Source organism: Mobula hypostoma, chromosome 20 (assembly GCF_963921235.1).
Source record: "Mobula hypostoma chromosome 20, sMobHyp1.1, whole genome shotgun sequence".
NCBI classification, from domain to species: Eukaryota; Metazoa; Chordata; class Chondrichthyes; order Myliobatiformes; family Myliobatidae; genus Mobula; species Mobula hypostoma.
In genome coordinates this window covers 16854245-16998423 of record NC_086116.1, presented here as the reverse complement: position 1 = coordinate 16998423, position 144179 = coordinate 16854245, and the positions used below count along the sequence as shown (strand labels likewise).

Sequence of the window (144179 nt, the reverse complement as noted above, 5' to 3'; positions counted from 1 at the left end):
CTTTTGGCTCAATGGCCTTCATAGATCAAAGTAGTAAGTACAGGAGTTGGGGTGTTAGGTTGAAGTTTTATAAGATGTTGGTAAGACCTAATTTGGAGTATTGTGTGCAGTTTTTATCACATATCTATAGGAAAGATTGTAAGAGATTAAAAGAGTAAAGAGAAAATTGATAGGGATGCTGCTGGGACAGGAGGACCTGAGGTATATAGAAAGATTGAACAGGTTAGAACTTTATTCCCTAAAACATTAAAGATTGAGGGGAGATTTGATAGAGGTATGCAAAATTATGAGGGGTATAGATAGGGTCAATGCAGGCAGTCTTCTTCCGTTTAGGTTGAGTGAGACTACAACTAGGTCATGGGTTAAGGGTGAAAGATTATATGTTTAAGGGGCACATGAGTGGAAACTGAACTCAGAGCTTGGTGAGATTATGGAACAAGCTGCCAGAGCAAGTGGTGCATGCAATTTCCATTTCAATGTTTAAGAGAAGTTTGGACTACTACGTGGAAGGGAGGGGTATGGAGGGCTACAGTCTGGCAGCCGGTCGATGGGATCAGGCAGTTTAAATGGTTCGACATGGACTAGATGGGCCAGATGGCCTGTTTCTGTGCCGTAGTTTTCTTTAATTCTATGACTTTATCAAACCTGTGTATTAGTGGAAAAGAGTTAATTGCATCTCACCCAAACCTTAATAAGTTCTGAAAATGTAAATCTGAGAGCTGGGCATTATGTGAAATTCCACTGGATGATGCTCAGGATATTTTAAATCTGGAAGAATTGGCAAAGCATTCAGTCACTGTGGTGTAGCTATTAGCAAGGTACAAGGAATGTTAATCAATGTTCCAGACATAATTTAAGTAATGTACATAGGTCACTGTGGCATAAACCTTCTAGGACCTAGAAATGTGTAGGGGAGAATGGGAGGAACTTGTAAAAGCTGATAGAGAGGACCTTGGTTTGCTTGCTTGCATAACAGATTGCTTAAAAACAGGAAAGCATGAAATCAGTTTGAGAATGTTGCTTCAAAACAGCTATCAATGAATGTTTTTGAACAAAGCACAGAAAACTCTCTGAAAGGACTTCAAAATGGGCCAAACTAGTTTAGAGCCATTGAGAAGGTAGGTACGTTTGATGGTAGAAGTCAGTTGCTTTCTTTTAAAGCACAGAATCAATAAATCAAGTGTAAATAAGTCGTCCATATATCTGCTTGAGTTAGTGGTTCTGTAGTCGAAATCAAAGTAAATTTACCAGCAAAGTATATATATGTCAATATATACTGCCCTGTGATTCATTTAGTCATAGTCATACTTTATTGATTCCGGGGAAATTGGTTTTCGTTACAGTTGCACCATAAATAATTAAATAGTAATAAAATCATAAATAGTTAAATAGTAATAAAATCATAAATAGTTAAATAGTAATATGTAAATTATGCCAGGAAGTAAGTCCAGGACCAGCCTATTGGCTCAGGGAGTCTGACCCTCCAAGGGAGGAGTTACAAAGTTTGATGGCCACAGGCAGGAATGACCTCCTATGATGCTCAGTGTTGCATCTCGGTGGAATGAGTCTCTGGCTGAATATACTCCTGTGCCCAACCAATACATTACGTAGTAGATGGCAGACATTGTCCAAGATGGCATGCAACTTGGACAGCATCCTCTTTTCAGACACCACCGTCAGAGAGTCCAGTTCCATCCCCACAACTTCACTGGCCTTACGAATGAGTTTGTTGATTCTGTTGGTGTCTGCTACCCTCAGCCTGCTGCCCCAGCACACAACAGCAAACATGATAGCACTGGCCACCACAGACTCATAGAACATCCTCAGCATCGTCTGGCAGATGTCAAAGGACCTCAGTCTCCTCAGGAAATAGATACAGCTCTGATCCTTCCTGTAGACAGCCTCAGTGTTCTTTTACCAGTCCAGGCATTCACAGTAAATGCAAAGTAAATAGAATCAATGAAAAACAACACATAAAGACAGACAAAAAATGTACAATAGTCAAGAAGTTATGTAAATACAAAAAGAAAAATGAATTAATAATCGATACTGTAAATAAATAAAAATAGTATTGAAAACATGAATTGTAGAGTCCTTGAAAGCGAGTTCATAGACTGTGGAATCAGTTCAGTGTTGGGGTGAGTGAAGATATCTACTCTGGTTCAAGAACCTGATGGTTGAGGGGTAATAACAGTTTCTGAATCTGGTGGTGTGGAGTCCTGAGGCTTCTCTACCTCTTTCCTGGGGCAAAAGCGAGAAGAGAGCAAGTCCTGGATGTTGGGACAGCACTTCTTATAGATGTGCTCAGTTACCCTGTTATGGGTTGGGTTGTATCCAGTATCTTTTTGTAGCCTTTTCTGTTCAAGGGCATTGGTGTTTCCATACCAGGTCATGATTTAACCGGTCAGTACACTCTGCACCATGCACCAATAGAAGTTTGTCCAAGTTTTAGATGATATGCTGAATGATTGCAAACCCCTAAGAAAGTTGAGCTGCTGCCGTGCCTTCTTCATAATGGCACTTACGTACTGGTCCTAGGATCGATCTTTTGAAATGGTAACACCAAGGAATTTAAAGTTACTGATCCTCTCTCCCTCTGATCCCCTGATAAGGACTGGCTCATGGACATCCAGTTTCTGACACCTGTAGTTAATTATTTGCTCCTTGATCTTGCTGACATTGAGTGAGAGGCTGCTCTTGTGGCACAACTCAGCCAAATTTTCAGTCTCCCTCCGATATGCTGATTGGTCATCATCTTTGATTAGACTAATGACTTTGATGTTGTCAAAAAATTTGAGAATGGTATTGGAGCTGTGCTTAGGCCCCCCCAGTCAAAAATATAAAGCGAACAGAGCAGAGTGTACAGCACACAGCATTGTGGTACACCTGAGCTGATGGAGACTGTGGAGGGGATGCTGTTGACAATCCAAAATGAATGGTGTCTGCAGGTGAGACAATTGAGGATCCACTTGTTCAAGGAGGCATTGAGGCCTGGGTCCTGGAGTTTATTGATTAGTTTTTTGGGGATGATAGTGTTCAATGCTGAGCTATAGTCAATGAAGAGCATCTTGTGGTAAACATCTTCACTGTCCAGATGTTCCAGTGCTGAGTAAAGGGCTAATGAAATGGCACCCGCTGTTGACCTGTTGTGACAGTAGGCAAATTGGAGTGGATCTAAGTCACTTGTCAGGCAGAAGTTGATAAGTTTCATCACTAACCCCTCAAAGAACTTCATCACAGTTGATGTAAATGCTACTGGACAATAGTCATTGAGGCAGGCCATTATGTACTTCTTGGGCACAGGTACTATTTAAACCTGCCTAAAGCAGGTGGGTACCTCAGAATGCGGATGTGAGGGGATAAAGGCATCAGTAAACATTCCAGCCATTCGATTAGTACTCAGCCAGGTACACTGTCTGGGCCAGATGCTATCCATGTGTTCACCCTCATAGAGTCATAGGAAAGTACAGCGTAGAAACAGGCCCTTTGGCCCATCTAGTCCATGCCAAAACCATCTTAACTGCCTGCCCTCATTGACCTGCACCAAGACCATAGCCCTCCATATCTCTATTATCTATGTACCTATCCAAACTTCTCTTAAACATTGAGATCGAGCTTGCTTGCACCACTAGTCCTGGCAGCTCATTTCACACTCTTACAATTCTCTGAGTGAAGAAGTTTCCCCTCATGGTCCCCTTAAACTTCTCACCTTTCACCCTTAATTCATGACCTCTGGTAGTAGTCCCACCAAACTTCAGTGGAAAAAGCCTGCTTGATTTATCCTATCTGTCCCCTCATAATTTTGTATACTTCGGAAGGATGCTCTCACGTTGACCTCAGAGACTGAAGTCACATGGTCATCAGAGGCTGTGAGAGTTTGTGAAGATGCCTACCTCAATGTTTCTGTTGGTCAAAGCGAGTGTAAAAGGCATTGAGCTCTCCTGTGAGTGAAACCTTGCTGTCACAAATGTTTCTTGGTTTTACTTTCTAGGAGGTGATAGCATCCAAGCCCTGCCAGAGCTGTTGTCCTTCTATGATTCAAATTTAGTCTGGAATCACCACTTTGCATGTAAGATGGCTTTCCAGGGATTGTACCTGTACCTCTTGTACTTTCTTTGATCGCCAGACCTGAATGCAACTGATCTGGCCCTCAGCAGACTGCAGATCTCTTGGTTCATCAAGGGCTTCTGGTTGGGGAAGACTGAATGATTTTGGGGGACATAAAGTCTGTGACAACCATAGCACATTCATTCAGATCCTCTAAGTCCTTGAATTTGATTCAGTTCACCCACTCAAGGCAATCCCATAGCTGCACCTCTGCCTCCCACGGCCATTTCTTTGTTGACCCTACCTCTGATGCCTTGTTCTTTCATCTCTGCTTATATGCTGGAAGGAGAAGGATATCCAGATGATCTGATTTGCCAAAATATGGTCTAGGGATGGAACAGTAGGTATGCCTGTTTGCAGTGTAACAACAGTTGACAGTATTGGGACCCCTGGTGCTGCAGGTAATATGCTGATGATAATTGGACAGAAGCTCTTCAAACAAGCTTGACTGAAGTCTCTGGCAATTATGTGAAATACGTAGGTAGGCAGTTTCTTGATAGCTAATCGTGGCACTTGATAAATTGAGTGCTTGCTTAACAGCTGCCTTTGGTGGTATATAAACTGTGATTAGGATCACTGTGAAGGGCTCACTTGATAAATAGAATGGTCAGTCCTTACGTATTAGGTTCTCCTGACCTGGAGCATAAGAGTGGAACAAGACCACGACTTCCAGGCACATTTGAAAGTTTGTCATGAAACACACCCCATCTTTTAATTTGCCCAAATGTTCTGCAGTTTGATCCATCCAGTAGATTGCGAACCTCTTGGGCTTGGTCACCATATGTAACCTGTCTTGAGTGAGCCATGTCTCAGTGAAACAGAGAATGCAGCATTCCCTCATTTCTTTTCTCCAATACAGCAGTCTTGCCCTTGGGCCCTCTACCTTGCTCTCCAGTGACTGTATATTTGCTAACAAGGTGCTAGGTAGAGGAAGTTTTACACTTTGATGCTTTAGTCTGGCTTGAAGCCCTCCTCTCCTCCCACTGTTCCAGTGATGGGCGAACCTCGTCCACTTAAAGGTGCTGTACCTTCATTCCCTAGAGTCAAGCATGCCAAGTATTCACCTAAAGAAATGTCTCAAGGTAAACTAGATCAGGTAGAGTGAAACCAGATAAGTGAAACATCTTCCTGTAAGTTAATTCTGCTCAAGTGGCAATTACACTTGTGCATTTATACCCATTTTGCATTTAAAATCTTTTCCTCCAGCACACATTTAAGATGGCTAGTTGGCAGAAGTCATGAGATAGGATGCCGGAAAGCAAGAGTATGGAGAATTAATTCGAAGATAAGTGAAGGGAAATGCCCATCTTCTAGATGGTCTGCTATTAATTTTTTCACAGGCAATTTTTACAGGGCATTAAAAGGAAAGAAATGCTTCTGTACTGTACCTAATCACAATTCCCCTAATTACATCTTCTGATAATATTACTGCACGGGTCAATATGACAGCCAACCTGCAGGAAGAAAGATCCTGTCAACTGATCACCTATTTGGCATTGATGGTTGAGAAAGGAGCATTAGTGCTGGCATTGCTCTTCACAAGAAACCATCATGGTACATTTTACCTTAATATCCAATTTAATTACTCATGGAATAGTATTATCCCAGTGATGTGACTGATGTTCCAGTTACAGTGATTTGAAACTTTATTAGAGTCCAAGGCATCAGTGACTGCATCGACACAAGCCTTTCAACCAGAAGAAAGGAGGAAGGTGAAAAAGTTTTGAAGACAGCAATACGTACTGGGGAACATGACTGTAGGAAGAAAATGCAATGAAGTATTCCATAGGAAGATGAGAAAATAAGGAAGGGGAAGATGATAACATGGGATGAAAGGAGATCGGGTTGACTGAACGGGTGGGGGGGGGAGGGCAGGAGAGGGAGGGAGAGAATTATGAAGTGATAGTCCCATTCATAACTTATTTTTTCCTGCAGCACTAAACAATGAATGTGCATTTGCAATTTCTGCCAGTCTCGTTGTCTCTACAGATTCAGCTTCTACCACCCTTCTCAAAATTGACCTCTGTTGATCACCGCCAAAGGACTAGCCTTCTTTAACAGCTCCAAGCTGCCACTGGTAACAAGGAAGCAATGGGCTATTGAAGACACATATTCTTGAATGACACAAATAGGAACAATTTCTGAATACAGCACAGTCCCCGAACCAGATTTTTAATAAGGCAAACTTTCATCCACTGACTGCCAAATTAAAGCAACAGTAAACATTTCAAGGTGAGGGCTCTTTGACCCAAAATGTTAACTACTCTTTCCTTCCCACAAATGCTTTCTGGTCTACTGAGCTTTTATATTTTAATTTCAGATTTTCAGAAGCTGCAGGCTTTTTTTCTGGTTTTCATTTTCCCCTCTAATAGAGGTCTGCAAATGGACCGCGTTAAGCAAGTACTTTAGTTCCAGCATAAAAAGCTCAATCAAACGCACGGACTATTACTTCCATTTGCCTGTACAGTTGGTAAAGACACAACACATTGCAGCAATAAATGGAAGATTTATCACTATTGCCAAAGTCGTGAAACTAACATTGCCCATTTTTCAGTGGCTGAATTCTCCTATCCAATCCTGCTGGATATGCAACAGTCACCTGATCAACTACAGTTAGTTTCCATGACAGAAGTGAAATTCCATCTTCATTTATTTTTAATAACAACAAATCAGTGAGGAAAAGCTGGCTGCCAAATGGACAGGGAGTTCTGGTAGCAACCATTACATGAAACTCATCTAAAACCATGTTTAACTCTAAATGTCTTCTCAGGAAATTTTCCAACCCACAGTCACCAGGAGTGTGGAGCTTGTGAGCTTATCCATTTGTCTGAAAAACTATACATATATACATTTCATCTATTTAAGAAATGTATTTTTGAATTACATATGTAGAGGGCATGAATTTTCGGTGCAATAAACCTTCAAGGGTGAGTTGGCTTCTAACTCATGCATACGGTGATTATCTTGGTGCACGCTTCATCATATTCTCTCCAAACATACTTTCCCGAGAGCTAGCAGGCAAGAAAGAGTGCAGGTCTACATTGCATGAGTCCTGTGCAGTGTCCACAATCCTGCCTAGCTATTACATCCTATTGTACATGAGGCCTAAGGCATTGTATGTAACAGGATTTATAAACGTGTACAAAAGCCTTCTGTCTACAGGCTACCATCACTGAGAATCTCATAGAGGCAGTCAGTTGGGCTGTGGTAGTGATTGAAGCAAACTAGCGAAAGGATTTGAGAATATCAACTAAATATCAACCCAGTGACACATAGTGAATATGCAGCAGCTCAGTGATTCTGCCAGGTTTGGTAGCTAACTCATGAGATCCCCAATAAGCATCTTAACTCCTCCATCAACTAGTTTTCCGCTCTTACTCTTAAGGCTGATTTATATTTTTGTGTCAAATCAACGCCGTAGGTACGGCATCGCCGTGAACCCTACGCAGATCCCTACGCCGTAGCCTGACGCGCATCTCTCCCAAAATGTAACTATGTGTCACGGCAACGCAGACCGCAAAAACTATGATTGGTCCGCTTGGTAGCATCGCATTTCCTCCTACGCTGCCATAGCTTCCCATTGGGCGACTGAAGGGCAGGGAAGGAACTCTGGCTGCAGTGCTTTCCATAAAGACTTACAGACCTCCCAAATTATGGAGGACACATTTCGCTTTTACGAAAAAAACTCTCGCTTTAAACTTGTTTACCCCGAGAAAGACTACCATGACCATGAAGCCTTGCATGGGCAGATATGTGCGCATGCGCGACATGCGCGAATTGCAGAGCGACACAGACATACCAACGCACCAGTATAAATGCTCACAACGTGCGTAGGCCACTTGTGTAGGTTACGGCATCCATCTGACGCAGAAATATCAGTCAGCCTTTAGCCGACGTTGCACTTTTGCTCCTATCAAAAATGTTATTTCCTTATTGTCAGTACAAATTTCAGCACTTGTTGCAAACACTAAGTATAAATTGCAGTGAAACATAATTTGTATGAAATAGAAGTGATCATAAGACAGTAAGACAAAGGAACAGAATTAGGCTATTCAGCCCGTTGATTCCACTCCACCATTCCATTATAGCTGATTTAAATATACCCAATGACTTGGCCTCCACTGCCATCCATAGCAATGAATTCCACAGACTCTCCACACTCTGGCAAAAGAAATTCACTATCTCTGTTCGAAAGTGATAGCCTTATATTCTGTACCCTCTGGTCCGAGACTCTCCCACTCTAGGAGACATCCTCTCCTCTTCCACTCATTCTAGGCCCTTCAACATTTGATAGATTTCAATGAGATCCTCCCCCTCATTCTTCTAAAGTTCAGTGAGTACAAGCCCAGAGCCATCAAACACTCCTCAAACATTAACCTTTTCATTCCCAAGATCATTCTCATGAGCCTTCTTTAGACCCTCTCCGATGACAGCACATCCTTTCTTAGATAAGGGGCCCAGAACTGCTCATAATACTGTAAGTGCAGAACGTCCACCTCTGAGGGTGGGGAGGTGTGTGGAGGCAGGAGCAGTGAGTAATTCCCACAGCTACTTTACTGCCAAAGCTTGGCAACCCTGATTCTAATTTCTGTCAACCAAAGCCTATCCAAAACAGAACTGTATCCAATCCATCCTTTATACATTTGCTTGTTGACCTACAATGTCTTCCCTACTCCCCCTTTCTATAATCTTCTCTGGTCCCACCATCCTCCGGAACATTTGCTTTACTTTCACTCTTTTGATCAACCCATTCTGTGTTCCATTTAAAACATGAGTGGGGGATGGCCTGCTGGCTGCTGATGGAGTAATAGCTCTTTACTGCTGCTCCTAATTTATTTACTTTTCTTTCCAACCTTTTGAAATACTACTATTAAACGGGATATTATTTTAATATGACTACTAAAACAGCTTTGGAAGCTATTACGAATTCAATTCAAAAGCTTACTGAGGAGTTTCAACAGTTTAGAAAAGAAATCAGCGCTGAAATTAAACAAATAGGTACGAAACTAGAAGATATTCAAGTAATTCTAACCGAACATGATAAGATAAAACATGAGCATTGCAAATTATCCTGTGACCACATGGATTTCATGCAGTTTTATGTCCTGAAGATGTTCAGGATGGCCCAAGTGTGTAGCTACGTTGCAGGTTCAGTGAAGGAATTGATGAGAATGTGGAGAGAATAAAAAATTGAATTAACATAGGATTATTGCAAATGGGTAGCCAGTACACACTCAATGGGAAAAAGGGCCAGTTTCTGCATTGTATTATCTCTACGACTGTACAACAAATCATCTAGTTTGAAGACTAGAGACTTATCCTTTATATTGATGCTCCTAGAATCATAGCCATTGAAGAGTACAGCACAGGAAACAGGTCCTTCGGTCCATCTAGTCCTTGTCAAACCATTTAAAATGCCTACTCCAATCGATCTGCACCAGAAACATAGCCCTCCATACCACTACCATCCATATATCTATCCAAATTTGTCTTCAATCGAAATCAAGCTTGCATGCACAAATTGTGTTGGCAGCTCATTCTACACACTCACCACACTCTGGGAGAAGAAGTTACCCCTCATGATCCCCTTAAACCTTTCACCTTTCACCCTTAACCCATGACCTCCGGTTGTAGAACCAACTAACCTCAGTGGAAAATGCCTCGAAGACTAGATGCTGGAAGAAATAAAAAACAAACTACTGTAGGAATTCAGCAGGTCAGGTAGCATCAGAAGAATCAAAGGGTTGGTCAACATTTCAAGCTGAGATCCTGTACCAGGGCAAAAAATAAAGAGGGAAAAAACTCAATATAAAGAAGAAAGAGTATGAATTGAGACAGGGGCTGGATAGAACCAGGTGTGGAGGAGTTTGATAGGCAGATGAAGCCAGGAGGGGAAGGGGTGCAGTTGGGAGACTACATCTGGAGGGTGATTGGTAGAGACAAGAAGAGACAGATGGGGAAAGGGGGAATGGAATTTAACAAGCCTGGAAGGTGGTAAGTGGAGCTAGATAAGGGAGGAATGATAGACAGATGGAATAAGTTGGGGAAGAAGGTAGGAGGACCAGAAGGTGTGGTGAGTAGGTGTCAGGCAGATGGAACCAGTTTTGGGAGGGGACAAGCTAGGACATCAGGAGAGAAAGGAGCAGAGAGAGTGGGCTAACTGAAGCCCATTGCCTAAAGAAAAGCACTCCGACATTAATTTTGAATTATCCAATGTAATGTGCTTTGTCTTAATCATGTCCAATGGTTTAATTTATACTTTCTATTGTACAGTGGTTAAATGCCTTTATGGGCCTGCCTTGTTTCTGAAATTTCTTCCTATCCCACAACCTTTACATTTCTGCATTTTATCAGGTTTGGTCTTTTGTACAACCCCAATTTACTTTGCCTGACAACTGGCAACCAACTACGGGGATTATTATCATATAGGATACACTCACTGCTGATAAGATTTTATTTTTGGATGAGGTAAGAGGAGCAAGAATCCCAAGAAGACAGTATGGAAGCAGGAAGATCCACAAACTGTCTGAGAAATGGGAGAACGAGGAGCGAGCAAGAGATAAATGGGATGTCAAGGCAGAGGCTTCCATTGCTCTTAATATTGGGACTCACTCATTCTCCCTTTTTATTTTCCTTCTTCTTCCCTTTCCCTCCTAATCCACACTTTCCTCTGCTTTTCATTCTTCCTGAGCACTCTTCTTTTCCCCCTTGTATTGATGCTCCGTCTGCTAGGAGATCTTACATTCAACAAGTAGGCTCTTGCTTCACTCTCTCGGTTGGAAGAATGCAAGTTACAGAAACAGGGATGGGATCTTGGCTCTGAGACCCTAGCAATGTGCCAGGCCTCAGGTAAGTTGTGAAAGCTACAATGAAAAGCCGCTTTTGTAAATGCTAGCTTGTCAGTGACCGGTACAATGACTACATCTAAAAAAAAATTAGGGTGTTAACTGTGTTAAAAACTGTAAGATATATTAAGATATTGCTCAGAGCATTGTCGAAGACACCATCTGAAATATAAATCTTCTCAAGTGATCATAACTTTGAACTTTTTACTGTGCTCATGGACTTCTTCATCAAGTTATGGTATCGTTGCACTGTTGTAACTATATGTTATAATTATGTGGTTTTGTTAGTTTTTTCAGTCTTGATCTGTCCTGTGTTTTGTGATATCACACTGGAGGAAATATTGTATCATTTCTTAATGCATGCATTACTAAATGACAATAAAAGAGGACTGAGTGTCTTCATAATCTAAATACCTCATCGCATGATTTTCAAGAAAAGCAATGAGTTCCTCCTTGATATTCTGGCCAATATTTATTTTGGTATAATTATTGTCACTGTTCTGCTTGTGAGTTATGTTTCAATTAAATTAGCTCAAACATTATATAAGATACCAGATTTCTAAGATATTTTACATTTTTAATTTTAACTTAAACCATTAGGATTTCACACAGTTGCAATGAAGTTCAAAAAGCAGCATTTGGTTGTTCAACCCAGTACTTTATAATTAACTCATCAAAATCAGAAATCAGCCTTTCCAGTCTATATTAGACCTGTCCAGTTCTGATCAAAGATTTTCACTCCACAACTGCTGCCTAATCTCCTGGATATTTTCAGTATTCTTTTTATTTTTTTTTTGCCTCTCCTCAGTCCTCACTTATCTGCTCTATTTCATTACATCTGCCCTCTTGTCAGCTCAGCTATAACACCAAGTCCTCACCACCCACTCTCTGTTTCTCCAGTGCCATTTCCATTTTTCATTACATTCCCACTCTTCACTCATTTTACCCCTCCCCCTTTCTCATATATGCTTTCAACATTATCTTAATTCTGATGAATTGTCTCCACCCTGAAACGTTGCCTTTATTTCCTCCTCTCTCTACAAATGCTGCCTGACCTGTTGAGTGTTTCTAAAATTTTAAACTTTTTTTTTAAATTTCAGAATTCCAGCTATTTGACTTCTGATATATATCTGGCATGGTGCATTTGGTGGTCTTGAGGCTTAAAAATCATTGTATAAATGTGTCTTCAAATTTCAGGCTGAAGTTTCTGAGGGTGTTTGTGGAAGAGTTTTGTTAAAATGAAGCGTCCTGATTTGGGTAAAGGGTCGAAAGGTAACAGTTGTGAGAGGGAGAGTAGGAGAGACAGAAGGACTGACCAGCTGAGGATAAGCATTAACACCAAATAGATACGGAAATGAGGTCGTCGAACTGAGATTAGAATTGGATTTAGTTCGCCGGCTAAGATCAGAGGTGAGAGCTGATTTAGCTCACTCTCTGTGACCTTCACTCCTCTCTCCAAGTTGCCAGAGCCTTTCGCTCTCCATTGCTGGGTCAATTTAAATGCCAGAACAGGTAGGGTGTCAGGATCCGAGGTGAAAGCAATGGTCATCTCCACGGCGCTGAGGCTACGAAGACTGCCTGGCTGCTGTACTCCGTGCCCACTAATATGATGAACTGGTAAGCGAGGCTTTGAGCCTACTCTGGGCTGCTCTAGGGTTTGGATCCAAGGACTCAGTTTTGGTTTAGAATGCTGCTGTTCACTTCAATTGTTTGCTTGATTTTTTTCATCTTACTTTTGCGCATCAAGTGTTGGTTTTTAAATTGGGTTCTTATAAGTTTCTTGCTACCTGTGAACAAGCAAATCTCAAGGTTGTATAGTTAAATATTTTGAGATAATAAATGTACTTGGAATTGAATTGAGAATGGGACTGTGAAATATTAAAGAAGGGGTTTGAAGGGCTGGGTGAGGCTGAACGGAAGGGACAGGAAGCAGAAGACTGCTTGAGAAATAAGGCTGAGACTGACTAAAGCTAAAACATGGGACCAAGACGTGGCCAAAAACCACAAAATAACACGTTTCACATTATAAACACACGAAATTCTGCAGATGCTGGAGATCTTGAGCAATACATAGATTTCAAGATTATGATGTATTGGTAATTCCATTCATTTATTATTATCACACATACAAAGATACACTGTTGTGATAAACTTGGCTGGCAATTTGTTTATGCAGATTAAATCATCACCCAATGCACTGAGCTAAAATATGGCAAAGAAATAACAATGTAGAATAAAGTTTAAAAGCTACTGAAAGTATGCAGTGCAGGTAAACGATAAAGTGTAAGGTAGATTGTGAGGCCAAGAGTCCATCTTATTGAACAAGTGGTCCATTCAAGAGGCTGATAACAGTGGGATAGAAGCTATGCTTTAGCCTGGTGGTACATGCTTTCAGGCTTTTGTATATTTTGCCCAGAGGGAGATGGGAAATGAGAGAATGTCCAGGGAAGCTGGCTGCTTTAATGAAGCAGCAAGGATTATAGACAGAGTCCATGGAGGGGAGGCTGATTCCTGGAATGAGTTGAGCTGTGTCCGCATCTCTCTGCAGTTTCTTGTGGTCATGTGCAGAGCAGTTGACATACCGAGCCGTGATGCATTCAGATAGAACGCTTTCTATGGTGCATCAATAAAAATTGGTAAGGGTTGACAGGAACCTCCTGAGAAAGTAGAAGTGCTGGTGAGCTTTCTTGGCAGTGGAACCAACATGATTGGACCAGGACAGGTTATTGGTGGTGTCCAAACCTAGAAACCTGAAGCTCTCAACTTCAAAACTGCTGATGTAGACAGGAACACGAGTACTTCCTCCCTTCCTGAAGTCAATGAGCAGCTCTTTTGTTTTGTTGACATTAAGGGAAAGGTTGTTGTCATAACACCATGTCACTAAGCTCTCTCTCTCTCTCTCTCCTTCCTGTACATCGACTCATAGTTACATATTTGAAATGTGGCCCACAACAGTGGCATCATCTGCAAACATTTAGATGGAAATTGAGCAAGCTCTGACCACGCAGCCATGAATGTACAAAGGATAGAGTAGGGAGCTCAGGATGCAAACTTGTGGAGCACCAGTGTTTAGAATAATCATACAGCTGGCTAAAGAATAATTGGAAAAGAGGGGAAGAAATCAAATGAATAAAAACAGCAATGGTTCAGTCTGGAAAGTTCAAAGCCCTGAAGGATTCAAGTTGGATGGACAGGCATGCAGAAGAAAGATGGACAGGTTGAGTGGAATCAGGAAAATATAGATAACTTTTCTTGAATCAGGTCTAACTTAACACCAGACGAGCTCTCTGAATTAATGCTTAACTTGAATGCTTCCAGCAAACAAGTCACAAGTACACACAGTACTGCCAGAATTTAAAATATCATACACCATATTCCATACTGTTAAGATGCCAAACCCCACCCTGTAGGCAACTAAATGCTTTTCAAGTGTAGTGTCTGGTATAGAGAAACACATAAGCTGAATTGTACAGTGAGATCCCTAAATTTACCAGATCTAGTGTCACAAAGATCGATCTCTTAATTCTCAGTTTCTATTGGTGCTTTAAGAAGAAAAAAGTCAAGAGGCAATGATACCTCTTGCATGCTCTGCCATTCAATCAAATCATAGCCAATCTTTTCACTCAAATCCACCATGGAACCTTCACTTCTAGGTATTAAGGCATTTGGGCCTCAAGTTAACTCTCATTCAAAGTAACAGCAACTCTAATGTTATGAACTACAGTACTGTACTAAAGTGTCAGCCTAGATCTTATGTGTGATGTAGAGCTTTGAAATTAGAGAAATAGTTTTGCTTTCCTTCCCCAAAAGGGACAGTTAAAGAGACTATTGTTTAATTGATCACACAACTCAATAAAACAAAATCTCTTTAAGGGGTAAACATCTACGATGGAAGAGCAAAATACTATATACAGTTTGATTATTATCTAATTCACAATAAATATCATAATGGATCAGAGATACCAGTGAAACCAATGTGTCCAATTTGTATTTATTTGTACAGTGGACTATTGAAGTAACTGCACAATTTCAAGTGCAATTTCAGAAAGTATTAACAGTGCATAGCTAAGAGTTATTATTACAAACTTAGAGTCACAGAATGTTGCCTCATCTTTTGTTTAGGTTCTTTTTTTTTTAATATCAAGTTTGAAGATGTCCTGTGTGTAACCTATTCCAATTGAGCTGAAGCGAGTGACAATTTGGAACTGGCCTCTTTTCCCTATGGTCAAACAATCCAGTAATTCTCAATCATGGTGGATGGTTGTATGAGTAACTGGTGCACATCACAAGTCCTGATTACACGACCGTTGACACCAGGCGGACAGTCACTGAAGAGTATTGATAATGGCTGGGTTACCTGTCTTGTAAATACTCGGTCAAGAAGAAGGTAATGGCAAACTACTTCTGTAGAAAAATTTGCCAAAAACAATCTTGGTCAGAATTAAAATCAGGTTTAATATCACCAGCATATGTCGTGAAATTTGTTAACTTTGTAGCAGCAGTACAATGCAATACATAATAGATATATAAAAAAACTGAATCACAGTAAGAATATATATATTTACTTTATATATATATATATGTGTGTGTGTGTGTGTGTGTGTGTGTGTGTGTATGTGTGTATGTGTATATATATATAAAATATATGTATCTTAAATAATTTCATTAAGGCAAGTAGTACAAAAACAGAAACTTTTAAAGAAGTAGTGAGATAGTGTTCATGGGTTCAATGTCATTTAGAAATCAGATGGCAGAGGGGAAGAAGCAGTTTCTGAATAGCTGAGTGTGTGCCTTTAGGCTTCAGTACCTCCTTCCTGATGGTAACGAAGAGAAGAGGGCGTGTCCTGGGTGATGTTGTTCCTTCAGGATGGAAGCCGCTTTTCTGAGGCACCGCTCCTTGAAGATATTTTGGATACTATGGAGGCTAGTACCCATGATGATACTGACTAATTTTACAACTCTAATGATCGCCCATGTCATACGACATGGCGCATAATGTACGAACGAACTTAACATTGGTGGAGAGTTTCATGATACTGGACGCGAGACTGTTTGCAGAAAGGAAATAAAAGCTGTACCTGTGCCTTTCAATAAATGCTGGGATAACTTATAAACTTTCTTCATGTATATATCAAATACTAACAACACTAACTACAAATATTTGAGTGCAAGTAAGGCACCATAGAAGTATTGCAATTGCAAGTAGTTCATAAGCGTCATTGCAATTTTAGAGAATCATCTTTCAGGCAGTTCCAGTGGTGATTTTTTTTTCCCATTTCATATCAAGAGAATCATTCACAAAGTATCTGGCTGCTAACTCTGCATGAAGGAAGGAAGAATAATAAGACTTCTTTTAATGTCAAGTCAGAACTGCCCCAGAAATCTGTAGATCTTTCTCATTGTTTTAAAAGTAGCATCCCAAATGCACAGAAGAGGAAAAAAAAATAGAAACATAGAAAACCTACAGCACAATACAGGCCCTTCGGCCCACAATGCTGTGCCGAACATGTACTTACTTTAGAAATTACCTTGGGTTACCCATAGCCCTCTATTTTTCTAAGCTCCAATAGAAACATAGAAAACCATAACATAGGAAGGATGGCTGGGCACCTTACTGTACTGATACATTGTCATTCTTTAAAGAAGGGCTGCTTTGGATTAGAATTGTGCAAATTGTTTCTTTTACGTACTGCTAAATTTTGTGTTCTTTCGTATTGAAGTCTTACTCCATGTTGCAATTGTGTTGAAAACTATTTTTTTTAGATTATGAGGACACTCAGTCCTAGTTTATTGTCATTTAGAAATGCATGCATTAAAAAAATGATACAATGTTCCTCCAGAATGATATCAGAAGAAACACAGGACAAACCAAGACTAAAACTAACAAAACCACATAATTATAACATATAGTTACAACAGTGCAAAGCAATAACGTAATGTGATAAAGAGCAGACCATGGGCACGGTAAAAAAAAAGTCTCGAAGTTCCGATAGCCCCATCATCTCACGCAGACGGTAGAAGGGAGAAACTCTCCCTGCCAAGAACCTCCAAGTGCCGCAAACTTGCTGATACAGCCCCATTGGAAGCACCCAACCGCAGTGGACTCTGAGTCCGTCCAAAAACTTCGAGCCTCCAACCAACCTTCCGACACAGCTCTCCGAGCACCATCCTCTGCCGAGCGCTTCGACCCCGCCCCAGCCACCGAGCAACAAACAAAGCCGAGGACTCGGGGCCTTCTGCTCTGGAGATTCTGGACCACAGTAGCAGCAGCAGCGAAGCAGGCATTTCAGAAGTTCCACCGGATGTTCCTCCGTGCTCTCACGTCTGTCTCCATCAAATCAGGATTGTGCACGGCACCCTACTTGATAAATAACAGACATCACCACCGGAGATAAACAAAAACTAGATTAATCAACAATGTGCTGGTGAGATAATGCGAACTGCTGGTTTACAAATATTTTAAGCGAACATAGAATTAAGGAATTTAAGAGATCTGTAGCCTTGAGGTCTAAAGGAAGTATGACATAGATGGTGCAGTAAAGTTAATTCCATCAGGGAGAGGAAACACAGACTGAATAGCATTTGTAAAGGTTCCGCAAGAGGAGGGAATGTTTGCAACATATTAGCTCTCACAGCTGCAAGCTGCAAGGTGAGAAGAGGATTTTTGATGGGGAGAAACAATTCATTTATTTGAAAGAGATGACAAAGTAGGATCCAGAGATATGAAATTAATATTCTCATCTTTAATGGATACTGGATTATTAAACCCCCAAAAGGACCACAACCTTACCGTGGTTTGGAGGCTTGTGTGGCTCAAAGACCTGGAGAGCCATGTTGACTGGAGGCAGGTCTTTATGCTATTCCTCTTGGTAGGGTCACCCAAGCCAGACAGGTCAAAGCGTAGATGCCAGACTAAGAGTGCTCCACTGGCCCTCCAGTTTTGAGGGTTCAGCTCAGGGCTAACAACCTTGACTGGTAAAACATAACTGTTATGGAAACAGCAATGAAGAATCCTTCTACATCTGAGAGGACAGACAGAGATGGAGGACCTTCATTGCTGCCTAAACACCAGCAGCATAATGGGCAGAAAGTATAGCTTGTTAAAATCCGAAACCTAAAAGCCTGCAATTGTTGTAAAACTGAAATAGAACAGAAAAATGCTGGAAAAAGTCACCCAGACAGACACTACAGTCAGTGGCTATTTTATTAGGTACCTCCTAAACTTAGTAAAGCGGCCACGGAGTCTATGCACATGGCCTTCTGCTGCTGTAGCCCACCCACTTCAAGGTTTGACGTGTTGTGTGTTCAGAGATGCTCCTTTGCACACTAACGTTGTAACACGTGGTTACTTGCGCTGTTGTCACATTCCTGTCTGCTTGAACCAGTCTGGCCGTTCTCCTCTAACCTCTGTCATTAAGGTGTTTTAGAACTGATGCACACTGAATGTTTTCTGTTTTTTGTACCTATTTCTGTAAACTCTAGAGACTGTTGTGTGTAAAAATTTCCAGGAAATCAGCAGTCTCTAAGATAATCAAACTACCCCATCTGGCACCAATATTCACTCCACAGCCAAAGTAACTTACACCACATTTCTTCCCCATTCTGATGTTTGGTCTGAATAACAACTGAACCCCATGACCATGTCTGCATGCTTATACACATCGAGTTGCTGATATGTGATTGGCTGAATAGATATTTGGATTAGCGAAGTGTACAAGAGTACCTAAAAAAGCGGCTACTGTGTGTATCTGTGGAAAGAGAATCAGTTAACATTTCAGATCTAAGACCATTTGTCTGAACCTGGAAAGAGAGGAAAAAAACTAGTCAGACAGCAGAGAAGACAAAGGGGTGGGATAGTTGGAAGAAAGGGAATGTCTCTGATAAGGTGAAACCACATTATGGCACATTAACTTCCTTAATGTCTACATTACTGTCACCAAAACAGAGATACTCCCTTTGCTCCACTCCAATCCTCCTCCACAACCTTGTGCGTTATTGATAGTTAACTTGTTTTCTCTCCTTCACAGAGTACTGCACTTGAAACAGCACTTTCTTTTCCCTGTTCACATGTGTCGTCTGGCCTGCTGAATGTTTCCAGCATTCACTGTTTTTGTTTTCTATTAAAATCAGAATTGGCTCATACTCCACTGCTATACGCCTGCAACAACAAAAGCTCTTGTTTCAAGAGAGTACACCACAAGGTCATAATAACTATTTCACTCTGAACTGAGAGAAGAGATTCCAGGAATACTTAGTAGTGTAAGTATGCCCATACACAGTTAAAGCTGCTCCTGGCATTGAGTGTGGTGTCTATTGTGCTAATCAAGAATCTGTGGCTTTGTATAAAATTCTAAAAAGCCACATGAGACCACCAGAGCCAAACATTCAAAGACTTAAACCTTTTTTATCCAGTGAAATGTAAGCTTAGCAACTTAGATTAAAACCACTAATTAATCGCAAATATAATGCATTCATCTAGAATACTATCAACACATTCTGTTTTGATTCAAGATAGGTCATACACACTTTGAATTACAATAAAACAAAACTTAAGAGGATACAATTTCTGTCTACATCACTGGGAAGTAGAGTGCAGCCCATTTCGCAACAAATGGGTATCTCCACCAGACTAAATTTTAATAATAAGTCTGCAAGTCTGAGATTCTATTCTTGCACTTTGGTTGGAATCATCTAACTGCTTATCACTAGCAACAGTTCACACAGAGAAAATAATGTTTGTATTAATGGAAAGGCTTTCCTAGCCTCAGGGTTTGTCAAAGTGATTAATAGTCAATGGTGTACTATTGAATAGTAGTCATTGTTGAAAATGGGAAACACAGAAGCCAACTTGCATATACCAACCTCCAACTAAGAGCAATCTGAAAATGGCAAAACAGTCAGTGTTCAGGTGTTGGTTGCCACTAGGTTATGCCCACAAACAACAAGCAAAGATCAACTTTACATTTATGTATGCAAAACACAAAATGCTGGATAAACTCAGCAGGTCAGGCAGCATCTATGGAGCTGAATAACCCAGTCAACATTTCGGGCCGAGACCCTTCTTCGGGATGGGAAAGGAAGGGAGAAGAAGCCAGAATAAAAATGTTGGGGGAGGAGAACTAGCTAGAAGGTAATAGGTGAAGACAGGTGGGTGGGAAAGAGAAAGGGCTGGAGAAGGAATCTGACAGGAGGGGAGAGTGGACTAGGGGAGAAAGGGAAGAAGGGGCCCCAGGGGGAGGTGACAGAAAGTAAGAAGAGGTTACTGGAAGGAGATTTCAATATTTATCCCATTAGGTTGGAGGCTACCCAGATGGAATATGAGGTGTTGCTTCTCCTCCCATTGTGGCAGAAGAGGAGACCGTGGACCGACATGTCAGAATGGGAATACTTTTATAGTATGTGTATTAGGAACTTGCTACATGTATGGGCATGGCATGCAACAAAAAACAGCATTCAATGATTAAGAGTTAAGGCCAATGATTTTTATTTGATATCTCCAAACTTAAGTGGAGGTGGATACTGCATCTGGGTCTGGGTAACTGAATGAGGGTAGCTAGTAGCTCACACTCACATGACCAGCTCCTGATGAGATGATAAGCAGGGTCTATTCACTGCCAATATAGATGAATAAGGTTCCAAATCCCAGGCCAACAGACTGATTTATCTGTTTCTAAACACGGGATTTAGCAAACCTGTAGTATAACTACAACTAACTGGTGATACTTACTGCAGGTATAATGTACTATAATATAATATTTCATAACTAAACCCAATTTTTCTGATCTGTAAGTTTATTTATTTATTTATTTATTTATTTTTACTTATTAAGATACAGCACAACCCTTCCAGCCCCGCCACCCAACAAATCCCCACTTTATTCCTATCCTAATCACAGGACAATTTGAATTACAATAAAACAAAACTTAAGAGGATGGACTAATTAACCTATCAACCATTAACTCTCTGGACTGTGGGAGGAAACCAGAACACCCGGAGGAAACCCACAGAGTCACGGGGAGAGCATACAAACTCCTTATGGGCAACAGCGGGAACTGAACCCAGGTTGCCGGTACTGTCAAGTGTTGTGCTAACCACTACACTTAAAACTCACTGCTCAGAATGGTTATAAATAAAATTTCACTTCCTGTGAAGGATGTCTTTACTAGATTTTGCAAACCGTCTGTGGAACCATCATTATTTCTTTAATTCCTTGCTGAACGTGTAAAACATGACATTGATCTCTGACCTTCAGCCTGCTCCGTGTAAAGAACAGATTCATCAAAATCAAAATGGCTGTTGTGCCTCTTGGTAAGGTCTGACACTAATTCCTAAACACATTACATTCTGCAGACGCTGGAAATATTGAGCAACATGCACACAAAGTGCTGGAGGAACTGAGTAAGTCAGGCAGCATCTTTGGGGAGGAGTAAACAGTTGATGTTTCAGGCTGAGACAATTCATCTGAACTTAATCAGTGCCGATGAAGGGTCACAGCCTGAAGCATTGACTGTTTACTCCTCTCCATAGATGCTGCCTCACTTGCTCAGTTCCTCCAGCATTTTATGCATGGCACTAATTCCTGCCAGGCTTAATTGAATGGGTTATTCTAAAACAACATCAGTGAATGGTGTTTACGAGGATGCTTTTGAGTAACATCAGTCTTGTACTCTCTGCATAAACAAATGCATCACCTAAATTATACTTGCACCTTTGGAAAGCATGTTTATATAGTAAAACTTGGGAGCTGAAAATAACACTAATATTATGACCTTCCTGTAAATAATACCAGTTATCTCCTTTCCCAGCCACCAACCAAAATGCAGAGACTGAGAAAATTGGTAAGACTGTATATCTGTCACTGTTCTTCTTTCTGGCGAATAAAAGTTTAATTCAATTGCAAGCAGATCTTCTGTTCTTGAAAATAGAAGGTGAAAGTAATATTCTGCTTTCTGCGTTAGCAATTATACATTTCCTCCTACATTTTTACATTGTTTGAAAGTTATACAAATATCAAGTCCTGATAAACCCCTGATAAGTAGGAGAGGTCTGTCCGTCTGTTTTGATGTGTGTATGGATGCTCCTTTGAAAAATGACAGACTTCAGTAATACCTCTAAATCAATCACCTACTGTTCAACTTGAAGACAAGTTTAAACTTAAATATTGTCATGTAGGCAGCTGTAGGGAGAGGCATTTACTGACTCTCCCTACAGCTGCTTACAGAAATAGATACCAGAGCGGAGGCACAAGTTGTCTACACCAACAGTTCTATTTCTTCTTATGGAGTGTGAGAAACACAAATGCTTCCCATGGACTCGGTCTGCCCCTATGGATTACAACCTCCATCTTGCTTCTTTGTAGTCAGTGACTTCCTCCAATCCACAAGCCCTCATCTTTGTCTAGACTACTACATTGTTTTCCCAAACTTTCATATACAGCCTGCTTTTTCAAAGTTCAAAGTAAACATACGATCAACGTACATATATGTCACCATATACTACCCTGAGATCCGTTTTGGCGGGCATTCACAGTAAATACAAAGAAACACATTAGAATCAATGAAAAGAACACACACAAGACAGATATCCAATCTGCAAAAGACACAGAGTGTCCAAAAACAAAAAGAAAAAAAAACAAAATAATAATAATGAATAAATAAGCAATAAATATTGAGAACATGAAATGAAGAGTCCTTGAAATTGAGTCTATAGGATGCGTGAATAGTTCAGTGTTGGGCTGAGTGAGGTTGAGTGAAGTTATCCCCTCTGGTTCAAGAGCCTGATGTTTGAGGGGTAATAACTTTTCTTGAACTTGATGTTGTGAGTCCTGAGGCTCCTGTAACTTCTTCCTGATGGTAGCTGCAAGAAAAGAGCAAGGCCTGGATGGTGGGGGTCCTTGATGATGGATGCTGCTTTCCTGCGACAGCACTCCTTGGAGAAGTGCTCAGTGTTGGGAAGGGCTTTACACATGATGGACAGGGCTGTATACAATACTTTTTTGTAGGCTTTTTCCATTCAAGGGCATTGGTTGTAACAGCTAGGGTAAGTTCTCAAGAGTCCTGAACTGCTGTTTCTTACCACATCCTACAGTCGAGTATTCTATGAACCTAGCACATCTCTGGTTGGGCAGTAGAAGAGGAGGTTTATAACAAGACCTTAGTAGGTTTCTCACCTTGCAAGGTGATCCTGATGACATACAGATATGAGAAATCATGCTGAAAATGCAGCAAGACAACAATCAGCAAACGTCATTGCAGAAGACTTTACAAGTAATTCAAAAGCTTATGGTTCAATTTAATTGGAAGGGCTTTATATGTTCCAGAATCCTGCGCATGTTTTAAAGTTAAACACTTTTTCCAGTATATTGTCCATTATTTTTAGATCCCTATTATCTTGGTTTGTTTCCAATCAAAAATGTCTACAAAAGGAAAGTAAAAATGATGTCCTCTTAACAACTATTACAGGGTTTTGGTTCTTTCCTTTTGAATTATAATCCATGAATTATAATGACAACCAAACCTTCAAAAATGGATATCTATAACAAGCCTAATTGACAACAGTTACTGAAAACCCTTGGTCTCTGAAGTCAACATCAGAGTATCCTTCAAGAGGATGAACCCACAGAAAGCATCTGGAACAGACGGTGTATCTGGCCAAGTACTGATGACCTGTACTAATCAACTGACTGGAGTGTTTGCTGACATCTTCAATCCCTTGCTTCAGCAATCTGATGTATCCATCTGCTTCAATCAGGATTAAATCATTACCTGTGCCCAAGAAGTATGAAGTAACCTGCCTCAATGACTCTCATCCAGTAGCATTTATATCCACTGTGATGAAATGCTTTGAGGAGTTGGTCATGGACCATATCAACTCCTGTTTGAGGAGAGACTTGGATCTCCTCCAATTTGCATAATGTCACAGCAGGTCAACAGCAGATGCCATTTTGTTGGCTCTTCACTCAGCTCTGGAACATCTGGAAAATGAAGATTGTTTACATTAGGATACTCTTCATTGACTACAGCTCAATATTTAACAAGATCATTCCCTTGAAGCAAATCACAAAGTTCCAAGACCGATACATTAATAGCTCCCTGTACAACTGGATCCTTGATTTCCTCACTTGCAGACCACAGTCAGTACAGATTGGCAACAATCATCATCAGCACAGGTGCACCACAAGGCTGTGTGCTTAGACCCTGCTCTACTCACTTTATACTAATGATTGTGTCTCACTCTAATGGCATATTTAAGCTTGCTGATGACACCACTGTTGTTGGCCAATCAAATATGGTGATGAAATGGCATAAAGGAAGGAGATTGAAAATCTGGTTAAACGATGCCACAATAAACTCTCATTCAAATTCATAAAATCAAAGAGCTAATTATTGAGTATAGGAAGAAGAAGCCAGAGGTCCATTAGGGCATTGGACGAGAAGGTGTGTAACTTTAAATTCCTTGGTTCTATCATCAGGATCTGTCCTGAGACTAATATGTAAGTGCAGTACTAAAGAATTCATGATAGTGCCTCTAATTTCTTGGAAGTTTGTGTAGATTCGGCATTTCATCCAAAACTTTGACAACCTTCTATAGATGCACAATGCAGAGTATCATGACCAGTTGGATCAAGGCCTGCTATAGAAACACCAATGCCCAAGAATGGAAAAGACTATAAAGAAGTGGTGCATAAAGCCAGTGTATCACTGGTAAAGCCCTCCTGAGCACATTTACAGGGAGCACTGCAACAAACAAGCAGCATCCATCATCAAGAACCCGACCACCCAGGCCATGCTCTCTTCTAGCTGCTACTGTCGGGCAGCAGGTATAGGAACCATAGGTCCAAAACCTTAGGGTTTAGCAACAACTATTACCCTATACCCATCAAGCCCCTGAACAAGTTTGAATAACTTCATTCAACTCAACTCTGAACTGGTTCTAGAACCTATAGAATCACTTGCAAGGGTTCTACAACTCATGGTCTCAGTATTATTAATTAATCCATTTTTCTAGTTATTTATTATTTTATTTGCACAATTTGTCTTCTTTTGTGCATTGGCTGTTGGTCAGTCTTTGTTTATGCATAGCTTTTCATAAATTCTGTTGAATTGTTTTGTTTTCCTGCAGATGACTGCAAAATCTCAAGGTGGTATGAAGTGACATATACATACACTGATAATAAATTTACTTTGAACATTGAATTCTGAGGCAATGCATTTGCTAAAACTGCATCATTACATCATATGTCTCTGTCAGGAATCCATGGCAGTTTTAAAAATGGATGTTAATTATTTCAATGCAAGCTGTAGAGACTTAATACCAGAACTAAGAAATGCTTAATCAGTTTCAGTCAGAATATAGCTGACTCATTCTCACAATTCAATGTAACAATTCAGAACATTGTTTTGATGGCTTTATCCAGGTATCATTTTAATTACTCTCATCTTCCACTATTTTCCAAACCTTCTAAAACTTCTGTCCTCTGACGTTGATCAAAAGTGATCCCACAGCTATTGGCCATGGCAATATCCTTGATATGAATTTGTATTTTCTGCATTGAAGGATGTTGATTTATCCATTGTGCAATCCCAGAATTTTCTATATCTACTTCAAAAATGCATTTGGACGCTATTCTTACAGGATCAGTGTCAACTTCAAGATTCAGGAGTCAGGTTAATTTATCACGTGTACTTCCAACCATACAGTGAAATGCATCATTTGGGTTATCAACCAACACAATGAAGGGTGTGCTGGGGGCATCCTGCATGCTCACACTGCTTATCAGTACAATACAGAACACAACAAGCAACGACACAACAACAGCAAAACAAGCCCCATTACTCCCACCCATGCATGCACATACACAGTCCACTAAGCCCAGGACAGGCCTTTTTCTTCAAACTTCAAATTCCAGTGAACTCAGACAAGATGCAGTTAGAAAAGTGCAACGTGGAATTGAACTGTCATAACCAATTTCACTTCCATGTGATCATTCATTCCTATTTCCTAAGCAAAGTCAAGTTCGTTCATCGGTTAGACTTCAGTTTTTTGTACTTATGGAAATCTTACATGAACCAGTGAAACCAGACCAGGAAGCAGAATAATTGTCTTTCTCTCTTTGCAATAAAAGGTGTTCTTGCCAAGGTAAAAAAAAATTACTGTTCGAGGTAAGATCCTGACATGAGGTAACAAACTTGAAATGTTCGTATTTCTTCTAGATGGGGCCTCATCCGATTGAGTATTCCCGCTGCTTTCTGTCTATATTGCAGATTTCCAGCATCTGTACTTAAAAGTAGTAACCGGGTGTAGTTTTCAAAATTTTAAAAATAAGTTTAGATTTGACATTATTTGTAATGAATAATGTTTTTAAAAAATAATGAGTAACCAAAATTGAAGTTAATGAAAATTAGTTCCAAAAACTATACTGAAACATGTAATAATTTTATTGGCATGAATGGATCAGTTTCTTAGCAAACCAGAATACTTTCCCATTCAAAAGTAAAGAGTGTCTGTCTTTTCCTCAAACTTGTGTTGGATCTGAGAGATAAGATTTCCCTTTCAAAAAGCCAGGGGTGAAAGGAAGCAGGTCTGGCCTTGGGGGTCATAATGCTGAGAGGGTGGCCAATGAAATCAGTACAAGTGGGCTAAATGAGCAATAATCATACAGCCATAAATTTGCATTGCACAGGAAGAGGCTCTGCAGCCCAGCATGTCAAAGCCAACCTTTGAGCTCATTCATATAAATCCAACTTGCCCACAGTACATTCATCTCCTTCTCAGCCCGACCTATTTAAATGTCTGTCTAATTTCCACTTAAGCACGGTAATTATATTTGATTCCATCTCATCCATAAATGCACAACCATGTAACTTTAAAAACTTGCTCTCAGAAACCCTTTAAAACTCCCATTTCTTACTTTAAATCTATGTCTTCTTTCGTTTCTTAACCCCACAACGGAGGAAAAATGTCTATCTTCCCTATCGGTGTCTCCATAATTCAGAATCAGAATCAGGTTTAATGCCACCAGGTTAAGATGTGAAATCTGTTGTTATGTACATTGCAATACATAATAATAAAAACTGTAAATTACAGTAAGTACCTATATCTTTTAAAAGTTAAATTAAACAAGTTGTACAAAAAGAGAAAACAATAGTAAGGTAGTGTTCATAGGCTCAATGTCCATTCAGAAATCTGATGGCGGAAGAGAAGAAGCTGTTCCTGAATCATTGGGTGCATGCTTTCAGGCTCCTGTACCTCTTCCTTGATTGTAAAAATGAGAGGAGGGCATGTCCTGGGATGATGGAGGTCCTTAATGATCGCTCCTTGAAGATGCCCTCGATGCTGGGGAGGCTAGTGCCCATGATGGAGTAACTGAATTTACAACTTTCCTTAGCGGCCTCTCCATACCAGATGGTGATGCAACCAGGTAGAATTCTCTCCACAATACATCTGTAGAAATTTGCGTGTCCTTGGTGAAATATAGACGCTGTCATGCCTTCTTTGTAATTGCATCGATATATTGGTTCCAGGACAGATCCACAAAGATGGTCACACCCAAGAACTTGAAATTGCTCAATCTTTCCACTTCTGACCCCTCAATGAAGACTGGTGTGTGTTTTTATAGTGCTTTAATATCTCCCATGAGCCTTCTACACTCCGGGGAAAACCAACCCAGCCAACCTAATCTCTCGGCATAATTAACATCCTTCAAACTAGCTAACATCCTAGTGAATCCCTTCTGCACTCTCTCCTATGCTACCACATCTAACCTTAGTAGTATGGCCATATGGACCGTAACACCTAGGAGCAAAATTAGGCCATTTGACCCATCAAGTCATCTCCAGCATTCCATCATGGCTGATATTTTATCCTTTCCAAATCCATTCTCCTGCCTTGTTCCTATAACTTTTGATGGCCTGACTAATTAAGAACCTAATAAAGAACCTATAGTACAGGGCGCCATTGAATGGACATCACCTTGTCAGTGCCCTATCTCAGCTCTAAAACACAGCAACCAAAAGGAGTCTAAATGGTTCCTGGTATTTACAGACTGGACACACACTCTGCTCTGGTAACCTCATTTCAAAAAACACAAGTCCAGCAATAGGTCAGACTCTGTGGCCCTAAAATCATGTTTCTGTGCTGTACTGCTTGTTCTGCTGCAGTTCATGGCATTGACATGTTGGCATAGACCAGGGGTGGCCAACCTTTTACATTCCATGCGTCAATTTTTTCACACACAAGTTCAGATGCAATTTTTTCATGCACGAGTTCTATATTAACATATTTTTTACAAGAATTGAATGGGGGTACAAGACTTGTATAGCGCATCTGAACTCGTGTGTGAAAAAATTGACGCATGGAAGGTAAAAGGTTGGCCACCCCTGGCATAGACTAAGGATTAAGGACCCCTTTGGCAGCTGGTGAAGCCCCATACAACCCTCCCTCCCCAGAAGCATGGGTTGTCAAGACTACTGGTGTGATCAGGGACACTGAATTGTCTGCACAGTCATGGCTCGCACATGACATGGTGGCTATGCCATAGCTAGTAAAGAGCAAGGCACTTCTAAAAACTGGTTAGCATGCAGAGACAGGTTACAGCTATTAGACAATGGCTATGGGGATCTGTGGCAGCATCATTTCATCCTTGACAAAACTCCAATAATTTGGATCAGTGGGTATAGTTAAATGGTGAAGAACAACCATAGAAGAATGAATGTACTGGTTTCAGTTTGTATAAATATTTGGAGGGCAATGGGCAGTGGTACACACAATTCTCTGCGAATGGCAAGAAATTATGAGCAAGAAACTGAATCACAAAATAAACCACAATCACAGGTGACAAAGGTCAACCAGGGACAAATACAATGTTAAAAAGACACTGCCATTTGAGGTTAAGACCATAAGCCATAGGAGCAGAATTAGGCCATTTGGCCCATCGAGTCTGCTCCACCATTTCAACATGGCCGATCCATTTTTCCTCTCAGCCCCAGTGACATATCTAAAGTATGGCTCGTGTCCTGGGCGCCACTGAGCAGTTTCTGTTAAAGTCAGACAAGCCATCCTCGGATAGTGAAAAAAGAATTTTCTTCAGATGTATGATCTGTCTTTGATTATAATTGGTAAGAACCACTAGGATGGCCTTACTTCAGAGCATTGTGTAAGAAGTTGCTTCACAAAGGAGGAGGGAAATGCAGCTGAAGGACAGAAGGGACAAAAGTTGGAGGCGGAGGAAGCCAAGAAGTCGAGCAAGTTCTTCATGCCCTTCTTTGAAAAGCCCGGAACAAGTAGTTCGACACGTTCCATGGAGCCGCCTGCACCTGCTACAAGTTTGTTAGAATCAGAAAGTGGATCAAGTACAAATGCGTCACAGGCCGAGGAGTAAGTCAAGTCAGATAAATCCGAGTATGACGAGATTAAGAATGAGGCTGTCACAGAGAACGTGGACATGACAGGAGGGGAAGACGATGGTGGTGGTGGTGATGTTGAGTTTATTAACGAGATTTTACCTGACGAGATTGAACCTGATGACACTGAACCTAGTGAACTTGATGGTGTCAAAGAGCCTCGAACAGTCATACCAGAAGTGACTGAACAGCATGACATTGGACTTCTGAAGTTCGACAAGGATACTGGAAAAGCAATTCTGCCTGAAGCGTTGAGAACAGAAATAATAAAGCTAGGTTCAAAGTATTTCCAGAACAGTGAGGGGCTTTTCCTACCAACAAATAACCGAAAAATGGACAAAACTTGGTTCAAGAAGAAATTGCGAAATAGTCATGGTGAGGAAGTGACTTGCTCATGGCTGGTCTATTCCCCTTCTAAAAAGTCTGCATTTTGTATCTGTTGTGTTCTCTATTCCTGGTCAGACCATCAATCCTCACTGAAGCAGGAAAGTGGATTCAACCAGAGGAAAGCACCTGAAAGAATTAGTGTTCATGAAAATGCCAAGAGTCATCAGGAATGCTTCACACAGTGGAAAGAAATGGAAAGAAATTTAGGTGGAAACAGAAGAGTTATTGACGCGGTATTTCAGTCACAGATTGAGAAGGAAAAGCAGAAGTAGCATGATAGCTTGACAAGAATCCTTCACCGCATAAAATTCCTTGCGACTCAGAACCTGGCTTTGCAAGGACACAGGGAGTCACTTCAGCTGATTCCGATGTGGGAAATTTCCTTGGCTTACTGAAACTACTGGCCATCTTTGACCCTGTCATAAAAGAACACCTCACCCATTTGGAAAGTCATCCTGGATCCACGTCTTATTTTTCACTGGGTGTCCAAAACGAATTTATCCACATGATAGCGCCCACTGTTCGCCAGGGTTTACTGAGAAGCATTCGTAAAGGCAAGTACTATTGTCTCATGTTTGACTTGACTCCTGATCAGTCGCACCGTGAGCAGATGTCAGAAGTAGTGAGGTATGTGGAAGTTGATTTTGAGAGGAAAACAGCCTGTGTTAGAGAGTCTTTCCTTGGTTTTATCCAGAGAAGCCAGAAGGATGCTGAGAGCTTGGTTAAAGACATCTTGAAACAGCTTGAGAAAGACGAATTGGAGCTACAAGATTGTCGGTCACAGTGCTATGACAACGCTGCTGTGATGGCTGGACACAGAAGTGGTGTTCATCAAAGAATAAGTGAGAAAAACAACCTGGCGGTGTTTGTGAATTGCGACAATCACTCACTCAACTTGGTGGGTGTACATGCAGCCAAGCAGGATACAATGATGGTTCTGTGTTTTGGAACCATTGAAGCTCTCTACGTGTTTTTCTCTCGTTCAACCCAGCGCTGGGAAAAACTCAAAAACGCCGTGCCTGTGGTTGTTAAGTCGGAATCCGAAAACAGGTGGAGTGCGAGGACAGAAGCAGTGAAGCCCATCAACAAGTACCTTGAGGAGATACTTCAAGTTCTCCAGGACATGATAGACAATGAAAACGAGACCAGTGAAACAAGAAGTGACGCAAGGCATGTTGAGTTATGATTTTCTGATTTTGCTAGGATTTTGGAACAAAGTACTCATTCGCATTGACCGTATTCAAAAGAGGCTGCATGAACTTCCACGATGCTGCCCTGGATTTGAAAGCGCTGAGATCATTTTTATGATGAAAGAGAAGTGTTGGTCAGTGAGTCACTCGAACAAGGAGTCAGTCTCTGTCAAGAATGGAATATTGAAGTTGAAAGATGTTAGGGACGAAAGAAACGAATGGCTGATGAGAATTCAGAGACGCTGGGTTAACAGCTAAGGAGGAAATGGAAAAAATCATGAATGGAACACTCGACCGTCTTCACAGAGAAATGGATGAAAGGTTCGCTCGCTTGCACAATACTGACGCAAAGTTTGGGTTCCTTCTCGATGTCGAGGGACTGTGTTATGGCGCCAACAGTAACGACCTAAAGAAGAAGTGCGAAAATTTGGGCAAATTGTACAGCTCTGATGTTGATGGACATCAGCTACATGAAGAAATTTTAAATTGCAGAATGTTGCTAACAGGTGCGTCAACATGAAAATATCAAGACCTGAAGAGCTTCTTGAATTTATTGTTCAGTGTGGAGATGACAGCGTCTTCCCCAATCTTCGCATTGCTATTTAGATAATGCTAACCATCGCAGTTTCCATCGCCAGCTGTGAGAGATCATTCAGCAAGTTAAAACTAATACTTTCGTATCTGAGAGCCTCCATGGGTCAAGGCAGACTCTGTGATCTTGCTCTGCTGAGTGTAGAAAGAGAAGAAACTGAATAAACTGACTTGGATCACATCATAGACCAATTTGCATTAGTGAAAGCAAGGAAGGTGCAGCTATAATTTTCATGTAGTGCCATAATTTGTTAATTAAAAGATTAACGAGCTTGACTTGTATTTTTGAGCTGATATTAAAGTTATCTAAAGGATTGGTGTCAGATGTTTGGACAGGGGCGCAATTTCAGAGCTTGCCATAGGCATTATTTTCTGTAGATACACCCCTGTGCAGCCCCAGTCTCCTGCCTTCTCCTTGTATCTCTTCATGCCCTGAACAATCAAGATTTTACCAACTTCTGCCTTAAATATACATACAAACTTGTTCTTCACAGCTGCCTGTGGCAACAAATTCCACAGATTCACCACTCTCTGGCCAAGGAAATTCCTCCTCATCTCCATTCTAAAAGGTCACCCCTCTATTCTAAGGTTGTGACCTCTGATCTTAGATTCTCCCACCATAGGAAACATCATCTCCACATCCACTCTATCAAGCCTTTCACCATTTGATAGGTTTCAATGAGGTCACCCCTCATTCTTCTGCATTCTAGTGAATACAGGTCCAGAACCTTCAAATGTTCTTCATACGACAAGCTGTTCAATTGTGGAATCATTTTCGTGAACTTCCTTTGAGCCTCTCCAGTTTCAACACATCCTTTCTCAGATAAGGGGCCCAAAATTTCTCACAATACATCAAGTGAGGCCTCACCAGTGCTTTATAAAAGTCTCAAAATTACATTCTTGCTTTTATGTTCTAGACCTCTTGAAATGAATTCTAACATTGCATTTGCCTTCCTCACCACAGACTCAACCTGCAAATTAACACTTAGAGAATCCTGCACAGAGACTCCCAAGTCCCTTTGCAACTCAGTTTTTTTTTTGTATTCTCTCTACATTTAGAAAACAGTCAACTCTTTTATTTCTTCTGTCAAAGAGCATGACCATACACTTCCTGATACTGTATTCTATCTACCATTTCTTTGTCCATTCTCCTAGTCTGTCTAGTTCCTTCCATAGCCTTTCTATTTCCTCAAAACTACCTGTCTCTCCACCTATCTTCCTATTTTCCACAAACTTTGCAACAAAGCCATTTATTCCAACATCCAAATTATTAAAATATAAGATAAAAAGAATTGGTCCCAACACAAACCACTTCTGAACACCACTAGTCACCAGCAGACAACCAGAAAAGGCTCCCTCTATTCCCACTCTTTGCCTCCTGCCAATCAGCCACCACATTATCCATGCTAGAATATTTGTTGTAATACCATGGGATCGTAGCTTATTAAACAGCCTCATGAGAGGCACCTTGTCAAAGGCCTTCTGAAAATTCAAATACACAACATCAACAGATTCTACTTTGTCCTTCCTGCTTGTTATTATTTTTTAAAGAATCCCAATAGATTTGTCATGCAAGAATTTCCCTTGAGGAAACCATGCTGAGTACGGCCTATTTTATCATTTGCCTCCAAGTACCCTGAAACCACATCCTTATCAATCAATTCCAACATCTTCCCAACCACTGAGGTCTGACTAAGTGGCCTATCATTTCCTTTCTTCTGCCTCTCTCCCTTCTTGCAGAGTAGAGTGACATTTGCAATTTTTCAATCTTTCAGAAATGCTCAATGACTTTCACAACTTGAAGAGAAGAGTCACAGCCTGAACCATCAACTGTTTATTCATTTCCTAGATGCTGCCTCGAGTCCTGGGTATGACTCGAAACAGCAACCGGTGATGAGGCTCTGATTGGGGGCTTTCAGAGCTTTGGGGAAAATGGAGTTACCCCTTTGTCATTCATTGCTCCCAGGGCCGCTCTGACCCGGAACGGTAGCACCTGCAAGGGTTCCTACTCAGGATACGAGCGAAGGCCAATTGAAGATCCAGCAGGTTCAGTAACTGAACTTATGACGGAGAAGGCGGATAAGCTAGGACCTCAAATGACAATGGCTATAGTATAGGCAGATGAACATTTTGGAAGAGAAATGGCAATTTCTTCAGTTTGCCCAATGGAAGGCAATAGCACACCACCGCTGCTAGATACTAGGTTTCCTAGAATCTATTTGCTAAGAAAACCATGGCCAAACTCACAAAATGTATCACACAACGGCGTCAAGAGGATCTTCAAGACAACTCTGAAGATGTTTCGCTCGGTAGGGTTGATTCTGGCTAGCAGGGGATCCCCGACCGTCACCAAGCTACTGTTCATAAAATTCAAGTAACACAAAATAAAATTATTGCCACTTGGAATGTAAGAACCTTATATCAAGCAGGAAGATTGGACAATGTGATTAATGAATTGGAAAGACTAAAGATTAACATCATGGGAATTAGCGAAGTTCGTTGGATAGGTGCTGGATCATGTCAGATTAGAAATAAAACAGTAGTTTATTCTTGTGGAACATCCCATACTAATGGAGTAGGAATTCTTATGGATGAAAACATGGCAAAAAGTGTTTTAGGACGTTGGGCAATATCAGAAAGACTGCTCCTTGTTAGATTCAGAGGACAACCATTTGATTTAGCAATTATACAGGTATATGCACCAACAACAGATGGAACAAATGAAGATATAGATAAATTCTATGAAGAGCTTGAACAAGCAAGGAATGAATGCAAATCTCAAGATATTGTTACTGTCATGGGAGATCTAAATGCTAAGGTAGGACAAGGTGCTGATGGAAATACCATAGGAAAATTTGGACTCGGGGAAAGAAATGAACGAGGTGAGAAATGGGTAGAATGGTGCAAGATGAATAATCAGGTCATTATGAATACCTACTTAAAAAACCATCCATGACGCTTGTGGACCTGGAAAAGTCCAGGTGATAACACTAGAAATCAAGTTGACTTTATTACTATAAACCAAAGATTTAGAAACTCAGTCGCTCATTGCAAAACATATCCAGGTGCAGACTGTAATAATGACCATAACCCAGTAATATGTCTTGTAAAAGTAAAGCTTAAAAAACTAAAGAAGCAAAAACCTGAACAATCCCTTGACTACTTGCAATTAATTAAAGAAGTAAACTTAAGACAAACATTTACAATTGAAGTAAGGAATAGATTTCAAAGTCCAGAAATAGAATCTGTGGAAGATGATAGCAATCATGCAGAAATGAAGTTTAACTCTCTAAAGGATACCTTGGTAGAATCAGCAAAGTCAGTGGTTTCTAAAAAAAAAGCACAAAGAATAAATGGGTGACAGAGGAAATCAAAAATCTAATGGAAGAAAAGAGACGGAAGAAAACAAATCCTATAGAATATAAATCCTTAGATTAAAAAAGTTAAAAGCTTACGTCAAAAAGCCAAAGAAGAATGGTTAAACCAGGAATGTGACTAACTAGAAAGAATCCCTATTACTGATCCAAAAAGGTTACATCAACAAGTCAAGAATATCACTGGTAAAAAGCTCCTCTGTTCTTCAGGTGGATGTTTGAAAGCAAAGGATGGTACCATTATCATGGAAAAAGATGAGATTATGAACAGCTGAACTGAGTATATTCAGGAATTGTTTGAAGGTGATCGAGGCAAAAAACCAGAAATTAAGAAGAACATTGAAGGTCCAAGTATTTTAAAATCTGAAGTTCGTAATGCAATAAATAAAATGAAGAAAGGAAAGGCAGCAGGTCCTGATGAATTAGTAATAGAACAAATTATCACCCTGGAAGATTATGGAATTGAAAAACTTACTGATTTAATCAATGACATTTATGAGACTGGAATAATACCAGAAGAGATGAAAAAAAGTCAGTGTTTATCACTCTTCCTAAGAAACCTGGAGCGATAGAATGTGAATTACATAGGACCATAAGTTTAATGAGTCACATCACCAAGATACTTCAAAGAATTTTGATGACAAGAGCTAAAAGTAAGATACAAGCTGAAACAGGTAAAGAACAATGTGGTTTTGTGAAAGACAAAGGTACAGGAAACACAATATTGATGTTAAGGATACTATCAGAACGAGCTAGTCAAGAGCAAAAAGATTTGTTTGTTTTATCGACTACGCAAAAGCATTTAATAAAGTGAAGCACAATAAGTTATTTGAAAAATTACAGGAAACTCTAGATCTAGATTCAAAAGGCCTCCACCTAATCAGAAATCTGCCACTCTAAGAATAAATGGAGAAGTGAGTCAGTTTACGAAAATCAAGAGAGGCATTAGACAAGGGTGTGTTTTCTCCCCTGGTTTGTTTAATGTGTACAGTGAAACAATATCACAAAAAAATAAGAGACATCCTGGGAATCAAATTTGGCGGTGAAAACATCAATAATTTCAGATATGCGGATGACACTGTGTTAATTGCAAGTACGGAGGAAGAACTACAAAACTTAATTGATATAGTTTTTGAAGAAAGTGCAAAAATGGGACTATCTACCAATTGCAAAAAGATAGAATGTATGGTGATATCCAAAAAGGAGAATCCTATCTGCAGGCAGAGAATAAACAGGGAAAACATAAAACAAGTACAGAACTTTTGCTACTTAGGAAGCTGGGTGACATCAGATGGCAGGTGCCACATGGACATCAAAAGAAGAATAGGGACGACAAAAGACACCTTTATGGGAATGAGGAATATACTGACCAACACTAAACTAGGCACGACAAACCACCTCAGAGTACTGAAATATTACGTTTATCCAGTTATATGGTTCAGAATGTTGGACAATATCTGGTAACATGAGGAAACAAATTGAAGCAGCAGAGATGTGGTTTTTGAGGAGGATGCAAAGACTATCTTAGACGAAACGAATATCTAACCAGGATGTCATGAACAGAGCAAGCACAAAAAGAGAAATTATGTATGAGATCATGAAAAGGCAACGTAACTTCATTGGACATGTGCTTAGGAAAGAGGAGTTAGAATGCACGGTAATTATGGGAAAGATTGAAGGGAAGAAAGCAAGAGGAAGGCAAAGATAAATGATGATGGAGACAGCAGCCAGAGAACTGGAAATGAATACCAATGAGTTGATCCACTTGACCTGAAACAGGAGTGTGTTGGCCATGGCAGTCAAAGCTCAAATTGGGCATGGCACCTGATGACGATGATGAGATGCTGCCTAACCTGCTGGGTTCCTCGAGCATTTTATGCATTTGGAGTGTGTTGCTTTGGATTTCTAGCATCTGCAGAATTTTTCAGGATTAAGGCGGGAGAAGATAGCAGCACACCGCGTGCACGCAGCTCTCCGGTGAAAATGATATTGTATCCGTTAAACAGGAGCTGTGGACAATCCTCATTTGATGGAGACAGACGTGAAAGCACAGAGGAACATCTGGAGAAATTTCTGAAACGCCGGTTCACTGCCGCTGTTACTGGGCGATCGAGAATCTTCCAGAGGGAAGGCCCCAAGATCCCCGGCTTTGCCTGCTGCTGGCGACCGAGACTGAGGTCAAATTGTTCGGATAGAGATGGTGCTCAGTACTCGGTGTCAGAGGGCTGATCAGAGCTTGAAGTTTTTGGACGACTCAGAGTCGGACTGTGGTCGGGCATGGCAGGGAGAGTTTTCTTCCTTCTCCTGTCTGCGTGAGATGTGGGACATTTGAGAGACTTTGAACATTTTACTGTGCCATGGACTGTTCTTCATCAAGTTATGGTATTGTTGCACTGTTGTATCTATATGTTATAATTATGTGGTTTTGTTAGTTTTTTCAGCCTTGGTCTGTCCTGTCTTTTGTGATATCACACCGGAGGAATATTGTATCATTTCTTAATGCATGCATTACTAAATGACAATAAAAGAGGACTGCGTGTCCTCATAATCTAAAAAGTGTGTATGTGCCTGTCAGAATAAAAAGTAAAGATAACAGCTTTAGGGAACAATGGTTTTCAAGAGATATTGAGGCCTTGGTTAAGAAAGAAAAGGAAGTGTATAGCAGACACAAGCAGATAGGAATAAAACAGGTACTTATGAAGTAAAAGAAATGTACAAGTAAAGTTAAGAAAGATATCTGGAGGGCTAAAAGAAGGCATGAAGTTGCCCTAGTGGACAAAGTGAAGGAGACTCCGAATCAGAATCAGGTTTATTATCACCGGCATGTGACGTGAAATTTGTTAACTCAGCAGCAGCAGTTCAATTCAATACATAATCTAGCAGAGAGAAAGAAAAAGAAACATAATAAATAAACAAGTAAATCAATACATATATTGAATAGATTATTTTAAAAATGTGCAAAAACAGAAATACTGTATATTAAAAAAGTGAAGTAGTGTCCAAGTCTTCAAACTCCATTTAGGAATCAAATGGCAGAGGGGAAGAAGCTGTTCCTGAATCGCTGAGTGTGTGCCTTCAGGCTTCTGTACCTCCTACCTGATGGTAACAGTGAGAAAAGGGCATGCCCTGGGTGCTGGAGGTCCTTAATAATGGACGCTGCCTTTCTGAGACACCGATTCCTAAAGATGTCCTGGGTACTTTGTAGGCTGGTGCCCAAGATGGAGCTGACTAGATTTACAACCTTCTGCAGTTTCTTTCGGTCCTGTGCAGTAGCCCCTCCATACCAGACAGTGATGCAGCCTGTCAGAATGCTCTCCACAGTACAACTATAGAAGTTTTTGAGTGTATTAATATTAAGGGACTCTACAGATATTTTAAGAGCAAAAGGATTGCAAGGAACAAAATTGGTCCTCTGGAAAACCAAAGTGGTAACCTATGTGTGGAACCAAAAGAGATGGGGAAGATCTTGAATTTTTTTTTGCATCTTTATTTACTCAGGAGATTGACATAGATTCCATAGAAGTGAGGCAAAACAGCAGCGAGGTCATGGATCCTATATAGACTGCAGAGGAGGAGCTGTTTGCTGTCTTGAGACAAATTAGGGTGGATAAATCCCCACGGTCTGATAAAGTGTTCCCTTGGACCCTATGGGAAGCAAGTGCAGAAATTGCAAGGGCCCTAGCAGAGATACATAAATCACATTAGCGACAGGGGAAGTACCAGAGAATTATAGAATAGCCAATGCTGTTCTGCTGTTTAAGAAAGGCTCTAAAAATAAACCATGAAATTATAGGCCGGTGAGCCTGACATCAGTAGTAAGAAAGGTATTCTAAGGGACTAGACATATGAGTATTTGGACAGACATGGCAGACAAGGGATAGTCAGCATGGCTTTGTGTGTGGTAGGTCATGTCTAACCAATCTGATAAGAGGTTTGTGAGGAAGTTACTAGAAAAGCTGATGAAGGTAAGGCAGTGGATATGATCTACATGCATTTTAGCAAGGCATTTGACAAGGTCCAATATGGGAGGTTGGTCAAGAAGGTTCAGTCGCTTGGCATTCAAGATGAGATTATAAATTGGATTAGACATCGACTTTGTGGGAGAAGCCAGAGATTGGTAGTAAATGGTTGCCTCTCGGACTGGAGGCCTATGACTAGTGGAGTGCCACAAGGTCCGTTGTTGTTTGTCATCTATATCAATGATCTGGAGAATAATGTGGTTAACTGGATCAGCAAATTTGCATATGACACCAAGATTGGGGGTATAGTGGACAATGAGGACTTATCAGAGGTTGATGCAAGATCTGAATCAGCTAGAAAAATGGCTGAAAATGGAAGGAGAGATTTAATACATGCAGGTGCAAGGTTTTGCACTTCAGTATGACCAACAAGGGTAGGTCCTACACGGCAGGGCACTGAGAAGTATAGTAGAACAAAGTGATCTGAGAATACTAGTCCATAATTCATTGAAAGTAATGGCACAATGTCATAAAGAAAGCTTTTGGCACATTGACCTTCAAAAATTGAAATATTGAGTAGAGTACAGTTGATGAGATTATGTTGAAGTTGTACAAGACGTTGGTGAGGCCTAATTTAGAGTATCGTGTGCAATCTTGGTCATCCACCTACAGAAAGATGTAAATAAAGTTGAAAGAATACAGAGAAAATTAACAAGGATGTAGCCAGGGCTGGAGACATGAATTTTAAGGAAAGATTGAATAGATGAGGACTTTATTCTTTGGAATGTAGAATATCCATGGGAGATTTGATAGAGTTATTCAAAATTATGAAGGGTATAGATAGGGTAAATGCAAGCAGGCATTTTCCACTGAGGTTGGGTGTGACCACAACTAGAGGTCATGTGTTAAGGGTGAAAAGTGAAGAGTTTAAAGGGAATATGAGCGGAAACTTCTTTACACAGGGAGTCATGAGAGTGTGGAATGAGCTGCCAGCACAAGTGATGCATGCGAGCTTGATTTCAGTATTTAAGAGAAGTTTGGATTGGTACATGGAAGGCCTATGGAAGTGCAGGTTGATGGGAGTACGCAGTTCAAATGGTTCGGCACAGTCTAGATTGGTCAAACAGCCTGTTTTTCTGCTGTATTTTTCTATGACTCCAGAACCAAGCAATCCTAACAGGAAAACAAAGCAGTGACAGCTTCTGTGTACCATGTACTGGGTATCAGAATCAACTGCTTCATAATTGAAAATCTTCACTGTTCAGGAGATTGAAGTGTTCACAGAATCATTCTCATTTTCAAATAAATTCTAAAGGGTCCAGTGAAGACAACAGCTCCCCCACCTTAATTGCCAAAAGGCAGCAGAAACCAACTATGCTGAATTTTTTCCTTTCTGCAGCCAGATGTTTCCTAATGCTGTATGCTAATTTTTCCTGCAGGAGAAAACATAATGTTAATAGACTCAAGCAACACACATAAAAGTTGCTGGTGAACGTAGCAGGCCAGGCAGCATCTCTAGGAAGAGGTGCAGTCGACGTTTCAGTCCGAGACCCTTCATCAGGACTAACTGAAGGAAGAGTGAGTAAGGGATTTGAAAGTTGGAGGGGGAGGGGGAGGTCTCGGCCTGACACGTCGACTGCACCTCTTCCTAGAGATGCTGCCTGGCCTGCTGCGTTCACCAGCAACTTTTATGTGTGTTGCTTGAGTTTCCAGCATCTGCAGAATTCCTGTTGTTTATCTTAATAGACTGCTGTGTTTTCCCAATCTAGTTATTTCAGTCAGTAAGATAACTAACCATCAGCTTTGTTGACAGTTCAATCTCTTGCAAATAATCTACATCAATGTCCGAAGTGAGTCGCTGGGTGGTGAGTTCTAGGCCTGGATTGATTTACAGCATGAAGCCTGGGTCCGAACGTGAAGTACGAACCGCTGTTCGGACAATTTTAATGCGGGCCCAGATAGACGGTGTGGGGGGGTGGGGGGCTCCTCTCTCCGCAACGTTGAGGCTGTGAGACTACCTTCAGCTGCTGTTCTTCGTGTCTGTGAACTTTGTGACGAATTGCCCTGCTAATATGATGAACCGAATACTGAGACTTTAGCCTACTCTGTGTATTTTGATCTAAAGACTCAATTTGGTTTGGAATGCTGTTGCAGTTTGCATCATTTGTGTTTTTTTTCTTGATCTCTGCTCACTGAGAGTAGGTCTTTTTTTTATTATTTGGGTTTTTTTCCGGGTTTCTTACTTTGTGACTGCCTGTAGGCAGACAAATCTCAAGGTTGTATAATTTATACATACTTTGATAATAAATGTACTTTGAATCAATGTGACCTTGCACCTTATTGTTTGCCTGCACTGCCTCTGTAACTGTAACACTATAATCTGCATTCTGTTATTGATTTTCCTTTGTATTAACTCAATGTTCTGACACGATGAAATGACCTGTATGGAGGGCAAACAAACCAAAGTTTATCACATTAATAAACTAATTACCAATTCCAACTGGAATTTCCCATTCACTGCACTTAAGATGACAGAGCAGGTCCCAGTAAGTTCTTAGTATCTATATTTGTACTCATGTCATTATAGCTCTGCTTGAATACATGAAGGGTACAGATTTACAGTACAACTATAGGAAGAAGGAAAATAACCTTGCCAAGGAATGATAGTCTTGAACTTATGCCCTAATCTCATATAGAAACCAAAAGAATCCATACTATTTCAAAATCATCATAAACTTTAAACGCTGTTTCTTAAACCTGTTACCAATAAATCATAATTACTATAAAGTATATTGACTTTATTTAATAATGCAAAAACTTTGATGGTATTAACTTGCTCACATTTTGATATTTATTGAAACATTAACAAATGCAGCTAGTTAATAGTTTTCTCCTGATCACTAATTTCACCCATGTTGCAATGCAATTCTGTGAAAACATTAATTCTAATTAATGCTTGAATGATCTTTCATAGAGTAATCCAAGATAAAGCACCAGATGTACATGGCAGTTTCCATTACTGGGTGGAAGACTAAAAATTATATGTTACCTTATCTTCATGTGAGAAAGATTTTATCTGAATTTCTAATATCCATATTATGTAGATAAAGTCTTTCTCACATTAATACATAGAACCCTTTCAATTTGACATGTGGTGATGGAACTAATAAATAAAATATGAATTGGCATGAGAATGGAATGTGCAATTACTCATACTTCAGAGAATTCAGTAACTCTGTAAAGTTACAAAGTCTGTATGTAACAGGTGAGTGACCTGTCTGGCAAACAATACCCAAAGAAAAACACATTTGGATGAAAGACACAAATCAGCCAGGCAGTAGTCTGCGTGGCACATCTTGGGGGGACTGTAGATGAGGCAGAGATTTTGTGGGACATTGCAGGATGTCCTCAAGCTGTCTGGGTATGCAGCGGATGGTTATTCACCTCCTTGCGGGCTGTTGGTTTGCTATGAAGTTATAGAAACACATTTTGTGGTTTTTGAGAGTGTTCATGCAAAGATTACATCACTGGTTCCTCTTACTACTGGACACTGTTAAGGCCCTGTTTATCTATCTCTCAGATGATTTACTGCTAGAATTCTTAGAGATCAAACACAGATGACATTGGCATATTGTAAGTGAATGTATATTAATAAATAAAGCCTTTTTTTTGGGGGGGGGGAGATTACATTTGGAGTCATATTTGATTAGCCAGAACATGTTCAATTAAGACAAGTATTCAAGATTTTTTTTAAAGGGTCTAGTGCTTTCCTAGCATATACGACGAATAAACTCTTCTCCGGCCTTCAGCCAGGTAGAGGAATCGATTACAACACACTTTTCGGTAACAAACTCCGCCATTTTCATCAGGGATGATGCCCGGGCATAGCGAGGCCGGTGGTATTTATACCCCGTAGTCTGTCCCTCCTGATTGGATAAGTTCCAACCAATCAGGTTTCCGCTCTCCCACCTTGTTTACAATGAAATTCCAAATTTTACGTCGACCGAGACCTTGGTCTTTGTAAAGTCTAGTTTTAGTTCAATGGTTTCCTCTGCTGGGCGGACCCACTGGCGCGGCACAGTAGCTTTGTGCCGTCGAAGTCAATGCTGTGGCCAGTGTGTACACACTGTTCTCCTACCGCCGATGTCTGCAGGTGACCCGAGCGGACACACCTCCTGTGCTCCGTGCTGCGGGTTTCCACCGCGCGTCCCGTCTGGCCGATGTACAGTACTCGCAGTACCTCCAGTAGAGAGACACGCAAAATGCTGGAGGATCTCGGCAGGTCAGGCAGCGTGCATGGAAGTGAACAGACAGTCGACGTATCGGGCCGAGACCCTTCATCGATACAGTACTGACTTGTGTCTAGCAATTTGATTTAGTCAACATGGGCAAATATTTACACGTCTTGCATTCGAAGGGAAAGAGCAGAGGTGCATTGAACTAGCCGCATTTCCTATTAAAAAGTGTGTGTGTGGGGGCGGGAGGGGGGAATGCGATTATCATCCCCTCGCGCAATGACGGCAATAATTAGAAAAAGTGGTTAAATAAAAGTATACGCTCACTTATCTATGGAAAAAGAGGAGAGGTCTGGGATTGGGATATGTGGGTATCCTCGGATTTATTTAGTGGATACACGTACTAGGAACATACTCTTTCTGACGATTTTCTCCCTCTGTGACTCTGCATGGTTTCGTTTACTGTCACCGCCACACAAAACATGGCAGCCCTTGCAGTTTGCCCACAGTCAGCCCGCCTCCCAGAACGCCTGAGAACCGAAATAAGAATTGCATCTCCATGGAAACTAATCTCTGACTCGCCGGCTAAATAGTCAGCGCCGAGACCAAGTTCCCATTTCAGAGAGAGAGGCATTCAGCATCGCGGCACGTCGCTACCTGCTATGCGGTAGCTCAGCCCGCTCCGCTCCGCTGCGATTGAACCGAGCCGACCTGGTTTGGCTCGACTCGGCGCTCCCTGCACCTGTAACCAGTCTCGGAAAGGGCGAGGTCGCATTCCGCGCGTGCGCACATTCCTCCACTCGCGGAATCGGCGCAGAGCAGCGCAGCACTGATCGCAGCTGGGACGCTGAAAATCTCTAAAAAGTGTCTACTTTCCAGCATCAAAAATGGTGCAAGGTGGAATGAAGTGCATTAAATACCTGCTGTTTGGCTTTAATTTCTTGTTCTGGGTAAGTGCTGGATTTGCGTACACATACTGCGTTAAACGTTAGAGTTTTCTTTCGTGGTGGCTTCTCTGGAAAATATAAGAGCTGTTTGTCTTGGATTTAAAGTCCAATCATTAAAAGATTGTATTCTACGCTGGGGTTATTCGAAACTGTTGAACTTAAACCTCTGAGATTTTAAATCGGATTTTTTTGGAAAAAGTAAACCGGATGTGTAATCCTTTCAGACAGATGTAACATTTTCATGAAGCGTCTCTCCTTTTTAAAAAGTATCGTTTGGGGAAAATATTGGGGCAAAAATATCTAAAACAGCTCCGCCTCGTGGCTCTCTGCCTGCAAGGTGGAGTTTATGACTGTGTGGCCTGCGATCTTCAGGTACACTTTAAGGGGAAAAAAAATAGCTGCCTTCAACAGTTTGAAAAATGAAGGAATACCTGTTTTTAGATGGAAGATTCTGGTTGGTTGTGTAGGGATGTTCTGCAAAATGTTTATTGGTTCTGTGGTTTGCAAGTTCTTAACTAAGCCTAGCCATAATTGTTGTTTTGCCTAGAGGTGCCATACTGGTATGAATTAACAACTCTCTTGCAAATTTCTGCCACTCACTGTGATTTTAAGCAAAAGCATGCTGTTTAATCATTGACATGTTAATTCCAAATATCAGCATCTGTAATCTAATTTCACTCCTCCATTGAAGAAAGCAAATTCGAGGTATTATTATGCAAACCTCGGTTGGATCTTGCTGCAGATTCTGGTCCTGTCGCACTTAAGTTTTATTACCCTTAGAGTAATAAACTTGTCAGGAGTTGCGGACAAGGTCCTAAATGAATACTTTGCATCTGCATTCACCAAGAAGGTCATGTAATAGAGGTCAAGAGTCAGAATTGTTCAACAGTCATTACTGATCTTTGTACCTAAATAGACTAATCCTCTTTGAAAGCACTTAATGTGCCTGTCTAAATGTCATTAAAATATCTTTCATGACCCCTTGATACCCTGTGACCCCCCCCACTTTCCTTTTTAATTTCTTCAAGTTGTATCTCACCTAGATGCTATATGTTCTTCAAGGCTTCCTCAATCCCAGTTGCCTGTGTCTGCCATCATTCCCTTTTTCTCCCTGATCAAGTCTTGGTCAATTCATTGTCATCTAAGGTTCCCTGTTCTTGCCATTTTAGCCCCCCCCCCATTATTAACTGTCCTCTTAACTGCAAGTATAAGCTCCCAGTCTGCTTCTACTACATCTCTTGTGCTGCTTAAGTCTACCTCTTCTTCTCCACCACCAGGAGGTTAATTTCCTGTTTTAAAAAAATTGTGTGTGTGTGTGTATATATATATATATATATATATGTGTGTGTGTGTATGTGTATATGTATATATATGCACACACACATATCCAAAGACTTTTGCACAGTACTGTAGTAATTTTATGTATTACACTGTACTGCTGCAAAAAAAACGTGACATATGTGAGTGATAAACCTGATTCTGATGTGGTTTCTATTGAGGACTGACAATGGGAAGGGGGCAGGGAAAGAGTAATCATGATTGGGGGGGGAAGGATAAGGGAGAGGGGAGGGAGCGGGAAGCCCCAGAGAGACATTCTGTAGTGATCAATAAACCAGTTGTTTGGAATCAAATGACCTTGCCTGTTGTGTCAGGGATGGGTGTGTCTGCAATCGTGCCGCCCCCTGCCTCGGCACTCCAAATCTGCCACCTGTCCCACACCCCCCCCCCCCCATGGCACTCCACTGTCACCATTTCATTTATCCTTTGCTCCCGCCAGATTTACAAACTTGCTCTCCATTCCTTGTTGACAAATTCAATACTGTGCATATAGATGTACCTAAGACTTTAGCACAATACTGTAGATCATAGAACAGTGCAGGCCCTGCAGTTCATAATGCTGTGCAAACATTTTAACCTACTCCAAGATCAATTGAAATTTTCCCTCCCACATAGCCCTCCACTTTCTCTTTTATTCATATGTCTAAGAATTCCTTAAATATCTCTCATGCATTTGCCTCTACCATGATCCCTGACAGTGTATTCCTTACACCTACTACCCAACGTGATTTAAAAAAAAATTGAACACCACCCCCGCCCCACCTTCCCTTCAGTCACCTTAAAATTGAGGCCTCTCATATTAGGCATTTCTTCCCGCAGATGAAGGTGTAGGCTATTGTCTCTATCAATGAGTCTTGTGTACACCTCTATCAAGTTGCTTCTCATCCTCCTTCCCTACCAAGAGGAAAGCCTTAGCTCACTTAACTTATCCTCATAAGACATGATCTCTAAATCAGGCAACATTCTAGTAAATCTCCTCTACACTCTCTAAAGCTTCCATGTCCTTCCTATAATCAGGCAACCAGAGCTCAATGCAATACTTCCAAGTGAGGTCCAACAAGAGTTTTTAGAGTTGCAACATCGCCTCACGGCTCTTGAACTCAATCCTCCAACTAATGAAAGCCAAGACACCATATGTCTTTTTAAACATCCTAAAATCTTGAGAAGGATCTGTGGACTTGGACCCCTAGATCCCTGATTCATCCACAATACTAGTAATACTGCCTTTAATCCAGTACTCTGCCTTCAAGTTTGACCTTTCAAAGTGTGTCACCACACATTTTTCTAGAGTGAACGCTATCAGCCCAGTTGTTCTGAACTATCCACAGCACCTCCAACTTTTGTGTCATCTGCAAATTTACTAACCCTCCTTCCACTTCCTCATCTAAGTAATGTATAAAAATCATAAAGAATAGGGGTCCCAGAACAGATCTGGAACACCACTGGCCTCTGACCTCCAGGCAGAATATGCACCATCTACTACCACTATCTGCCCTCTGTGGGCAAGCCCTGTTTTGATTCTAGGTAGCCTGGGTCCCATGCCTCCTGAGTTTCTGTTTGAGCCTACCATGGGGAACCTCGTCAAGCACCTCACAAAAATCCATGTACACAACATCCATTGCTCTATCTTCATCCACTTGACACCCACTCGAAGAATTCAATCAGGCTGATGAGGGATAACCTCCCTGTCACAAAGCCATGATGACTAATCCTAATCAGCCTGTGCTTCTCCAAATACTTGTAAATCCTGTCTCTACAAATCCGCTTCAAGAGTTTGCCAACCACTGACGTAGACTGGTGAATCTTACAATTCTCAGATCCTAGTTAATACTTTTCTTAAACAAAGGAATACCATTTGCCAGCCTTGAGTCTTCTAGTACTACTCCTCTGACTAGTGAGGACACAAAAATCATCATCAAAGTTACAGCAATCTCTTCCCTTGCTTGCCGTAGGAATCAGAGGTATAGCCTATCTGGGTCCAGGGACTTGTGTATTGTAATGTTTATCAAAAGTTCCAGCATATCCTCTTTCTTAACATTGACATATTTGGGATATTAGCCTGTTGTCACATTTGTTAATGTCCCATTCATTGGTGAATACTGAAGAAAAGTATTCATTTAAAACTTCACCTACCTCTTCCAACTCTAGGCACTTGTTTCCACTTTTATCCCTGTTTGTTCCTATCCTCACTTGATTCATGCTCCTGTTTCTCTCAAATGTAGAATGCCTTTGGGATTTTCCTTAATCCTACTCACTAAAGCCTTCATTTGTCCCATTCTATCTCTCTCAAGTCCCTTTTTAAGTTCCTTCCTAACTTACTTACGTTCTAAATATTGAGTATGCTTCCTTCTTCCTTTTGATTAGATGTTCCCTATCTCTTGTCAGTCATGGTTCTGTCATCCTACCATTTTTCCCAGCGTCAATGGGACAAACCTATCTAGGACCCCATGCAGTTCTCCCTAAACAGCTTCCATATTTCTGTTGTGCATTTCCATTACATCTATTCCTAACTTATGTTCTCAAGTTCCTGCCTAATATTATCAGAATTCTTCCTCTCCAATTAAATACTTCTCTAGGCTGTCTGCTCCTGACCCTCTCCAAGGGTATGGTAAAGGTTGGAAAGTTGTGATCAACTGTCGATGAGCTGCTTACCCACTGAGAGATGAGTCACTTGACCAGCTTCTTTGTTCAGTACCAAATCCAGTATGGCCTATCCTCCAGTCAGCCTGTCTACATAATGTATGAATAATCCTTCCTGGACACTCCCCACAGATTCCACCGCAGTGAAATCTTTTGCACTAAGGAGGTGCCAATCAGCATTGGAGAAGTTGAAGTCAACTGTGATAACAACCCTGTTATTTTTGTATCATTCTAAAATCTGCCTCCCATTCTACTCTTCGGTATATTCGTTTGTCTCAGGAAGACTGTACAATATTCCCAGTAGTATGATTGATCACTTCCTGTTTCTGACTTCTACCCACAGTGAGTCAGCAGACAATTCCTCCACTGTGTCCTCCCTTTCTGCAGCTGTGATTTCCAGTACCACTCCCCCACCTCTTGCCTCCCTCCCTGTCCCTTTTGAAATATGTAAACCCTGGACTTCCAGTCCTGCCTTTGTAATAGTCAAGACTCTGTAATGACCACAACATCCATAACATATTGATCACAATATAGTTGACTACAACTGCAATAATATACTGATCACAATATAGTTGACCACAATTTCCTCATGCTCCAAATTCATCACCCTTGTTTCTGGTACTTCTCACTTTAAAATGGACACATTTCAACCCTACTGACTGTAACTGTGTCCTTTCCAATGCCAATCCTTCCTCACAATCTCTCTACACATTGCATGTGTTGTTCCACTAACTGCTTTATCCTCTGACCTATTACTCTGATTCCCATTCCCTTGTGAACCTAGTTTAGGCTCCCTGAACTGCTCCAGCAAACATGCCCTCGAGGATTTTGGTTTTCTTTGAGTTGAGGTGTAACCCACCTCATAACCAGTTACATTTGACCTCTTCGGCCATCTGGGTTGTTGGATTAAATGGCTACTGTAATTGTCTCTGGTGTGTAGGTGTGTAGGAGAACTTGCAGAGCTAAAGGAAATGGAGGGGGAAGAGGGAAGTTGGAATGAGGGAATAAAATAAGATGAGCATGAATGTTTGCTAGATGGTCAGTATAGACTTAATGGGCTGAAGAGGACTTCCTGTGCTGTAAGACTTTGCCTCTGCTGAACTCTTCAGACTGATACTAAAAGTATGAATGAATTGTTCAGTGTCATCCTAACAGACTACCCTCATTGTAAACCAGACCAAATTCCACCTCTCTGTTTGTTGATGCATTAGTCCAGATCCATCCATGCTCAGCTTTCTGATTTTCCATGAATGTGTTAAAAATGTTCCTGCTTGCAATTCTGCAGCTGCCAAGAATTGTGTTCCATCAGACCTTTGTGCATCTTCCAGCCCCCTCCACCTCCCCATTGGCAGCAGTGCCTTGCACTCACTGGTCTTCTGAGGAATTCTTTCCTTAAATTTCTGTGGCACTCTCACTCTCCTTTGGATACATCAGCTAAGTTTATTTTCTTCATTCCTGTCTTGGGGTCCCTCTGAGAAACACTGGAAGACAGTTGGCCATTAAGGCCCTATCTTATTTTCAATGTTACAGATTTTTTACTACCAGCTTTGTACCACAATGGACCGTACAACTGAAGTGTTCTGGTTCACGGCCTTGTTGCCGACTGTCTGGCAAGCCAATCCCAGTCTCTGGTTGTACTTGCTTCCTTGGCAGACCTTACAAACCAAACCCAAAATATCTCCAGATGGCTGTAAATTTTTTAGCACAATTAATTAAAGTGGGCCTGGCCAGTCCCCTCTTAATTGCTCTTGTGTATCGTCCACCAAAAATACGTAAAGATTTTATTGCTCCTTTTTTGGATTTCCTCTCAAACACTATGCCCAACTTTGATCGAGTTCTGATTCTTGGTGATTTTAATATTCATGTTTGCTGTCACACTAACCCTCTTGTAAGTGATTTTATGCATCTGGTTGAGTCTTTTAATCTTGCTCTGCTTATCACTGGACCCACTCACAAGCTAGGCCATACACCGGACCTAGTCTTGTCATCTGGTTTCCTGATCTGCAATACGGTAATAATTGATGCTTGTTTGTCAGAACATAGCGCTGTTATGTTTGAGGTATCTCTGCCTTTTTCCTCTATTAAACCTCATCTTCCTGTAAGTTATTCCCGCTATATTAACTCTTCTGAGGCTCTCATAGCTGCTCCCAACACTTGCACTATTGAGGATTCTCCTTCCCCATCTCAGCGCTGAGGAACTTCTCTTCTATTCTGAATACTCTTGCTCCCCTGAAATTGAAAATGTCTAAGCCTAAAGGTTTGCCTTGGCGTAATGACACCACCAGAGCCCTGAGGAGGAAATGTAGAATAGCCGAACAAAAGTGAAAGTATGATAAGCTTCAAATTTCTTTTGAAATTTTGAGAAACGATCTTCGCAAATATCAGGAATCAGTTAAAGCTGCGAGAGCAAAATACTTCTCTGAGGTAATTTCTAACAACTCTCGTAATCCCAAGGTCTTATTCAGTACCATAAATTCTGTAATTTGTCCCGGCTCTAGTATCAGCTTAGATTTGTCCCCTGCTAAGTGCAAAGAATTTTTAAAATTTTTCATTAGCAAAGTTGAGGACATTAGAAAGAACATTCCCCACCCCCTCACCCATGACCAGCTGTCGTACTGGTTTGTTCATCTAAACTGGACTGCTTCCAACCCATCATGCTTCCCTTCCTTACAAAGATTGTGTCCACTATGAAACCTGCAACCTGTCCCCTTGACATTGTCCCCACTGCCCTCCTGAAGGATGTCTTTGACATAGCCGGTCCCAGCATCCTCTATTATCAACAGCTCCCTGGCCACTGGTACCGTTCCAACCTGCTTCAAGCGTGCCATGGTCCAGCCCCGCCTGAAGAAACCCAACTTAGACTCTACCTTACCTAGTAACTACTGACCTATTTCTAAACTTGCATTCCTGTCAAAGGTTCTCGAAAAGGTTACTCTCAGTGAATTGCTGCCCTGCTTAGACCAAAACAACATCTTGGAAAGATTTGAGTCAGGTTTTAAGGCTTATCATAGCACAGAGTCTGCCCTGCTGAAAGTGTACAATGACCTGCTCCTCTCTATCGGCTTAGGTGACTCTGCCATTCTAATTCTTCATGACTTCAGTGCAGCATTCGATACTGTGGATGATGCCATTTTAATAGACTGTCTCCAATATGGGGTTGGTGTTGATGGCACTGCCTTGAATTGGTTTATATCCTACCTCAAAAATAGAAGCTTCTCCATCAACATAGGCAAATTTTCTTTTCCCCCAGCTAGTCTCTCCTGTGGAGTCCCACAAGGTTTCATCCTAAGTCCCATTGTTTTCTTTCCTTCTCGCTCTCTTGCTCTCTGTCCTCGGCCAAATCATTCAAAAATACGACATTTCTTTCGACTGCTATGCTGTTGACACACAGCTTTATCTCCCCCTAAAACCAAATGACCAGTCAAATCTAGTCAGCCTCATGGACTGCCTTGAGGACATAAAGTGTTGGATGGCACAAAACTTCCTACAGCTGAATGAAGGCAAGTCTGAAGTTGTCCTATTTGGCCCCCCTGTCTCCATCAAAGTGATTACCAACAGTCTTGGTAATCTGCCTACCCTTGTCAAACCCCATGTTAAATCCCTTCGTGTGATATTTGATTCCACCTTTAAGTTTGACAAGCAAGTTAATGCAGTAGTAAAAGCCAGTTCTTTCCGGCTTCGTACTATTGCCAAAATCAAGCAGTTTCTCTCTTTCAAAGATCTCAAGAAAGTCGTCCACGCCCTTATATCCTCCCACTTGAACAACTCCCTGTATACCGGGATTAGTCAGTCGTCCCTGTCCTGTCTGCAAATGGTCCAGAATGCCGCAGCCAGGCTCCTGACAGGTGCCTGGAAGAGGGACCATATTACTCCTATCCTGGCCTCCCTCCACTGGCTGCCAGTACGGTTCCGAATTGATGTTAAGATTCTCCTGTTTGTTTATAAAGCCCTAAATGGGCTGGCTCTCCCTTATATCACAGACCTTCTAACCCCTTATTCTACTTCCAGGTCCCTCAGGTCGGCTGACTTGGGGCTTCTGGCTGTCCCGCGATCTAAACTTAAGCTCAGGGGGTGACCGTGCTTTTGCTGTTGTAGCCCCTAGACTGTGGAACAGCAATCCCCTCCCTATCAGATCTGCCTCCTCCATCAACTGTTTTAAATCCAGGCTCAAAACTTACTTTTATTCACTAGTGTTCGAGTCCTCCTGATGTGGCTGATTTTTGGCTTGTGCCTTGGCCCTTGTGTTGTTTCTTTTGTGCCTATAAGCTGTTTGCCTTGTTGATTAAGTCTGTGTTTCTCGTTTATTCTGCTCTGATCTGTACAGCACTTTGGTCAACGTGGGTTGTTTTTAAATGTGCTATATAAATAACTTTGACTTGATGACTCCCAGTTATAGGAATGAACTTCAGTCCATGAGGAAATGTTTTTGGATGGGGGAAGATTACTGAGTAAAATACTTCACTCTAGATTTTTTTTATTGAACACAGTGTATTATAACACTGTTTATATTATGCAGCAATTTATTCCAGTCCACAGTGAAATATCTGTTGTCATGTGTTTCACCAGTGCCATCTTAAACCAGAAAGACACTCTGTATAAAGGAAAACCTTGTCACTGATATGCCTCCAGTACTTGTACATGTCTTCAATCACCTTCAAACAATCCCCCCTTGTAGCAGCCATTGATAGGAGAAAGTCTGTGGCTGTCCACTCGATCTATGCCTCTTATCGTTTAGATTGGTGTCATGATCAGTGTGGACATGGTGGACTAAAGGCCCTGTTCTCAGTGCTGTTCACTTGTATGTTTGGTTTCCATTTAGAGTAAGCTGGCTGGATGCTTGGTTCTACCAGTCCCGAAACGGAACCTTTTCTGCTACTTGTTGTGGTTGCTTTCTCTTTGAGATTGGTCGCTGCAAGCTGATGCAGCCACTACCCAGCAGTGCAGATTTCCTCAGCTGTATGACTTTTGCATTGCCTCTAGGTAAGACAGACCTCTCAGGTTTCCCAGCCCTCAGGCTGGGAAATTTGCCTGTTGAGTTTATCTGGGACAGGTATAAAAGGACGTTGAAAGCAATGGGAGAAATTAGCTGCTGTGGCAAAAAAAAAGTTTCCAATAAAATCAAAACAGAGCACTGGGAATAGTCAGAAGATCAGGAGGGGTCTCTGGAGAACAAAATGGTTAATGTTTCCAGGTCAGTGATGCTTCATCAAAACAAGTGAAGGAAGAAATGTCTATATTGGAGAAAACAAAGGGAATGTCTGCTTTAGGGTGGAGATGGGTGTAACACTGTTGTCGGAATTGTTTTGTTCCCAGATGAATGACGGCAGTTAAACTGAGATGTAGAGTAGTTGCTGGAAAATTGGAAGCAAAACAGGGAATGCTGGGAATTGCCAACAGTTCAGGGAATCTCTGAGGAAAAAATAAACTGAATTAAAGTGAAAGGCCTTTTTATCAAAGTTGTTTAGTTCTGAAGCACGAGTTGGTAATTTGAAAATGTGGAATTCTATATTGAATCCTCACAGAAGATGTTTTTCCTCAAATGTGTGTGGTCTTTATTGAAATAGTTTAGAGCAAAAGCACAAGCCAAAATGAGAAGTAGTGAAAGTAACAAGAGACTGAAGCTGAGTGTTGCCTGGTCAAGTTCTTGCATGTTAATAACTTACCCTGTGCCATTGTTGGTTGATCTTTCAACATTGTTTTCTACATTTCTGCATAGCTGTTCTCATCCCCTTCTCCAAGGCAAAGCAAAGATAGACTCCTCCTTCTCCCTTTCCATCCTACCATCCTCCACATTCAATGGATTGTCCTTTAAATTCCAGCTTGTTCATTGTTTTGCTACTGCTGGATGCATATTCCCTTCCTCAGCAGTTTTGGTTCAATTTTCTATCTCTACCAGTCCTTTTATATGTCACTTTTCCTTGCAACTGGAGGAGCTGTAACACCTTCCCTTTTATCTCAGCTCTTCCATCCAGGAATCCAATGGGCCCTCCAGGTAAAGCAGCAATATACCCATCCAAGATCATGTATTGCATTTGGTGTCCTAGGTATCTTCCCGGTATAAAAAAAACTAAACACAGACTGGGTGAAAATAAAATGTTAGAAATACTCAGCAAGTCAAGCTTAGGAAGAGAAATGGTCAAAATTTCAGTTTAGGGACCTTCATCAGAACAGTGACAGATTAGGTAAATGCCAAAAGGAACACTTCTGATCAGTCTCCTTTCCCGGTTGCCTATTACTTGAATTCCTCATTCCCCACTCCTGTGACCTAGACAAAGGTTCCCAAAATGGACTCCACTGTTTCAACCCAAGCCTGAGGAATTGCACTTTAATAACTATTGTTTCTATTCTCTGCGTCAACTCTCATTTGCATTTCACACCTTTGTTCTCCTACTGACTCCTGTCATTAATCCTAGACCAAATAGTGAACTGTTTATTCTTATTCATAGATACTGCCTGACCTGCTGAGTTCCTCCAGCATTGTATGTGCGTTAGTTCAGACTAAAATCAGATCTGAATCAATGGAGCTGTCTGGCAGTAACACCACCAGTTGCACCACGATCTTATGTTTTCTCTTGCTGTTTTAGAATTTAATTTTTTCGATATTCACACTCAGCACCAGATAAAGAGATTTACATGTATTAAAGTGGCAGTTTGACAAGTGGGATCGATTGCAAGATGCTGTGGCATTGCCCTGTCAGCCCTGTTCTGGGCACGGTGTCAGAAGAGAGCCTGTTCTGGCCTCTCGTGTGCGGGAAACTGGGCACCGAAAACATTCGCTCCATGCTGGCAGAGACTGGGGCTAGAATATGGTCAGCCAGCTAACTCTAGCATGAGATCTGCTAGAGTGTTTTGGGTCAATCAACTTTATTTAAATTGTCATTGATTAATGCACCACAGAATATCCCGTCCTGTGCCAATGCATTAGTATTGATCTGTCTCCCTTGTCCTACTTTTCTCTGGAAGCTACAAAAATAGTTTGTTTTTACTGTTTGTATGAAAATAACTTGAATATCAAGTTTCAACTCTTGCTTTCACTTCCACACCACCCACTCGCTATAGGAACCACCGAAACATCTGTGAAACTCCTAATTCAGAACCTTAAGCATAAATAAGTGTCATTCTAAAAGATTAAAAAAACAAATTGAAGATGATAGGCAGGAAAAATGATGAAACAAAATGGCTGAAGAAATTTCTGAAATTCAGAAGGGAAGGTGGGGGTGGGGAGGAGGAGGTGAGCAGTAGTGGTGAAGGATTCATTGAACAGGCAGGAGATTGTGTGGATGAGGATAGTATTGCCTCCAAAGTGCTAGGATCAGGGTTGTCTCAAATCGAGTCTGCAGCATTTTAAAGCTGGTGAGTGAACAGCCAGAGGTCCTAGTAGATATTAGTAGAATGACCTGGATTGGAAAAGGGATAAGGTCTTAAAGAGAGATTATTGGGAAGTTGGGTAGGAAGCTGAAAACCATCTGTATTTACTGTGGAGATGGATACAATCTATGGAGCTAATGCAAAACAGTAGTGTGGTCATGGACAATATCCAGTTTTGAAAAGAGGAGGTGCCTGACATCTTGAGGTAAATTAGGGGGGAAAGTCCCCAGGGATTGACAAACTGCCTCCTAGGACCTTGTGGGAGACTAGGGTAGAAGTTGTAGGGTCAATGGCAGTGGTATTTAAAACCATAGTTGAGGTGCTAGAAGATAGTTAATATTCTGTTCAAGAAAGGTTCTAAGAATAAACTGCAAAGCTATTGGCTGGTGAGGCCCATATCAGTAGTGTGCAAATTATTGAAAGGTATTCTAAGGAGTAGGGTATAGAAGTATTTACTTTGACAGCAACTGAATAGGGATGGTGAACATGGCTTTGTGTGTGGCAGGTTGTGACTAGTCTCTTAGAGTTTTTCTTTTGAGGAGGTTACCAGGAAAGTTAATGAAGGAAAGACGGTGGAGATGGTCTGTCTATATAGATTTTAACAAGGATTTTGACAGAGTTCTGCATGGAGGAGCTTAGATATTATAGCTATATAATGGCTCCGTCTCTCTAAGTAGACAATAGATGCGCCCGGTTTAGGACTCAATTGGGTGTGGAACAGTGATGGCTGAGGCTGAATAAGCCGATTCCTGAGCGGCAGTCCTTGGCACAGCTGCTTCACATGAAGGCTGATGGCTGTGGCTGGGTTGTCACTACCACAGCTTTCCTTCGCTCTTTTTTTCTTCTGTGGTTTGCCTGGTGTAGTGATAGCGACCTTACTTTTTGATGCAAATCTAAGCTCCAAGCACCTATTGAAGCAGGCAGACTGGCGAATCAGCACCTGTTTGGGTTAGTTTTGCCGCTTTGCAGCAGCATCGGAGTGACATCTGCGGGGCGCAGACCTGGGCAATGAATATGGAGATCCTGGGCTGCCCAGACATCAAGATCCCCCTCTCGGCGTCGCGGATGTGGTCCAAAGGAACGCGAAGCAGTACATTGGTATCAGCTTGGCTGCAGGAGCTGCCGGGAGCTGACGAGATACGTCATCCAACCGCCTTAGGGGCTCCACTCCAGATTTGTGTAGGGTTTACTCCTTAGCCTTCTCTTCTCCCGAAGATACCCACAAGGCAGTGGAATCCATAACCCTGGATAGGGGCCCATACCGGGTACTGTCAGCCGGAGCCAGATATTATATTGAAGCTGTAGAAGACATTGGTGAGGCCTAATTTGGAGCATTGTGTGCAGTTCTGGTCACCTACCTACGAGAAAGACATCAATAAGATTGAAAGAGAACAGAGAAAATATATAAGGATGTTGCCAGGACTTGAAGGTCTGAGTTGTAGGGAAGGGTTAATTAGGTTAGGATTGTATTCCCTGGAGTGTAGAAGAGTGAGGGGCAATTTGCTAGAAGTACACAAAATTATAGATAGGGTAAATGCAAGCAGGCATCTTCCACTGAGATTTGGGTGTAACTACAACTAGAATGCAATATTTAAGAGAAGTTTGGATAAGTACGTGGATTGGTGGGGGCCAGGGTATGGAGGACTGGAATCCAGCTCTGGGTTGACAGAACTAGGGAGAATCATAGTTTGGCACAGACTAGATGAGCCAGACAGCCTCTTTCTGTGCTGTAGTGCTCTACGACAATGACCTGCATTGATTTGATGATTTATTAATCAAAATATGATTACCAACATGTAATAAAACGAGGATAGGCAACGTTAAGCACGAATGATTTTCTAGCATGCGCTATTCATTAATTTGGGGCAAAACATAACTAGATGTATTTAAATGGATAATTCCCATATTTCAAGTTTTTTATGGCATTTATCTGGCCCACCGTCCGCTCACTAATACGCGATCCAGCCCACGGAGGCAAAAAGGTTGCCGACCCCTGTAATAAAACTTCAATAATGCTGCACGCTCAGATTTTATTGGATTTTCAACAGTACTGGATGTTATTTCTGTTAATTCCCTAGCATACTTTTAATTCAGTTTTCTTGATAGTTACACAGCTTATAATTTTCCAGTGAGCCAGGTAAATTTAAAGGGAGCATGAGAAATGGGATCCTGGTGAGTGGAAAGCAAACACGACAAATAACACATGATGAGCCAGATGCTAATTCTTAAGGATTTCTGAATAGTTGGGTCAGAAGTTACCGAAGTTTTTTACTGTATTTGTACAAACTATTGCTGACAGGCTTATCTTGCCCTTTATCCTTGCCTTTCCTGCCCATAAAGTGTGCATAGTATGGTAAGGTTAAGAAGCAGAATTGAGTGGAAAACTAAGAGTGAAAACTGCAGTAGAAAGGAAACTTCAGGATGAACTCTGTGAATCAAGCAGCATCTGTGAAGGCAAAGGTGTGGTCATCATTTCAGTCAAGACCCTACATCAGGACTGTGAGTATAGAGGGAAGATGGCCAGATTTAGAACTGAGGGGGAAGACTGAAGCAGACTGAGAAGTGATAGCTAAAACGAGAAAAATGAGGGATGTTGAGCAGGTGGGTGAGAAGGCATAGAAAAGGTGAACCCCAGGTTGAAGTCCCCTGGTCTAGGTAATAAGGGGTACAGGTAGAAAAGGTTACAAAAGGAAGAGACACTGGGTGGGAAAGGAACACCAAGGAAGTTGGTTTATATGAAATTGGAAAACTCCTTGTTCATGGTATTGGTTTGTTGAGCACACAAAGGACAAGGTGATACTGTCCCAGTTTGTGCTTCGCCTCCCAATGACGGTGAAGAATGCCAAGGATGCGCAGGTCGCTGTGGGAGTGGAAAGGGTAATTGAAGTTGTATGCAACTGGAAACTCAAGTTGGCTCTGAGTGCAGGTGTCTAGTCTACACTTGGTCTCCTCAATGTAGAGGAGACAAAATCATGAGCACCCAATACATTCAACCAGAATACATACAATTGCCTCACTTTGAAGAGCTGTTTAGTTTATTATATGGTGGTGAGGAAGTAAGTCAAGGGACAAGTATTGCATCTCCTTCCCTTTAGCCGGGTTGTCCATCTTTTTCATCTGTGCCCCTCCCCCCTCAACCATTACAGAAACATTACATTTGTCACACCTAGTTCAAACTGCCCATCATTCACATCCCTTTTCACCTTGGTTTCTGCCCTCTTGGTTCACTTTCCCCAACCTGGTTCCATCCCTGGCTCCTTATCACCTACCAGGCTCTGTCTACTCTTTCCTTACTACTTCATGCACTGGCGATCTTCTCAAGACCCTCTCAGTCATGAGATAGCATTTCAACCTGAAATGTCAACTATCCCTCTGCTTCCACAGTTTTGTTTTATTTTACCGCATATTCTAGCATACTCATTCTTTATAATCGTGGTGGTTTTTACTGCAGATACAAATTATAGAGCAATACCACATGAATACAAGGCCTTTGGCTCACTGAGTCCATGCCAACAATGGAACCTACCCATCACCCTCTAAGCCCTGCCCCTGTATCCTAAATGATGCCATTATTCTGGCCTGAACTACTTCCCTTGGAAGTTTAGTCCATGTACCCTCATGAAAAGGTTGCCCCTCGGGTCTATTTTTATTGAATTGAATTGACTTTATTTCTTTCAACCTTCACATACATGAGGAGTAAAAATCTTTATGTTACATCTCCATCTAAATGTGCAATCATAGTAATTTATAATAAATGGAACAGTCATTGTAATATATAGTACACTCAAACCAGCGTGAGTTCATCAGTCTGATGGCCTGGTGGAAGGAACTGTCCCGGAACCTGTTGGTCCTGGCTTTTGTATTGCGGTACCACTTCCCAGATGGTAGCAGCTGGAAGAGATTGTGGTTGGGATGGCTTGGGTCCCCAATGATCCTACAGGCCCTTTTTACACACCTGTCCTTTTAAATGTCCTGAATCATGGGAAGTTCACAACTACAGATGTGTTGGGCTGTCCACATCACTCTCTGCAGAGTCCTGCGATTAAGGGAGGTACAGTTCCCATACCAGGCAGCGATGCAGCCGGTCAGGATGCTCTCAATTGTGCCCCTGTAGAAAGTTCTTTGGATTTGGGGGCCCATACCAAACTTCTTCAATTGTCTGAGGTGAAAGAGGCACTGTTTTGCCTTTTTCACCACACAGCTGGTGTGTACAGACCACATGAGGTCCTCGGTGATGTGGATGCCGAGGAACTTGAAGCTGTTTACCCTCTCAACCCCAGATCCATTGATGTCAATAGGGGTTAGCCCATCTCCATTCCTCCTGTAATCTACAACTAGCTCCTTTGTTTTTGCGCCATTGAGGGAGAGGTTATTTTCTTGACACTGTGTCAGAGAGATGACTTCTTCCCTGTAGGCCAACTTGTTATTGTTTGAGATAAGGCCAATCAGTGTAGTGCCATTGGAAAATTTAATTAGCAGATTGGATAATGTGGGTGGTGATACAGTCATGGGTATACAGGGAGCAAAGGTGGGGACTCAGTACGCAGCCCTGAGGGGCTCCTGTATTGAGAGTCAGAAGGTTGGAGGTGAGGGAGTGCACTCTTACAACTTATTGGCAATCTGACCCTCACGCTAAATCTCTGCCCTCTAGTTTTTTAACTCCCCTGTTCTAAAGAAAAGACTGCTGCTGTCCACCTTATTTATATCCCTCATGACTTTCTAAACCTCTGTAAGGTTATCCCTGATTGTCCTCTGCTCCAAGTAGTAAAGACCTAGCCCGGTTAACCTCTCCCTATAACTCGGGGCCTCTAGTCCTGTCAACATCCTCATGAATCTTTTCTGCACTGTTTTTGGTTTAACTGCTGTGCTATAACAGAGATACCAAGCAGAGGTACCTAGTGCTCCCAAGTGCAACTTCACCAATGACTTGTACAGCTGCAACAGAATGTCCCAGCTGCTAAATGCCCTGACCGATGGAGGCCACCTTTTTCACCACAGTCTACTTGTGCAGCTTTCAGTAAACTATGCACTCGTATTTCTAGCTCCTTCTCTTGTACTGTATTCCCTAGTGCCTTACCATTCATAGTACAAGTCCTATACTGATTTGTCTTTTCAAAATCAGTTACCTGCACTGAAATCCATTTGCCTTTCATTGGTCCACATCCTTAACGGATCGATTTCCACCTATAATCTATGGTAGCCTTCTTCACTATCAAAAACTCCTCCTAATTTCATATCATCCACAACTTACTGAAGCCTTCTGCCTTCGCATCAAAATCATTTACAATATTTAATGAATAACAAGGTCCTAGCATCCATTCCAAGAGGATTTTCAGACTCCGTGCCCCAAGATAAAAATCTCTGGCTGTCCATTCTATCCATGCCTCTGATTATCTTGTACACCTCTATACTGTCACCTCTCTTTTTCCTCAGCTCCAAAGAGAAAAGCCTAAGCTCATTTAGCCAATCCTGTTAAGATGTGCTTTATAATCTAGACAGTATCCTGTTAAATCTCCTGGGTACCCTCTTTGAAGATTCTGTGTTCTTCCTATAATGAGGTGACCAGAACTGAACAGAATACTCCAAGTGTGGCCTAACCAGAATTTTTTTTTAAGAGCAGCAGCATTACTTTAAAGTTCTTGAACCCTGACTAATCAAGTCCAGCACACTGTACTCCTTAACTGTATCAACTTGTGCTGCAACTTTGAGAGGTCTGTGGACATGGACCCCAGATCTTTCTTCCACACTGACCCTGTCCTCTGCCTTTGAATTCAACCTTTCAAAGTGAATCACTTCACACTTTTCCAGATTGAACTCCCATTTCCATTTCTCAGCCCAGCTCTTCAGCCAATCATTATTATCCCATTGTAATGTACGACGATCTGCTACATAATCCATAGCACCATCAATTTAGTCATCTGCAAATTTACTAACCCACACTTTCACTTTTCATCGAAGTCATTTGTATAAATTACAAAGAACAGGGATCGCAGAACAAACCGTGTGGCACACCACTTTCTGTGGGCAAGTCAATTCTGAATCTGTGCAGCCAAGTTTAAATGGATCTTCTTTCTTTATTCTACTGTGAATACCTGTAAGAAAATAAAATCTCAAGATAGTATATGGTGACATATAGTGACTTTGATAATAAATTTCATTTAATCTTTCCACTTGATCTCTCCTGACTTTCTGAATGAGCCTACCACGGGGATCCTTGTCAAATGTCTTATCAAAATCAATATACATCCACTGCTCTGCCTCCATCAATTTTTGTCACTTCCGCAAAGAATTCAATCAGGCTCATGAAGCATGCTCCTCGCAAAGCCATATTGATTGTCTCTAGTCAGACTAGGCTTCTCCAAATGCTTGTGAATCCTGTCCAGAAGTTTGCCCACCACTGACGTGAGACACACTGGTCTATGCTTGCCAAGGTTGTCTCTATTACCTTTCTTGAACAAAAGAATACTATTTCCCATTCTCTAATCTTACTGTACTACTCCTGTGGCCAGTAGGGACAAAAAAAATTGCTAAAGATACAGCAATCTCTTCCCTCAATTTCTGTAGTAACCAGAGGTATATACTGTCTAGCCCCAGAGGCTTAACTATCCTAATGTTTTTCAAAAGCTTCAGTACATTATCTTTTTAAATGTCAACATGTTCCAGTATATCAGCCTTTCTATGCTGACCTCACATTCATCAAGGTTCCTTTCACTGCTGAATACTGAGGCAAGGTATTCATTAACGACTTCCCCTATCTTTTTCTATCTGTAGACGTGTAGTACTGTGCAGAAGTTGTATGCACATGTATACAGTATATCTATGTATGGTGTTTAGACTTTTGCACAGTACTGTTAATGATTTTATGTATTCCATCGTACTGATGCCGCAAAAAAATTATATAAATTTCATGACAAGTGAGTGATGATGAGCCTGATTCTGATATGGGTCTGTATTGTGGACCAAGAGTGGGAAGGGGGCAGGGACAAGGGAATCACGGTTGGGAAAAGGCGTAGAGGGAGGGAAGGATCAGGAAGCACCGGAGAGATATTATGACATGATCAGTAAACAAATTGTTTGGAATCGAGTGACCTAGCCTGGTGTATCAGAGCTGGGTGTGTCTACACTTGCACCACCCTCTGCCCCGGCACTCCATCTCTGCCTCCTGTCCTACACTGTCCCATGGCATTCCACCCTTGGTCTTCCCAACGTCCTTTCCTCCCACCAGATTTAGAAACTTGTTATCAGCTCCACATTGACAAATAAAGTACTGTGCAAACATCTTAGGCACCCTAGTTATATATAGCTTTTGCACAGTACTGTATGTTACTTCTTTTATCCTTGATTGATCCTAACCTCACTGTTGTCATCCTCCTGTTTCTTCTATACTTGTTGAATGCCTTGGGGGTTTTCCATAATCCTACTCTTCAAGGTCTTCTCATGCCTCCTTCTAACTCTCCTAAATCTATTCTTAAGTTCCTTCTTAGCTACATGTAATTCTCTAGGGCCCTGTCTGATTCTTGTTTTCTAAGCCTTAAGAATGTTTGTTTCTTCCTCTTGTTAACCATGGTTCCTTTCCTTACCTTAATGGGACAAATCTGTCAAAAACCCCATGAAAGTGCTCCCTAAACAACTTCCACATTTCTGTTGTGCATTTCCCCGAGTACATCTGCACCCAATTTGCACTCCCATGTTCCTACCTATTTACATCATAATTCACTCTCCCTAAATTAAATACTTCACCATACTTTCAGTTCTTATCTATTAGAAAGCTATGGCAAAGGTCAGGGAATTGTGGTCACTGGGTCCGAACTGGTCACTCACTGAGACATCTGTCACCTGACCAGTTTCTTTGCATCGTACCAGATCCAGTATGGCTTCTCCAGTCAACCTATCTACATAGATATTGGGTCAGGGCATGCCCAACAAATTCTGCTCCATCTAAACCTTTTTCCACTGAGGAGGTGCTAATCAGTATTAGGGAAGTTGAAATCCGCCATGTCAACAGCCCCATTATTTTTGCATCTTTTCAAAATCTACCTATCAATCTGCAATTCAGTGTCTTTTCTGGGGAGGATGGTCCACAGAATGCTCCTAGTAGAATAATTGCTTGCTTCCCATTTATGACTGATACCCATGCTGACTTAGTAGATGATCACTTCATGATGTCCTCTCTTTCTGCAACTGTTGAACCACCTGGACAACAGCAGTGCCACCATCAGGCTGCCTTTTGTGGATTATAGCTCAGTGTTCAACACGATCATAAGTTCAGTACTAATCAACAAATGTCAAAACCTGGGCCTCTGCAACTGGATCCTTGACTTTCTTATCAGGAGATCACATTCGGTAGAAATTACAGATAACATCTCCTCGCTGATGCACCTTAAGGCCTGCTCTACTGTTTCTAGAACCACGACTATGTAGCTAAGCACAGCTCAAATACCATCTATAAGTTTGCAGATGACACAGTTGTGTTGCAGAATCTCAGGGGGAGACGAGGAGGCATACAGGAGTGAGATACACCAGCTGGTTGAGTGGTGTCACAACACTAGTCTTGCCTCGATGTCAGTAAGAACTAGGAATTGATTGTTCTCTTCAGGAAGTTGAGGGATCAGCAATGGGAAAGGTGAGCACTTTCAAGTTCCTAGGTGTCAACATCTCTGCACGTGTATCCTGGGCCCAGCATGTTGATGCAATCACAAAGAAGGCACGACAGCCGCTATATTTAATTAGGAGCTTGAGGAAATTTGGTATGTCACCAAAAGACTGTGGAGAGCATTCTAAGTGATTGCATTACTGTCTAGTATAGAGGAGCCATTGCACAGGATCAGAAAAAAAGCTGTAGAATGTTGCAAATGTAGCCAGCTCTCTGAGCACTAACCTCCCTAGCACTGAGGATGTCTTCAAAAGGCGATGTCTCAAGAAAGGGGAACAATCATTAAGGACCCCCAGACGTACTTTCTTCTCATTGCTATCATCAGGGAAGAGGTAAATGAGCCTGAAGATGCTTTCAACATTTTAGGAATAGCTTCTTGCCCTCTTCCGTCAGGTTTTTGAACAGATAGTGAACCAACTCATGAACAGTACCTCACTTTGTTTTGCCCTCTCTTTGTGTTACTTACTAACTGTATACATGCCAGTGGTATCTCATTCTGATTCCCAGTTCCTGCTTTATAGAATCCTAGCAACATACATCAAAGTTGCTGGTGAACGCAGCAGGCCAAGCAGCATCTATAGGAAGAGGCGCAGTCGACGTTTCAGGCCGAGATGAAACGTCGACTGCGCCTCTTCCTATAGATGCTGCTTGGCCTGCTGCGTTCACCAGCAACTTTGATGTATGTTGCTTGAATTTCCAGCATCTGCAGAATTCCTGTTGTTTGTGTTTATAGAATCCTACTTACTTTGTATGTTCTCTCTTAAGGACCTCATTACTTTTCCTACCTATGTCATTGGCACCAATATGTATGTTTGTACCATAACTTCTGGCTGCTAACCGCCCACCTAAAGAATGCTGTGGACCCAGTCTGAATTATCCCTGGTCTTGGCACCTAGGAGGCAACATACCATCCAAGAATCACTTTCACATTCTGTTACGTACCCCGTAACTGGGTTGCCAAACCAGCAGAAATGGATCACTCAGTTGGAGTCTGGAGTACTAGAACTAAGAAAGTTTTATTAAAGAAATAAGCAACACAGTAATCGAAAGGATAATAAATGCAACAGTTCAGCGATGATAACCACACATGTGCACAGAATTAAGATAACAGCATCAATCAAGCTCTATCGTTGTCTAGGGGTAAATGACCAAATTTCAAAATAACTCAAAGTTCAGTCCAGTTCAGTTCGCAGTAATCGTTGCCATGGCGATGGACAACGTGGGGGAAGAGAGAGATAGAACAGGAACAACTGATCATTCAGAACACTGCTTCACTCACAGACCGGCGAGATTGCTCACAAGCAGCTTTTGGGCGGGTCCTTGGTGATGTCACCTGAGGTCACCGACTGTGACCCCTCCTCCAGATGCGGTCGATCCTCTGCAGTGAACCCGGCACCCAGGCAAGGGCGGACACACACCGGGTTCCCGCTGATCGTACCTTTCCACCCTGGTCGTTGTCTGGTACTTCTCACCCACTCGTGAGAGGCGCACCGCTTCCAGGGTCTCGTTACCTCGGGTGGCGTGTGTGTGTCCTGCCTTAGCGAACCGGTCCCTTTTTATCCCCCTGCTGGGGTATCGCCTGTCCATCACTTCAAACAGTTCAAGGTTCAAAGGGGGGAGCCGCTCCAGACAGCTCTCTCTCCCACGTCCCTTCATTACACATCTCCAGACGCTGCTCCATTGTTCCTTATCTCTCCTTCCCCTGAGGGCAGGTGGCAGACCAACTACTGATGCCACTGATGCTAGCCCAGGCCAGCAAACATCTTAATTTTATGTGTATTCTCGTCACAATTCACATTCACAAAATATCCCATCTGTTCAGCTAACTGTTGAATTCCCAATCTCTCAGCTCTCCTTTTCTCCCCCTTCCCTTGTCAGCCACAGAGTCGACCTCTGTGCCAGAGATTTTCAGCTGGTAGATTGTTCTCATGGTGTACCAGAGGTTAAGAATAATCTTAAGGAAATCAGGAGTCAAAGAGAGGGTATGAGATGGATCTGGCATGTGTGATTAAGGGAAATCCCAAGAGTTTCTGTAGCTGCTTTAAGAATAATTGGGTGACTAAGGAGTGAGTAGGTCCCTCCAGGTATCACTGGAGCCTTCTATGTCTTAAACCACGGGAGATTTTGAACACAGTATTTCTCCTCTGTGTTTAATGAGAATAAGCTTATGGTTGCTTAATAGGTCAGGAAAACAGGTGATATTTTAGAGACTGTTCTAGGGAGGAGGTATTTGCAGACTTTCAGCATATTAAGTGTATAAACTGCCAGGAGGGTTTGACCTTGTGCATCCTTGGACTTTAGAAAGGAAATCGTGGAGGTATTTGCTTCATCATTAGCTACTACTATTAAAGTTCCCAAACTCTAGAAGGTACCTTGCATTCTGTTGTTTTAAGACTGGTAGCAAGGTCAAGCCAGGGAACCAGAGGCCTGAGGGTCTAACATCAACAGTGGGAAAACTACTAAAGGGAGTCTGAGAGCCAGGATCAATGTGCATTTGGATAGGCAGAGTTTGATTAGGAGTCAACATGCATTTGTAAATGGGAAGTCGTGCTTGACGAACCTTTGAGCGTCCTCTATCTTAACCCCTGATCCCCAATAATGGTAATGTGGAATAAATTTACAGATATTTAAACACTATCAATTTAATGTTCTTTAGCTGGTGATTGCAAAATCTATATAATGTCATTGGCTATAAGGAGGCAAAACTGTACCATATTGGACTGGAACAGGTACATATTGGAAAAGCAGTTTCTAGGAGGAATATCTGTTGCTTTTGAATTTTACTGATATTATTTTTAATTTGATAGCAAAATACAGCTCTTGGCTCCTGCATTACTTTCAGTTTCCTCAATAACTGAAGACTGTTTCCTGAAATGTAATATTTCTTGAGAAATTTTGAAATGCAGCTGCTAAAGTGTTGCTGCATTGTGGAGACCCTTTTAGATTTGGCTTGTTTTCGTAATCTTTAAAATCTTGGTGCCTTTGTTAATTTTCCATTTGCCTTTTGAGAGCTAGGATCTGGTGGTGTGTAAACAATGCACAGATAATACAATGAGTTTATCAGTAAAACAATGCCATTTATTCTCCCTATCCAGCAATACAGAGAACCCCTTCACTGGAAGGATTGCAGTGGTTCATGACTTTGCTAGCAGGGCCAATTCATTAAGATTATCGAAAGAGTAATTTGCACCCCTTCTGATCTGTGGAACTCCCTACCACCGCCCTAGGGAAAGCAGCTGATGTAATCAGAGACCACTCCCAATGCATGAATTCTCTCTTCTCTTTCCCCGACCTCTCTTCCATTGGGTCAAAAATACCAATCCTTGAACCACTCAGCTCAAGAAGAGCTTCTATCCCATTATTATAAGACTCAAGCAGACCTGCTCATATGATGAAAATGAGCGCTTAATCTCTGTCTAAGGCATCGTAGCCTTTGCACTTTATTTGTTTAACTACACTGCACTTTTTCTGTAAATGTAACACAAAATTACATTTACTATGTAAGATCTTAGTTAGACCCCACTTGGAGTACTGTGTTTAGTTCTGGTCATGTCATTACAGGAAGGATGTGGATACTATAGAGAGAGTGCAGAGGAGATTTACAAGGGTGTTGCCTGGATTGGAGAGCATGGTTTATGAGAATAGGTTGATTGATCTCGGCCTTTTCTCCTTGGAGCAGTGGAGGATGAGCGGTGACCTGATAGAGGTGTATAAGATGATGAGAGGCATTGATCGTGTAGATAGTCAGAGGCTTTTTCCCAGGGCTGAAATAGCTAACATGAGGGGGCATAGCTTTAACGTGTTTGGAAGTAGATACGAGGGAGATGTCAGAGGTAAGTTTTTTTTTTACATGGAGGTGGTGAGTTAATGGAATGCACTGCCAGCAACAGTGGTAGAGGCGGATACAATAGGGTCTTTTAAGAGACGTTTAGATAGGTACATGGAACTTTGAAAAATAGAGCCTAGAAAAATAGAGCCTATGTGGTAGGGAAATTCGAGACAAGAGTTTCTAGAGTAGGTTACATGGTCAGCACAATATTGTAGGCCGAAGAGCCTGTAATGTGATGTAGATTTCTATGTTTCTATATTCTGACATGTTTAATTGACTTTCCCCTTTCTTGCTATATCAGTGTACTGATACTTGGAATGACCTGTATTGCTAGCATATGAAAGAGTTTTTATCACCATCTCATTACATGTGACAATAATAAACCAAATTCCATTTACAATGCGTTGCAAAGATTGTGAGCCTTGCCCCCACAGTAAACAGATATTCACCATTTCAGTAGTGTGAACTGTTAGGAAAATATTTCTTTAACCTTAAATCGTCTAACCCCTACTACAGTATTTACTGAACAAAAGTCCTTGTTCTGCTCTTCCAGATGAAATTACCTCACTTATAGTACTGTGCAAAAGTCTTAGGCACATATACATAGCAATACGCAAAAAATGCTGGGTGAACTTAGCAAGTCAGGCACCATTTATGGAAACAGTTCACCGAAACACTTCTTCAGCACTGAAAAGGAAGGGGCAAGATGACGGAATAAAAAGGAAGGATAGCTGGAAGGTGGTACGTGAAGCCAGGTGGTAGGAAATGTAAAGGTCTGGTGTGAAAGGACTGTCTGGGTAGGCTCATTGTCTCTGCTGCTCCTGCCCCAATGAATTTGAGTCCTCTATTCTATCCCCCTTTGTTCAGCCTGAGTTTCACTATGGACTCCAGTCCCACTTCTATCTGCCATCGAGAAGGCCTTAAAGCTATCAGCTTCTTAATCAAAGAGCCAACCAGTTCCCTTCTGCCACCACCCTCCTCTGCCTGACAGAACTAGTCCTCACCCTCAACAATTTTTCCTTCAGCTCCTTCCATTTTCTCCAGGCTCGAGGGGTAGCTGTGGGCACCTGTATGGGCCACATGTATGCCTGCCTTTTTCACTGGCTTCATAGAACAGTCTAAGTTCTGAGTCTTCTGTGTAACGGTCCCCATCTCTTTCCCCCATTATATTGATGATTGCATTGGTGTTGCTTCATGCACCCATGCTGAGCTCATCAGCTTTGGTTCCAACTTCCGCCCTTCATTGGCCCACTTCTGACACCTCCCTCCCCTTTCTCGATCTCTAGAGACAATCTGTCAACTGCTATATTTTATAAAGCTACCCATTCCCACAGTTGTCTTGACTAAACTTCTTCCCACCCTGTCTTCTGTAAAAATGTTCCTTCATCACCCACAGATTTGTTCCCAGGATGAGTCTTTCCTTTCCAGAACATCAGAGATGTTCAGGGTCTCACACAGTCCTTCCAGGTGAGGCAACACTTCACCTGCACATGTGCTAGGGTTCTCTACTGTGTCCAGTGCATTACATTGGTGAGACCCCTCATAAATTGAGGGGCTGCTTCCTTAAGCATTCCGTCTACCAAAAGTGAAGCTTCCTAGTGGCCAAATATTTTAATTCTGATTCTCATTCCCATTCTGACATGTCAGTCCATGATTGCCTCTTGTGCTACAATGAGGCCACCCGCAAGGTGGAGGAGCAACACTTTCTATCCCATCTGGTTAGCCTCCAATCTGATGGTAATTATCAATTTCTCTTTCCGGTAACTTTTTGATTCCCTCCTGCTCCCCTCTTCTTCCACTCTCTGGCCTCTTACCTCTTCTCACCTGTCTGTCCCCCCTCCTCCTTCCTGTTTTGCCATGGTCCATTCTCTTCTGTCAGATTCCTGCCATTTTACTTTTCCTACCCACCTAGCTTCACCTATCACCTGCTGGCTGTCCTCCTTCCCCACGCTTTTTATTCTGGCATCTTCCCTTTCTAGTCCTGAAGAAGGCAGTCCGCTGGAAATGTTGACTGTTTATTATTTTCCATAGATGCTGCCCGACCTGCTGGGTTCCTCCAGCATTTTGTGTGTGTTGCTTTGGATTTACAACATCGTCAGAATTTCATGGGTTCCCATATATGTAGCTAGATTGCCTAAGACATTTGCAGGTACTGTAGTAATTTCCATATTGCACTGTACTGCTGCAGCAATAAAAATGCAAATTTCATGACGTGTGATGATAAACCCAATTCTGATATGGGTCTCTATTGTGGGAAGGTGACAGAGACTGCACCCACATCACTCATCACCTCTGGCACTCTTTCTCTTCACCTGGCCCACACTCCTTCCGTGGCCTTCCACTCTCACCATTCCCAATGTCCTTTGCTTCCACCAGATTTACAATCTCGTTGCCCACTCCACGTTGGCAAATGCAGTACTGTGCAGAAGTCCAAGGCACCCTAGCTATAGATATGTACCTAATACTTTGCACAGTACTGTATACCATAGAAACATTGCTTTCTATCCATGTAATTTGCATTAGTAACACTGACTCACAGTTTCCAATGTGGATAATGTTGGTAAGATGCCACCTCCTTCCTGGAAAGGCAACACTGTGAGAAAGAAAACACATTAGACAATTCCTGATGAGCTAGAAGTTGTTTGTTTTTACTAGTTATTCTCCATTCTGCGAATGTATTTCCTTGTGCTACCTTAGTGCACTGTGCTATAAATTGATCTGTATAACACTATGCAAACAATAATATTCCAATTCCCAGACAGAAGACGACCATGCCTTGCAGCTTCGTTTACATCTATCCGCTTGTGTTGCTACCTTCAGGGGAGCTGCAGACTCTTTGGTCCATTGTTCTTTTCACAGTGTTAGACTGAGAGGTGAATCCTGCCTCCACCCCTGTCTGTAGCAGAGCATTCCACAGATTCACCACTCTTTTTACAAAAAAAAATGTAAGGTATTTTTTTTCTCTCCGACCAGTCGTGAACCTGTGGAATGCTCTGTCACAGACGGCGGTTGAAGCCAAGTTTGTGGGTATATTTAAAGTGGAAGTTGATAGATTCCTGATCAGTTAGGGCATCAAGGGATATGGCAAGATCATTGGCTTGAAGTACAGTTTTGACTGCCTTTTGGCACTGGAACATGAGTATGCTTTGGGGTAGTATACACACTTCAGAGCACACAAGTGTATAATTTTGAACCTTGTGAAGTCAAGAGTGGAGTAATCTACTATGTGAGTAAATAGTGAGTCATATTTGTATGCTCTCTGAAGAGTTTCTTGCCACATGTTTGAAATTGAATGAAGTGTGTGCACAGTAACTGAGAAGAAAAGGCCTTAAAGTTCTCCACTTCTTTCTCAACTGAAACCCCATCAAGAAGGCTTTGGAGCTCTCTGCCTCTCTCTCAGTAAAAAGAACTCACATCCACTGCTACCTTTACCTCGCACTGCACGTTTCTATCTCCTACCTGAGATCCACAAACTTGACTGCCCTCTACCTGCTCCTGCGCTATTGAACTCACGTCCGCATACCTCGACTCCATTCTATCCCCCTTGGCTTATTTTCTTCTCCTCTACATTCGCGACACTTCATGTGCCCTCTATTTCCTGAACAGCTTCCACGGTCTTGATCACCTCGTTTTCACCATGGTTGTCCGGTTCTATACATGCCATCCCCCATCAAGATGGCTTTAAACTCCCTGCTTCTTTCTCAACAGGGATCATTCTCTCCATGATTGCCATGTCCATTCATCCCTCCTGGCACATACCCGTGCAAGTGACAGAAGTGCTACTCCTGCCTATTTACCACCTCCCTTACCTCCATTCAGGACCCAAAACAGTCCCTTCAGCTGTGGAAACACTTCACTTGTGAATCTGTTGGGGTCATCGACTGTATTCATTGCTCCTGATGTGGTCTCTTCTATGCTGGTGAAACCTGGTATAAATTTGAGGGCAGCTTTGTTGAGCACCTCTGCTCCATTTGCCAAAAGCAGAATTTTCTGGTGGCCAACCATTTTAATTCCAATCTCCATTCCTATTCCGACATGTCAGACCATGGCCTCCTTTTTTTGCCGCCTTGAGCCCATTCTCAGTGTTGAGGAGCAACACCTCGTATTACATCTGGATAGACTCCCAACCTGATGCATGAACATCGATTTCTCTTTCCACTTTTTTTTCTGCTCCCCTTTCTCTCTTCTATTCCCCACTCTGACCTCTGTCCACGTGGTGCCCCCCCTCCTTCCCTTTCTCCCATGGTCCATGCCCCTCTCCTACCAGATTCCTTCTTATCCAGACCTTTACCTTTTCCACTACCTGGCGTCACATATCATCCTATAGCTAGTCATCCTTCCCCTTCTCACCCCTCCACCCCACCCTAGTGACTTTCTCCTCCTTTTCCAATCCTGAAGAAGGGTCTCGGTCTGAAACATCAACTGTCCATTTCTCTCTGTAGATGCTGCCTGACCTGCTGAGTTCCTCCAGCATTTTGTGTGTGTTGCTCTGGAAGAACTGAGAGCATCTGCAAAATCTTTTTTTAAGAAGGACTCTCCTGCAATTTGGGGATAACAGAAGGGAAGGGGATTCCACAATTTGGAATCATTGAGGTCACACAAAATGTGGTGGGAAAATCTAGGGCAGCGGAGTGAACTTCTTGCATCACTTGAGTAGTGGGATATTGGAATAGGACAACAGCCAGAGATTTTGTTAACATGGGACAAGACAAGATTAAATAGTCCTAGAACTCCAATGTGAACTGGAGGAAATATTTGATAAGATAAAAATAATGTAGTATGCTTTCAGAGTCGGTTGTTACAGAGGGAAATTAATGATTAACTTGATTTTTGTAAATAATTTGCCACACAAAACTGTGAACTTTTTTTCTTTCTAAACTACGTGTGTTCCCATTTAAGAGTTCAGTCAGTTTGTACTTGTGTGCTGGGGTCTACAGTAAATGTGTACAATGTGTAACAAGTTACTGGGACAATGGATTCCCATAATTGATTACACATTCAAGGCTTGGTTACAATCAATACTAATTTTGCTTCAGTTTAATGCTCTTTCTGTTGCAACCAGGAATCAGTTAAAGTGATTAAGTAACAAAAGGAATAAATTGTCAAATGAAAGCCACAAAATTATGTTTTGTAGATTCTGGTGAATGCAGCAGGCCAGGCAGCATCTCTAGGAAGAGGTGAAGGGTCAGGACGAAGGGTCTCGGCCTGAAACGTCGACTGCACCTCTTCCTAGAGATGCTGCCTGGCCTGCTGCGTTCACCAGCAACTTTTATGTGTGTTGCTTGAATTTCCAGCATCTGCAGAATTCCTGTTGTTTTTGTAGATTCTGTTTTTTTAACAAATTCTAATGTGTTCTTTTGAAACTAATTACCCATTAGTTTTATTTTTATTGCATTGGTACAGCAATGCAAAATTTCTGAACAGATTTTAGCTGACCATCCACAAATGGTCTATATCAGGAGAGGCTTGGGAATGACAGGTACCCATGTTCAGGAGAATCTAGGAAGGCAAATGGTACGTTGGCCTTAATTGCAAAAGGATTTAGTCAGTGAGTCATAAAAAGTATAGCACAGAAATGGGCCCTTTGGCCCATCTAGTCCATGATGAAAGCATGCCTACTCCCATCAACCTGCACCAGCACCATAGCCCTCCTACCTCCTACTAACTAAGTACCTCTCCAGACTTCACTAACATTGAAATAGAGTTCACATGCACAACTTGTGCTGGCAGCTTATGCCACGTTCTCATGACTCTGCATGAAGAAGATTCCCCTTGTGTTCCCCTTAAGCCATGACCTCTGGTTGTAGTGCCACTCAACCTCAGTCTGCTTGCATTTACCCTATCTATACCCCTCATAATTTTGTATAGCTCTATCAAATCGCCTCTCAATCTTCTACATTCCAAGGAATAAAATCGTAACCTGTTTGATCTTTTCTTGTGTAACTGGGGTCCTCTAGACCCAGCAACATCTGGTTATAGGAACAAAGATTTCTTTAGCTCTTTGATGAAGTAACACCTAAAATGAGCTTCCTAACTGAGGGAGATTATGTTGATAATCAGAGGTTTCAGTAAATTGAAGCCTGAGATGGTGGGTTTGTTGCATGTGAACATGAAGCTTAATTTCTCAAATTTGGGGGGGGGGGCGGGGGCAGAATATGAGTGTTGAATCATAAACATGAGACATTCTACAGATGCTGGAAATTCAGAGCAGCGTACGCGCGCGCACACACAGCTGGAGGAATTCAGCAGGTCAGGCAGCATCTTTGGAAATGATAGTCAATATTTCAGGCTGTGACCTTTCCTCAGGGCTGGAAAGGAAGGAGGAAGATACCAGAATAAAAGGGTCGGGGAGGCGGGGAGAGGGAGGATAGCTAGAAAGTGATGGATGAAGCCAAGTGGGTAGGAAAGATAAAGGGCCGGAGAGGAAGGAATCTGACAGGAGAGTGAGTAGTGTTCATGTTAAACATGTTGTTCCTCTTCATAGCAGTGTCTTGGACTAAGTGTTGGCTAGCCTTGCAGATTTGAAATGGGAAGATTTTTTAACTGGGAGTTGTGAATCATTTGGAATTTCTGTATTCCGGTGGACTCTGGGGGCTTAATGACTGTATTTTCCAGACAGGTGGGTAGGTATATTATTGCAGTTGATAAAAAGGGGGTTAGTGCAGCAAATTGGCACTGGGCTAAAGAGAGCAGCTGTATTTATGAGTAGCAATGTCAACACAAGGAACTGAGTGGCAAGGTCCAACTTTTTGTTTTTATTGTTGTAAAATTCCAGTTCAATTCATTCACTTTCTTTGTATATTTTTGTAGAGGAAGATGAGCCAAAAGCTCAGATGTTCACTTTAGTTATGAAATAAGATGAAATTCAAAAGTACATTTAATGTCAGAATATACAATATACATCCTGAAATGCTTTTTATTCATAACCACCCATGAAAACACAGGAGTGCACCAAAGAATGAACGACAGTTAAATGTTAGAACCCCAAATTCCACCCCCCCCCGGCTCCACTCCCTCTCGTGCGTAAACGACAGCAAGCAACAATCCCCCTCCCTCACCAGCAAAAAAAAAGTATCGGCACCCACCACCGAGCACTCCGACGTGAGCAAAGCATCAGTAAAGACACAGACTTGCACTACATAGTTCACACGGCATTCGACATACCACAGGCTCTCTCTCTCTCCCCGTAATAAGGGAGAAAGAAGTGTCACCATTTCACAGTGAGAGAGGAGACATAACAAACAACTCACTGGTTTACGATGTTAAAAGTCCGTTACGTTGCTTTTTTTTTTGAGCACTGTGCCCAAAGATCTCCGGTCTCTGGGCACACAGCCGTAGATCTTCCGACTCCCCTGATGACACACGGATCTGCTGTGACTCTGACCTTTGAGCCGCCTATCTCCAGAGCCTTGAGATCTTAGGCTTCCAAAGGTGAGCCGAACTCTTAGGCCGAGCAAGCCCTTGGCATGCCGAACACCAGCCAGTTGTGAAACCCCGAGAGCGGGTCCCATTGCCACAAAGAACAGTAGTCAGCGCGTAACTGCAGGTCAGGGTCTTCAAAAGGGTCTGAAAGGGGAAAAATAGAGATATTAAAGCAAGAAATAAAGCTGTTTCCAAAGAGGCAAGTGAAGGAGTCGCTGTTAGGCGCCATTAGCCCTCCGAAGCTCTGCCTTAAATTGAGATTTTTTTTAATAAATGCAATACAAGGCACTCAGTTTTATTTGGGAATATGTAGCTTGAATGGAGGGGTGAGAAATTTGGGCAACCAGATCATGAGAAGATTACATCAAATGGGTAGATTATGTACAACACAGTTTTATATCAGTGAGCTATTGATGATTGATAATTGAAATGGTGGGAAATAGTGTTAAGTGCTAAGCTATACAAGATCTTTTTATTTATTTAGGCAATGCACGTGGAGTAGGTCCTTTCGGCCCCTCAAGCAATGCTGCTCCAGCAACACCCTACAAAACCTATTAAACCTAACCTAATCATGGGACAGTTTATAATGACCAGTTTTAACCTACCCAGTACGTCTTTGGACTGTGGGGGTAAACCGGAGGCCCCAGGGGATACCCACACATTCCATGGGGATGACGTACAGAGACTCCTTACAGAGCAGTGCCAGAATTGAATTCTAACTTAGGAGGCCCCTGAGCTGTAATAGCATCATGCTAACTGCTACACTACCACAGGAGAATAAGGATCTCGCTGTCTCACGCATGCTTTCTGTCATCTTCAGGAGGGTGGTGGTTTGGATTTGCTGACTGCTGTGGGACAGCAGGATTCTTCCGCTGGGTGGGAATGTGACATTTCAGTGAACGATGTTGTAATGTGGGGTGGATCTGTTTAATTACTAATTTTGTTATCCAGTGATGTATACCTATCTATTCAGCAAATAGTAAAGCAGAATAATTACCAGTTCTGCCACGGGCATTATTCCTTTTTGTTTACTCTTGTTCTGACTCTTTTTCATCCTGTCTTGCCTCTTATTTGTCTGCATGTGGCCTGGGTTGCTGTTTTGTTTCTTACTCTTCGTTAAGATAATGGTGGTTCTCTTCCTAACTTAATTATTTCCTTAGCAACACCCACAAGGTGCTGGAGGAGCTCAGCAAGTCAGGTAGCATCCATGGAAAAGAACAAACAGTCAACGTTTCAGGCCGTGAGCCGCCTTCAGGATTGAGAAGGAAGCGTCTTCTCCCATCTTCCCCCACCTTTTAATTCTGGCATTCTCCCTTGCCTTTCCAGTGTAATGCCCTGGTTCATATTCTTACTGTTATGCTGTATGTATTTCATTTAGCAGTTCTGCAAGAGCAGTCTGTTCTACTCTCAGCTTTTTTTGGGTTAATGAAGATATAGGATGAGGAGAAATGTGTGCCATCCAATTAGGATGGTTGAATTAAGGGGAGGTTTCTCTGGTGAGGGACACTAAGGTTGGGCTTGGGGCTTTTGCTCGAGAGGGGATGAAGAGGGAAGACACAGGAGAGAATAGGTTGTAGGATATGACCGGGAGCGGGACCGTGATTCTATGAAGCCCGGAGCGAGGTCGATTGAGCATCGGTGACTATAGAGAAACTTTGAGATCCAACTTGTGCACATTTGACTGTTTCATTAAAATGGGCCCTTTTCTTTTGTTTGTTCTTTTCTTTACTAACCTTTTAGTCAAATTAAGATTCATAACATTAATCTTTTAATGGTATGTGGTGTACTATCTGTTATTTCGTGGCACTAATTTGTAACGTTAACAAATTACACAGCATCCACACAAACGGGTGTGGGTGGCAGAGTACCTCAACCCCAAGAGTTTGGCGGGGCCGGGAGTTGTCTTCCCTAGACTTATGGAGCCAAGGAAACCGGGGGGTTTTACCAGTTTCAAAGAAGGCTCTCAGTCTGAAACACCAACTGTTTGTTCTTTTCCATCGATGCTCCCTGGCCTGCTGAGCTCCTCCAGCATTTAGTTTGTGTTGCTTTGGATGTCCAGCATCTGCAGGCTTTCTTGTCTTTAATTATGTCCTTGCCCCTTCTCTTCAGCCTTGATATCTCATTTTTGTCAAGTTTTCTTGTCCCTATATACGATTTTCAATGTTCTCTATTGCTGTTGTACATTGTTGGTCACTCTTGTTCATTTAGTGCATTGAATTTATTAATATAATGGACTGTATTTTTTTAAAAAAAGTAAGTTCCTCCCCATGTCTTGTTTAGTACATCAGGCAGCATTCTTGCCATCACTTTAACAGCCTCGTGAAACAAATGTTAATCAACCCAGCACAGATGGAAGACGAGCAAGGAGCTGGCCAGATTTGAACCTGGTGCCATTCGTCCCAAAGTTTGGTGCAGATACCACTACACAATCAGCAATAGATTGTATTAACGGTTTTCAAGATGGCGCCGGTATCTGGCGACTCTGCATGTGCTCTCCCGAGCAAACTGCCCTCTCCACTATCCTATACCCGAGAAACCCTTCTAAACCTCCAATCTGCTACACCTAGCAAGATCAACAACACCCTGGCGAAGCTACTGACCCAGCTGGAGATCACTGTGCCAGAATTGCTTCTTCAACCCCGGACTGCACCTGGACCCGACCAGCAAGGCCCACCACGTTCCTGGAGACCCGCGGCCTGCTACCGTGCCGGAGCACTTGGAGACGCGGCCCATTCTAACCAGCACCACTCCAGAGCAGATAACCAAAAAGAAGTGACGTCGGAGACCTCAAGGTGCCCCAGACGCTTTCCCGGAGTGACCACTGTAAAGCCCTGTTGGTGGACATCCACAGCTGCCAGAAATGAGGCCTCCGCCGCCGAACTCGGAAATCGAGCTCGAGGCTCAGCTGGAGCGGAGGCCTCCGCAACCGTGACTCAGCTCATGGACTTGTTTCAGCCAGGAGCCTGGCCCTCCGGGATTAAGTGTAGGCTTTGGGGCCCGTCCCAATCGACAGCCTAGGCCCCCCGGCAGCTGGAAGTGGCAGCGGAGCCTCTCCCGTCACTTGGCCCAACCCCGAGCGTTGGATGACGTGACCCGCCGATCGATCCCCGCTGGACGCGTCCACCAACCTCAGAGCTGACAACAACACACTGCATCGATGGAAACTTGGAAAGATGCACTACTTACCAAGGAAACGTGGGAAAAGAGCTGGGCTGCTGGTCAGATTGAAGCTGAGGGGCTTCAGGATCCCTGTGCCCACCATCCTACTAGCTAATGTGCAAACCATAGAGAACAAGGTGGATGATCTTAAGGGGAGGCTCACCTATTGCAGGGAGATGCAGAACTGCTGTGTATTCTGTTTCACTGAGACCTGGCTCTCCCCTGCCACCCCTGACTGTGCTATCCGACCGGAGAGATTTTCAATCCATTGGATGGACCGCACGGTGTCTTCGGGCAAGACGAGGGGAGGTGGTGTCTGCCTACTGATCAACACTGCGTGGTGCTCGGACACAGTGGCGCTGACAAGCTCCTGCAGCCCGGACCTGGAACACCTGTCGGTGAAGTGCCATCCCTCCTATCTGCCACAGGAATTCACCTCGGTCATCCTGACAGCGGTCTACATTCCCCCCCACCCAGGCGGATGTGGAGTGTGCTCTGAACATACTGTATGCCAACATCAGTGAACTTGAGACCAGGTATCCGGAGGCTTTGCTCAGTACAGCCTGGGCCGTTAACCAGGCCAACTTCAGCAACACGCTGCCAAAGTTATACCAACATGCCTCCTGCCCCACTAGAGGCCCAAATATACTTGACCACTGCTACACAGCAGTCAAGGATGCCTACCGTTCCATCCCACGACCTCACTTCGGAAAATCAGACCATCAGGCCATACTCCTCCTCCCGGCTTACAAACAGAAACTGAAGCGGAAGGTCACAGTGTCAAAAGTAGTGTGGCGTTGGACAGAGGAAACGGATGAGGTCCTCCGTGACTGCCTTGAATCGGTGGACTGGTTAGTATTCAAGGACTCGGCAGCTAACCTCAATTAGTATGCCTCAGCTGTCACGGACTTTATTTGGAAATGCACAGAGGACTCTGTGAATCACAAGATGATCCGGGAATTCCCCAACCAGAAACCTTGGATGAATTATGAGGTCAAGTCCCTTTTGAAGGCTAGAGCTGCGGCTTTTAGGTCCAGGGATACCAGTCGCTACATGGAATCCAGGCATGAACTCAGGAAAGCCATTAAGGACACCAAGAGGCAATATCGAGCCAAGTTGGAAGCCCAGGCTAACCAAAGGGATGTCAGTAGACTATGGCAAGGTCTAAGTGAGATCACTGGTCACAAAGAAAAGGCTGGGAATATCAATAACTGTGGGACTTCTCTTCCTGACAAACTTAACATATTCTAGGCAAGATATGAACAGAAGAAGAGTGTCCCGCTCCCTTTGGATGAACCGGACCTGGTGGCATCGAGATTCATTGTCACCGAGGAGGACGTTAGAAGGGCCTTCCTGAAGATAAATCCAAGGAAGGGGACGGGCCCAGATGGCGCCCCGGGACGGGTTCTCCGAGCCTGTGCAAGCGAGCTAGCTGGAGTGTTTGCTGACATCTTCAACTGCTCCTTGTTTCAGTCTAAGATCCCCTCGTGTTTTAAGAAGGCAACAATAATCCCAGTGCCAAAGAAGAGCAAGGTGGCATGCCTGAATGACTATCGACCTGTGGCTCTGACATCAATTGCTATGAAGTGCCTTGAGAGATTGGTTATGGCACACATCAACCACAACCTACCAGTCAACCTTGACGCTTCGCAATTTGCCTACCGGAGCAACAGGTCAACAGCAGATGCCACCTCTCTGGCCGTACGTTCCTCCTTAGAACACCTGGAGAATAAAGACGCATACGTACGGCTCCTTTTCATTGACTACAGCTCTGCCTTTAATACCATCATTCCAAATAAACTGATTCCTAAGCTCCGGTACCTGGGCCTTAGCACAGATCTGCAGCTGGATCTTCAACTTCCTCACAGACAGGACCCAGTCTGTAAAAATAGGGGACAAGCTCTCCTCTACAATCACTCTGAGCACCGGTGCCCCACAAGGCTGTGTACTCAGCCCCTGCTGTACTCACAGTACACCCATGATTGTGTAGCCAAGTTTTCATCAAACTCAATATATAAGTTTGCTGATGACACAATTGTAGGCCGTATCTTGGGTAATGATGAGTTTGAGTACAGAGAGGAAATTAAGAACCTGGTGGCATGGTGCGAAGACAATAACCTATCCCTCAACGTCAGCAAGACGAAGGAATGGTTGTTGACTTCAGAAGGAGTAGCGGACCGCACGATCCAATTTACATCGGTGGTGCGCAAGTGGAACAGGTCAAACGCTTTAAGTTCCTCAGGGTCAATATCACAAATGACCTGACTTGGTCCAACCAAGCAGAGTTCACAGCCAAGAAGGCCCACCAGCGCCTTTACTTCCTGAGAAAGCTAAAGAAATTTGGCCTGTCCCCTAAAACCCTCACTAATTTTTATAGGTGCATCGTAGAAAGCATTCTTCTAGGGTGCATCACAACCTGGTATGGAAGTTGTCCTGTCCAAGACCGGAAAAAGCTGCAGAAGATCGTGAACACAGTCCAGCACATCACACAAACCTATCTTTCGTCCTTGGACTCACTTTACACCGCACGCTGTCGGAGCAGTGCTGACAGGATAATCAAGGACACGACCCACCCAGCCAAAACACTTTTCATATCGCTTCCCTCCGGGAGAAGGCTCAGGAGCTTGAAGACTCGTATGGCCAGATTTGGGAACAGCTTCTTTCCAACTGTGATAAGACTGCTGAACGGATCCTGACCCGGATCTGGGCCATACCCTCCAAATTGCACTACCTTACTTTCCCTTTTCTATTTTCTATTTATGATTTATAATTTAAATTTTTAATATTTACTATTGATTTGTTCTCCAGGGAGCGCGAAGCGCAGAATCAAATATCGCTGTGATGATTGTACATTCTAGTAACAATTGGTGACAATAAAGTAAAGTATAAGTAAGGTATTACTTAAGGCATTGGAAAATGTGCAGGAGCTTAAAAAATGAGCTCAGGTTGACTGCAAGACAATCTACAAGTATGAAAGCACTTGCAATGTATTAAATCTTTTTTAAATGGATTCCTCATGGAGATCTATTATCTTATAATTTGTTTAATTTATTATTTCCTGTTGAAAAGCAAACTGAAGGCAAGAGTTTTCTACTGTACTGCTCACCAGCTTTTTATTTCATCTCCATTAAAGAGAAGGGATAAATTATTTGCAGACTGATAAGTTTAGTGCTAAAACTTCTTTTTGGGCATGTGACTCTATTATTTCTCCTCTTCTTCAGCTTGCAGGTATTGCAGTCCTGGCAGTTGGATTATGGCTTCGTTTTGATCAGTCAACAAAGCACATATTTGAGGTTGAAAGCCACCCTTCTACTTTCTACACAGGTAAGATGGAAAAGCTTGGGGCTGTGAGGTTAGGAGTAGAGTTCATCCACATTCATGAGACACTGCTGGTTATCAAGAGCAACAGGTACTGCAGGTGGACACCACAGGTGTGTGGTTAGGTAGTGACAGATCTGCACTTGTCGTGCACCATGTTGCAGCACGCTTCAGCCACACAGGGAAAACAGCGTCTCTGCCAGTGCATAGAGCGTGGTCCATTGTTCAGTGCGGATAGTTGTCTGGGACATTTTTTGTTCTGATTGCAAGACCCTGCTACATAGTGAGTCCAATTCATTGGTTCTGTGGTGAGATTGGCAGTGGGGGAAACTGCATCGTCTTGGCTGTGGCGTGGACCAGGGCCTCATTCATGTCTTGAGGTCGCTCTTTGGTGCTGCTGTCCATGCACACTCAGTTGAAGACAAGCTGGACTGCGACTGCCTGCATCTGCACTGCACGATATGAGGAACTGCTGCGTGCTGTTTCTTGCAGAAACGTGGCTCAGGACAACATCCATGCACCGTCACTCTCCAGGCCATGACACTCAGGAACTTGGGCTGTTTTGTTTTTGTAACCTAGGGAAAAATACACACACAGGACAACAAATACTTTTTTGGGTCTTGAATTCCTCTACCTGTTTTAGATGTTTTAATGCAGAAAGAGGGTATTAAAATAAATTCAAAAAACACAGTTCCTACTATTACAAACTCAGCTTAACTTCAGACCACACCATTGTTACATATGCGGTGTGAAAGTACTAAAACCACATATACAAAAACCAATACGTTAGTGGCAATTCTTAAAAAAAAGCAATACAGACAATGTTTGAAACCCACCAACCCTGTACCTTATACACAACATCAAAAATATGAATAAATACATCTCATCTTAACTGAGAGATATACTCACATTTGGCACACATGCTTAACTTCCAAACACATAGGCTTGACCCATGAAATGAGTTCTCCTCGCTCATGCCACGTAAACAGAGATTAACACATTCATGTTACTCTGTTACATTCACATGCAGTCATGGAAACAATAAAGAAAGGCAAATAAACTTTTTACAATATATTGCCTTGTAGTTGAATTACTAAAAAGACTAGCCTCGTAGGCGAATTAAGGAACTTCGCAAGCACGCTGTTCAAGTGTCGATCAATTTTCAGTCAGCTAAAATTCACTAGAAGGAATGAACCCCAAAGTAATAACTCCACTGGTTTGGAAAATGAACGGTTGATTAGAACTAATTCTATCATCTGAAAGTCACTCAAAGCAAAAGATATGCTTCATCTCATTTGGGAGTACTTCACATTGACACTGTTTTGAAGCTTATAATACGTGTTAGGAGTTTACACTGGAAAAATGTGGAAATGAATAAGTTTACCCTTTTCTGCCTGGTTTGCCACATACTATATTTTAAAATGCTTTACTGTTACTTGGCATTTTTCATTAAGATAGTTTCCAAAGCAAAAGCTTTTTTTTCCACTTGAAGTGATCTTTTACAACTGAGTTGCTAAAATCCTGCTAAAAATGCACATCTGCAACTTGCATTTGAAGCATATTCTGCTGCAGTAGAGGTGGGGTAGACACGTGTTGGCGCATGGCCAAGTTGTTAAGGCAATCATGTAGTGATCTGAAGGTCGCTAGTTCGAGCCTTGGCTCAGGCAGCGTGTTGTGTCCTTGAGCAAGGCACTTAACCACACATTGCTCTGCGACAACACCGGTGCCAAGCTGTATGGGTCCTAATGCCCTTCCCTTGGACAACAGCGGTGGCATGGAGAAGAGAGCCTTGCAGCATGGGCAACTGCTGGTCTTCCATACAACCTTGCCTAGGCCTGCGCCTTGAAAGGTGCAAATCCATGGTCTCACGAGACTAATGGATGCCTAAAAAAAAAAGTGGGGTAGAACCTGTGTAACCAGTTCCTTTCATGCACAGTGATTTATTGTAGTCGCACTTGAGTAGATTGTTTATATTTGGGCGCCTCGGTAGTGTGGCATTTAGCGTGACGCTATTACAGCTTGAGGCATCGGATTTCAGAGTTCAGTCCCTGTGTTGTGTATAAGGAGTTTACACGTACTCCTCATGAAATGCATGAGTTTTCCCCAAGTGCGCTGGTGTCCTCCCACAGTCCAAAGATGCACCAGGTTAGTTAATTAGTCAAAAGCAACACTCAAAATGCTGGAGGAACTCAGCAGATCAGGCAGCTTCTATGGAAGTGAAGAATCAGTTAACATTTCGGGCTGAGACCCTTCTGGACGGGGAAGGAAGCGGGGGATGTCTGGTGGAGGGAGGGGAGGGTTAATTGGTCATTGTAAATTGGCCTATGACTAGGTTAGGGTTAAACCTGTGTTGGGAGATGATGCCACTCAAAGGGCCAGTAAAGCCTACTCTGCATTGTATCATTAAATACATAATGTGAAAGAGGGTTGTGGTGCTAGGACAGTCAGAAGCTGCTGTACCTTGGTGCCTTGCTCTTGTTCCTAAGAACAAGATCCCTAATGAAACCTGTTATGCACCCAGAAGAATGCTTTTTGTAGTGCATCGATCAAAAAAAAGATTGACGAGGGTTGACAGGAACATGGCTGAATTCCTTTAGCCTCTGAGGAAGTAGAAGCATTGGTGAGCTTTCTTGGCCATGAAATCATTGTGTTAAAGACAGCACAGTCCCTGCCCACTGGCACTTCCTCTCTCGTTTCAGTCCAGAGAGACTGCCTGTGAGGGATGGTGTGGTTGTGACTGACGTGGCCTCAATGTAGTTTTGTGGGGCACGTGCCTGCACACTGACCACATCTTGTGGTGTCCCACATCACTTACTATTGGACAAGAAGGAAGCCATTGTATCTGTTCCTCCTTGTATTGCTGCTGAGCAGTTCCTAATGTGAATATTTCTCCAAGGGTGTTAAGCTTGACAGTGGTCGCTAGTTTGTTCCAATAAATGAATCTTTGGGCTATGGCTGCCGTTTGCAGCCGGGCAGAGGAAAGGTGGCAGCTACCCTTCACGTCCAGTGAAGGGATCTAGGTAGTCTGTCAACACATGTCAGTTGCATCCAGAGGTCTGCGCACAGGTTGTTACCCAGGATGTTAACCTGGGCCCCGCATCTCAGTGCTGAGTGACCGTACCATTCACCACCCCAACACCATCCCTCACCGGCAGCCGTTCCACACTGAGCTGCCAGTGAACCACTGTGGCCAGAGAGCCAGCAAAATGCAGGTGGTGGCATCAGGTGCCCAGTGCCACTGCTTGCAGTCCAAACAATATTCCGTAAGGCAGGATATGTACCTGTGAGTATTTGATCTGGAGCATCAGGACAATAACTAGGAGGGATAGGAATGAGATCTTAGACACAAAGAAGTTTGGGGGGAAAAAAAAGCAATTTAAATCTGGTAAATATAACATAAAGTTGCTTAAAGTGGCCATGTGCAAGAGAAGAAAAGTGGATGGGTTATGTGAGGAATTGGTGTAGGATGGTAGGAAGGACGTGTATCTGATGGTGATATAGTATCTCACAGAACGATACTCTTGCAGCAAGGCCGACTAGCAACATTCCTGATACTGAATTATCCATGGCCGTGGTGCCTCCTGGTGCTGTTGGAGATATCTCCAAAGTGGACCCATTGTCTTTTATCTCCCAACAATTTCTTTTGATTCCACCCCTTGTCAATTAACTCTGCAAACTCCCAATTTATTGTTGCTGCTGAAACTTTGAGGTCAATGAAGAACCAAATGGATAGATAACACAGAGGACATATTGTTGCTTATCACATGCAGCTGTCCTGGTACTGGCCTGCACAGCCTTGTCCAGCCAGCTTTGGCAGAGAGCAGCAGTATACATGCAAGGTTGTCTTAACCCCTGTCTTGCCATGTCACCAGTGTTACTTTATACGAAATCCCCGCACCAAAGGCAGCTCAATTAAACCCATACTTCCCTATTTACCTGCCCCCATTCCAGTCACCAGATAGAAGATTAGCGTTCTTCAGTACTCTGTGGCAATTCCGTTGGTACATCTTCAAATGTTCATACATATTTTTAAACAAGTTAAGATCACAAGACTTAGGAGCAAAATTAAACCATTTGGCCTATTGCCGTCTGTTCCACTATTCAATCATGAATGATTTATTTTCCCTCTCCATCCCATTCTCCTGCCTCTCCCTGTAACTGTTGACACCTTATTAATCAAGAGCTTATCGATCTTTGCTTTAAGTATATCCTATGACTTTGCCTTCCAAGCCCCCTGTGGAAATAAATTCCAGAGATTCATCACCCTCTGGCTAAAGAAGTTCAACCTTATCTAGGTTTTAAAAAGGAAGTCCTTGTATTCTGCGTTTATGCCCTGTGGTCCTAGACTCTCCCACTAATGGAAACTTCCTCCCCATATCATGAATAAAGCGATGAGCTTAGAGCATGGATCAGCACTTGGAGCTATGATGTTGTGGCCATTACAGAGACTTGGATGGTGCAGGGGCAGGAATGGCTACTTCAGGTGCCAGGCTTTAGACAGGGAGAGTGGCAAAAGTGGTGGGGGTGTGGCGCTGTTGATCAGAGATGGTGTCACGGCTGCAGAGAATGAGCAAGTCATGGAGGGGTTGTCTACAGAGTCTCTGTGGGTGGAAGTTAGGAATAGGAAGGGGTCAAAATGGGTGTTTTTTTATAGGCCGCCCAATAGTAACAGGGATATCGAGGAACAGATAGGGAGACAGATTCTGAAAGGAGTAATAATAACAGGGTTGTTGTGGTGGGAGATTTTAATTCCCCAAATATTGATTGGCATCTCCCTAGAGTGAGGGGTTTAGACGGGGTGGAGTTTGCTAGGTGTGTTCAGGAAGGTTTCTTGACACAATTTGTAGATAAGCCTACAAGAGGAGAGGCTGTACTTGATCTGGTATTGGGAAATGAACATGGTCAGGTGTCAGGTCTGTCAGTGGGAAAGCATTTTGAGATAGTGATCACAATTCAATCTCCTTTACAATAGCATTGGAGAGGGATAGGAACAGACAAGTTAGGAAAGCGATTAATTGAAGTAAGGGGGAATATGAGGCTATCAAGCAGGAACTTGGAAGCATAAACTGGAAACAGATGTTCTCGGGGAAACGTACGGAAGAAATGTGGCAAATGTTCAGGGGATATTTGCGTGGGGTTTTGAGTAGGTACATTCCAATGATTCATGGAAAGGATGATAGCGTACAAGATCTGTGGTGTACAAAGGCTGTTGTAAATCTAGTCAAGAAGAAAAGGAGAACTTACGAAAGGTTCAAAAAATTAGGTGATGATAGGAATCTAGAAGATTATAAAGCTAGCAGGAAGTAGTTTAAGAATGAAATTAGGAGAGCCAGAAGGGGCCATGAGAAAGCCTTGGTGGACAGAATTAAGGAAAATCCCAAGGCATTCTACAAGTATGTGAAGAGCAAGAGGATAAGACATGAGAGAATAGGACCAATCAAATGTGACAGTGGAAGAGTGTGTATGAAACCGGAGGAAATAGCAGAAGTACTTAATGAATACTTTGCTTCAGTATTCACTACAGAAGAGGATCTTGGTGATTGTAGGGATGACTTGCAATGGACTGAAAAGCTTGAGAATGTAGATATTAAGAAAGGAAGATGTGCTGGAGCTTTTGGAAAGCATCAAGTTGGATAAGTCACTGGGACCGGACGAGATGTACCCCAGGCTACTGTGGGAAGCGAGGGAGGAGATTGCTGAGCTTCTGACAATGATCTTTGCATCATCAATGGAGATGGGAGAGGTTCCGGAGGATTGGAGAGGTGCGGATGTTCTTCCCTAATTCAGGAAAAGGAGTAGGGATAGCCCAGGAAATTATAGGCCAGTGAGTCTTTCTTCAGTGGTTGGTAAGTTGATGGAGAATATCCTGAGAGGCAGGAGTTACGAACATTTGGAGAGGCATAATGTGATTAGGAATAGTCAGCATGGCTTTGTCAAAGGCAGGTCGTGCCTTACGACCCTGATTGAATTTTTTGAGGATGTGACTAAACACGTTGAAGGTAGAGCCATAGATGTAGTGTACATGGATTTCAGCAAGGCATTCGATAAGGTGCCCCGTGCAAGGCTTATTGAGAAAGTAAGGAGGCATGGGCTGCAAGGGGACATTGCTTTGTGGATCCAGAACTGGCTTGCCCACAGAAGGCAAAGAGTGGTTATAGACGGGTCATATTCTACATGGAGGCTGGTGACCAGTGGTGTGTCTCAGGGATCTGTTCTGGGACCCCTACTCTTCGTGATTTTTATAAATGACCTGGATGACGAAGTGGAGGGATGGGTTAGTAAATTTGCTGATGACACAAAGGTTGGGGGTGTTGTGTTTAGTGTGGAGGGCTGTCAGAGGTTACAACGGGATATTGATAGGATGCAAAACTGGGTTGTGAGGTAGCAGATGGAGTTCAACTCAGATAAGTGTGAGGTCATAATATAGTATTAATGGTAAGACTCTTGGCAGTGTAGAGGATCAGAGGGATCTTGGGGTCCGAGTCCATAAGACAGTCAAAGCTGCAATGCAGATTGACTGTGTGGTTAAGAAGGCATATGGAGCATTGGCCTTCATCAATCGTGGGATTGAGTTTAGGAGCCGAGAGGTAATGTTACAGCTATATAGGACCCTGGTCAGACCCCACTTGGAGTACTGTGCTCAATTCTCATTGCCTCACTACAGGAAGGACGTGGAAACCATAGAAAGGGTGCAGAGAAGATTTACAAGGATGTTACCTGGATTGGGGAGCATGCCTTATGAGGACAGGTTGAGCGAACTCAGCCTTTTCTCCTTAGAGTGACGGAGGATGAGAGGTGACCTGATAGAGGTGTACAAGGTGGTGAGAGTCATTGATCGTGTGGGTAGTCAGAGGCTTTTCCCCAGGGCTGAAATAGCTAGCACTCGAGGGCATAGTGTTAAAGTGCTTGGAAGTAGGTACAGAAGAGAAGTTGGGTAAGTTTTTTTTTCACACAGAGTGGTGAGTGCGTGGAATGGGCTGCCGGCAGTAGTGGTGGAGGCGAAAACGAAAGGGTCTTTTAAGAGATTTCTGGATGGCTACATGGAGCTTAGAAAAATAGAGGGCTATGGGTAAAGCCTAGGTAGTTCTAAGGTAGGAACGTGTTCGGCACAGCTTTGTGGGCCGAAGTGCCAGTATTGTGCTGTAGGTTTTCTATGTTTCTATGTCCACTCTATCTTGGCTTATCAATATTCACTAGTTTTCAGTGAAATGTCCCCCCATCCCCATCCCATTCTTCTAAATTCCAGTAAGTACAGGGCCAGAGCCATCAAATGCTCCTTATCCCTTACCCTTTTCATTCCTGGGATCATGCTTGTGAACCTACTCTGGACCTTCTCCAATGCCGGCATCTCCTTTCCTAAAGAAGGGGCCCAAAACTGCTCATTATATTCCAAAAGATGTCTGGCCAATACTACTTAAAGCTTCAGCATTGCATCCTTGCTTTTAAATTCTAGCCTTCCTGAAATAATGCTAACATTGCATTTGCCTTCCTTACTACTAAATCAGCTTCTAAGTTATCTTTAGGAAATACCGCAGTAGGGCTCATTTGCACCTCTGATTTCTGAATTTGCTCCTCATTTAGAAAATTGTCTTTAGTTCTCCTGTCAAAGTGCATGATCATGCACTTTTCTACATTATATTCTATCTGCCACTTCTTAGCCATTCTCCTAATCTGAGGACTACGTGCTCTCACCTATCTTTGTATCATCCATACTTGACTGCAAAGCCTCAAATTCTTCATCCAGATCATGATCATACAATGTGGACCCAACATCAAACACCACTAGTCACCAGCAGCCAATCAGAAAAAGTCCCCTTTTATTCCCTTTCTTTGCCTCTGATATTCAGCTAATCTTATGCCTATGCTGATATTCTTTTTCTCTATGAACAGGAAGCAAAACTAGTTTTTCCGCGGTATTTTGGTGCACGTGACTATAATGCACCAATATCTCTCATACACTAAAAGATAAACTCTTACTCTCTCAATCTACTTCACTGTATCCTTGCACCTTATTTGCCCTGATAGTCCTCTGTAAGTAAAACATTATATTCTGCATTCTTTAACTTCCTAAATGTAATTATGTGTGGCATGATCTGCTTGCTCTTTATAGTGACGTTGATAAAACCAATAGCTCAAAATCCTTGGACCTGTTGCTCAACAGCACTGTAACGCATTAGACATTGCACAAACTTCCTCAGCTCAAAAAGCAGGCTAACACCAACGTTTGAAGTATACACAATCATGCACATCCCTACATTGTGTTCCATCTGCCCATTGCCCTAAGCACTATCCATTGCTAGCAACCACCATCTTCAGAGCTTTTTTGAACTGGTAACTAAAGCCATGTAGCACCTGCAATTTGAGTTTGACTTGTTTAAAAACCTTTTATTTAAATTGACCAGGCCGCCTACTGGAAAGTTCAGCCACTTGTTTTTGACTTTATATTAACACTAATTTGACACTTGTATGTGAAAGTCTAGGTGTACATGCTTGAATTTCAGCTGAATTCTATATAATCGGTCAACACACATCAAAGTTGCTGGTGAACGCAGCAGGCCAGGCAGCATCTCTAGGAAGAGGTACAGTTGACGTTTCGGGCGGAGACCCTTCGTCAGGACTAACTGAAAGAAGAGCTAGTAAGAGATTTGCAAGTTAGTCTTTCAGTAAGTCCTGACGAAGGGTCTGAGCCCGAAACGTCGACTGTACCTCTTCCTAGAGATGCAGCCTGGCCTGCTGCGTTCACCAGCAACTTTGATGTGTGTTGCTTGAATTTCCAGCATCTGCAGAATTCCTCTTGTTTGCGTCTATATAATCAGTGTTTAGACAAAGGTACTAATTAACAGTTCCAGTGAGATGAGTTTGAAAGCGGTAACTGCAACTTTGCATTTTTGTATGAATCACTTATTATATCTAAGTGTCTGGGTGTAGTTTTCCATCAAATAACAAGATGTAGAAAGCAAGCAATTTAATCAACTAATCTGTAGCTGGAAATTAATCTGATCTCAGTCTTTTCAACAAAAAACATTTAAAATTACAACATCAGAAACCAAACAACGTGCTACATGCAGAATGTACATCTGTGTTCGAAACACAAATTACTATTGTCTCCTGCTGTAAATGATTAAAATTTTCCACAAAGCCATCCTTCATCTGCATTACCATTTCCTGTTCCTTGTAGAAGGCAGCTCTGTTTGACGTATCATTGCGGTTAACGAAAACAACAAGCCCTCAAGGTGTCATCAAGAGTAAGTCCCACCGTACAAAGAAAAAGAACTGCAATTTCAGCCGTGCACAAAACTTTTAAAATAAAACCACTGCTGTGGTGTATTTAAAAGGATGTAGCTGGTAATTTTTGTATGCCACACTCGTGGTGTTGGAGCACTCATAGCATGCTTTTGGTGAACTGTTGTTTTCTGTCCATTTTCTTCTTGACAGAATGCCTGACGCACTCAAAATTTAAATATGTTTGTTTGCAATCCTAGTTGCTCCAGTGAAGTAATTCGTCTCTACTCCACCACTTACATGGCCTTGTCATTCTTCCCACCACAATGAATCAGATTGTACATCCTTTAATTTGTCTGCCTCCTCTACTCATTTCCCCACTCTGCACACTCCAATATTGATTTGGCCAACCTGCAACCTTCCATATACCCAAATCCAATTTTACAGCAGAGCGGCTGCCCCAAATTAATTAGAGGGGTTTACCATGCATGTTTTCTTCTTGCCCGAAAACAAAATATTTGATCACTAATACTCCTTGTCACTCCCAAAATTTTGTTTCAGTTAGTTCAGCCAAGATTATAGCTACCCTGACAGAATCATTTGCCCATAATCAAAGAACTGTCAATTCTGTTACTTGCATGATTGCCTCAAACATCCTCTGGGTTACCTCAAGCAATCATAATTGTCATAATGTTACTGTAATCACTATCTCAGTACAGTAACACTATGACCACTTTGCTCTACAATGGACGTTTTTGTTTAATTGTGAAGTACAGACTGTTTACAGTGGGCTAGAAGCTGTCCTTGAACCTGGTGGTAGGTGCTCTCAAGTTCTTGTATCTTATGCCCAATTGGAGAAGAGAGTGTGATGGGGATGGGAGGGGTCCTTGATTTTTGTTAGCAGCCTTCCAATGGGAAGTGTAGATAATCAATAGAGGGGAGTTTAGTCTGGGCTGTATTCACATCTCTGTAATTACTCATCTTGGCCAAGCAATTCCTATCCCAAGCTGTGATGCATCAAAAAAGATTGGTAAAGTCATGGTGGTAATGTTAAATTTCCTTCGCCTTCTCTGGTGAGCCTTTTCAACTATAGCATCCATGTAGCTGGAACAGGACAAATTGATGGTGGTACTTACTCCTTGGACTTTGACGTTCTCTAGCACCTCAACACCAGTGGTACAGGCGGGTGTGTACTCCTGAAGTTAATGATTATCTCCTTTGTTTTGCTGATAGTGAGGGAAAGATTGTTGTCATGTCACTGTGCCAGTAGGCTGTCTTCTGGTGTCAAAGGTAATTGTACAGGAGGGGGTGTTGCCTTTCTTTACTGATAGAAATCTGTTGGTCAAATAATCAAGGATCCCAATACCGAGCCCTAGGTGTAAGAATCTTGGCCTGAAATGTTTACTGTTTATTTCCCACCATAAAAGCTGCCTAACTTGCTAAATGCCTTCAGCTCCGTGTGTGTTGTGTTGCTCCAGATTTCCAACATCTGCAGCCTCTTGCAGTTTCTGGGTGTTTGGAGATCTGGTTATTTGAGATTGTTGTTGGAGGCAGAACGTCAGACAATAACAGGGTTCTAATGTACACCTAATGACAATAACACTTGGAAGTAGTGCTACTGTGACTCAACTGCTTCCTCCTCTTAGACCATAAGACATAGGAGCAGATTTAGGCCATTTGGCCCATCAAGTCTGATCTACTATTCAATCACGTCTGATCCTTTTTTATTCTCTCCTCCTCACCCGCACTCCCCGGCCTTTGATGCTATGTCCAATCAAGAACCTGTCAATCTCTGCCTTGAATACACCCAATGACCTGGCCTCCACAGCTGAACGTGGCAACAAATTTCACAAATTCCCTCTGGCTAAAGAAATTTCGTTGCATCTCTGTTTTGAATAGATACCCCTCCATCCTGTGGCTGTGCCCTCTTGTCCTGGACTCTCCCACCATGGGAAACATCCTTTCCACATGTACTCTGTCTAGGCCTTTCAACATTCGAAAGGTTTCAATGAGATCCCCCCCCCCCATCCTTCTAAATTCCAGCGAGTACAGACCCAGAGCCATCAAATGTTCCTCATGTGATAACCCTTTCATTCCTGGAATCATCCTTGTGAACCTCCTCTGGACCCTCTCCAATGCCAGCACATCTCTTCTAAGATGAGAAGCCCAAAACTGTACGCAATACTCAAGGTGAGGCTGCACTGGTGCCTTATAAAGGCTCAGCATCACATCCCTGCGCTTGTATTCTAGACCTCTTGAACTGAATGCTAACATTGCATTTGCCTTCTTCACCACCGACTCAACCTGTAGGTTAACCTTTAGGGTGTTCTGCACAAGGACTCCCAAGTCCCTCTGCATCTCAGGTTTTTGGGTTTTCCCTCTGTTTAGAAAATAATCTGTACATTTATTTCTACTACCAAAGTGCATGACCATGCGATTTCCAACATTATAATTCATTTGCCACTTTCTTGCCCATTCTCCTAACCTGTCTGAGTCCTTCTGCATCCTACCTATTTGCTCAACACTACCTGCCCCTCCACCAATCTTTGTATCATCTGCAAACTTGGCAACAAAGCCATCTATTTCATCATCTAAATCAGGGGTCCCCAACTTTTCTTGCACCGCGGACCGGTTTAATATTGACAATATTTTTGTGGGGCGGGGGGAGACTGGGGGGTGTTCAAGTAGGGTTAAACTCACCTCAACATGTCTTTTACAGTTAGGGTTGCCAACTTTCTCACTTCCAAATAAGGGACAAAAGTAGTAGTCAAATCCCGGGACACTTTACCCCAGGAAAGACTACCATGACCATGAAGCCTTGCGCGGGCACCTGTGTGCGCATGCGTGACGTGCTCATGTGATGTGTGCATGCACGTACGTGCCGATTTCTCTCCCCCCCCCCCAGAAATCGGTTTTGCCTTCATCTTCCTGACTATACTGTACATACGTTATTTCTACTTTATATAGGCTGTGTATTTATCATATCATTCCTGATTTTACTTTATGTTAGTGTTATTTATTTTCCGTTTTATGTATTATTTGGTATGGTTTGTTAGGTTATTTTTTGGGTCTGGTCAAATATTTTTCCCATATAAATGAATGGTAATTGCTTCTTCGCTTCACACCATTTCAGCACGAAAGGTTTCATAGGAACGCTCTACCTTAGCGGGGGAAATAGGGGACAAACCAATTCAGCCCAATATATGGGATGTCCCTGCAAATACAATACAGTTGGCAACCCTGTGTTCAAGTTCAACAATACATGACAGGGAATGAGGAAAGGTACAGCTGACTCATTTTGTTTCCTCACGGCCCAGTAGCACATGCTTTGCGGCCCGGTACCGGTCCGCGGCCCAGTGGTTGGGGACCGCTGATCTACATCATTTATATACGACATAAAAAGAAGTGGTCCCAACACCGACCTCTGCGGAACACCATTAGTCACTGGCAGCCAACCAGAAAAGGATCCTTTTATTCCCAGTCACTGTCTACTTCCAGTCAGCCAGTGCTCTGACCATGTTCGTAACTCCCCTGCAATACTAAGATAGGTGGTGTTGTGGATGATGAGGTAGGTTTTCAAAACATGCAGAGAGATTTAGGACAGTTAGAAAAGTGGGCTGAAAGATGGCAGATGGAGTTTAATGCTGAAAAATGTGAGGTGCTACATTTTGGTAGAACTAATCAAAATTGGGCATACATGGTAAATGGTAGGGCATTAAAGAATTCTTTAGAACAGAGGGATCTGGGAATAATGGTGCATAGTTCTCTGAAGATGGAATCTCATGTGGATAGGGTGGTGAAGAAAGCTTTTGGTTTTTTTGGCCTTTATTAATCAGAGCGTTGAGTATAGGAGTTGGGATGTAATATTGAAATTGTATAAGACATTGGTAAGGCCAAATCTGGAGTATTGTGTACAGTTCAGGTCACCGAATTATAGGAAAGATGTCAATAAAATTGAGAGAGTACAGAGGAGGTTTACTAAAATGTTGCCTGGGTTTCATCTCCTAAGTTACAGAGAAAGGTTGAACAAGTTAGGTCTTTATTCTTTGGAGCGTAGAAGGTTGAGGGGAGACTTGATAGAGGTGTTTAAAATTATGAGGGGGATAGATAGAGTTGACGTGGTTAGACTTTTTCCATTGAGGGTGGGGAAGATTCAAACAAGAGGGCATGGGTTGAGAATTAGAGGACAAAAGTTTAGGGGTAACATGAGGGGGAACTTCTTTACTCAGAGAGTGGTAGCTGTGTGGAATGAGCTTCCAGCAGAAGTGGTTGAGGCAGGTTCTATGTTGTCGTTTAAAGTTAAATTGGATAGATATATGGACAGGAAAGGTATGGAGGGTTATGGGCTGAGGGCAGGTCGGTGGGAATAGGATAGGGTAAGAGTTGGGCACGGACTGGAAGGGCTGAGATGACCTGTTTCCGTGCTGTAATTGTTATATGGTTATAATACCACGGGCTCTTGACTTGTTAAGCAGCCTCATATGTGGCACCTCGTCAAAGGCCTTCTGAAAATACAAGTATACAACATCCACTGCATCCCCTTTTATCTATCCTACTTGCAATCTCCTCTTCTTCTTGTAGGTGTCTATATTTTGATTGGAGCTGGTGCGTTGATGACAATTGTTGGGTTCCTAGGATGCTGTGGAGCAATTCAAGAATCCACCTGCATGCTTGGATGTGTGAGTAGAACGTTTACACTTTACATTTCTACCTCTGTCCTATGAGCAAAGACATTCTTGTAGGAGTTGTTTTACAGATGCATATGCAAGTTAAATGCTAGAAATTAAAGTTACATCAATGCTTTCTCTTTTTACTTTTTTAGTTGGTGTGTCAAAATCAGAGCTTGAAGTTCTGTTTGTCCAGTATCTATTGCATAGGCATTCCACTTGCATACATGAGAGTGACAAGACCAAGGCTTAGAAATGTTGAAATGTGCTTCCTGCTTCGCTAATCAAAATCTTTATCTGCTAACCATATTGCTATTTGTTGAAATGTGAACAAAGTTGAGAGACATAGCTGGTAGCTATGAAGTAGACTTTTATTTAACGAAAACGAGCAGCAGGCCTTATATTGCGATGCTTCCAGAGGAAGAGACCTGCTTGACTCAACATTTCATGATGATTTATATGCTAAAGATCAAAGGGCGAATCTATATTTACAATTTATCCACGATGCTTCTTTGGACTACATATTATTTTACACCTCCTTCTTCATACCCACATTCCAGACACCCAAAATGAACATTAATCACCTTTCTTTTCAACTAACTGCTGTTCACAGCTCTGGGAACCTATTGTCTGGAGCTGCATTTTAAATTTAATCTGCAGCCCATGCTCAGGTCTAAAGATTGGTTTCTGCAGTTAATATTTTGCTATAATCTCTCCCAAGTCCAGAATATGCCCTAACACTAATAAACTTTCCACTGCACTTTGCCGAGTTGATGAGAGTAGGTGAATCTAATGAGAATGAATCAATAATATTAGCAACTGCTCTCTTCTTTAGAGTTCCTCTGGGAGTCAAATTGACATCAACAGCTCTCTGGGTACCGTTGGTTTTCTGGTTCAGTTATTGAATGACCAAATCTAACAAGTCATGTGTAATTCAAGTATTGCTACCAAGGTAATTCTTTAGATGGCTGTTAAAACAGCTGAAAAGCTTAAGCATGTAGATATTAAGGAAGAGGATGTGCTGGAGCTTTTGGAATGCATCAAGTTGGATAAGTCACCGGGACCGGACGAGATGTACCCCAGGCTACTGTGGGAGGCGAGGGAGGAGATTGTTGAGCCTCTGGCGATGATCTTTGCATCATCAATGGGGATGGGAGAGGTTCCGGAGGATTGGAGGGTTGCAGACGTTGTTCCCTTATTCAAGAAATGGAGTAGAGATAGCCCAGGAAATTATAGACCAGTGAGTCTTACTTCAGTGGTTGGTAAGTTGATGGAGAAGATCCTGAGAGGCAGGATTTATGAAGATTTGGAGGGGCATAATATGATTAGGAATAGTCAGTGTGGCTTTGTGAAAGGCAGGTCATGCCTCATGAGCCTGATTGAATTTTTTGAGGATGTGACTAAACACATTGATGAAGGAAGAGCAGTAGATGTAATGTATATGGATTTTAGCAGGGTATTTGATAAGGTACTCCATGCAAGGCTTATTGAGAAAGTAAGGAGGTATGGGATCCAAGGGGACATTGCTTTGTGGATCCAGAACTGGCTTGCCCACAGAAGGCAAAGAGTGGTCGTAGACTGGTCATATTCTGCAAGGAGGTTGCTGACCGGGGGTGCCTCAGGGACCCCTACTCTTCGTGATTTTTATAAATGACCTGGATGAGGAAGTTCAGGGATTGGTTAGTAAGTTTGCTGATGATACAAAGGTTGGTGGTGTTGTGGATAGTTTGGAGGGCTGTCAGAGGTCACAGCAGGACATTGATAGGATGCAAAACTGGGCTGAGAAGTGGCAGATGGAGTTCAACCCAAGTAAGTATGAGGTGGTTCATTTTGGTAGGTCAAATATGATGGCAGAATTACAGTATTAATGGTAAGACCCTGGCAGTGTGGAGGATCAGAGGGATCTCGGGGTCCGAGTCCATAGGACCCTCAAAGATTCTGCGCAGGTTGACTCTGTAGTTAAGAAAGCATACGGTGCATTGGCCTTCATCAACCGTGGGATTGAGTTTAGGAGCCGAGAAGTAATGTTGCAGCTATGTAGGACCCTGGTCAGACCCCACTTGGAGTACTGTGCTCATTTCTGATCGCCTCACTACAGGAAGAATGTAGAAACCATAGAAAGGACGCAGAGGAGATTTGCAGGGATGTTGCCTGGATTGGGGAGCATGCCTTAAGAGAATAGGTTGAGTGAACTCGGCCTTTTCTCTTTGGAGCGACAGAGGATGAGAGGTGACCTGATAGAGGTGTATAAGATGAGAGGCATTGATTGTGTGGATAGTCAGAGGCTTTTTCCCAGGGCTGAAATGGCTAGTTTTAAGGTGCTTGGAAGTAGGTGTTGTTGCGTGGATAAAATCACCGGAGAGAGTTACTGGTAGACACAGAACAGTTTCTTTATTCGACAAAATAAGGTACAGCAGGCATCATACGGAAACGCTTTTAGTGGAAAGGTCTGCTGGCCCAGCATGGGGCTTGATATCTATTTGATAAACACAAAGGATAATTCCATATTTATGAAGTATAGACAATGCTTTCTTTTGAAGCTACATACAAACTTCACATCTTCTGATTTCCATCCATCCCACTGGCGCCAGCAGCGTCTGGACTGGGACCTACAGCTTTTAGGAAAAGCATTGTTCCAAATTAGATCCACAATACATTATCAAGGAACTGAAGACTGGTAGCCAAAGCCATTTGCTAAATGTAAATGACCTAAACCCAAAAATCACTCTAACAGTAGATATAGAGGAGATGTCAGGGGTAAGTTTTTTTTTGACGCAGAGAGTGGTGAGTGCATGGAATAGCCTGCCAGCGATGGTGGTGGAGGCGAATATGATGGGGTCTTCTCAGAGACTCCTGGATAGGTACATGGAGCTTAGAAAAATAGAGGGCTATGGGTAATCCTAGGCAATTTCACAGGTAAGGACATGTTCAGTACAGCTTTGTGGGCCGAAGGGCCTGTATTGTGCTGTATGTTTTCTGTGTTTCTAGGTGCATTTAGTCTGTCACTTGTGAACAGTTCATGGTGATCTGGCCTAAGAATAAAATAGACCCAATGTGGTTTCATCAATAGAAAGTATATGTTCTGAAGTTTGAGAAGTAGCTCATGGGAATTGCTATGAGCTATTTCTGAGGGGGCTGAGATGGGTTGTCTTTCACTCCTAACTACGAGCTTGAGGTATTGGAGCAGGAAGCTACTGTTTTACAAGCATCTTTCCTTCTTGCACCTAAGCTCCAAAGTAGCCAGTCTGACTAATCCTGGAACGTGGTTCCTATGTGCTTATCTTAGACAAAAAAAAAAGTCTCTGCAGTGTGAGAAACTCCTTAATGTGATAAACTGATAAACATTCATTAAGAAATCTTTCATTGTTTTGCACCTAACTCCCAATGAGTAACATCTGGGATGATGAGTGAGGACAGGGCGAAGGTGGGGTTGAGTAACCACAGTATATTTTTATTAATAAGTATTTTAATACAGTTGATCTTGATAAATCTTGATTTTCGATTAGCAGTCTGATAACATTTTATTGTAGTTAAATTTCTCACCAGGTTTATTTTAGGAGATACAAGTCAAAAAAAAAAATTGGTGTATGTATTCTTTAATTTTAGTGTTGTATGGCTTCATATTAGCAACATGAAAATATGGGATATTCATTAGGTGATTCAACGTGACGCATTTGTGAATTGAAGGAGGGTGAGAGAATGTCCTTTAAAGAGCCAGACCATTATGGTCCTGACAGGGTCTGACTCGATTGGTACCTGCAGTGGTTTGCCTTTAAAGCTTTGCTTTAAATGTATTCATCATTGGAATTAATGACTTTTTTCAATTAAACTGATTTTTGAATTAATACAGTTCATAGTTTACAATCTTCTATTTCAGTTCTTCATGTTCCTTCTGGTCATATTTGCAGTCGAAATTGCAGCTGGAATATGGGGCTTTTTGAATAAAGATAAGGTAGGTACTAAAGAATTGAGCTTTAACATTTCTTGGCCATCTATTTTCCTTGGCACTTCCAGGTTAAATGTTTTCTGCTTCCTCTACCTTACCACAACAATGCAGCTTGTTCCTGTTTTGGGCATGTGCTAATGTTTGGTTCCTACACCCAAACAATCTGATGTGCCTCCAGCTGAAATTAATGAGACTGGAAAGGTATGTGAGTAGTATGTATGCAGTGCCAATCAAAGTACTCCTCATTTGGGGTTTGTGTAGACAGTATACTATTAGTCTGAACTGAATTTGGAGCCAGGTGTCAGTAATCATTGGAGAACTTCAAATCCTTTGGTGATTTTTCATCTATCTTCTTGTTGGTCTTTGGATCCAATGAGAAAATCCATTACATTACATTACATTGAAAACAAAAATGTTCTTTTTATAAATTTTCTGTTTGCTCAGGATATTTGATTTCCCTGATTCTCCTCTCCACATACTTAATGGTCCTGGCTCCAACTCTCCGTATTTAATGTCACCGCTGTGGCCGCAACATGCCAACTCCCTCCGCCATTATTGAGAGTGTCTACATGCCAGATGGCATATGTGTGTGTGCCCACCTGTGTGAGAACATTAACACTCGTGAAGCACAGCCTCATTTTCCTGGTCACACCAGCTGTTGGGTCAGCACCTTGCTCGAGTTGCAAAGTTATTCTACATTACAAGATATCATGGACAGGCAATTTTCACTCCATGACATGAAGTTCAGGATGTGTAATGCCAGGATCAACATGAGCAGTTCCTCCAGTGGTGAATCTGGACCACATTCTGGTACATTACCTCAGAATCTCAAATGCTTTGCTATCCCCCAATTGAGTGGGGCAGTCTGGACAGGAGGTGGCCGGTTGAAAGTGGATACAACACTTCAAAGGGTAAACCAGAAGAAAAGTGCCATTTTTAATCTCCTGTAGAGAAGGTGCAAGCATTTTGACCTTTCCGTCACAAAAAACAGAACCAACATGGGCTGAAGTGGCTACAGTCCAAGTCTGAAAGCTTCTGTGGAATCAAGAAGGACTTGCTATGACCTGAAATGGAGTGTAAGTAAGGGGTAGGAGGGAAAAAGATTATTCCTCAACCAAAAGGGGAGCAAACTAATCCTGAGCAAATACAGCACCAAACACAGCTGTCTATGGTCATGATCAGGAGGAAGGGCTAAGAGTGATTAGCATGTTTTTCTTTTGACAACATACTCTGTGCAGAGTCTCTGCATAAGGAGTTCTCTGTTTCATCAGAATAACAAAACATGAATTCATGGGAAGATCACTGATCAAAATGCTGGCTCTTGCATTTTAATACAGTTGATCTTGATTTTCCATGAGCAGTCTGATAACATTTTATTGTAATTAAATTTCTCACCAGCACTATTTTATACAAGCCAGGGGAAGAAAAAACATCATCCATGTATTGAAGGAATAAGATATACCAGGGAATCTTAAGATGTCTTAAACATGGTCATGTTCAAACAAGCAATGGGTCTAACTGTGGGTTGTACCATGAGTTCCTCTGATCAGCCTCCTCATAGTCTGGGCTGTTCCCCTAATTACAGTGTGGATTATGTTCTTCACAGTAGACATAATCAAAGGAAGAAACTGGGTGCTTTACCATCCATGATATATGGCATCCTTCAATCTCTCAAACTTCTGACTTCCAGAATCCAGCAGAATTGTGAAATATTTGACACAAAATTCATGATAAACTGAGCAGCTGTAATCCCTGCACTCCCACCTTCTCCTACAAGTGGGTGGCCCACAGCAGAGAGTGGGTTAATGCCCTGGGAAGTTGATATCAATAGAACTTAGTACATGATAGTGTGCCACCTTTTTAACCTGCTCAATCTAACCCTTCCCTCTCCCATTAACTTCCATTTTTTTCTTTCATCCATTTGGCTATCTAAAAGTCTCCTAATTGTCCCTTACCACCTCCTCTAGTAGGATGTTTGCCAGATCTACCAACCTACCACTCTGTTTAAAGAAAAAAAATCCCCCCTATATGTCCCTCCAATCATAAAATTATGCCCCCTCATATTAGCCATTTTCACCCTGAGAAAAAGGCGCTTACTGTCCACTCTATCCATGCCTCTCATAATCTTATACACCTCTTTCAAGCTACCTCACATCCTCTGCGCAAAATTGAAAATTCCAAGCTCACTCAAACTGTTGCACATCCTGAACTTCATATCATGGAGTGAAAATTGCCTGTCCATGATTTATTGTAATGTAGAATAACTTTGCAACCAGAGCAAGGTGCTGACTCAACAGCTGATGTGACCAGGAAGATGAGTCTGTGCTTTATGGGCATTAATGTTCTCACAGAAGTGGGCACACGCACACATAAGACATTCTCTCTAGTTTGGGTAGCATCCTTGTAAGTATCCTCTGAACCCTCTCTAATGCTTCCACATCCCTCCTGTCATGAAATAGATGACCAGAACACAGTACTCCATGTGGTCTAACCAGAGTTTTATAGAGCTGCAATATTACCTCATGATTCTTGAACGCAATCCCTCAAGTAATGAATGCTGACACATCATATACCACATTAACCCCCCCCCACCCCAACAAGTTGCGCAGTAACTTTAAGGAATATATGGACATGGATCGCTGTTCCTCCACACTGCAAAGAACCATGCCTTAACATTGTAGTCTATCTTCAAGTTCTACCTTCCAAAGTGCATCACTTCACACTTTTCTAGATTTACCTCCATCTGCCACTTCTCAGCCCAGCTCTGTATCCTATCAATGTCCCTTTGTATCTCATCCAAATCGCAAAAAGCAGGAGTGCCAGACAGATTGCTGTGGAACACCACTGGTCATCACTCTCTGTTCTGTGGGCAAGTTTGAATCTATGTAGCTAAGCTTCCCTGGATTCCATACCTCCTGACATTCTGTATGAGCCTGTTGTGCGGAACCTTGTCATACACCTTCCTAAAATCCATGTGCACCACATCCACTGCTCAGCCTTCATCAGTTGTTCTGTCACTTCCTCAAATAATGCAGTCAAGCTTGTGAGGTACGACCTGCCCCTCACAAAGCCATTGACTACCCCTAATTAGACTATGCTTCTCTGAATGCTTATAAATCCTGTCTCTTAAGAATCCTGTCCAGTAGTTTACCTACCACTTACGTAAGAGTCATTGGTTTAAAATTCTCAGGATTATTCCTACTACCTTTCTTGAAGAAAGGAATAACATTCGTCATCCTCCAATCTTCTGATGCTACTCTTGTGGCCAGTGCTGACACAAAGGTCATCACAAAGGCACTGCAATCTCTTCCCTAGCTTCCTGTTCTCAAGCTTCTTCCTGGCTACCTTGTAGCTTGTACCTTAAGATTTATAATTGCAGCAAATTCACAGGAAGGATAAGTGAACCAACATCAGTATCCTCTCCCAGGCCTCTAGCCAGTAACATGCTATGAGCTGTGTTGGGTAGGCTATGTCATTTGTATTTTTGATACCAGCTTCCACCACAGACACTTCTGTTCTGAGCTCTGTTGGAATGACATTACCTGGTAGACGAAGGAAAAGACTTAAAGATGGGCTCACGTTTGCCAGGAAATGCAGCATCTCCACTAATTCCCGGAAACTTTAGCCCATGGCTGCCTGAAGTGAAGAAAGAACATTTGGGATGAGTTTAAAAAGTTTAGGTCCGTGCATTAGGGGCACTCAAATGCTTAGTGTAAATTGCAGGAGGGAAAGACCAGCATGCAGACTGCCAGTTAACTATTCTGTCTGGCACTTCCTGCCGTATTTGCTCTGTTGGTGTCTTCAGCCACTTTGGAACTGGAGCGGAAACAAATCATCCTCTAATTTGATAGACTACCTAAAGGAGATTAGCACTTGCATCAGCATTACTGCTTTAAGATTTGCCTGAAGCAAGTAATAATTTGAGGGAAAATTGTTTTTTTTTTTGGCCTCCTCCCTCCCCTTTTCCCCTTTTCCCCCTCTCGATTGATCCTTTTCTCAAGAATCTTAAATTCTGATTGCCAGTGACAGTGGTTTATTTTGAATTCCTTGTCAAAATCCTGCTTGGGTTTGAATGCATTGCCTTTGCATTGCAGCTTGGAAAGCCATTCCAATTCCTGCAAGGTTTCAAAATCCCTCATCATAGGAACTAAAAACATTAGTCCACAGCACAGAAACTGGTGAGTTAGCCCGCTGGGTCTATGTCCAATATCAAACACCCAATTACACAAGTCCCATTTAATTCTCTTCACGTTCCCGTCAACTCCAGCATCTCTACCAGCACACCAGTGGCGAATTAACCTACCAAATCGCACACCTTGGGGATGTGGGTGCAAACTGGAGCACGAATATGAAGCAGCGTATCATAGAGAGCATGTAGGCTCTATGTGGACACAAAGTCAGGATTGACCCCAACTTGCAGAAAGCCCAGCAGCAAAATGACAGGCGCTGGTGCCTTTTGCAACCCGTCTTTTGGTTCTGGCAGAACACAAATGCATCTCTGGTCCCTAAGGAAGCCTTTGCTTCATTTTCTGCCAGTTGTGCTCTATCCTTAGTGTAGCAGTACATTTACTATCAGCAAATGTGTAACTCAATAATAATGCTTTTCAATCATGAACAGACTTCATGTAATGTGTTTAGACATTGAAAGTGGCCTATTTTGATCTTTGTTCCCATAGCAGTGAATCTACTCATAACAACTGAATTGCGAGATCTGTTTTGCTTAAATCTGTTACAGTAAATAAATAATAATTTCTCACTGTATCCACAGGTTACGAAGGAAGTGCAGGATGTGTACAATTCTCTGTATAGTGAATACGTATTGAATAAAAATGAAAGCAAGAAAGCAGCTCTAATTGCAATTCAGAAGGGAGTAAGTTATTAATTTCCTCCAATCCTTTTGTAATATAAATGTAGCTGCCAGTTCAACTGAGAAAGTTGCTTAAAATATTTGTTGTGTGATAGTATCATAATTATCGGTGTTATCTACCCTTGAATGGACTTTGTACAAGTTTAACGCCCATCATTGAAGCTCCACCCAGACGTGAGCTGCCTTTTGAGATGAAGTCTTTTGAGCTCTGAATTCAACTTTCCCTGTGTGTGAAATTAACTTGGCACCAATTGTAGACCAGTGTGTGAATTCCTTGCCTCCACATTGGGCCAATTGAGACAGCAAGCTCATGACTGTGCTGCCATTTATTTGGTTAGTAAAGCTAGATTTTCTCTGCAACATTAGAGACCTGAGTCTGTATAGTTGAGCCCACACTTCTCAAATTTCAAAATGTAAATATTGGTACTATAGAAAACAACAGGAATTCTGCAGATGCTGGAAATTCAAGCAACACACATCAAAGTTGCTGGTGAACGCAGCAGGCCAGGCAGCATCTATAGGAAGAGGCGCAGTCGACGTTTCAGGCCGAGACCCTTCGTCAGGAGGGTCTCGGCCTGAAACGTCGACTGCGCCTCTTCCTATAGATGCTGCCTGGCCTGATTGGTACTATAGACTACATTTTAAACATTCAATGCTTCTCTATTTTCCCCAACAACATAAAGAATGTAAATTCAAAGTTTCAAGGTACATTTATTATCAAAACCTCACCTCTAGGTCAGTTCTATGTCTCCCGGAACTCAGTCTCAGCTTTTCCTTTTAGTACGGCTCGCTCCCTCTGCATTGATTCTGCAACGCACCATCCCTTGAACTCTTGTCACCCTCACTTATTTCTCCATTGTTTGTGGTGATAATTTACCACAAACTACTTCAAATAAGATGTTTTTAGTCGAATTTCTTGCCTTTTGAACTACCAGTGAGCTGTTACATGGCTTTCTTGGCATTCTGGCCGTAATTGTTGAGTAATATGACAGTTAAACCAAATGAGGCCATCTAAAGAAAGTGTGCAGATGTTATTGGCGCCAAGTAATTGAGCCTACAACCTAGCAATAAGGTTCACTGGTGACCTTTCAATGTGAGAATGCAGTAGTTGAAAGTCGAATGCAAGTCCTTTGCTGTAGCATTATTTTTCAACGTGAAACTAAAATGATATTTAATTGTTTGCATGCAACTGGAAGTATTTTTAACTTGTATTAATTTTCAAGACTGAAGTTGTTTTTTTTATGATGAACCAATGTTTAACAAAATTCTTTTATTTCAGCTGGACTGCTGTGGAATGGGAGGCATTTTGGAACCACTTATCCGAGGAACTTGCCCCGAGAAATCAATTTTGGAAGAGTTGCAAAGACGGGTATTGTTCCCCTTTTTGATTTGGTCTAGCACCTGGCATTTTTCTGGCCATTGGTTTCTTCAGATGCCCCTCCAACAAGCCAAAACTATTGCAGACTCTTAGTCTTGCTGGATTGGACCACAAGAGTATTTAAGACTTCTGCGCCATCCCTCTTCATATAACCTCACTGAGCTTTGCCCCTACTTCATCTCATGTACCGAAAACCTCAGCCATGCTTTTATTACATCCTGGACTCTTAGCAACCTCATTAAACTTCAGATTATTCATATTTCTGCCATGTCCTCCTTGCATTACACTGGCCTGCAATTGTTACTATTCAAACAATGCACTGATTTTAAAATCCTCATCTTAGTTTCAAATCTCTGTGTCCATCCCTATCTTTAACCACATCCACTCCCGTAACCCACCCAAGAATTCTGTGCTCGTCAAATTCTAGCCTCTTGATCTTCTGATCTCATTCTTCAGTTGAGAGCTAAGATACTAGCCCTGGAATTTCATTTCTGAATCATGCTTTTCCTGTTATCATAGTTAAAACCTTCAGTGTTACCTAAGTTTTTGCTCAAATGTTTAGTGAGACTGAGTAACAACTTCCTAATTTAAACTTTTAATTATAATACCATTTGAGCATTGCACTGTCGTTGCTGTGTTTTTCACTTTGATCCCATAGTGATGCTGCCTCATCACATGTATTCATGTATGAATTACAATTGAACTTGAGTTTGAGTTATGCAATGTATTTTTTTTTACTTTTGCAGTCATGTCCACAGGCAATTGAGGAAATATTCAATGGAAAGCTTTACATCATTGGGGCAGTTGGGATTGGTATTGGAATTGTAATGGTAAGTAAGGCTCTGAAATTGGGAGATTAAAAATGTCAATTTTAATTTATGAATTGAAATTGTAACTTGTTTTCTTTCCCCAGATCTTTGGCATGATTTTCAGCATGGTGTTGTGCTGCGCCATCCGTAATAGCAGGGAGATGATTTAGGGAATGTGTCAAGTGATGCCTTTCAAAACAGGAATGGATTTTTCAACCTCACTTGCTTCTATTTGTTGACAGCTTGACTTTAATAAACATTTTTTTCACCTATTCAGTCGAAAATCTCTGTATAACCTAATCTTAAATAAAACTTCCATCTATTTAACAAGTTCACATTTTGTTTAATGTTTTGTATAAGTTGGATGAAAAGAACAACAAACTCTAATCTGAAGTTTTCTTTAAGTTTTTCAATAATTTTAAATGTATCTGTTATATTGACTTAAATTGAAAATTCTAGGAGGGGAGACTTTACGTTCTGAATTTAAAGTGCCAATATAGTTACATAGCTGTTATGATTGTCAGTCCATGTTTGAAACAGTAATATGTTATGTTCAATGTTGGCCTTACCAGAATTTAATAAAACCTTTTAAAATATTTTGTGGAACTTAAGGAAAGAGATGCAACATGTAGATAGCAAAATGTACTTGTTCCTTTGAGGAAAATAAAGTTTAAATTTGAACTTCCAGAAAATGTGTGTATCATTTTGAAGCTCAAATGGCAGATAGGAACATTATTAAAATCAGTCAGCCTATAATTATTTTTGTCCTTTTGTTCAGTTACTTGAAGACTTAATACACCTTGAGCTCCAAAGATCAAAAAAAAATCTAGAGCATTGATTAATGCAATCAACCTCTGACAGCATAGGAAATATTTTATGCCTCATTATTTGATTTTTTTAAGTCTATATAGAGAGACTTCACCTGACCTTTATCTGTCTATTTTTAAATATTAGTAAAATCATCAGTTGTTTCTGAGCAAATATATATGTTCCATTTTACTAAGCCTGACTGACACCAAACTGTTACAAATTGTGAATTGTAAGACTTTGGTGTCTTTTATTCTAATCACATAAGCTTGCTTGCTTCTGCATCATTTCTGTTAGCATTTTATAATCCTTCCAGTCATGTTCCCAAGAACATTTTGATATCTGTTTCAAATGTGTAGGAAAAGCAAAAGCATGACTGAGAAACTCAAAGACTATTACTGTAGATATTCAGAATAATGTCTGAAACGGGGTGGGGGGGGGACTCAGCAAAGTGCAGAGCTTAGCCAAATAAATGAGCTGTTTGGAAGGATTTTGAAAGTGAATGGAGATGAAAGAAGCTAAGAGAGAGATGTAGTCTTCCCTTTAATCTAATGCCACCCTCAGACATTTTTGCAACATTTTAAATGCAGAAATATTAGCAAAGTTATTGTGAGATTTTTGGGTGATTGACGGAAGTTGTGTCGCTGCCAAGCCTTGCCTGCCTGAGTGATGATTAAGGATTTTTATAAATCATGGAACTCATTCTAGATTCCTAGTAGATCGGAAAAGCGGTGCATTGAGCTAGTCCAAGAGAAATCTAATTTTCTGCATAGCTGTCCTAAGAAGTTGCAGGAAACTGACATTTGTGTTAAATTTTAATTTGAATATATTGCAGATTTGACTTTGAATAGATGCTATTCCATTTGTCACAATAATAATATCTGTCATGTTTGTCCTATTGCACCAGCCTATACTACCACCTCCAAAACAGTGCCGTTTTTTAACAGCAACACAAGTCAAATGTGCTATACTTTGGTCATATTGTTGAGGCTTTTAAGGAGAATTGCATAGCCCTGGAGATGCAAGATGCTGGAAACTGGAGTAAAAATCAATCTGCCGGAAGAACTCTACAGCATCTGTGGGAAGAAAGGAGTTTTTGATATTTCGGGTCCACAATTCCTTCCTTCCTAAAGACATTTAAACTTACTGAGTTTGTTGCATATGACTATTAGAGTTCTGTGCACAGCTCCATCAATCTGCTATAATTATATCCAGAATTGCCAAGGGTTATTCTGACTTGGCAAACCAGTATTTCTTGTCCTACCTTGAAACTTGTTGGGTTCACCTTAAAGTTTATTACACTGTCGAGTCGTTTTTAATCGAGAAAATGAATTTAAAATGTACTGGGAATAACATCGAACTGTTCAGACAATTTACTGATCCAGGACTACCAAGGTCTGGAGCATTCTGGAATACCAATTTTACTCTGGTTTGTGAATGTATATTTGTATTAATTTGTTTTCATTTTACTGTGTATCGAACTGTAGTGTTCCACACTGCTCTGTGCACCTTCCCACTTTTGTATCAGTCCCAGTGTTTACTATTGTCATTCTGCAGTAATTCTAAATCTAGTTGGACCTTCAAATAGTCTCACAGCATTTAAGCCACAAATTACAATATTGTAAAAATTAAATTTTGTTATTTTGTTTATAATGGTGATTTGATTACAGAGCAGCTGAAATAAGTTGTAATCATAACTTACTTTATGGACACTACAGTATTAAGTAACAAATTCAAACTCTTATTTGGCGTGGGCCAGAAGTTGCTACGTTTTGTTGTTCCTTTGTCAGGTGTGGGTGTTGCTGGCATTTATTGCCTGGAAGCTACTTGCCCTTGTGGCGATAGTGCACTATCCTCTTAAACCCATGCAAGTGTGTTTGAAGGCATGCCTGCAATGAAGTTCTGAGAGCTTGATGAAACGATATTTAGAAAATGCTGATTTATTCCTGATTTAGGAGAACATGGAGGGAAACTTGTTGGTATTGTACCCACAGTTTTAACAATTCTTGTTTTGGCACTACTTTCACAGAGTTCTCAGTTACTTGCTGCAGTGATCTTATTTTTAAAATTATAAATTATGTTCAACTTGCTGAGCTGTCCTTCTGAGACTTGCAGTTATCCAGGCATAGAAAGACTTTTGGCTAGGATGAGGTTTTCAGTTCTGATGCCCAACTGCCAACTTGCTCCCATATGGATGCAGGGTGACTTGGATAGGTTGGGTGAGTGGGCAAACTCATGGCAGATGCAATTTAATGTGGATAAATGTGAAGTTATCCACTTTGGTGGCAAAAATAGGAAAACAGATTATTATCTGAATGGTGGCCGATTAGGAAAAGGGGAGGTGCAACGAGACCTGGGTGTCATTATACACCAGTCATTGAAAGTGGGCATGCAGGTACAGCAGGCGGTGAAAAAGGCGAACGGTATGCTGGCATTTATAGCGAGAGGATTCGAGCACAAGAGCAGGGAGGTACTACTGCAGTTGTACAAGGCCTTGGTGAGACCACACCTGGAGTATTGTGTGCAGTTTTGGTCCCCTAATCTGAGGAAAGACATCTTTGCCATAGAGGGAGTACAAAGAAGGTTCACCAGATTGATTCCTGGGATGGCAGGTCTTTCATATGAAGAAAGACTGGATGAACTGGGCTTGTACTCGTTGGAATTTAGAAGATTGAGGGGGGATCTGATTGAAACGTATAAGATCCTAAAGGGATTGGACAGGCTAGATGCGGGAAGATTGTTCCCGATGTTGGGGAGGTCCAGAACGAGGGGTCACAGTTTGAGGATAGAGGGGAAGCCTTTTAGGACCGAGATTAGGAAAAACTTCTTCACACAGAGAGTGGTGAATCTGTGGAATTCTCTGCCACAGCAAACTGTTGAGGCCAGTTCATTAGCTATGTTTAAAAGGAAGTTAGATATGGCCCTTGTGGCTACAGGGGTCAGGGGGTATGGAGGGAAGGCTGGGTTCTGAGTTGGATGATCAGCCATGATCATAATAAATGGCGGTGCAGGCTCGAAGGGCCGAATGGCCTACTCCTGCACCTATTTTCTATGTTTCTATATCTGCTGTATTGATCTGGATGGCATCATTGCTTTTGTTTGTGATAACTTCATCAGCGTGTTGATGACTAGGAATTCGGTGGTGGACCACACCCCCGTTATCTGCTGACTTGCTAGTCATGGATCAGTGTACTTACAAGGTCTGCGTCAAGTATCACTTCATATTTTCCCTAGAGGAAACAACAGAACAGAAATGCGTGCTTGTGCTTGCATTGGCAAGAGCCAAGGAGCAGATTGTTTCTATAGGCCTGCTTTTGTTAAACTGAAACTTGGAAGCTGTTGCGTTGTTGGGAAAATGGTAGTGGCGGGTATCATTTCAAACAGCCTCAGTGGAATCCATGCCTATGTTTGAGAGTAATGAGTACTTGATGTAATTGCTTTGAATCTAGAAGGATAGTTCGTACTCTCCTGGTGACGCTCCTTTTACTCGGTGTTGGCCAAAATAAGGAGTGTTTCCTTGCCAAATTTCAGCCTCTGAGTGTTGTCCAGTCTTGCCTGCATGCAGGCAGGACCTGGTTCATTTACTGAGTTGTGAATGGATCATGCAATTCCATTCATAAGCGCGAGTTAAATGTAAGCATCCCAATGTAAAGGAAAGTCACTGATGATGCAAGTGAAGATGGCTAGTTCTAGAAGAGTTTCCTGAGAAACAACTGCTGTAATGTCCTGGGGCCGGGATGTAGGACCACTGAAGAGCACAATTCAGTGTAAGGCATGATTTCTGCTAGTGGAATGTTTTCTCCTTTGCCTAATGCTTTCAATTTAATGCCACGCTCTGTCAAACATTGTCACCATGTTAAGAAAAAAACATCTCACCCAAAGAATTCTTCCCTGTTGTCCACATTTACATAGAAACATAGAAAATAGGTGCAGGAGTAGGCCATTCGGCCCTTCGAGCCTGCACCGCCATTTATTATGATCATGGCTGATCATCCAACTCAGAACCCAGCCTTCCCTCCATACCCCCTGACCCCTGTAGCCACAAAGGCCATATCTAACTTCCTTTTAAACATAGCTAATGAACTGGCCTCAACAGTTTGCTGTGGCAGAGAATTCCACAGATTCACCACTCTCTGTGTGAAGAAGTTTTTCCTAATCTCGGTCCTAAAAGGCTTCCCCTCTATCCTCAAACTGTGACCCCTCGTTCTGGACCTCCCCAACATCGGGAACAATCTTCCCGCATCTAGCCTGTCCAATCCCTTTAGGATCTTATACGTTTCAATCAGATCCCCCCTCAATCTTCTAAATTCCAACGAGTACAAGCCCAGTTCAACCAGTCTTTCTTCATATGAAAGACCTGCCATCCCAGGAATCAATCTGGTGAACCTTCTTTGTACTCCCTCTATGGCAAAGATGTCTTTCCTCAGATTAGGGGACCAAAACTGCACACAATACTCCAGGTGTGGTCTCACCAAGGCCTTGTACAACTGCAGTAGTACCTCCCTGCTCTTGTGCTCGAATCCTCTCGCTATAAATGCCAGCATACCGTTCGCCTTTTTCACCGCCTGCTGTACCTGCATGCCCACTTTCAATGACTGGTGTATAATGACACCCAGGTCTCGTTGCACCTCCCCTTTTCCTAATCGGCCACCATTCAGATAATAATCTGTTTTCCTATTTTTGCCACCAAAGTGGATAACTTCACATTTATCCACATTAAATTGCATCTGCCATGAGTTTGCCCACTCACCCAACCTATCCAAGTCACCCTGCATCCTCTTAGCATCCTCCTCACTGCTAACACTGCCACCCAGCTTCGTGTCATCCGCAAACTTAGAGATGCTGCATTTAATTCCCTCATCCAAGTCATTAATATATATTGTAAACAACTGGGGTCCCAGCACTGAGCCTTGCGGTACCCCACTAGTCACCGCCTGCCATTCTGAAAAGGTCCCGTTTATTCCCACTCTTTGCTTCCTGTCTGCTAACCAATTCTCCACCCACACCAATACCTTACCCCCAATACCGTGTGCTTTAAATTTGCACACTAATCTCCTGTGTGGGACCTTGTCAAAAGCCTTTTGAAAACCAAATATACCACATCCACTGGTTCTCCCCTATCCACTCTACTAGTTACATCCTCAAAAAATTCTATGAGATTCATCAGACATGATTTTCCTTTCACAAATCCATGCTGACTTTGTCCAATCATTTCACCGCTTTCCAAATGTGCTGTTATCACATCCTTGATAACTGACTCCAGCAGTTTCCCCACCACCGACGTTAGGCTAACCGGCCTATAATTCCCCGGTTTCTCTCTCCCTCCTTTTTTAAAAAGTGGGGTTACATTAGCCACCCTCCAATCCTCAGGAACTAGTCCAGAATCTAACGAGTTTTGAAAAATTATCACTAATGCATCCACTATTTCTTGGGCTACTTCCTTAAGCACTCTGGGATGCAGACCATCTGGCCCTGGGGATTTATCTGCCTTCAATCCCTTCAATTTACCTAACACCACTTCCCTACTAACATGTATTTCACTCAGTTCCGCCATCTCACTGGACCCTCTGTCCCCTAGTATTTCTGGAAGATTATTTATGTCCTCCTTAGTGAAGACAGAACCAAAGTAATTATTCAATTGGTCTGCCATGTCCTTGCTCCCCATAATCAATTCACCTGTTTCTGTCTGCAGGGGACCTACATTTGTCTTTATCAGTCTTTTCCTTTTTACATATCTATAAAAGCTTTTACAGTCCGTTTTTATGTTCTCTGCCAGTTTTCTCTCATAATTTTTTTTCCCCTTCCTAATTAAGCCCTTTGTCCTCCTCTGCTGAACTCTGAATTTCTCCCAGTCCTCAGGTGAGCCACTTTCTCTGGCTAATTTGTATGCTACTTCTTTGGAATTGATACTATCCCTAATTTCTCTTGTCAGCCACGGGTGCACTACCTTCCTTGATTTATTCTTTTGCCAAACTGGGATGAACAATTGTTGTAGTTCATCCATGCAACCTTTAAATGCCTGCCATTGCATATCCACCGTCAATCCTTTAAGTGTCATTTGCCAGTCTATCTTAGCTAATTCACGTCTCATACCTTCAAAGTTACCCCTCTTTAAGTTCAGAACCTTTGTTTCTGAATTAACTATGTCACTCTCCATCTTAATGAAGAATTCCACCATATTATGGTCACTCTTACCCAAGGGGCCTCTCACGACAAGATTGCTAATTAACCCTTCCTCATTGCTCAAAACCCAGTCCAGAATAGCCTGCTCTCTAGTTGGTTCCTCGACATGTTGGTTCAAAAAACCATCCCGCATACATTCCAAGAAATCCTCTTCCTCAGCACCTTTACCAATTTGGTTCACCCAGTCTACATGTAGATTGAAGTCACCCATTATAACTGCTGTTCCTTTATTGCACACATTTCTAATTTCCTGTTTAATACCATCTCCGACCTCACTACTACTGTTAGGTGGCCTGTACACAACTCCCACCAGCGTCTTCTGCCCCTTAGTGTTACGCAGCTCTACCCATATCGATTCCACATCTTCCCGGCTTATGTCCTTCCTTTCTATTGCATTAATCTCTTTTTTAACCAGCAACGCCACCCCACCTCCCTTTCCTTCATGTCTATCCCTCCTGAATATTGAATATCCCTGAACGTTGAGCTCCCATCCCTGGTCACCCTGGAGCCATGTCTCTGTGATCCCAACTATATCATAATCATTAATAACAATCTGCACTTTCAATTCATCCACCTTATTACGAATGCTCCTTGCATTGACACATAAAGCCTTCAGGTGCTCTTTTACAACTCTCTTAGCCCTTTTTAATGCTTGCCCTGGATTTGTCGGCCTGCCACTTTTACTTTTCTCCTTTGTACTTTTTGCTTCTACGCTCACTTTACACCCCTCTGTCTCTCTGCACTGGTTCCCATCCCTCTGTTGTGAACTAACCTCCTCACACCTAGCCTCTTTAATTTGATTCCCACCCCCCAACCATTCTAGTTTAAAGTCACCTCAGTAGCCCCCGCTAATCTCCCTGCTAGGATATTGGTCCCCCTAGGATTCAAGTGTAACCCGTCCTTTTTGTACAGGTCACGCCTGCACCAAAAGAGGTCCCAATGATCCAAAAACTTGAATCCCTGCCCCCTGCTCCAATCCCTCAGCCACGCATTTATCCTCCACCTCATCGCATTCCTACTCTCACTGTCACGTGGCACAGGCAGTAATCCCGAGATTACTACCTTTGCAGTCCTTTTTCTCAACTCCCTTCCTAGCTCCCTATATTCTCCTTTCAGGACCTCATCCCTTTTCCTACCTATGTCATTGGTACCTATATGTACCACGACCTCTGGCTCCTCACCCTCCCACTTCAGGATATCTGGAACATGGTTGTCATAAGATGAGGAGCTATATTATCCGGCCAAAATCCAAACTGAGCATCAGTGAGATCCTTGAGTGTACATTGCTCTTTGTTGGAATAGGGAGGCTAAAGGCTGATTTATACTTGTGCGTCAAATGGATGCCGTAGCCTACGCAAGTGGCCTACGTGCATTGTGAGCATTTATACTTGTGCGTTGGTGTGCATGCATTGCTCTGCAATTCGGGCATGTCGTGCATGCGCACACACCTGCCCGTGCAAGGCTTCATGGTCATGGTAGTCTTTCTCGGGGTAAACAAGTTTAAAGCGAGCGTCTTTTTTCGTAAAAGCGAAATGTGTCCTCCATAATTTCAGAGGTCTGTACAGCTTTATGGAAAACATTGCAGCCAGAGTTCCTTCCCTGCCCTTCAGTCGGCCAATGGGAAGCTATTGCAGCGTACAGGGAAATGCGATGCTACCAGGTGGACCAATCACAGCTGTTGCGGTCTACGTTGCTGCGACATGTAGTTACATTTTGGGAGAGGAGCGCGTCAGGCTACAGCGTAGGGTTCACGACGACGCCGTACCTACGGCATCGAGTTGACGCACAAGTATAAATCAGCCTTAAAGAAAGAATGGAAGTGAGATGTGGGGTTAAGGTAACAGGTGACTGAAAGTAAACATCTTTGCTGACTAGAAGGGTGCCATGGAGTTATAACCAATCTGAATACAGTCTACTCTGTAGAGGAAACTAAATGGCGGGCATGGATTTGGTATACTAAAGTGAATGCAACATTTCCTATGTTACTAAGAAATTAACACAAGAGTTTCTGTAGATGCTGGAAATCCAGAGCAACACACACACAAAATGCTGGAGGAACTTGGGTCAGGCAGCATCAATGGAGAAGATTGTCAGATGACATTTTGATAGATTGTTGCCTGGACAGTGTGCTTAGGATGCTGGATGGTGACAAAGTCCAGAAAAGTAAGGATAGATTGATGTCAGCTCTTCCAGTATTAAACACTTGACCCTCAGAAAGGACTTCCTCAATCTATTTAGCTGGTCGTACTTTTCTTCCCAATGTAGTAATTGAGTGCAGGGTGGTGCATAGTGTTAGTCTTTAAGTGTATATTTTGATACAATTTACTAGGCCACTTCAGAAGAGGGCTTAAGGATGGAGCATTTGCTTCTTTTTGAAGCCATATATGGGTCAGAAAAGACAAGGGTGGCACGTTGCCATCCCCTGTAGATATTAGTGATGTAAGTGGGAGTTTACTGTTACTGATAGTAGATTTTTTTTTAATTAAAGATACTTCACTGAAATTAAATTCCAGTTATTTACTGATCATTAGTTGTAACTCTCTGGATTATAGTCTTCTCCCTATTTACAATATCCTCCACTCTGTGCAACATTAAGTGAAATTTCATAAATTGAGCCAGTGAAGTCCTTGGTGCATATTGCCATGTGTGGAGAGTGACATACCATTCATGAAAGCATAAAACAGATTTGTAAATCAGAATTGCATGCCCTAACAAGTCAGTTACATTATAGCACAACTCTGAAAATGTGGATTTTAAATAATTGTATGTATCTGTGTGTCAGGATATGAAGCATCTTATCTATCCTTTCCAACACAGTGTATGTTTCTGAGAAGTCAGAGCCCAGAATTTATGGAGCTTCCTAGCTAAACAAGGAAATTGAGTTGAAAATATCCCTGATGTATCTGCCTACGTAACCATTCTAACTACAACTTGCAGAATTTATTTTGATTGACAGACAGCAGGGTAAGAACTGAATCTCCCAGTATCCAGCTACTCCCTTCCAGCTAAAAAGAACAGAACCTCCTCCAGGAAAGCTGTTTATTAATTAAGATAAACTTTTAAAACAACTATAACAACTGAATTTTATTTAGAGTAACCTTGTAAATAAATAACCCTTTCAATATATTTTTCCTTCTTCCAGTCATGCATACAGTATAAGAATGGCAAGTAAAAATCTAGATTTTGAAATGCAGCTAAATATCAAAATTTGGAGCACTTAAATTTTCAACTTAATAACTTATAATGGCCAGAGGAATGGAATGAGTGTGAGGTGATGGAATTTGGAGAGTCAAACCAATGTAGGACTTATGAATGGTAGTTCCAATTTGTACCATAATGTTCCCACAATTTACAAAGGACTGTGGATATTGTCTATTTGGACTTTAGCAAGGCATTTGAGAAGGTCCCACGTGATACTGGTGTCACCTTACTGGTGGGGTTTGGACAGATTCTGGCCATGCAGTGTGAATGCTTAGGAAGTAAGTAGGGGGCTGAGAATTTAGCCTTAATGTATAAGAATTGTGCATCCACTTAATGGAAAATTTTCTCATGGGTCAACCTCTCCACTTAAAATTTTCTGTAGGAATTACTTGCTTTAAATGATGCGCCCACTTACTTTGATCCAACCAAAAGAGTGAAAATCTCTACAGGTGTCACTGCTAACGTGTAAGCTTCACTTATTTTTAATGTATGTACAAATTGTATGGTTAACAATGAAAACACAGTACAGGCCCTTCAGATGTTGTGCTAATCTTCTAACCCATTCCAAGATCAACCCTGTCCTCCCAAATAGCCCTCCAGTTTTCATTTATCCATGTGCCTATCTGAGAATCTCTTTAAATGGTCTTAATGTACCTGGTGCCACCACACTTACGACACTATGTAAATAAATAATAATAAACTTTTATATTTTCCTCCAATCACCTTAAAATGGACCCTCTCATATCAGCCATTTTTCTCTAAGGGAAAAGTCTCTACCTGTCCACTCCATCAATGCCTTCCATCATCTTACACACCTCCATCAAGTCACCATTCATCCTCTTCCATCCCAAAGAGAAAAGTCTCTGCCCGCCCAAACCCTCACCATAATACATGCCCTCTGATCCAGGCTGTGTACTGGTAAATCTCCTCTGCACCCACATCTAAAGCTTCCACATCCTTCCTATTATGAGGCAACCAGAACTGAACACAATTAATGCATTGGGACAAATACTGGCAATTGAGTGTAGCACAGACAAAAGCCAGCATAAAACTGGGCCTTGTGATAAGTTATTTATCATAATAGTTCAGCAATGTCTTGGGTTCACCTTGACATCAAGTAGTAGCTAAAATAGTACCTTAAAATAAAATGATATCCTAAAATATTAAAGGTGTAAACATGAAATCTCTGCAGATGCTGGGTTCAAAGCAACACTCACAACACGCTGGAGGAACTCAGCAGGTTGGGCAGCATCTGTGGAAATGATAAGTCAATGTTTCGGGCCGGAACCCTTCATCAGGACTGAAGAGGGAAGGGGCAGAGGCCCTATAAAGAAGGTAGGGGGAGGGTGGGAAGGAGAAGGCTGGTAGGTTCCAGGTGAAAAACCAGTAAGGGGAAAGATAAAGGGGTGGGGGAGGGGAAGCAGGGAGGTGATAGGCAGGAAAGGTGAAGAAAGAATAGGGGAAAACACAATGGGTAGTAGAAGGAGGCGGAACCATGAGGGGGGTGATAGGCAGCTGGGGGAGGGGGCAGAGTGAAATAAGGATAGGGGAAGGGAGGGGGAGAGAATTCCCGGAAGTAGGAGAATTCTATGTTCATACCAAGGGGTTGGAGACTACCTAGACGCTATATGAGGTGTTGCTCCTCCAATCTGAGTTTAGCCTCATCATGGCAGTAGAGGAGGCCATGTATGGACATATCTGAATGGGAGTGGGAAGCAGAGTTGAAGTGGGTGGCAACCGGGAGATCCTTTCCGTTGTGGCGGACGGAGCGGAGGTGCTCGACGAAGCGGTCCCCCAATCTGCGTCCGGTTTCACCGATGTAGAGGAGGCCGCACCGGGAGCACCGGATGCAATAGATGACCCCAACAGACTCACAAGTGAAGTGTTGCCTCACCTGGAAGGACTGCTTGGGGCCCTGAATGGTGGCAAGAGAGGAGGTGTAGGGACAGGTGTAGCACTTCGCTTACAGGGATAAGTGCCGGGTGGGAGATCCGTGGGGAGGGACCGATCCCTGCAGAAAGTGGGGAAGGGTGGAGAGGGAAAGATGTGCTTAGTGGTGGGGTTCTGTTGAAGGTGGCGGAAGTTGCAGCGGGTAACGTGCTGGATCCGGAGGCTGGTGGGGTGGTAGGTGAGGGCAAGGGGAACTCTGTCCCTGTTGTGGTCCCTATTCCCTATTCCCAGTTCCTCCATCTCCGCTGCATCTGCTCCCAGGATGAGGCTTTCCGTTCCAGGACATCTCAAATGTCCTCTTTCTTTAAGGATCGTGGTTTCCCTTCTGCTCTCATCAATGATGCCCTCACCCGCATCTCCTCCATTTCCCGCACTTTGGCTCTCACCCCATCCTCCCACAACACCTACCTCCCCCAGCTGCCTACTACCCCACTTATGGTTCTGCCTCCTTCTACTACCCATCGTGTTTTCCCCTATTCCTTCTTAACCTTTCCTGCCTATCACCTCCCTGCTTCCCCTCCCCCACCCCTTTATCTTTCCCCTTACTGGTTCTTCACCTGGAACCTACCAGCCTTCTCCTTCCCACCCTCCCCCTACCTTCTTTATAGGGCCTCTGCCCCTTCCCCCTACAGTCCTGACGAAGGGTTCCGGCCCGAAATGTCGACTCATCGTTTCCACGGATGCTGCCCGACCTGCTGAGTTCCTCCAGCATGTTGTGAGTGTTATATTAAAGGTGTATTGGTCCTTTCTGAAGTCAATGCAATCATTTCTCTCTTAGGGGGCTCCCATTTATCTAATATTGACCTTCCCTATGCATGCAAAAACTTCTACAGCAGAAAATAATTTTTTAAGCTGGTTTCTATATTTTTGAATGGTAATTTATTTTCAGGCCAGTCAAAGAATGTGTTAAACATGAGTCATATTTTGTTTAAGTTCTTTCTACCGCAGAGATAATAGAATGTGCTCTTGCTTGTTTTTATCAAGAACATGCTCCTGCAAGTTATTTTTTTGAAAGAGAGGCAAATAAATAAAATAGTAAGATCTGCCTCTCATAGTGTTCCCAAGAATGTAATCGGGACTTGCTTCTAACAAGTGAAGGCATCCCCTTCTTCTGGCCACCGGCAGCAAAGAAGAAAAGTGCACTAAAATGCAGCTAGTCACAGAAGTCAGAAATTTCGAAGGAAAGCATGTCATGAAGTAGAGTTAGCTGTGAATTTAAGTCAAGTGTGGTCACGCACGACCATAGAGAATTCATAATATTTTAATTACTTCCAGCTGGGTGGCTACTAGTCCTGAATCTGATCTTTACTCTGCCTCTGTATATTCATGGCTCGATTATTCATATCAAGCTTTGTCTTGACATGTATTGTCCCTTGGAGAGTAGAGAAGTGAATGTACAAATGATACAAGTACTCAGATCTTGAAGGAATGCTGTTCTTTTGCCCTCTGGTTATGTTATTGTGTTTGCAGAGATGGCCCAAGTCAACATCCAATAAAAACAAAATGCATAGCTTGATCTTTGTGACCAAACCTGAGAAAATATTTAGGGCAAACTCAGATCGATGTAATAAATATGGTGTTAACAGTTAATAATAACTAACTGACTTGATTGGCATCCAGGACTTCCAGCGGAGGTTATTGTTCTAAATGTGTAATTAAGAAGTTTTCAGCCTTGGTTTGGGGTCACACTGATATCCCTGTTGCAGAAGGATGTGATTTTAATTTCCACATCAGAGATATAGAACATAGAATAATCGAGCACAGAACAGCCCCTTCAGCCCTGGAGGTTGTGCTGACCTTGCAACTTACTTCGAGATCAATCCAACCCTTGCCACACACATAGCGCTTCATTTTTTCTGTCACCCATATACCTCTCTAAGAGCAATTATCCACACCGACATGTTAAGAGTGTGGTGGTGCTGCAGGGTGGAAGGTGAAAAATTCATTGTTTCAGATGTTCAAGCAAACATAATTAGCTGCAAAAAAGAAACTGCTGAATGAATTCAGTACAGTCGTTCCCAAACCTTTTGGGGTTACAACCCCCTGGCTCCCCGACCACATCCCCAGCCATTCTTTCCTTTTCCAGCCATTACCTAAAAACCATACAGAATTTCAACTTATGATGCACGGTGAACAAAAATAAGAACTTCAAATTCAAAGTAGTGGCAAATAATTGACTTGCAAATGGAAACTCGAAATGGCTGCTGCAGACAGAGTTCTGCAAAATGATTTCTTACACTCATCAGTGTAGTGGAGGTCACGTCATGAGTACCAAGTGCAATGGACGACTCTGGAAGATAAGCATGTAAATCTGTCTTTCCTTGAACAGCTGTTTATGTCCTAGTATAGTGGTGGTGGAGGTGGTACTGGAGCAAATATTCTACCTCCTACAGCAGCAAGAGAAAGTATCAAGGGATACTGTGGGGAGTTGGTGGAAAAGGATAGGGAACCAGGGAGGCACAGAGGGGGTCAGCCCTTTGGACAGAGTTTTTAAGCAATGGCCAATCAGAGATCCGAAGTGTGAGAAGACGTAGCTGATACAGGTTTGCAGATTGAGTACGTAAGGCATCGAATCACAACAATTTGGTGTGTTGAGCATTGGCCAGTCAGCGATCATGATTGGTTGGCAAGACAATATTAAAATAAGGCAGCCTTTGTTGGAGCGGACATTATTGGAGTGGACAGTGCTGGAGTGGGGATTTTGGGGCTTCAGCATGGTGAGGCTTAAGTGGGAGATGATGAAAAAGCTGTAGGTAGATTTTCTTTTTCCCACAGCTTATTTGTTTGTCCTTCTTTATGTTTGGTCAGTTAGAACAGCAGGGACGCCAGGTAAGATGGTTCAATGGTCCTCTCGCAGGATGTGGGAAGGCAGGGAGACCTCCAGTGTCCCTGACAACTACAACTGTGAGAAGTGCTTCCAGCTGCAACTTCTAACACTCCAGGTTAAGGAGCCGGGGCTGGAACTGGATGAACCCTGGATCGTTCAGGAGGCTGAGGAGGGTAATAAGTAGGACATATAGAAAAGTAGTTACAAGTTTCAGTTAAGGCGCCAGTGTGGAGAACCCTTGTGGCCATCCCCCTCAACAACAGATATACCACTTTGGATACTGTTGGGGGGATGATCTAAGAGAAGAAAGTGACAGTGATCGTGTTTCTGGCACTGAGTCAGGGTCTGTGGGGAGAAGGGATGAGCTGTGGTGATAACTTCCTTTGCAAGGGGAACAGATAGGAGGTTCTGTGGACAAGAACAAGATGTTACCTCCCTGGTGCCAGGGTCTTGGATCAAGTTCTCAGCATCCATAAGTGTGAGGAAGGGCAACCAGTGGTCATGTTCTATGTAGGTACTAATGACATAGGTAGGAAGAGTGATGAGGTTCTGCAAAGTGAGTACAGGGAGTTCGGTGCTAAGTTAAAGGGAAAGACCTCCAGGGTTGTGATCTCAGAATTGTGACCCATGCCACGTGCTAGTGAGACCAGAAATAGGAAGATTATAGTTTAACACATGGCTAAGGAGTTGGTGAGAGGAGGAAGGGTGTCAGATTTTTGGATGGTTAGGCTCGCTTCCAGGGAAGGTGGGACCTGTACGAAGAGATGGTTTGCTCCTCAACTGAAGAGGAACTAATATCCTAGTGAGAAGGTTTGCTTGTGCTGCACGGGGGAGAGGTGTTAAGCTACAGTTGCAGGGGGCTGGGAACCAGAGTGCCAGAACAGATAGTGGAGAAGTAGTGAAGACACACATTGTTAAGAAATCAGGTGAAGTCAGGAAGCAAAAGATAAGCATCATGCAACTTATGTCCTGCGCTGTGTATCTTTCAGTGCAAGAAGTATATTAGGAAAGCAGATAAGCTCAGGGCATAAATCAACACACAGAATTGTGATATTGTAGTCATTAGTGAGACTTGGTTGCAGGAGGGCCAGAACCTGCAGCTCAATATTCCGGGGTTCTGTTTTTTTTAGACATGACAGAGTGGAAGGGATAGAACATAGAATAGTACAGCACAGTTCAGGTCCTTCGGCCCACAATGTTGTGCCGACCCTCAAACCCTGCTTCCCATATAAGCCCCCACCTTAAATTCCTCCATCATTCCACCAAAGGATCATTCAGAGACATGGGGGTGCACAATGGTTCCTCCCTGTTCTGGTGGTCAAAGTGAGCATAGAAGTCATCGAGGTAGCGTAAGACAAAGAAACAGGTACCAATCCTCGTAGAGGGATCAGAAGTGGAGAGAGTGAGCAGCTTCAAGTTCCTCAGTGTCAAGATTTCTGAGGATCTAACCTGGTCCCAACATATCGGTGTAGTAAACAAGAAGGCAAGACAACCAGGGGTGTATCTACAGAAAATAGCAGCTATGGCAAGCATCTGAAATTGCGCCCCTGTCCAAACATCTGACACCCATCTTTTAGATAACTTTACCATAATATCAGCTCAAGAACACAAGTCAAGCTCATTAATCTTCTAATTAACAAATTATGGCACTACATGAAAATTATAACTGCACCTTCCTTGCTTTCACTAATGCAAATTGGTCTATGATGTGATCCAAGTCAGTTTATTCAGTTTCTTCTCTTTCTACACAGCAGAGCAAGATCACAGAGTCTGCCTTGACCCATGGAGGCTCCCAAATATGAAAGTATTAGTTTTAGCTTGCTGAATGATCTCTCACAGCTAGCGATGGAAACTGCAATGGTTAGCATTATCTGAATGACAATGCGAAGATTGGGGAAGATGCTCTCATCTCTATACTGAACAATAAATTCAAAAAGCTCTTCAGGTCTTGATATTTTCACGTTGATCCGCCTTGATAGCAACATTCTGTAATCCAAAATTTTTTAGATTCTGAGAACACTCAGTCCTCGTTTATAGTCATTTAGAAATGCATGCATTAGGAAATGATACAATGTTCCTCCAGAGTGATATCACAGAAAAACGGGACAGACCAAAGACTAATACTGACAGTACTACATGATTATAATATATAGTTACTGCAGTGCAAAGTGATGCCATAATTTGATAAAGAACAGATCATGGGCATGGTAAAAAAAAGTCTCAAAGTTCCGAGTCGATCGACTCCCGAGTCCCCGATAGCAGGCGGCAAAGGGAGAAACTCCCTGCCATAAACCTCCAGGCACCGACAACTGCCGATGCATTGGAAGCACCCGACCACAGCCGACACTGAGTCCGTCCGTCTGAAAAATTCGAGCCTCCAACCAGCCCCTCCAATACAGCCTCCCGAGCACCATCATCTGCTGAGCGCCTTCAACCTCACCCCGGCCGCCGAGCAACAAGCAAAGCCGAGGACTCGGGGGCCTTCTCCTCCGGAGATTCCAGACCACACGGTAGCAGCGGCATCAAAGCGGGCATTTTAGAAGTTTCTCCAGATGTTCCTCCGTACTCTCACATATGTCTCCATCTTCATATAGCTGCTGTCCATCAACATCAAAGCTGTATAATTCGCCCAAACTTTCGCACTTCTTCTTTAGGTCGTTACTGTCGGCGCCGTAACACAGTCCCTTGAGATCGAGAAGGAACCCAAACTTGGCATCAGTGTCATGTAAACGAGCGAATCTTTCATCCATTTCTCTGTGAAGATGGTCGAGTGTTCCATTCATGACTCTTTCCATCTCCTCCTCAGCTGTTAACCCACTGTCTCTCGAGTTCTCATCAGCCATTCATTTCTTTTGTCTCTAATGTCTTTCAACTTCAATATTCCAAATATTCCATTCTTGACAGAGACCAACTCCTCCTTCAAGCGACTCACTGACCAACACTTCTCTTTCATCATAAAAATGATCTCAGAGGGCTTTCAAATCCAGGGCAGCATCGTGGAAGTTCATGCTAGGATCCTGCAGCCTCTTTTGAATACGGTCAATGAGAATGAGTACTTTGTTCCAAAATCCTAGCAAAATCAGAAAATCATAACTCAACATGCGGTTGTACAGCTGCCTTGCATCACTTCTTGTTTCACTGGTCTCGTTTTCATTGTCTGTCATGTCCTGGAGAATTTGAAGTATCTCCTCAAGGTACTTGTTGATGAGCTTCACTGCTTCTGTCCTCGCACTCCACCTGGTTTCAGACTCTGACTTAACAACCACAGGCATGGCGTTTTTGAGTTTTTCCCAGTGCTGGGTTGAACGAGAGAAAAACACGTAGAGAGCTTCAATGGTTCCAAAACACAGAATCATCACTGTATCCTGCTTGGCTGCATGTACACCCACCAAGTTGAGTGAGTGATTGTCGCAATTCACAAACACTGCCAGGTTGCTATTCTCACTTATTCTTTGATGAACACCACTTCTGTGTCCAGCCATCACAGCAGCCTTGTCATAGCACTGTGACCGATAATCTCGTAGCTTCATTTCGTCTTTCTCAAGCTGTTTCAAAATGTCTTCAACCAAGCTCTCAGCATCCTTCTGGCTTATCTGGATAAAACCGAGGAAGGACTCTCTAACATGGACTGTTTTCCTCTCAAAATCAACTTCCACATACCTCACTACTTCTGACATCTGCTCACGGTGTGACTGATCAGGAGTCGAGCCGAACATGAGACCGTAGTACTTGGCTTTACGAATGCTTCTCAGTAAACTGTGGCGCACAGTGGATGCCATCATGTGGATGAAATCGTTCTGGACACCCGGTAAAAGATAAGACGTGGATCCAGGATAACTTTCCAAATGAGTGAGGTGTTCTTTTACGACAGGGTCAAAGATGGCCAGTAGTTTCAGTAAGCCAAGGAAATTTCCCACATCGGAGTCATCATCTAGCTGAAGTGACTCCCTGTGTCCTTGCAAAGCCAGGTTCTGAGTCGCAAGGAATTTTATGCAGTGAAGGATTCTCGTCAAGATATCACACCACTTCTGCGTTTCTTTTTCAATCTGTGACTGAAATACCATGTCAATAATTCCTTTGTTTCCAGCTAAGCTTCTTTCCATTTCTTTCCACTGTATGAAATTGGCATTTTCATGAACACTAATCCTTTCCGGTGTTTTCCACTGGTTGAATCCACTTTCCTGCTCCAATGAGGATTGGTGGTCTGACCGGGAATAGAGAACACAACAGATACAAAATGCAGACATTTAGAAGGGGAATAGACCAGCCATGAGTGAGTCACTTCCTCACCATGACCATTTCCCAATTTCCTCTTGAACCAAGTTTTGTTCATTGAGCAGTTATTTGTTGGTAGGAAAGGCCCCTCACTGTTCTGGAAATACTTTGAACCTAGCTTTATTATTTCTGTTCTCAACGCGTCAGGCAGAATTGCTTTTCCAGTATCCTTGTCGAACTTCAGAAGTCCAATGTCATGCTGTTCAGTCACTTCTGGTATGGCAGTTCGAGGCTCTTTGACACCATCCAGTTCACCAGGTTCAGTGTCGTCAGTTTCAATCTCGTCAGGTAAAATCTCGTCAATAAACTCAACATCACCACCACCATTGTCTTCCCCTCCTGTCATGTCCACATTCTCCGTGGCAGCCTCACTCTTAATCTCATCATACTCGGATTTACCTGACTTGACTTACTCCTCGGCTTGTGACGCATTTGTACTTGATCCACCTTCGGATACTAACAATCTTGTAGCAGGCGTAGGTGACGCCATGGAACGTGTCGAACTACTTGTTCCGGGCTTTTCAAAGAAGGGCATGAAGAACTTGCTTGACTTCTTGGCTTCCTCTGCCTCCAACTTTTATTTCTTCCATCCTTCAGCTCCACTTTCCTTCCTCTTCGTGAAGAAATGTTTCATGGTCTTCTTACACAATGCTCTGAAATAAGGCCATCCTAGTGCTTCCCGCCCATGATAATCAAAGACAGATCATGCATCTGAAGAAAATTCTTTTGTCACTATCTGAGGATGGCTTGTCTGACTTTAATAGAAACAACAGGGGGATCCCACCACTAAGCACATCTTTCCCTCCCCCCCCTCTCTGCATTCCGCAGGGATCGCTCCCTACACAACTCCCTTGTCCATTCGTCCCCCCCATCCCTCCCCACTGATCTCCCTCCTGGCACTTATCCATGTAAGCGGAACAAGTGCTACACATGCCCTTACACTTCCTCCCTTACCACCATTCAGGGCCCCAAACAGTCCTTCCAGGTGAGGCATCACTTCACCTGTGAGTCGACTGGGGTGATATACTGCGTCCGGTGCTCCCGATGTGGCCTTTTATATATTGGTGAGACCCGACGCAGACTGGGAGACCGCTTTGCCGAACATCTACGCTCTGTCCACCAGAGAAAGCAGGATCTCCCAGTGGCCACACATTTTAATTCCACATCCCATTCCCATTCTGACATGTCTATCCACGGCCTCCTCTACTGTAAAGATGAAGCCACACTCAGGTTGGAGGAACAACACCTTATATTCCGTCTGGGTAGCCTCCAACCTGATGGCATGAACATTGACTTCTCTAACTTCCGCTAGGCCCCACCTCCCCCTCGTACCCCAGCTGTTACTCATTTTTATGCACACATTCTTTCTCTCACTCTCCTTTTTCTCCCTCTGTCCCTCTGAATATACCTCTTGCCCATCCTCTGGGTCACCCCCCCCCCGTCTTTCTTCCCGGACCTCCTGTCCCATGATCCTCTTGTATCCCCTTTTGCCTATCACCTGTCCAGCTCTCGGCTCTATCCCTCCCCCTCCTGTCTTCTCCTATCATTTTGCATCTCCCCCTCCCCCTCCAGCTTTCAAATCCCTTACTCACTCTTCCTTCAGTTAGTCCTGACGAAGGGTCTCGGCCTGAAACGTCGACTGTGCCTCTTCCTATAGATGCTGCTTGGCCTGCTGTGTTCACCAGCAACTTTGATGTGTGTTGCCTGACTTTAATAGAAACTGCTCAGTGGCGCCCCCCTTCAAGTGGTGCCCAGGGCACAAGCCATACCTGCCATACCTTAGATACGCCACTGAAGACAGCAGCTATACTTTCTGAGGAGTTCGAAGAGATTTGGTATGTCAACAAATACACTCAAAAACTTCTACAGTTGTACCATAGAGAGCATTCTGACAGGCTGCCTCACTGTCTGGTATGGAGGGGCTACTGCACAGGATCGAAAGAAGCTGCAGAAGGTTGTAAATCTAGCCAGCTCCAGCTTGGGTGCTAGCCTACAATGTACCCAGGACATCTTTAGGGAGCGGTGTCTCAGAAAGGCAGCGTCCATTATTAAGGACCTCCAGCACCCAGGACATGCCCTTTTCTCACTGTTACCATCAGGTGGGAGGTACAGAAGCCTGAAGGCACACACTCAGCGATTCAGGAACAGCTTCTTCCCCTCTGCCATCCAATTCCTAAATGGACATTGAAGCTTTGGACACTACTTCACCTTTTTTTCAAATATATAGTATTTCTGTTTTTGCACTTTTTAAAAATCTATTCAATATAGGTAATTGATTTACTTGTTTATTTATTATTATGTCTTATTTTATTTATTATTATTATTTTTCTCTCTCTCTGCTAGATTATGTATTGCATTGGACTGCTGCTGCTAAGTTAACAAATTTCACGTCACATGCCGGTGACAATAAACCTGATTCTGATTCCTTATGGGCCAAGTCAGACAGCAGTAGTAGATGATTGCCTTTCTGACTGGAGGCCTGTGAGTGGTGGTGTGCCGTAAGGGTCGGTGCTGGGTCCATGGTTATTTGTCATCTATATCAATGATCTGGATGATAATGTGATTAACTGGATCAACAAATATGCAGATGACACCAAGATTGGGAATGTAGTGGTCAGTGAGAAAGACTATCAGAGCTTGCAGTGGTACCTGGCCCAGCTGGGAAAATGGCAGATGGGATTTAATGCAGACAAGTGAGGTGTTGCACTTCAGTAGGACCAGCCATGGTAGGTCTTACACAATGAATGGTAGAGCACTGAGGAGTGTGGTAGAACAAAGAGATGCGGGAACCAAGGTCCATAATTCATTGAAGGTGATGTCACAGGAAGATAGAGTCATAAAGAAAACTTTCGGCACTTTGGCCTTCATAAGTCAATGTATTGAATACAGAAGATGGGATGTTATGTTGAAATTGCTAAGACAGAAGTGAGGCCTAATTTGGAGTAACGTATGCAGTTGTGGTCACCGACCTACAGGAAAGATGTCAATAAGGTTGAAAGAGTACAGAGAAAATTTACAAGGATGTTGCCAGGTCTGGAGGACCTGAGTTATAAGTAAAGAATTGAATAGGTTAGGACTTTAATCTTTGAGATTAAGAGGAGATTTGATAGAGGTATACAAAATGATGAGGGGTATAGATAGGGTAAATGCAAGCAGGCTTTTTTCACTGAGGTTGGGTGGGACTACAACTAGAGTTCATTGGTTAAGGGTTAAGGGTGAAAGGTGAAAAGTTTATGGGGAACATGAAGCAAAACTTCTTCACTCAGAGGGTGATGAGATTGTGGAACGAGCTGTCAGCGCATGTGATGCATGTGAACTCGATTTCAATGTTTAAGAGAAGTTTGGATACGTACATTGGTGGTAGGGGTGTGGTGAAGGTAACATCTTGCACACAGAGGCTGGTGTTGGTGAAAGGTGAAGACCAAAGAGGTGGTATTCTGTTTTATGTGGAGGAGCCATCTGATGTGGAAAGTGGAGTAAATCAAATAAAGGCTCCATCAACTACAACAGAGGATAACACTCCAGTTAAATGAAAATTGTTGTCCTAATGCAACTTGTTGCATACAGTACAGGGTCATACTTACTATCATCCTATTCTATTCCAGAAGGTATTTTTTAAGTAACTGCTCATTATAGTTATTGGGTAGAACTGTACAGAGCAGCAACCAGCTGAATTTGAGCCAGCAGATGAAGGCGGTGTTAATGAAAAACCTATGGTATTTCTGAGAAGTAAACAGCAGTTGTTGAATTTTCTTTACAGCCACCACATCCAGATTTTCCATGCACACAGAAGAGGTCTGGAATGAACAGATACAGAAGGAAGTTCAAATAGAAATATATAAAGCCCATGGGAGCAACTTGCTCTGTACATATGGATAAAGTTTGTTGGTTGTTTAATCTAGCTATTTTCCAAAACCAGAAGGAATGTTCTCAAAATATGGTTTTATCTTTAGACCAATATGAAGAAACATAATGTTCTAAAGTACATAAAGCAAGACAGAGGAATAGTTCTTACAAAGAAGAAAGGTTGTGAAGAGTATCACATGATTTTGTTTAGCAAAAGCCACTCTGTGGACTAAATGTGTGCTTAGAAAAGAGCCAGAAAAATTAACTTCTGTAAGGACTCAAGCCAACTTGTTGGTATTGTGTGAATCTTCATCTGAGATAGACCAGAACTATTAAAATCAAAGGTGTTTCATTTGAAAATATTGGCCACTGCAACTATGACAGCTTAGATTACCTGTTGCATTTCATGTAGGTGTCAGCAAGTGAGAAAGCAAATGGCAAGTCAGATTCAGACTAGGCACATCAACTTCTATGATGTTATCATAGCAGTTACATAACTGTGGATGTTATTCAGCATGTGCACGAAACACTTCTCAGTGTCTGTACTACAGAAGTAGCAGTCAAGAGTGCTAATACAAGCAGTAAGGAATGAAGAATGGCCTACCTATGGCTAGCTTTGAGTACTTATTCAACGTTGTCCTGCAAATGAATCTTTCAATGTGGCAGCTGTAGCACTCCAGCTGTTTCAATCCAGTGCCATCAGAAATCTTTATGCATTGTGAATTTGGCACTTGCACCTCAAGGCCTGACACAAGAAAACAGCATCCACCAGCAAGGACCTGCACCATCCAGGCCATGCCCTCTGCTCACTGCTAGGAGAAGACACAGAAGTCTTGGGTTGCTCACCACCAGATTCAGGGACGTTTATTATCAGGTTGGGGCAGCACAGTAACGTAGTGGTTAGCACAATGCTTTACTGTACCAGCGACCCAGGTTCAATTCCCGCCGCTGCCTGTAAGGAACACACATCAAAGTTGCTGGTGAACGCAGCAGGCCAGGCAGCATCTCTAGGAAGAGGTACGGTTGATGTTTTGGGCCGAGACCCTTCGTCTGGTTTGTACGTTCTCCCCGTGACCGTGTGGGTTTCCTCTGGGTGCTCTGGTTTCCTCCCACAGTACAAAGCTGTACCGGTTAATAGGTTAATTAGTCATTGTAAAGTGTCCCATGATTAGGCTAGGGTTAAATCAGGGGTTGCTAGACGCCAAAGCTTGAAAGGCCAGAAGGGCCTACTCCACAGTGTATCTCAATAAGTAAATTAAACAATAACTAAATGAAAGGTTCCTGAGCTGGCATGGATAACTTCAATCACTACTACTCTGAACTGACTCTACCACCTACTGACTTTCTTTTAAGGTCTCTATAATTTATGTTCTCAGTATTATTAGTTTTTTAAAAAAATTTGGAGTTTGTCTCCTTTTGCATGTTCATTGTATGTCACTGTTTGTTTATGTATAGTTTTTCATAAATACTATTGTTCTCTTTTCGTTGTAAATACCTGCAAAAAATAAATCTCTAGGTAATATATTGACGCGTTTGAACTTCGATATTAAATTCACTTTGAGCTTTGAAATAAGCTGTAATAATATAAGCAAATCAAAGAATTTGGCACATTCCTGTAATTTTGGAATGTGCTTGGACCAGGTATTGAAGAATGGATGTTATGTGTGCACATGCAAATGAGCATATTGAGGGAAAACCTTTGTAAGAATTTTACCTTTGGTGGGCCATGTAAATACACTGCTGCCATGGCAACAAAAGACACTAATAAAGGATATACATACACTAGAAGTATACCAGCCTGGTTGTTCGTCCATCGTTGACGTCGATGAGGACCTCAACACCATTATTGATGGTGTCGAGACTAGCGCGTGATTTGGATTTAAGTGAGGGAGAGTTGCGCAGCGTCAGCCTCACTCTTTCTTCCCAATTCCCATCTGGATCCAATGGCAAGACAGAGTCGAGACAGCTGGAGATGGGACTAGGTGCAGTGGATGACCAGAACGTCTTCTGTGTCTTGTCCTGCTCTACACATTCCACGACGCTTGCAGAGACCGCCTTCTTGACCGTTGGACCTTCCATTGGTCTCGTCCGCTCAATCCGCCGGAGTCTGTCTTCACATGCTGGGATAGACAACTCCCTATCTCACCGAGGGTTTGAGACCCGTCGGCTACCCTCACCTGGTTTAGCTGGCTTGTCGAAGCCGTTGCCCGGGGTGTGGCCGCTGTCACGTGCAAACAGCTACGGGGAGCCACAGTTGAGAGCTGAGTGCCAGGTGGGGACCAAAGGTGGACTAACCGCCCTGAAAAGGACGTGACATGTTCCCCCACCAGAGGTGCTACCCCTCCCTGACACCCCATACACCCCAGCCTACCGTAACAACAGCTGTTGTTTCATTAGACCAGGGTTACCTTAGTGGATAAGATAGCTTAATTCAAAAATTCTTCCTCTGTTCTAAGGCCAATTATTTACCTCTACTGCATTCACACAAGGTAGAGCCTTGTTTTAACTGCAAAAAGACTCGTAGCATTAACCTACAAAACCAGACCAGCCGTAATGGTTGTGGTTTGCCCCAGGCAGCTAATCAAGTTACCAATGGTGAGGTAGCGCTCTACACATGGTTGACCACAAAGAATGTACTTTCAGTAACATATACACAATAGAAAATGATAGAAAAGCTGGAATGATTTCAAATTGCAGTTTTTTCAAAGCAACTGTATTAGTGAACCTTGAAGTTAGCAAAGACATCGTAGTACATTGCTCTGTTTTGGGGAAAGAGGTTTACAGTCAGAATTTGAGCAAGATCCTTTTAAGGAGTGGAATTTGAGACCACATATAAGTACAAATAGAAAACTCAAGGCACTGAAACTGATTGTATTTGCAAGTCCTCACTGTGACCAAGATGTTAAACAATTGATTCATTTGGGCTGGATGAACTGGCAAACCTATCTCTGGGTTGAGATTGGTTGGCTGAGCAATGAAACCCGATAAGAAGTCTGAACTTAACTCATTTGGTTTCAGGTCAAGTTCTAATGGAAAAATGAATTTCTTCTCAGTAGCATTAAAGGATGTATAGGCCATATTCAAAATACAAATCTTTTAGCCTATTCTTTTCCTTCACAAGGTATGGGCAGCAAAAGAGCTGAAGAAACAGGAAATCACAGTATGCTAGTGAAAATACTGCAGTGTGAGTGGGTGATCTTTATTATAATCAGACAAGGATCCCACCTCAAACTTGATTGCCAGATGACCTCAAACAAGGTAATAAATGATGAGCAATGCATGCCAAGACTCTTATGCAGAGTTGATGGGTGCAGTAATCTTCAGTAACTGTCCCAGTCCCATGTAAGTGTTGAGCTCATTGTAAATGATGTGAGCCAGCACTACTTGATACATTTCTCTGCATACATGAGGCTTCCAAATGAGATGAAATGGTCACCAAAATCATTTACATCATTCTGAACACAGGCGTATGTCATGAAAAACCAGCCTCCCCTCCATTGACTCTGTTTACACATGCCGCTGCCTCAGAAAGCAGCCAACATTATCAAAGACCTCACCAACTTGGACATGATCTATTCTCCCCCATTCCATAAGGCAGAGATACAGAAGTTTGAAACCATGCACCACCAGACTCAAGGACAGGGGGAGATTCCTCTAACTTCCAGTAATTTCTTTCCATTCCCCATTCTGGTTACCCTCTTGCCCCTTCTCTTCTTCTCTTCTTCTTCTGGTTCCCCTTCTTCTTTCCTTTCTTCCATGGTCCTATTAGATGCCTTCTTCTTTACCTCTCCCACCTATCACCTCCCAGCTTCTTAATTAATCCCCCTCCTCCACACACCCACCTTGCTCCTGACCTGGTCTGATCTAGCATCTGCCACCTTTTCCTCCCCTTCCTCCTCCCCCCACTTCTTATTTCAGCTTCTGTCCCCCTTCTTTCCAATCCTGATGAAGGATCTAGGCCTAAAATGTCAACTGTTTGTTCTCCTCCATAGATGCTGTCTGACTTGCTGAGTTCCTGTACCATTTTCTGTCTGTTTTTCAAGATTTTCACCATCTGCAGAATCTCTTGGGTTAACGAATTTGTGGACAATTTCAAAAGCATGGTGCTACGTCAGTTGTAAAGCATGTTTAATTATCAGCACAGCACAAAAATATAAAGCTGATGTTCTAATATGAAAGGCTAGATTACCAATCCCATATTCCAACAGGTAGGTATGTTCAGTGAAAATAAATGTGACAGCATTATCCCTTTTTCTATAATCTGTAGAAATATGCTCTGTGGAACACAAGGCATTTACAGCTCAAAGTACTTCAATTTATATTACTTCATTTATATTAGAATCAGAGTTCAGTAGGTAAAGACAGAAATGTCTTAATTCAATCATGAAATGTCACAGTCGCATGAATCTCAGAATGAATCATCATTATGTACTGTGTTATATGATTCGGGTGATCATGGTCTTTCCATAACCATGATTGTTCTTGCAATTTTTTCAACAGAAGTGGTTTGCCATTGCCTTCTTCTGGGCAGTGTCTTTATAAGATGGGTGTCCCCAGCCATCATCAATACCGTTGGTGGTCGCATAACCAGGACTTGTGTGATGCACCAGCTGCTCATACGACTAATGACCACCTGCTCCCATGGCTTCACGTGACCCTGATCGGGGGTGGGGTGGGTGGTTTTGGCCGGGGTAGAGGGTTGCTAAGCAAGTGCTACACCTTGCCCAACAGTGACCTGCAGGCTAGCAAAGGGAAGATGCGCCTTACACCTCCTTTCGTAGTCTGGGCGTATCTCCACCCAGCCACCCACCAATATTATTGAGTCACAGAACACTATAGCACAAAAAAGGCCCTTCAGCCCATCTATTCCACCTAGTCCAATCAACCTGTACACAGACCATAGCCCTCCATACCCCTCCTATCCATGTACCTATCCAAATTTCTCTTAGGTGCTTAAATCAAACAAGAACTTAAGCATCCTTAAACAAGAGAAAATCTGCAGAGGCTGGAAATATAAATAACACACACAAAATGCTGGAGGAATTCAGAAGGCCAGACAGCATCTATGGAAAAGGGTACAGTCAACGTTTTGGGTCTCTGCTCGAAACGCTGACTGTATTCTTTTCCATCCCTAAGCATTCTTAAATCTTTCTTTTGAAATTCAGTGCATTTTAACTAATAGAAACATAGAAAGCCTACAGCACAATACAGGCCCTTTGGCCCACAAAGCTGTGCCGAACATGTCCTTACCCTAGAACTAGCTAGGCTTACCCATAGCCCTCTATTTTTCTAAGCTCTATCCAGGAGACTCTTAAAAGACCCTATCATTTCCGCCTCCACCACCGCCACCTGCAGCCCATTCCACGCACTCACCACTCTCTGCGTAAAAAACTTACCCCTGATATCTCCTCTGTACCTACTTCCCTGTACCCAAGGGGTGTATGAGGTGTCAGGGAGGGGTAGCACCTCTGGTGGGGGAATATGTCACGTCCTTTTCAGGCGGTTTGTCCACCTTTTGTCCCCACCTGGCACTCAGTTCTCACCTGTGGCTCCCCATAGCTGTTTGCATGTGACAGCGGCCACACCTCGGGCAACAGCCTCAACAAGCTGGCTAAACCAGGTGAGGGTAGCCGACGGGTCTCAAACCATCGATAAGATAGGGAGTTGTCTATCCCAGCATGTGAAGACAGACTCCAGCGGATTGAGCGAGCGAGACCAATGGAAGGTCCAACGGTCAAGAAGGCAGTCTCTGCAAGCGTTGTGGAACGCGTAGAGAATGACAAGACAGAGAGGATGTACTGGTCATCCACTGTGCCTGGACCCATCTCCAGCCATCTCAACTCTTGTCTTGCCACTGGATCCAGATGGGAGTGGGAAGAGAGAGTGAGGCTGATGCTGCGCAACTTTCCCTCACTTAAGTCCAAATCAAGCGCTAGTCTCGACACCATCATCATCATTAATGGTGTTGAGGTCTTCACTGACGATGATGGACGAACAACACCTACTTCCAAGCACCTTAAAACTATGCCCTCTCTATTAAAAAGAATATAAACTAGAGGGAGCTATTGCAATTCTTAAATGGTGGGCATATGACTCGGATTTTACGCTGAATGAACTGGAGGCTAGATTTAAGGACTGGACAGCTAAAGGAATAACAGTTCTTTGCAATATAATGAAAGAAGGAACACTGTTCAGTTTTGAAATGCTTAAAGAGAACCACTTATTAGAACAACAAGTCTTTTATCGGTATCTACAGATGCGACAGTATGTTAATAGGAGGGTTAAAAATGTAACCAAGGCAAGTACATGTTTGATAGAGCTATTTAGAAAAGCATATAATTCAGACAATGGTAGTAGAATCATTTCAGGCGTGTATGGGTTTATCAAAACTTAAAATACATTCGACTTCATACATTAAACAAATGGGAGAAGGAAAGAGGGATAATGGTATCTGAGGAAGAATGGACAATAATATGGAGGTATCAATGGAAGTGTACCAGTTCACAGAAATGGAGAGTTTGGATGGAAAAATTTAATAAGATATTTTATTACACCCTCTCAGAAATCCCATTATGATAGTAACTTCCCTGTTTGCTGGAGAAATTGTGGAAATCAAAATGCAAACCATTATCATATTTTCTGGGATTGCCCCGTTATCAAAGACTATTGGAGTGGGATACACAATGCCCTACAAGACATTTTTAAATGTTGAAATACCCTTAGAAAGTAAGACCATATATTTTGTGTATGTACCTCAAGAATGGTTGAAAAGAGATAAACATTTAATGAATATACTGCTGGTGGCTGGTAAAAAGACTCTTACCAGGAAATGGTTATCACAGGAGAGCCCAAATTTAAACGCCTGGATGGAAATTACAATGGACATTTACAAAATGGAGAAGATAACAGCATCTGTTAATCATAAGTTGGAACAAGCAACATACATCAAAGTTGCTGGTGAACGCAGCAGGCCAGGCAGCATCTATAGGAAGAGGTGCAGTCGACGTTTCAGGCCGAGACCCTTCGTCAGGACTAACTGAAGGAAGAGTGAGTAAGGGATTTGAAAGCTGGAGGGGGAGGGGGAGATGCAAAATGATAGGAGAAGACAGGAGGGGGAGGGATAGAGCCGAGAGCTGGACAGGTGATAGGCAAAAGGGGATACGAGAGGATCATGAGACAGGAGGCCTAGGGAGAAAGACGGGGGGGGGGGTGACCCAGAGGATGGGCAAGAGGTATATTCAGAGGGACAGAGGGAGAAAAAGGAGAGTGAGAGAAAGAATGTGTGCATAAAAGGAGTAACAGCTGGGGTACGAGGGGGAGGTGGGGCCTAGCGGAAGTTAGAGAAGTCAATGTTCATGCCATCAGGTTGGAGGCTACCCAGACGGAATATAAGGTGTTGTTCCTCCAACCTGAGTGTGGCTTCATCTTTACAGAGAGAATGCAGAGAGAGGGGGGATTCCGCAGGGATCGCTCCCTACACAACTCCCTTGTCCATTCGTCCCCCCCATCCCTCCCCACTGATCTCCCTCCTGGCACTTATCCGTGTAAGCGGAACAAGTGCTACACATGCCCTTACACTTCCTCCCTTACCACCATTCAGGGCCCCAAACAGTCCTTCCAGGTGAGGCATCACTTCACCTGTGAGTCGACTGGGGTGATATACTGCGTCCGGTGCTCCCGATGTGGCCTTTTATATATTGGTGAGACCCGACGCAGACTGGGAGACCGCTTTGCTGAACATCTACGCTCTGTCCGCCAGAGAAAGCAGGATCTCCCAGTGGCCACACATTTTAATTCCACATCCCATTCCCATTCTGACATGTCTATCCACGGCCTCCTCTACTGTAAAGATGAAGCCACACTCAGGTTGGAGGAACAACACCTTATATTCCGTCTGGGTAGCCTCCAACCTGATGGCATGAACATTGACTTCTCTAACTTCCGCTAGGCCCCACCTCCCCCTCGTACCCCAGCTGTTACTCCTTTTATGCACACATTCTTTCTCTCACTCTCCTTTTTCTCCCTCTGTCCCTCTGAATATACCTCTTGCCCATCCTCTGGGTCACCCCCTCCCCCGTCTTTCTCCCTAGGCCTCCTGTCCCATGATCCTCTCGTATCCCCTTTTGCCTATCACCTGTCCAGCTCTCGGCTCTATCCCTCCCCCTCCTGTCTTCTCCTATCATTTTGCATCTCCCCCTCCCCCTCCAGCTTTCAAATCCCTTACTCACTCTTCCTTCAGTTAGTCCTGACGAAGGGTCTCGGCCTGAAACGTCGACTGCACCTCTTCCTATAGATGCTGCCTGGCCTGCTGTGTTCACCAGCAACTTTGATGTATGTTGCTTGAATTTCCAGCATCTGCAGAATTCCTGTTGTATAAGTTGGAACTATTTGATTTATACTGGGAAAAATGGTTCAACTACATAACACCTCATAGGCCTGATTTTATTCTCACAAATCAATGAATATGTTGTAAAAAGAAAGATCACTCCCTACTTATGCATAGTTTTCTCCTTTTGCTTGTTCTTTCTTTCGTCTCTTTTCTATAGGTGTATACCTCAGATAAATATGATGTGGAGATTTGTGGAAAATATGATTATATGATATATATGTACAATATCTGAAATACATCTTATGGAAATATTTGTTTAATGATGAACTTCAATAAAAATTAAATTACAGAAAAAAACTATGCCCTCTCAGCCCTGGGAAAAAGCCTCTGACTATCCACACGATCAATGCCTCTCATTATCTTGTACATCTCTATCAGGTCACCTCTCATCCTCTGTCACTCCAAGGAGAAAAAGCCAAGTTCACTCAACCTATTCTCATAAGACATGCTCCCCATTCCAGGCAACATCCTGGTAAATCTCCTCTGCACTCTTTCTGTAGTTTCCACATCCTTCCTACAGTGCGGCAACCAGAATTGAGCACAGTACTACAAGTGGGGTCTGACCAGGATCCTGTATAGCTGCAACATTAGCTCTCAGTAATTATCTTGTATTTGATTGACTTTGGGAAATCACAAACTATTTAATAGAGTTTTATAATCATTGTGGGGGGTGGGGTAAGTTCATTTAAACATTGTTGATATCTGGAACTCAGCGTCAGAGGAGACGGTAGGTTCATATATGACTACCATGTAAAAGAGACATTTGGACGGGTAGTTAAACAGGCAAGACATCGAAGGATACAGACTTACTGTGGGCAAATGGAATTAGTGTGGATGGGCAAAACGATTGACATGAAGAGCCTGATGTTGTGTTCTACAATACTATGACTGCATGATTCTCAGACTTCGATGACAGTTGTAGTCAGTGGACTGAAAAAAATTAGAGCTGGAACTACAGAAGAAACTTATATTTGTGAGACAATGGTGCACTCATAGATTTTGGAGAGTAAGGAAGATGAGGCAGTGGTTGTGAGAGGAATCTGAAAATGTAAGCTCTTTGAGTGAAGAGGTGGTGATAGAATTCCTGAGTGTGACAGGGTATGTGGCAAGAAAATGGAACTGATTTTTGCTCTACAGGAAGCATTTAAATAGGCTGTTTGGATGATGTCCAAGATTCAAGGATCAAAGTAAATTTATTATCAGAGTACATATATATCACAATAAACCGCTCTGAGATTCATTTTCTTGCAAGTATTCACAATAAATACAAAGAAACACAGTAGAATCAATGGAAAAACTGCACTCAAAGATAGACAAACAACCAATGTGCAAAAGGCAACAATTTGTACAAATGCAAGAGAAAAACAAGATAATAATAATAGATAAATAAATAATATTGAGAACAGGAGTTGTAGAATCTCTGAAAGTGAGTCCATATTCTGTGGAACCAGTTCAGAGTAGTGGTGAGTGAAGTTATCCATGCTGTTTCAGGAGCCTGATGGTTGAAGGGTAATAACTGTTCCTGAATCTGGTGGTGTGGGAGTTAAGGCTCCTGTACGTCCTTCCTGAAGGCAGCAGTGAGAAGAGAACGTGACCTGTATGGCCGGGGGGGGGGGCGGGTCTTTGATAATGGATGCTACTTTCCTGTGACAGCACTCCTTGCAAATGTGCTTTGTGGTGGGGAGGGTTGTGACCATTATCTTCTGTTGACTTTTCATTCAAGAGCACTGGTGTTTCCATATCAGGGCGTGTTGAAACCAGTCAACATAATCTCCAGCGCACACCTATAAAAGTGAGTCAAAGTTGTAGCTGACATGCCAAACTTTCGCAAAATTCTGAGGAAATAGAGGTGCGTCCGTGCATTCTCTGTAGTGCTGGACCCAGGACAAATCCTTTAAAATAAAAACACGGAGGAATTTAAAGTACCCCTAACCCTCTCCACCTCTGATACTCTGATAAGGACTGGCTCATGGATCTCTGATTTCCTCCCTCTGTAGTCAATAATCAGCCCCTTGGACTTGAGTGAAAGGTCGTTGTCATGGCACCACTTGGCTAGATTTCCAATCTCCTTCCTGATTCGTAACCACCTCTGATTCAGCCAACACTAATGATATCGTCTGCAAACTTAAACATGGGATTAGAGCTGTACTTAGCCTCACAGTGAGTAGAGCAGTGGGGGATTAGCCTTGTGGCACACCTCTGCTGATGGTGACTGTTGAGGAGATGTTGTTGCCGATCTGAACTGTCTGGGGACTGCAAATGAAGAAATTAAGGATCCATTTGCACAGGGAGGTATTGAGGCCTAGGTCTTCAAGCTTATTGATTAGTTTTGAGGGGATGCTGGTGTTGAATGTAGTCCTGATGTATGCATCTTCACTATCCAGATGTTTCAGATCTGAGTGAAATGGCATTTGCTGTTGACCTGTTGTGACACTAGACAAATTGCAACGGATTCAAGTCACTCCTGAGACATGAGTTGATATGTTTCATCACCAACCTCTCAAAGCGCTTCATCACAGAACATGTAAGTGCTACTGGATGATGGAGAGGCAGGATATTACATTCTTTTTGGGCACCAAAAAAATTGCAGCCTGTTTGAAGCAGGTGGTACTTCAGTACTGCAACGAATTGATTAGCACAGGTCTTCAGTCCTTAGCCAGGTACACCATCTAGGCCAGATGCTATCTGTGAGTTCACCCTCTTGAATGATGTTCTTTCGTCAGCCTCAAAGTCTAAAATTACATGGTTGTCGGGTACTGTGGGAGTTTGTAAAGGTATCTCCATGTTCTGTCAGCCAAAGTGAGCGTAAAAGGCATTTAGTTCATCAGTGAAACCTTTTTGTCCCATATGTTCCTTGCTTTATCTTGCAGGAGCTGATAGTATTTAATCACTGCAATAGCTGTCAAGTATCCTTCTGTGATTGACATTTTGTCTGGAATTGCTGCTTTGCATGTGCGATGGCTTTCTGGAGATTGTACTATACCTGGATCTCTTTTCATGGTTGCCAGACTTGAGCACCTCTGATCTGGCCCTCAGTAGATTGCAGATCTCTTGGTTCATCCAGACCTTCTGGTTCGGGATGACTCTGAATGTGTTAGTCGGACACACTCACCCATGAGTGTCTTTATAATATCCATGACAATCACGGTGAATTCATTCAGATCCTCTGTTGAATCCATGTACATGGCCCAGTCCACCAACTCTAAGCAACCAAAGCAATGTTGAGAGAGACACAAAAGAAATCTGTGGAATTATTTCAAAACCAGTTAAGGATAAGTAATTACTGAGCAAAACTACTGAAAAAAATGAAAAATGTCTTTCCAATATTTTTCCAAAAGAGGGCAAGACCAGAACATATGTGTCAAGGAAGTTACCTGAGAATTACATCTGTCACAGACAGGATATATATGGCAATAAAAACGAGCTAACTTATCCTTGGACATATGGGACTGATGAACCACCTTAAATTGTATCAAAGCGTGTCTAGCACACGTTGAAGAAGTGTTAACTAGCTGGAGAATTTTCTCCCATTTCTCTATAGGTAAAGATGCCAGAAGTTCTCTTTCCCATTCATTCTTAATTTTATCAGATGTGCCTAGAAACTTGGAGGCCATTTATTCAACATTTTCATATGATGTAAGCTGACCTCTTCCGAATCCTTTTCAATAACTTTTTGTTTGTGTATGGAGGAGCGGAGTTAATGACAAATAATGATTTTAACCAATGAAGCATGCCAGCCCAGCCTTTGTTTTGTTTTGTTTTGTTTTAGTGTAGAGGGACTTTTTCTTTGTATAAAATTTTTTGAATCTTTTTCATGTTCAATTATTAAGAGATTGGGAGGCTTAAATTATATATGTTACTCGGAGTCTGTGTCTGTATACTTTAACCATTAGTAGTGTAATCCCGATCTCTTTGTATCATTATTATTGTTCGAAACTTAATAAAAAAGATTGAGAAAGAAAGTAATTACTGAGCAATATTGCGAATAATATAAAATGTACTGATGGAATTTGGAAATGAGGGGTGGGGAAGATGCTCACGCAGAATGCACACAAAGTCAACTCTTGTGCTGATATAATTGAGCACACTCTAGTTCAGCAGCAGAAACAATTTGGCAATTCTCTGAAGGAAACTGAATGGGAAGCCAACAACTTCTTGTTTTAATTTCTTTTCTTTTCCAATGTTATTTCACATTCTGGATTCATGCCAGTTTTTTTCTTTTTGAAGTCAGTTTCAAGAAAATTTTGAAGGATTTCACAGTAACAGAGATAACGGAGTTGCTGAAGTCTTTATCAGGGAACTGGCAATCTTTCAGGCCACAGGCCAGCGGCTCGATTTTCTTTGAAGTTTGTGCAGATTTGGCCTGTTATCTAAAACTCTGACAAACTTCCATGGATGCACAGTGGAGATTATCCTGACCTGTTGCATCATGGCCTGGTATGAAAACACTAATGCTCAGGAATGGAAAAATCCGGAAAAAATGGTAGATACAGTGCAAAGCCCTCAATTACAAGGAGTGCTGCCACAGGAAAGCAACATCTGTCATCAGTATCCTCACCATCCAGGCCATACCTCTTCTCACTAGCACCATTGGCTGGAGGTACAGGAGCCTTGGATCTCACATCAGCAGCTTCCATGACAGTTGTTATCCTAAGCAATCCTGAACCAGCATGGATAACTTCATTCACCCCAACACTGAACTGACCTCACAACTAAAGGACTCACTTTCAAGGACTCTGCAACTCATGTGCTCAATATTATTTATTTATATCGGCATCCGTTAGTCTCGTGATACCATGGATTTGAGCCTTGGAAGGTTGTATGGAAGACCAGCAGTTGCCCATGCTGCAAATCTCCCCTCTCCATGCCATCGATGTTGTCCAAGGGAAGGGCACTAGGGCCGATACAGCTTTTGCACCAGTGTTGTTTCAGACCAATGTGTGGTTAAGTGCCTTGCTCAAGGACACAACACACTGCCTCAGCTGAGGCTCGAATTAGCGACCTTCAGATCACTAGACCGACCTTAACCACTTGGCCACGCGCCAACACATTATTTATTTATGTTTTTATTATTTGCATGATGTGTCTTCTTTTGCAAAATGGTTGATTGCTTTTTTTTACTTTCCTGTAAATGCCCACACGAAAAAGGAAGGTGGCATACATAGTTAGATAATAAATTTACTTTGAACTTTGACTGTACGGTGCAGAAATGCCGGTCTGGTAGATTGAAACAGTGATCGGTGTAGGCATATTATAGCCTGTGAAGGACCAGAATTCACTGTCAAATCACTGGAATCTCAGGCAGATTTCTTACCATTTGGAAATACTATCTCCTCCAGCTGATCATATTCTTAACTCGTCAGGAGATTCATAGGTTTCAATACGTACATTTAATGTCAGAGAAATGTACACAACATACATCCTGAAATTCTTTTTCTTCACAAACATCCACGAAAACAGAGGAGTGCCCCAAAGAATGAATGACAATTAAATGTTAGAACCCCAAAGCCCCCCCTCCAACTCACTCCATCCACACAAGGCAATCACACCCCCCTCCCCCACCAGAAAAAAAACATCGGCACCTCCCACCAAACACTCAAGCGTGCAGAAAAGCATCAGTAAAGACACAGACTTTCAGTACCCCAAAGACTACTCATTCACCCGGTAATTCGACATAACACAGGCTCTCCCTCTCTCCCTAATAAGATGTCCCCATTTCACAGCGAGAGGGGAGACAGAACAAAAGAACTCACCAATTTATGGTGTTAGAAGTCTGTTGTGCCGCTTTTTCCAAGCTCTGTGCCGATTGCTGCTTCCGATCTTCCTTGTTCTTCCACGACGCATCAGTCGCCGGCAGGGGCACCAGCCTTGAATCAGCCCGCCTCCAGAGCCATGAAAATCCGGCACCCTGAATGTACACTAGCCTTCCAGGCCGTGTCCTTGGCATACCGAAAAGTGGCCAGTTGTGATGCCCTGAGAGCGGGTCCTGTACCCGCAAAGAACTGAAGTCAGAGTGTGACTCCAGGTCAGGGTCTTCAAAAGAACCTTG

General features: G+C 42.5%; 1 protein-coding gene across 1 annotated transcript; it reads left to right on the top strand.

Moving 5' to 3' along the window:
- Positions 1-43719: 43719 nt before the first annotated feature.
- Positions 43720-107344, top strand: cd9a (CD9 molecule a). Its single transcript, XM_063072473.1, has 8 exons — positions 43720-44039; positions 81667-81769; positions 95567-95664; positions 99530-99604; positions 104367-104468; positions 105745-105834; positions 106590-106673; positions 106757-107344. The coding sequence occupies exons 1-8, from the start codon at positions 43977-43979 to the stop codon at positions 106820-106822; spliced, it is 681 nt and encodes a 226-aa protein (XP_062928543.1). The 5' UTR covers positions 43720-43976; the 3' UTR covers positions 106823-107344.
- The last annotated feature ends 36835 nt before the right edge of the window (positions 107345-144179 follow it).

Bases quoted from the DNA above. Each gene is read 5' to 3' on its own strand.
- cd9a (XM_063072473.1), top strand. From the start codon at position 43,977: ATGGTGCAAGGTGGAATGAAGTGCATTAAATACCTGCTGTTTGGCTTT. The intron at 99,605-104,366 runs GTAGGTACTAAA...CTGTATCCACAG, and splicing joins GCTTTTTGAATAAAGATAAG to GTTACGAAGGAAGTGCAGGA. The intron at 106,674-106,756 runs GTAAGTAAGGCT...TTCTTTCCCCAG, and splicing joins TTGGTATTGGAATTGTAATG to ATCTTTGGCATGATTTTCAG.